We start from the raw sequence: 114344 nt of genomic DNA on the forward strand, positions 1-114344 counted from the left end.
GATTCTAGTTGATGGTAAATTTAAATAACCTAACCCTTCAAAACACAGTGGAAATTTTTTTCCCCTAGAATCATAGCCAGCTAACTGCTAGAAAACATTATGGCAATCATTAATAACGGTTCGTTTATGTTTAGCTACAGTACATGGGATGACATATTCATCCCACAAGATGGGCTGCAGTGACATATATTATATTGTATTTTATAATTTTCCTATGTATTTTTCATGTGAAAAATGAAGAAAAGAACAATCACTGTCTGCCTATTTGATGTGAAAAATATTATTCATCTTTAGGCCACACACACTCAGAATTTTAACTTGGGGGTCCCAAGCACATTTCCTCTTTCCAGTGATACCTGTGAAGAAACTTCCCAGCAAGGAAAAGGAGGGTTTCCAAAAGATCTTATGTGGTTGACTTGGCAGGGAGGTGACTAGGTGTATAATGATTTGCTTGTCAGGCACTGTGCTATCAGAATATGCTTTGTTGACTGGCCTCTCCAGCATGTAAAAAGACATCATCCCATGGAGGTGAAAAAAAAATTGAAAAAATGTCAAAGTAAGCAAAATAGCCTTGTCATAGAAGTACATTTTATTTCAGTACGATTACTCCTAGTACCATTACTCCCGTTACTATTACTGCTGCAAGGCAATGTGGCCAATTGGCTAAAGCACTAGCCTGAGAGCTAGGTTCAATTCCCAGCTCTGCCAGTGACCTTGGTCAAGTCATGTCACTGGCCCAGGCCTCAGTTTCCCCATCTGACCTCCTTTGTAAAGACCTTTTGGGTCTACGGATGAAAAGTGCTATATCATATTATTATTATCACAAAAACACTGCAGGAGTGAGAAGATCTAACATACACCTAGCATATTTTCTAAGAAGTTGAGTCTTTATCTTAAACGTAACCATAAAATATCTTTAAAAACTACATTAATTTGTCTAACTCATGCCACAAGGGACACTCTTCTGGAAGCCATTCCCACTTGAAGCCTAAGGGCTCCAACAGAGCCTGAGAGATTTAACTTCCACCGAAAAGCAAACTACTACCATAGGAAACTGGGCATCTGAGTGCACACGAGCACCTTTTCTCAATGGTCTTTTGTAAGGTAGTCAGGTGACATTGTTGCAATACTGTAACAATTCAGTGTGATGGTGAGCTATATGATTTTCTGGGAGACTGCTAGCTCTTTTATAGGTCCCTTCATTTACTCCCCTATCTTTTTGCGTTAGCCCTCAAATGGCCAAATCAGTAGCCATCATCTAGACTTTTTCTTCATCTGTCGCTCTAGTATGAGAGATGTACTGAGCTGTTTTATATACTCTGTATTATGGAGCAAATTCTTGCCCCACTGAAGTAAAGGCAGAAATCCCATTGACTTCACTAGAACAGGAGTCCGCCCTAAGCATAGGCTTGCTATGGTCTTCCTGGTGCTGTCATTCTTTTACTTTATTTATCAGAAAATGTTGTTTTACTTCACATCCTCAACTTCTTGCACAGGGATAAATGCTAATGGGAAATACACACAGAAATTGAGATAATTTACCTCTAAATCGTTAACAGCTTCCAAGCTGGAATACACAATGGGTATATTTGGGTGGAAAGATCTCCCTCACCAGTGAGCCGTATGTATCTGGTACTTAATAAAGTTCCACTCATATAGGTATTCTGTTGAAAACTGCTACTGTCATTTAGTTTCCCAAACAAATGGGTATACAAACCATTTATGTTTTGTTGTGGTCTTAGAAACAGACCAGATTCTGCTGCTGTTAGATTGCACAAGTGGCAATGCTGCACGTGCAAGTTTGCAGTTTTATGACCCAGCTTTAGATGTTCTCACAGCCATGCTCTGGAAACAGGTCCTGGATGAGCAGTAAGACCCCCCCCTCTTTGGAGGTCACCATGAGTGGGATGATACACCCTTTCCCTCAACCTCTTTCACATACAGCATGATATATGTTCCTCAAGTTCAGAGGCAAACATAGATGACACTCCAGACTCTAGGCCTTATAGACTCCAGACACTGGTGGGTTTGCAGTAAACACGCAAACAGCTAATAATAAGAAAAGGGGCTTTACTACGACTAGCAGTAAAGAAAAGGTGCAAATAATCTAGGTGCAAAGGACCAAATTCACCACTGGCATAAATTCCCTCTACTCTGTTGATGTCAGTGCAGTTGCATCAGCTGTCACAAACTGTGAATTTAAGCCAAAATCCTAGGGGCCCAGTCTGACTCCCACTGAAGACAATAGAAGTTTTCCATTGACTTTAATGGGAGCGAGATCAGGCCCATAGATGCAGTAGCTTCTAAATAAACCCCTCTAGCCAGGCAGTATCCCAATGTGATATCCCTGCATCAAATTACCATTGTCCCTCGGTTCTGGTACCCAAGATGCTGACCCTTTCCCCTCGGCCGTTGCCACCTGACTTCTCCATAGGTTTGGACTGTTTGACCTAACATGCCCTACTTGCAGCAGCTGGGCTGCCTTCCCTCAGTCTAGCTCTACATAAAACCATCTCGTGGTGGACCTATTCCACCCCATCACAGGACTGTTCATCTAATTCCACTGAGTTCCTTTCCTCTTTCTGAGTATTGCACCAGCTCGTGGTCACTTCCCCAGTCTTATAGCAGCTGCTGCAGCTGCCCCCAGGCTTACCCAGCTACTACTTATCAGGCTCTGTAGCCTGGCCTCATCTCTGCAACTGAGCTTCCAGGCCACTGCCTCCAGTCACCTGCTCATACAGTACCTTCTCGCTGTCCTTCCAAATCAATTTTCCTGTTCACTAGAGACATCACATTGCCTCCTATTGGCCAGCTAGTCACTTGAGTCCCTCCTCCTTATCTGACTTGTAAGGACTCATCATCACCTTCTCTGTTGACAGATTTGATCAATGTCAGGCTTCATTTTTCACTCTGCAAGAATGACATATGCCTTAGAGCACATGCTGGAAACTGGAATGTCCATTCTGCAGGATCGTCCAACTTTTCACAATTTGCTTTTGCTCCAAATTGGAATGAAAAGCCAAAATTTCCTGAAAAATGAAAATTCTGAAAAAAATTTAGATTTGAAACTACTGAAATGTTTCCTTTCAATAATGTCAGATTGTTTTGTTTCAATAACGTCAAATGCTTTGTTTTTAGAATGTTGAAACAATATAATATAAAATATTACATACATTATATTGTATAATATTAAATAGAAACCTGCAATGTTACCATTAACATTTTACTATAATATTAAAGTCAAAATGAAATGAATCAAAATGATAAAGTTTAAATTAAATATTTTTACCTTATCAAAATGAAACAAGAAAGTCAAAAGGATTTATTTTGACTTTCTCCCATCAAAACTGTCATTGAAATCAGCACATACCTATGACAATTTTTATTCTGACTAACTGCATTTTCTGACGGAAAACCATTCCATCAAAAATTTTTCATCTGTAATGTGCCTGAAATGTGTATAATTGACAACTTTTCTAAGTACAGCTTTGATCACAGCCAATCACAATCTCTTCATGAGTCCTTGCCCTCTAGACCAGTGGTTCCCAAACTTGTTCCGCCGCTTGTGCAGGGAAAGCCCCTGGCGGGCAGGGCCGGTTTGTGTACTTGCCGCGTCCACAGGTTCGGCCGATCGCGGCTCCCAGTGGCCGTGGTTCGCTGCTCCAGGCCAATGGGAGCTGCTGGAAGTGGCAGCTCAGCCCACACCACTTCCAGCAGCTCCCATTGGCCTGGAGCAGCGAACCGAGGCCACTGGGAGCAGCGATCGGCCGAAACTGCGGACACGGCAAGTACACAAACCGGCCCTGCCCGCCAGGGGCTTTCCCTGCACCAGCAGCGGATCAAGTTTGGGAACCACTGCTCTAGACCATCCTAAAGGGGTGTGGGTATCCAATAATAAACCCAAAGGTTCATGACAATATATTAACCCTATCTGATATTTATCTCTAGTCATTCCTGAGACTTTCCTGTGAGCTTAAGATCATTCATTTCAATGGACAGTAACATCCTGGAAAGTCAAGCCTTCGATAGATAAGAATTCACATATAGAAAATCATGTGAGAGGCTGAGGACCTCAAGCTATTTGGTAACTAGAGCAGTTCATGAAGCAACAACTCCAGTTCTTTATCTCAGCAGCATGGTAATAAAATACACATATAGGCTTTGATCCTGCCCAGTGCAGGTGTGAAGAATTGCATGTTTAAGTACACGGTAAAAAGGGATGTGCAGGAAAGGTTGCAGAGGGGAACCAGAACCTGTGTTAATAAGAGCACTGCTTCACGGCCACCAAATTACATCTAGTAGCAGGATGTTCAAAAGGAAAAAAAAGTGCTACTAGCTGGGATTACCCAGGGCTGAACATAGCCCATGGTCTTCCAATAAGGAGAAACCAACAGAACCCAAAAAGGCTAATAAAAATCAAAGTTAGCTCTGATGCTCATTTACAACTAACACAGAATATGTGCTTAGTTAAACTATCCCCATCACACATTTTCTCCAGCAAATAATAAATATTTTTCCAAACACACTGATGTACACTTTGCAAAAGTTCGATGCTAGTGTACAAATATTTTCACTCCTCCCATATATTTAAGCCCTTCCCTTATTTTGGATTCTTGATTCATAATTCCTCTAATAATAGAATTGCTACATTTGCCCTTAACATATTTACACAAAGCCTGTACCAAAGAGTTCAGGCACTTCATGTGAAGGAGAAGCATTTTGTTCCTACACTTATTCCAGCGTTCCTCATTTTTCCAGCTCATTTCACTCCTTTCCTCCTGTTTTATGCATATTGAACTCCAATCTCATCTTAGCTGTGCCACCACAGTTACACTACGTCTAACTTGAAAAATATATTTTAGCTTAAAGTCTTTTCATTTACACAATCCTTCAAATCTTTTTTTTTTTTTTTTTGGCAAGTATCCTACTCTTAAACTCCAAGTGCTGATCTTATTGTCCCCCGCCCCTCCTCCCAGCATTTAGAAATACATGATTTTGGGGCGCCTGTTTGCACACGAATGCTCATTGTTTTCCAGGATTACAGTGAAACCTGCCTTTGAACTAATTTTTTCTCTTGATTGATCGCTGCTGCAATGTGTCTGCAGTATAGCTCTCTAACGCATATATTTCAAGCACTGACTGCCCCGCACCTATTCTGCAGATAGACTTGATTAATGTAAGGCTTTATTTTTCAGTCAGCAAGAATTACATGTATCTAAACCATGGTTTCTAAATGCATTTCTGACCGCTAGGAATCCAGCTCTTCTAGCAAGGGTCCAACTGTAGAAATCAAACCTTCTGGTACAGCTTGATAAAACATACTTTTTTAAAATGCAGGGTTCTTGATAGCTAGCTTTCCTTTGGCTGTCCATACGTTATCACAAAATTGTCTCCGTCAGGGGCTGTGTGCACTCCACCCTTAGCAAGGGGAGCAAGGAGTCTCATGTGGGGGAGAAAAAATGCCCACCCTGTTCCAAAGGGAGTGTGTGGAGGGCAGGGCTTAGAACAAGGCCTCACTAAGAAAGTGTTTTAAGAGGGATCAGACTCTGCTCTGGGTATGGGCCTCTCTACCGGGCCAAAGGGCACTGAGGGTGGGAGACTCTGAACTCAGTCTGCTTTGGTCTCATGGGACTGTCGTAGTGTTCCCTGTAGAACCAGGTGCAGATGTTGGGAGTTAACCCCTTTGGGGGACTGGAATAAAACTTTGCTCAGTAGCTACTCCTGTGCTGTGACTCGCTGTAGGAATTCCAAAGACACCCGGCCCCGGCCCCACTGCTCCCAAAGTCCCCTCTTCAGACATCAGTAAGTGTATGTCCATCAGATATATTAGAGAAGCATTCAAAACCTAATTTTCATAAAGCAAGAGTGCTCACAGGCTCACTGTATGCTTGTTTACAGTGGCGGTGGCTGTAGGGTACATGTAAAGCAGGATGCATCCACACTGCAATGTGTATCTACACACAGCAGTGAAAGGCTCTGGCAGAGGGGAGGCAGCCCTGTTGCTGGAGCCTTTCCCAGCTGCTTCCCCCTGCCAGAGCCTCTCTCTGCAGTGGCTGGGGGGAAACAGCAGGACACTACACTGCTAACAGCAGCAGGGTAGACGAGGGAGGCACTGCTTGGGCATATAGAGAACTGTGTAGGGTACATACCGTAAGGTTCTGGAGTGTCTTTACTTTACTCACCTAAGTCATGCCTCACCACTTACCCTGCTATTTACACCTGTGCTAGTGGGGAATGCAGTGTCAGTACTCTACACGCTGCCATAAGTGTAGACATAGTCACAATGTAGCCCACTTCTTAATAGAGAGAGAGTCTTGAGGATCACCTCCCCTCCCATTCACAATGGCGCAGACCACCTCCCATCCCAATCACAACTGCATAACATCCCTCTGGCAATTGCTCTGAGGGAGAAGTAACATTAGAAAAGTACTTAATGTATTTGTAGCTGTCTTGGATACAAAGCTAGCATGTGGAAACAAAAAGAAGAAGGCAGCTGCATATAACCAGTCAGCTCTCCATGGTCTCTTCTGCGGACCATTGGCATCTACAGACTACAGTTTGGGAACTAGTGCCATAAGGCAAGGCCCATGTGTAATTTTTGAGTGCATTTACTGCAGTAGTGTATGTAAATTGGTCATTTGCATGTGAAATTACTTTAAACCTATTTGTGCACATAAATGCCTGATTTGTGCATACAGTTGTGACATTTGCACATACAAAAGTAGGTACCCAAATGACTACACTGATGTGCCTGGGTCTCAGGTTTCACTTTATGACTCTCAGGCCTTCAGAACTTTTAGTCCCTTATGATTCATGATGTTTCAGGTTGTTCAGGGATGGTTAAAGACTGAATGAAACTGGTTCCACCAAAACACCTTTTATCTCTTTTCCTTCACTCCATTTAAAGAGAGTTTTCCTCCCATCTTTCCTTTCCTCACTCCAGACTCTCTTCCTCCCAGCTCCCATATGAACTTGTGTCATCCTCATGCTCCTGAGTTCCTGATTTTCCCTTCAAATGATCCAGACCAAACCTGTTACCCAATTCCTGAGGACAGCCTAAAATGAACAGAGTATAGTTGCAGTCAGCCATGTGCTTTATCACCACCTGCTGGTCTGCCTTCAATTCACCAGTGAGCCGAGCCCCTTTGTCCGCAGGACCCAGAATCCAAGGGTCTTGTCTTAATTTACCACTTAGTATTTTGTACTAGCCACTAGCCAGTTCAGTAACATATCCACAGTTTTTTCCAGATAACACACTTATCTTTTATGCTTTCTGGCACCGTTATTAGTCTCCTTTTCTCTACAGGAGCCTTAGTAAGTCTTTGTATGTTGCCAAAATAGCTTTTTTATTCTGCTTCCTCTTTCTAGTAAAACATTGTTCTGAAAAGTAATGGGTGCAATATATCTTGTCTTACAGTTTTTGTCTTGCTACAATATTTTCTTTGGGACTATTTTGATAGAGAAATAGAACTTTAAAGTGGTAAGATAAAACTCTTCCTGAGGATTACATTATTTAAGTACTGGAGAACTACTGAGTTAATCAAGGAGTCAGTGGGTATTGATCAACATCAGGGGACTCAGCTGTAGGGATATGTCTGCACAGATATTGCTGTCCGAGATCCTAAAAGAAAGAATGTGGTTAGTTTAAACCAGAGAGGAGTCTACTGGTTTAGCAATTACTTACATATCTCAGAACATGATCTGGGAGTGGCTGGTGGAATCACTGTTGCAGGAAAGTGGGCAGGAGCTGATGGCTCCTGGAGAGAGTAGTAATTTTCCTGCTCCATACTTTGGCCTTGTACCTAAAAAAATACATGGTTTGAGGACACATAACCTAAGGTCAGCATAATTTCCAGTATTAAACAGTTACAGCTGTTGCGGATTTCCTAATTCCAATTTACAGGAGGCTGTGAAATTGCTTGTTTAAATTCATGAAGATCCAGGAATAAAAATGTAGATTTAAAAAACTGTAAAAATTGCACTGGACTGTACAGTCTAAAATTGTGATTTTGTGTATTTCAGTGGAATTACAACAGGACTGTCCTTGTATTATGATGTGTTTCCCATTGCTTTTAAACAGAATCACACATACAGAAGGACCCAGGAATAAAAATAAGAGAAACATTTATTCTTTCAAGGCTGACCTATTTTGTTCAGGTCATCCTCAATTACTTCTTGTTGGCCAGACAAGCAAACCTGTTATTTGACGATGCACCATGATCCAAGATAATAAACTTTATCATGCTAGGGTCATGAGAAAATGGCCAAGGGTACAGTCTGCTAACCTTCACCAGATAATTTTTCACAGTTATCATCTAAGCTCTGTAAAAGCACAAAAGATATCCTATCTTGGAGCTCAGTTTATTATAAGGTGTGGGCGAGAATCCCTATAAAAGCACTTACTAAGTAACTGTTGCGTGTTCTTCTGCACAGAAAGTCAAATCAGTAAGACATCTTTTTGACACTGTAAGACTCAGGAATAAAAGGAGAGTCTCCTACAGGAGAGTAGCACTTTATTTATCATTCCACACTGCTTTTCCCTTCCTTGCCACCCACCTGCTCTCTCCACAAAAAAGGCTTCACTGCTTCATTTGCTATTTTCTTTTTTTTTTTTTTAACACGTTAGTTACTCCAGATTAATATTCCACATAATGTTACTTGAAAATAGAGATGAGCCTGAGCCAAGAAGTTCAGATCTAGATCCAAATTTTCCCATCATTTTGGAATGTTTCAATTCAGGATTTTGATCTGGGGCTAGCTAGGAAATTTTGACTCATCTTTGAATGTCCCAAAAGTTCATAGGTGTCAAATTAGAGTTTTCGATTCAGGCCCATCTCTGACTTGAAATACTAACTGTCCTCAGTTTCATTATGGACAAAATAATAAGCTAAATTCACATTCACTTCTAGTGTAACTTCATAGACTTCAAGACAGATATACACTGCTCGCTTCTGTCTTTCTCTGAATGTTCTTGATAGTCCAAGATTTTGTGGTCCACAAGATCATGTGTTTTAAATAGAGACCAATAGACCTCAGTGATGTTTACTGCTAAATTGAAGTGTAGCCTGGCAATAAAGTTCTACACTGTCTTGGAATAGAATAGCAAAACTCCTGGGCCAGATTCTCTTTAACTCTAAGGCATCTTTACATCACTCTAACAGTCACCCTTTTCACTGCTTGCACGTCCATTAATATACATGAAAACCAGGCCCATTGAATCATTTTTTGAGACCTCATAAATATTGTTGAAGAGCCAAAATTAGCATGGCAAAGTTCATTGCTGGCTGAAATTAAAGTAGGAAATTGTTAATGAAGAGTTGTATGCTGAGTTTTCTTCACAGTTCCGCTGTTCTCTACAAACACGTGGCACATCCTTATTATAGTCATTATTAGTATCGTGATAGTGTAACACCGGCAGCGGCAGGCGGGATCAAACCTGGGACCTCTGGAGCTTAGTGCATGAGCCTCTACAGCCTGAGCTAAAAACCAACTGCCTGTTAGCTAAGGCTGTAGAGCAGACTCATTTTTACCTCTCTCTCTAAGTGGTCTCAGTGCCACTAGATGGGACAGAACACGACACCCAGGTGGTGTGTGGGTTACAATAGCACCCAAGGGTCTCAGTCAGGATTAAGGCCCCATTGTGCTGTGCGCTGTACAAACATAGAAGAGAGACAATCCTTGCCCTGAAGACTGGCTACAAAGTGTAAGCAAAGGGGCCAGTGCTCTGAGGCACTGAGCTCCCTCCACTTCCATCAAGGTAAATGGGAGTTGGGGATGCTCAGCCTTTCACAGGAGGCACGCAGCACCTCATTTTGGTACAATAGTACTGCATCAGATCATTTATGGCTCCTTATCTCACTGCAGTTTCACAAATCTGGGTTAATTCTTTTTAAAGGGTCACTTCTATCTGTATGGGTTATTCCCTTGTTGTAATAGACTTTTCAGTAGTGTGGGGAACCAATGGAGGTTTCAGTTACTCTTGTATCAATTTTCGTATCACGGAAGCTCATAATGCTGCTCTATAGTGAGCTTGAAACAAGCTCTCTGCAGTTACAATGTTTTGTGGAGCTGTAGCTGGCATTACCAAGATGGCTTGGATTGCGTGAATTTACCATTGATTGTAGACTTCCTGGATGTACTGCTTATTTGATGCAGTGCCGCTGCACAGACAACCATGGTTTTCACATATTTCCTGTTTAGATTTGGTGATAATAAATAATTAATTCTAAGAGTCTATGGCAATCATTTTTCTTATGTTCATGAAAATTGTCAGGGAGACCACTGCAAATGTGCACAGTAATTGGTAGTTAGATGCCTAACTACCTGGTCTCCAGTAGAGTGTCCTGACAGCAAGTGTGAAAAATTGGGATGGCGGTGGGGGCGTGATAATAGGCACCTGTATAAGAAAAAGCCCCAAATATCAGAACTGTCCCTATAAAATCAGGACATCTTGTCACCCTAATCTGCATACGCAAATCCAAGCTTCCTAAGCAAACAAATACTTATGCCCCCAAATATGTGAAGTCCGTGTGGGTTGAGAGTGCTCAGCAGTTTGCAGGAGGCATTTGACATCTCTCCGTATCAGGCCTTAAAATACTTCTGAAATTTCCCCTCTCAGAAGCAGTTAACTTTATACAATCCTTAGCTCCAAATCATCCTGTGGCTGGAGTTGATAATTTAAGTCCTTAAGTGACAAGTTTTCAAATGATCTCAGGCCTGCTTCTAAACTTACATATAGTTTTTGGTTTCAGAGGGGTAGCCGTGTTAGTCTGTATCAGCAAAAACAATGAGGAGTCCTTGTGGCACCTTAGAGACTAAAATATTTATTTGGGCATAAGCTTTCGTGGGCTAAAACCCACTTCATCAGCTGCATGGAGTGAAAAATACAGTAGGCAGGTATAAATATACAGCACATGAAAAGATGGGATTTGCCTTACCAAGTGTGGGGTCAGTGCTAACGAGGCCAGTTCAATCAGGGTGGATGTGAAATGGACATATTGTGAGACAGATATGTATGGTTGCTGCCCAGGACTGGATCAGATTAAATGCCATTCCCAACAGTTGACAAGAAGGGGTGAATATCAACAGAGCGAAAATTACTTTTTGTAGTGCTATCAAGGCCAATTCAATCAGGGTGGATGTGGCCCATTCCCAACAGTTGACAAGAATGTATGAGTATGAACAGAAGGAACATTACTTTTTGTAGTGACCCAGCCACTCCCAGTCTTTATTTATGCCGAATTTGATGGTGTCAAGTTTGCAAATTAATTTTAGTTCTGCAGATTCTCGTTGAAGTCTGTTTTTGAAGGGTTTTTTTGTTGAAGAATGGCCACTTTTAAGTCTGTTATTGAGTGTCCAGGGAGATTGAAGTGCTCTCCTACTGGTTTTTGAATGTTACAATTCTTGATGTCTGATTTGTGTCCATTTATTCTTTTGCGTAGAGACTGTCCAGTTTGGCCAATGTACATGGCAGAGGGGCATTGGTGGCACATGATGGCATATATCACATTGGTAGATGTGCAGGTGAATGAGCCCCTGATGGTGTGGCTGATGTGGTTAGGTCCTATGATGGTGTCCCTTGAATAGATATGTGGACAGAGTTGGCAACGGAGTTTGTTGCAGGGATTGGTTCCTGGGTTAGTGTTTCTGTTGTGTGGTGTGTAGTTGCTGGTGAGTATTTGCTTCAGGTTGGGGGCCTGTCTGTAAGCGAGGACTGGCCTGTCTTCCAAGGTCTGTGAGAGTGAGGGATTGTCCTTCAGGATAGGTTGTAGATACTTGATGATGCACTAGAGAGGTTTTAGTTGGGGGCTGTAGGTGATGGCTAGTAGTGTTCTGTTACTTTCTTCGTCGGGCCTGTCCTGTAGTAGGTGACTTCTGGGTACCCTTCTGGCTCTGTCAATCTGTTTCTTCACTTCCTCAGGTGGGTGCTGTCGTTTTAAGAATGCTTGATAGAGCTCCTGTAGGTGTTTGTCTCTGTCTGAGGGATTGGAGCAAATGCGGTTGTATCTTTGGGCTTGGCTGTAGACAATGGATCGTGTGATGTGGTCTGGATGAAAACTGGAGGCATGTAGGCAAGTATAGCGGTCAGGAGGTTTCCGGTATAGGGTGGTGTTTATGTGACCATCGCTTATTTGCACTGTAGTGTCCAGGAAGTGGATCTCTTATCATTTTTGGGCATCTAAGTACTTGTGAACCCAGAACACCTAGGTTTGTGCATGCTGATGAGGTTGTTAGACACCTAACTATGTAGACAAAGGGATCTTCATTTAGGACCTGATCCAAAGCCCAGGGACATCAATGAGAGTCTTTCCTTTGACATCAATGAGCTGTGGATAAGACCAATCATCACAAAATCTAAACTGGAAGTAAGTGGAAAGCCATGGTCATTTGTGCTGCCACACAGTGATGAGTTAGCAGTATATCCAGGAACTCCATAGTCAATGGTAAATTCAAGCAATCTAAGGCATCTCAGTAATGCCAGCTACAGCTCAATAAAACAATTACAGAGAGACAGCTGTACTGTTTCAAACTCACTATCACTTATAGAACAGAATCACACCATGAACTTCAGTGATAAGAAAAGTGATAAAACAGCAGCAAAATCACCAATAGTTCATGGCGCCACAGGAAAGTGTGTGTCTCTCTAATATCCTGGGATCGACATGGCTTCAACTACACTGCATACAAGAGTATAACACAGACAGAGGGAAGTGACGGTTTAGAGACAATGAACGAAGACTTGTGAAACTGCCGTTTGCCATAAGTGGAGAAACCTAGGTTAATTTCAAGAACAGACTAAAGATCTTTCAGCCAAATTTACACCTGAGGCCTCATTCCCCTCTGCCTTGCTCCTTGTGTAGTCATTTAGACTTAGCATTTAAATACATGCTTACCTTTAAGCACACAAGTTGTTCCACTGAAGTCTACTTATTTGCTTATAGGTAAGTACACACAAGTGCTTTATTGGATCAGGGCTCAGCACCTAGTAGAACTGAGCCCTAACTAGCCAAATGTGCAAACTGTGGAAGTGATGTCTAGGTTAGGGTACTAGCAAAAAGGACCGGAGACTCACAAAAAGTAGCTGTGCAATAAAGGAGCTCTCTGATTGAATCAATTGAAGCATTTAATCTGATCCAGTTCTGTGCAGCAACCATACATATCTGTCTCAAAATATGTCCATTTCACAATGCAAAAAAAAGCAAACAAAAAAAACCAGCTTATGGCCTTTATATTGTTAAATATCTTAACAGTATATGCCAGTAAATGTATTCTCAATATGAAATTTTTTGAGTGTTATTTTTTCAATTGCTACTGAAGACAGATTCATATTTTAAAAAAACTCAGTGCAATGAATTCTCATTTGTCTTGAGACACCCACTGATTCATACTGAAGTAAAACCACACACCTGGGCATCATCTGACCCAAAACAAACTGGCAATCTTTGTATTTATATCCTGCTGCAGTCAACCTGAAGGAGCACCATCTGGTGAAAGGAAGTACAAAATAGCCATGAAATGGAGGAGGATTTTTTTTTTTTAATGCAGCAGTCAGTAATCCTGAAAATGATCACATTAGGTGGAAAAAAGGAGGTCTTTAGGGCAGCATCCTAGCATGTGTATGCTCATGCACCGAACCATGGAAGAGCCCTATCTGTCTCACCTCTGCATTTTCTACAGTAAACATACATACATATGCCACAGTATATTTTTCATCTACTCATTTAAAAAAAATTGGTTATCTTAATTGTAATTCCTTTTCATTTGTCTGTGTTTTATTTCAATTCTATTCTAGCTACTGGTCTGGATAGATTATACTTAATGGCTTTCCCTGTTATATTTTCAGGTTTTCATTTTTTATAATCCTTTGTTTTGTTTTTCCTTCTCATTTTGACTCAACTCCCTTTTCAAGTTTTAATCCCTTGGGCCTGATTCTCTACAGCCTTGCAACTTGGGTGACTATTTACAGCTGTCCAAAGTGAGTATAGAGTAACCCAATGAAAAGTTACACCTTACAACTTCTGTTGCTTTTCTTACCAAACTTCATGTTCCACTGCACTTAATCAAATGTGTAAAATAACAGAACCTGGGTTGGAATAAAAGTGGATTTTTTTTAAACATGATGGTAACGTTTTAAAATCCGAGTGTAGACAGGGAAAGTCATAGTTTTAACACATTTTAGCTGAATGAGGTGAACCCCTAGGTGAGGGAGAGAAAAATGAAGACATACATGCAAGACGGAACTATATGATCTCAAATAAGCTTTTAAAAGGAGAAATACAGATCATATACTCATACTCCACCCACAATACTAATGGCTACACATATGAATCATTTTACATATATATGATTACCTGATTTACTCATATGGGCAATATGTAGTCAGTATTTTCTTCTCTAGCTAGAACAAAAAATAGTACGAATACCTTGATCCTACTTGTGTTCTGACTCCCGTAAATAAGGTGTGGCCGCAGTGAAGTCACTGAGATTACACCAGACTCAGACTTCTTATGTATAGCTACCATGCAGTGGCAACAGGAGGTGATGACAATTCATACAGCTGATAGTGGCCCTCAAAATGTTCTTCCTGGGTCTTTCTCTTGTCTCTTCTCTCTAGGCAGCAAAAGGCTGGATCACCAGGCAAACCTGCACACATTACAATGAAGCCATCAAACTGGTATGGATGAATGCAAATTTGTAACCAAACCGATAAACTTTTTCATTAATTGATGCACTCTGGATAAACCTTACATCAGGTCAGATAAAGTCCACAAAAGGAGAAATTAGATTAGTCTGTGAACCAATTTTGATATTTGATATTCCATCTGTTCTATTTGCATTGGCTAAAGACTCTGTCCACTCAGGCAGTTTATAATGGTTATCTAAGTGAATGTAACTCTAAATGTAACAATTTATTTTATGGCCTATTTTTCATTTGTCTGAAAAAGCAAGGATGCCCCCTTTTGACAACTTTAAATGTTTTCCATATAATACCAGGAGAGAGAGCAGTAGGTATATTTTCCTTTTTAAAAAAAAAAAAAAAACAATGTTGTTTGCTTAGCAAACATTCTATTCCCCAGCAGATTAGGGTTTAATCTCCAGGTTTCTTAAAACCATATGGAGAATTTTGCCAGTTAAAATGCACATAAAGAGGAGATTGTCTAAAATTACTTGTGGCAGGTACTGTAAAAATTACTTTTACAGGACTGTAAAAACACTCTCTCAAATCAATGGAGAGACAAAAGACGTGTTGGGGGATAGAGCATCCTCTGATTAATAGATAATGGGCCAATGCTGCTCTCTGGTCTATCTATGTATCAGAGGAGTAGCCGTGTTAGTCCACCTTACAAGTGGAGAACCAGTGTTGACAAGGTCAATTCAGTCAGGGTGGATGTGGTCCACTCCCAATAATTGATCAGGAGGTGTCAATACCAAGAGAGGGAAAATTGCTTTTGTAGTGAGCCAGCCACTCCCAGGCCCTATTCAAGCCCAAATTAATGGTGTTAAATTTGCAAATGAATTGTAGCTCTGCAGTTTCTCTTTGAAGTCTGTTTTTGAAGTTTTTTTGTTGAAGGATGGCTATTTGTAAATCTGTTATTAAATGTCCAGGGAGATTGAAGTGTTCTCCTACTGGCTTTTGTAGGTTACCATTCCTGATGTCTGATTTGTGTCCATTTATTCTTTTATGTAGAGACTGTCCGGTTTGGCCAATGTACATGGCAGAGGGGCATTGCTGGCACATGATGGCATATATCACATTAGTAGATGTGCAGGTGAATGAGCCCCTGATGGTGTGGCTGATATGGTTAGGTCCTCTGATGTTGTTTTTGTGGATACAGACTAGCATGGCTACCCCTCTGATACTTGGCACCATGCAAGGCACTGAATTTAGCCGTATGAAGCGGAAATCCATCAACTTCATGAAAAAACTCGCACAGATACAGACAGACATCATCTTCCTCTCCAAGTGCAAACAGATGGACATCATACCAAATGGACTGAAGGTAAAAAAATCCATTGCAGTCGACATACTACACTGACTATGCTGAGAGATTGTGCCACACACTCTCAAAGAAACTGAGGAACCACCTGATCCACATCCTGTACAGCAAACAGGAGAAGATCAAGACTGAGCTCTCAAAACTGGAGACGCTTATACAAAACCAACCTTCCACACAGCTGGTTGTCTACAATGGAGTTATTGGGTCAAATAAATGTACTCCCCCTCTTCAACTATGCAAGGTGTAATGAAACATATGAAGGAGCTACTCCAGCATCTACATCAAAGCTTGTAGCATTTGTACTGTTGATCACAAAGAGTGAAAGCTGTGGGCTGCTTCAGGTCCATTTGAAATTGTCATGATATTGAACCTAGTTTATAATAACAATTGAATATATACTGAATCTGAAGCCAATTTTGAACACAAAAATCTCTGCAAAGTTCAAGTCCATTCAACCCCTCTCCAAAAAACAGAATGTTTGTGAGAAGCCTTGTAATATCGCTTGAGGCTTAATTGGGTATGGACTTGCCCAGGTCCATAACTGTTTCTCCAGGGGAGACCATAGTATCTAGGGTACTTTTGCCATCCCTTCCTGCTCCTACCGTGCATCCATCTTCTCTTCTAGGCCCATGCCATCGAGGGGCTAGTATAACTCCCATTGTTCCCCAGGCTGGCTTGAACCAATTTCATTTAAACAAACTCTCCGTACAAGGCTCACAGGACTGCAACTTAGTTTTCCAGCTAAGACTCATGGCAGCTAATATTTATTTATTTATGTATTTATTTTAATTAAGATTCAAAAATTGTCCTAAATAAATGAACACAAATTATAATAACTTAGTGACTTTCATCCAGAAGAATTCCAAAGAGATTTACAAAGTGATTACAAAGTAGTTTGTTCAGAACCTCACACCTAGCATCCTGAACCCTAGTCAGGAGACCTTGGGTTCTGTTCACAATCCCAGCTCTACCGCTGTTGTGTACCCTTAGGCAAGTCAATTCATCTCTCTGTTCCAGTTTCCCCACCTGTAAAATGAGGTTAATTATACTTACCTTCCTTTGTAAACCACATTAAGATCTATGGATAAAAAGCACTATATCAGAACTAAGTATTATTGTATATTACTTCTAGAGAAAAACACAGCAGCTGTTTAACAATGTGTAGCAACACTACACAACCATTTTATGATAGAAAGTGCAGAATCCTTTGGCCAATTGAAATAAAGGGAATTGTAGGCAAGCAGAATGGCATAACTTTGGTCAGTCACTAGGGCTAACATCCCTACAGTTTTTACTTCAGTTTCACATCTACTTGGCCTCCATACACAGCTGTAATTCATCATTACTGATCCTGTTCACTGATCCTGAAGTTCTTACTCTACCCTTACTCAGTCCTACCTCAGGCAAAGTCAATAGGACTTTTGCCTGAATAACTAAAGAAGGATTGCAGGAGTTGGCCCATTATTTATTATTTTTTATCTAGATCCTTAAGAGTCCGTATCACACACCGCAAGTGCATACAGCCAGCCAGGGGAGAACTCCCCAAGCACAGGCCCACTCATTAGGCCTGCCACACGCAGCACGCTGGGTGCAGAGCCAGGAGGACGGTAGGAGGAGTGCAGTACTATATACATCCTACTGGGGGCTGCTTCAGCCCCAACGGCAGCCCAGAATTGGGAGGGTGCAAAGTTGTCTTGGGGCTCCCAAAAGGCATATGACAAAATCTAATTCTATACTTTTTATCCTAAAGAAATGAAGTCTCCTTTTGCAATGCTTGAGAGTGTGAAAAATAACTTCACTGTTGCTTCCTGGCTTTTTAATTTCAGGTCAATAAGTGGGTTTCCTGGGCCAGCAATTCCACCTACAATATTGTTTTTGAGGTGCATTGCTGCGTTCACCAGGGTCACTATGACCTGTTGCAACCCAGCTACTACATTTTCAAAGAGTTGCATGGCTATTTAGCCACACTTGTCCCATTAAAGTCAAATTGTCTTAGATCAAAAAATCATTGTGTGTCTAATTACCCGTGCAACTCCCAGAGAAATTGTAAGAGACTATATTTACGTTATATTCTCACTTTTCCCTTAACGGAGCCAACGATTTATCAACCCATTTCTTTCTTGAGCAAACTAAGTTTTCATGCATGTTTTCATTAGCATGTCATTCACTACTAGCACCGGCCTTGACAATTTTTCATTAGCAGCACTGGCTTGACAATTTAAAAATTCTACCCTTCACTGTACTAGGTATCTTGGTCTAGATCATCAGCTGGTGTAAACGGTCAATGGAACTATGCTGATTTACACAAGCTGAGGATCTGGCCCATTATTTCTAAGCAAGGAAGAGACGTAACAAAAAATAACCAAATTCTCTATCCTGTCTAACATTTATCCAAACAGTGTCATTATAATAGCCCACATCCAACGGAGCTGCTTCTTCCAAGTGCTATATCAGCACAAATATCAGGTGAAACCCGGGAACAGAAAATTAATTCAAGACCCTTTCCCAAAGGTATTTTCTGTGTTGTCATTGTAAAGAATCTCTGTCTGCTTAAATAGAGAAGTATTTGCTATTCTGTGAGCAAATTAAGGCCCTGCAGTTAAAGGAGGTCACCTTTCCTAAAGGTTCTCCATTCATCATCTAAGGGTCAGATCCTATATGGCCCTAAGCATAACCTGAGAAATGCTGAGTGCCCTCCTCTGGAAATCTCAGTTAAAGCAAATAAGCACTCAGCCTCTTTTAGGATCGGGTTCTAACATACAGATATGACTGGCTAAATCCAACAGCCACAAAAACCAAACTTCAGAGTTCATTATTCATTTACTTTACCTTGATTTGATTTAATATACAGTTAGATTTTTTTAAAATGTCTCTTCCAATGCTCTAGACCACAGGTTCTCAAACTGGGGGGCATGCCAGGGGGAAGAGGGGTTGAGACGCTTTAGGGGAAAAAACGTATTGCGCACATTTTACCCACAGCAATAAATAACAAAGCTGATTCCTCCAGACATATCAGCTCCTCAAATGGCACTGTGCATTTGATCCTAGATGGTGCTGTGCATTTTGACAGATTTCTGTTAAGCTTGCATACCATTATACAAAGTTGTTGCCCTCTACACGTTAATCCGTTTGCTACGATGTGGTGTGCACATTTAATTGTAAGTGTAGGGATATTAAAGAAGGTACTAACAGTGATTCCCCCAAGTGACAGTGACCCCCTCATAATTTGTCCCCCCCAGTTTAAAATCCAACAGTTTCACCAAGTACAAAAATCTCTTGGGTCTTCTGTTAAAACTTGTAAGCTACTGTCTGTAGAAACCATTGATTATATCTATCCTGTGAAAGATACTTTATTACTATGTAAAACTTACAAACAAATTAATTGACTTTGTTCTTGAAATAATTGATACAATGTAAACAAACACTATAAGCCGTTAAGTGACTTTCACTTCATTCAACGGCTCCTAGGACAGACCCCCACCCTCTGTGATTAAAGGGCCGGGAGTCTCAAATGAATTAGCCTACACCCCGAAAGTGGTGGAGACAGTAAATTAAAATATGGTTAAGATATGGAATGTATGCTGATGAATGCTTGATGTACATGAATGGTTAGGGAGGTGCCAGCCTAGAAAGGGAGTATCCATCGGCCGAAGAATGTGTCAAGTGGACCACCAGAACCCCCGGAGGGTAAACTGGGATCCACCCCATCACCTGGAAGGATGAGAAACACAAACTTTGGACAGTTTGGAGCCACCAGGAATGTGCCTTCTGCTGATTGAGTCAGCAACAGCAGGATGAAACAGCTCCCATAGACTAACATAGGAATTAATTCCTATAAGAATGGACTCTCAAGACTGATGACTTTGAGTCTCTGGTTCTGCTGCCAACCTCCAGGAGCATCAGGTGCATCTGACACAGACTCGGCTCCATCCTCATGACCAAGATACCTGGCCAGTAACTTGGCATGAGCAACTTCTAGGATGGTAACTATAACATCTATACAGAACTTGAATGAATGATTGTGTGAATGAATCTATATATGTGTGTGTGTGGTGTGTGTGTGTGTGTAAGGAATAAGTAGTGATAGGAATAAGTAGTCAAACAACGTTGTTTACTATTATCTTTTGTTTTATCATTATATTTACAATAAATGTGGCATCTTTGCCTTATCCCTCTTAATAAGATCCTGCTGGTTTTTATTCTATTGGTATAACATAAGCACTGAGCACAACCACAGTTTTGCTTTTGCTCTTATTACAATGGATCCTTGGCTCTGTTTGAATCAATGCCTTACTGTTTTTAATAGTTAGTAAGAGTTGCGTGTTCATTTTTTTTCAGTATATGTACTTGTGTAGTGGGGGTGGGGGAATAAACTACTACAGACACACAGAAGGGGGACACGATCAAATCAGTTTGAGAACCACTTGTCTAAACTCATCTACTAACATTATAAAAATATACATAGGAAGTAGGCTCTAGAGTTCCTAAATAGGAAGGTCCTCCTAAAATCCCACAGCTTAAAAACCCTCAGCATTGCAAAACAACGTGCCTTTCCCACCAACCTCACCCACTTTTAATCCCTCTTGTTCCCAATAGACCTGAGAGCTTTAGTTGTAGTGGAACCTGGAGGAAATACATTCAGGTTAACTGCAATTCCAATCTCGATGTGGACTCATACCATCCCACGCCAAACTTCAGCAGGGCATTCATTTTTGTGGTTTTCAGTTTAGACCTACCTTTAATTCCTGGTTCTACAGGTCTTATATATATATATATTTTGACTTCCTTATGCTACCCAGGCCTTTAGCAGCTTAAAGTGGTGTGTATTTGTTCCCTCACTTCCCTAATACTGCTATAAGAGATTTTACCCTTCTCTTTCGTAAATATTGTTCACATTTATACTTAGTTTGGTTTCTGGTTTCCTAAAGTAGGGCTGTATTCAGAGATAATAATCACTTGATAGATTTAGAAAATTAATTTAAATCATTTTAGCCTTTTTAGAGCTCCAAGAACATTCACTGCTATGCTTCTCTGACCACTCTTTTCATTATTAAGTAGCTTAGGGATGAGATTATTCTTTGACTTAGAGAATATATTATTGGCAGCAAGTTCCAAGGAGATCCTTTCTTTTCATATTCAGTGTGTTTAGCATTCACTATCAGCTCTGGGATTTACTGCAAACTCAGAAAAGTCTGTTCTCATATTTTGTCAAAGATTAGAAATTTTAGGTTTTTCTATAGACATAATGAATTGGATTCTAGACATCTCTTTATCACAAATGAACTCTGCTTTGCTGAAATTAGACTCGTAATATTTTGAAAATTCTCAAGATCATCTAGTCAGTATCAAAGGGATTGAATCAGTGGCTGCGCAAGCTGCACTTATTATGCCCCTCTGTTTACCAGAAAAGAAATGGTTACCTACCCCTCATAACTGTTCTTCAAGATGTGTTGCTCACATCCATTCCAATTAGGTGTGCGCGCGTCACATGCACGATTGTTGGAAGGTTTTTCCTCTAGCGCTACCCGCCGGGTTGGCTGTGGAGCTCCCTGGAGTGGCGCCTTTATGGCAGTTTATATAGGTCCCTGCCGATTCGCCGCCTGCTCAGTTCCTTCTTGCTGGAATACTCCAACAGAGGGGTAGGAGGGTGGGTATTGGAATGGACATGAGCAACACATCTCGAAGAACAACAGTTACGAGAGGTAGGTAACCGTTTTTTTTTTTCTTCAAGTGCTTGCTCATGTCCATTCCAATTAGGTGACTCCCAAGCCGTACTTTTGGAGGAGGGGTCAGAGTTCATCTGGTTGCAGATTGCAGCACTGCCCTGCCAAACGCTGCGTCAGCAATGAAGACCTGTGGGGACTTCCGAAACAGCTTTGTGCACTCGATATAGAAAGCCAGGGTGCGTCTCACATCCAAGGAATGAAGCATGTGATCTCTGTTATTGGCATGCGGCTTGGGAAAAAACACTGGTAGGAAAATGTCCTGATTTACATGGAATTGAGAGACTACCTTAGGGAGAAATGCGGGGCGTGGGCCTAGTTGCACCTTGTCTTTATAAAAGACAGTGTAAGGGGACTCAGATGTCAGCGCCTTGAGTTCGGAGACCCTTCTGGCTAAGGTGATGGCCATGAGGAAAGCTACCTTCCAAGATAGGTAGAGCAAGGAACATGTCGCCATGGGCTCAAAGAGGGGGCGGGGCTACCCATAACCCTGGCGAGGACTAGATTGAGGAAGAGGCTGCCTCACCTGAGGATACAGTCTATCAAGCCCCTTGAGGAAGCAGCTTACCATCGGGTTTCCAAAGACCGACCTACCCTCCACCCCTGGGTGAAAAGCAGAGACGGCGGCCAAGTGAACCCTGATCGAAGAGGTCTCCAACCCCTGCCATTTCAAGTCAAGCAGATAGTCCAAAATAAATGGGATCTAGGCTCATGGTGCAGGAGTACCCTTCTGCATAGACCAAATCAATAACCACTTCCACTTGGCGAGGTAAGTGGCTCGAGTAGAGGACTTCCTGCTTCCGAGAAGAACCTCCTGAACTGAGTTGGAGCATTGAAGTTCAGACTGGTTTAACCATGGAGCTTCCACGCTGTGAGGTGGAGGGACTCCAGGTTGGGATGTCGTAACCTGCCGTGTTCTTGTGTGATGAGGTCATAGAATCATAGAATATCAGGGTTGGAAGGGACCTCAGGAGGTCATCTAGTCCAACCCCCTGCTCAAAGCAGGACCAATTCCCAACTAAATCATCCCAGCCAGGGCTTTGTCAAGCCAGGCCTTAAAAACCTTCAAGGAAGGAGACTCCACCACCTCCCTAGGTAACGCATTCCAGTGCTTCACCACCCTCCCAGTGAAACAGTGTTTCCTAATATCCAACCTAGACCTCCCCCACTGCAACTTGAGACCATTGCTCCTTGTTCTGTCATCTGCCACCATTGAGAACAGCTGAGTTCCATCCTCTTTGGAACCCCCCTTCAGGTAGTTGAAGGCTGCTATCAAATCCCCCCTCATTCTTCTCTTCTGGAGACTAAACAATCCCAGTTCCCTCAGCCTCTCCTCACAAGTCATGCGCTCCAGACCCCTAATCATTTTTGTTGCCCTCCGCTGGACTCTTTCCAATTTTTCCACATCCTTCTTGTAGTGTGGGGCCCAAAACTGGACACAGTACTCCAGCTGAGGCCTCACCAATGTCAAATAAAGGGGAACGATCACGTCCCTCGATCTGCTGGCAATGCCCCTACCTATACAGCCCAAAATGCCGTTAGCCTTCTTGGCAACAAGAGCACACTGTTGACTCATATCCAGCTTCTCGTCCACTGTGACCCCTAGGTCCTTTTCTGCAGAACTGCTACCCAGCCATTCGGTCCCTAGTCTGTAGCTGTGCATGGGATTCTTCCGTCCTAAGTGCAGGACTCTGCACTTGTCCTTGTTGAACCTCATCAGGTTTCTTTGGGCCCAATCCTCTAATTTGTCTAGGTCCCTCTGTATCCGATCCCTACCCTCTAGTGTATCTACCACGCCTCCTAGTTTAGTGTCATCTGCAAACTTGCTGAGAGTGCAGTCCACACCATCCTCCAGATCATTAATAAAGATATTAAACAAAACCGGCCCAGGACCGACCCTTGGAGCACTCCGCTTGAAACTGCCGGCCAACTAGACATGGAGCCATTGATCACTACCCGTTGAGCCCGACGATCTAGCCAGCTTTCTATCCACCTTACAGTCCAGTCATCCAGCCCATACTTCTTTAACTTGGCAGCAAGAATACTGTGGGAGACCGTATCAAAAGCTTTGCTAAAGTCAAGGAATAACACATCCACTGCTTTCCCCTCATCCACAGAGCCAGTTATCTCATCATAGAAGGCAATTAGGTTAGTCAGGCATGACTTCCCCTTGGTGAATCCATGCTGACTGTTCCTGATCACTTTCCTCTCCTCTAAGTGTTCCATAATTGATTCCTTGAGGACCTGCTCCATGATTTTTCCAGGGACTGAGGTGAGTCTGACTGGCCTGTAGTTCCCCGGATCCTCCTCCTTCCCTTTTTTAAAGATGGGCACTACATTAGCCTTTTTCCAGTCATCCGGGACCTCCCCCGATCGCCATGAGTTTTCAAAGATAATGGCCAATGGCTCTGCAATCTCATCCGCCAACTCCTTTAGCACCCTCTGATGCAGCGCATCCAGCCCCATGGACTTGTGCACGTCCAGTTTTTGTAAATAGTCCCGAACCACTTCTTTCTCCACAGAGGGCTGGTCACCTTCTCCCCATATTGTGCTGCCCAGTGCAACAGTCTGGGAGCTGACCTTGTTTGTGAAGACAGAGGCAAAAAAATCATTGAGTACATTAGCTTTTTCCACATCCTCGGTCACTAGGTTGCCTCCCTCATTCAGTAAGGGGCCCACAGGTCCAGGAACAGAGGAAGGGCTACGGGCCTGTCCACTGATAGGTCCAACAGCATGGTGAACCAGTGTTGGCAGGTCCATGCCGGCGCTATGAGGATCAACGAGGCCCTGTCCAGGCAGACTTTGAGGAGGACCCTATGTATGAGAGGGAAGGGTGGAAATGTGTAGAGGAGGTGATTCGCCCAAGACAGGTGTAACGCATCCGTGTTGGAACCTGGGCTGTGGTTCAGGAAGGAGCAGAAGCACTGAAACTTCCTGTTGCTCCATGTCGCGAATAGGTCCAAGTGGGGAAAGCCCCACCTCCAGAAGATGTCCAGGGTGATATCCACTCTGAGGGACCATTCGTGCCCATTGAATGAGCGGCTGAACTGGTCTGCTAGCTCATTCTGAGCTCCCGGCAGATATGACGCCTCCAGGTGGATGGAATAGGCAACGCAGAAGTCCCACAGGTTGAGGGCTTCCTGGCACAGGGGAGAAGAGCGAGCACCACCCTGTTTGTTTATATAGAGCATCGCTGTGGTGTTGTCCGTCAGTACTGACACACAGTTGCCTTGAAGGTGAGCTTGGAATGCCTGGCATGCCAGATGGACCGCCTTCAACTCTCGGACATTGATATACAGCGATAATTCTGCCTGGGACCACCTGCCCTGTGTCCTGATAGTGCCCAGGTGTGCTCCCACCCAAGCGCCAAGGCGTCCGTGACTAACTCTAGCGAGGGCTGTGGTTTGGCAAAGGGTACTCCCCCGCAGACCACCAGAGCCTGCAACCACAAACCAAGGGACTCTAGAGCCTGAGAGGGAAGTGTGACTATTTTGTCCAGAGAGTCCTGACTGGGCTTGTATACCTGTGCCAGCCACATTTGTAGGGGACGGAGACGCAACCTGGCATGCAGGCCGCAATATGCCCCAAGAGTTTCTGGCAGTGGTTGGGGGGAAATCAGCAGAGGTTCTTGATAATGTCCCTGAGAGCTTGGAAGTGGGCCTTGGGCAGGGATGCCCTGACTTGCGTGGAGTCCAGGAGAGCCTCCAATGAATTCTATCCTCTGCATTGGAGTCAGTGTGGACTTGGGAATGTTCAGCATGAGGCCCAACCTGAGAAAGGTGGCACGAGTGAGGGCCAGGTGCTCCTCCACTTGTGCTTGCAACCTGGCCTTGATGAGCCAGTCATCCAGGTACGGGAAGACTTGGACCCGATGTTTGCGGAGGAAGACCACCATGACGACCATGCATTTTGTGAACACCCAAGGGGCCTCCGCAAGCCCGAATGGGAGCACTGTAAACTGGTAGTGCTGGACATTGACCACAAACCGGAGAAATCATCTGTGGGACTGGATGATGGAGATGTGGAAGTATGCGTCCTTCAAGTCGAGGGCGGTATACCAGTCCTGCGGATCCAGGAAAGGAATGATAGAGGCCAGAGAGACCAAGCAAAACTTCGCTTTCTTTATGAATACATTGAAGTCTCGCACATCTAGAATAGCTCTGAGCCTGCCCTTGGCGATGAGGAAGTGTCTGGAGTAGAACCCTTTTCCCCTCAACTCCTGAGGAACCTCATTTATTGCCCCGAGAGCGAGGAGCGATTGCACCGCCTGTAAAAGGAGTTGCTCATGAGAGGGGTCCCTGAAGAGGGACGGGGAAGGGGGATGGGAGGGCAGGAACAGAATTGAATAGAATATCCCACCTCTACCATGCTCAGTACCCAGCGATCTGAGGTAATCTGGTCCCAGGCATGACAGAACTGGGACAGACGGTTCGCAAAGGGGGGGAGAAGGATCCGGGAGATGGACTGGTGCTCCGTCCTCGGGCACACCTTCAAAAATTAGGCTTAGGGCCAGGAGGCTGTTTGGACAAACCATGACCCTGATAAGAGGAGGATCTTGATGGCCTCCTCCTGTTGTTCCTGCCCCTCCTTCTACTGAAGTCCTGCAACGTGCTCCCCGAGTAGAAGTGTTGGGGAGACTGGGACTTGAAGGGCTTCCTCTGCAGAGCCGGGCTGTGGATTCCCAGGGACTTAAGGGTTGCCCTAGAATCCTTCAGACTGTGCAGCCGTGAGTCTGTCTGCTCTGCAAAAAGACCAGCACAGTCGAAGGGGAAGTCCTGGATGGTATTCTCGACCTCCACAGGAAGGCCCAACACCAGAAGCCTAAGCTTCTGCGCATAGTAATCGTGGTGGCCACGTCCGCGTAGCCGAGTCCACCGAGTCCAGGGCCACTCGGAGGGAGGTCCGAGCCACCACCTTACCCTCCTGGAGTATTGTGGTGAACTCCGAACTGGAGTCCGTGGGCAACAATGCCAGGAACTTGGACAGGGAGGCCCAGGAGTTGTAACCGTACCGGCTAAGCACTGCATTCTGATTGGTGATGCGAAGCTGGAGCCCGCCGGTAGAATACATCTTGCAACCAAAGAGGTCCAGCTTCTTGGGCTCCTTGGCCTTTGGAGTGGGACCCGGCTGTCCCTGTCGCTCCTTGCGATTGTCAGCATCCACCACCAATGTGCCTGACTGGGGATGGGTGAAGAGGTGCTCGTACCCCTTCTGTAGAACAAAATATCAGTGTTCTACCCCTCTAGCTGTTGGTGGGATAGAGGCTGGATTCTGCCAGAGAACCTTAGTTGTATTTACAATAGTCTTAGTAAAAGGAAGGGCCACCCTAGAGGGCCCCTCAAGAGTCAGGATATCAAACATTGGGTGTGAATCCTCTGTGACCTCCTCAGCCTGTAGGTTCAAGTTTTGTGACACACAGCAAAGGAGCTCCTGATGGACCCTGGTGTCCACTGCTGGCAGAGAGGTAGTCATTCCTGCCACCACCTCATTGGGCGAGGAGGAAGAAGATGCCCGGGGAGGGATTGGGTCCTCTTGCCCTTCCGAATCTCCCTGATGGTCACCGGGGCAGTTTCAGGTGCATCAGCTATAGGTGTCCTTCCTTGCACCGAGGGTGGGTGAAAACAGCTCCCATCTGAGGATTGGATTGCCCCAGGTTTTCCTCTGGAGATGCAGCTCACACTCCTAGATCCCTTGAGACCCATGTGGCCGACGGGTCCCGAGGCCACTGAAGTCGCCCTCGAGCCCAGCCCCTGGACCTGATGGTAGGCCCATGGGGTCCAGTAGGGTCACTGCACTGACCTCTGCCACTGGGGAGGCCATGACACCGTTGGCACCGGTTGGGGTGGATTGCTTTTAGAGCGGTGCCGGGAACAGTGCTGGGATTTAGAGCGGTACTGGCTCTGCCTGGAGGGGTAGGATTCCACCTCCGACTCAGAGGAGTACTTAGATGCAGACCAAGGCGTAGCAGAAACCAATGGTGCCGGAGATCAGTGCCGCAGCGAGGATGAGTGATGATCCATCATCACGGGTTTGCTCTTATGTCTGATGGGGACGGAACCATCATCAGTGCCATCATTGTCAGAGCCGTCGATGTCGGCACCGTGGTAGGTGGTGGTGCCGGGCACGTGCCAGCAGGCCTGGGGATTGAGCTGTCATGGCGATCAGATCCCGAGCCACTTGGAATGTGTCTGGTGTGGAAGGAAGATTGAGGTCTTCTCCCTCCCAGTCCTCCGGCATGGGAGAGTCCACCCACACCGGACTTGACGGCGCCCCTGTCACAGCTGGAGTCGATGGCTGCTGGACTTGGAGGCCAGGTTTGGGGTGTCCCAACACAGGATGCACCTCACTGGTGTTCCATGCCAGCGAGCGGCCCCTGTCTGCCTTCTTTTTATGTGGCACCGGCGATTGTGAACGGTGCCTCAAGGTGGAGCTGGGCCTTGGGGCTGGGGAGTGGTGCCGATGCTCCATACTGGAGTCCTTTCTCGGTGCCGAGGGTTCCCGCGCCGGTGCACTGTGCACCAAGGCTGCCGGTGCCAGCTCCGGCTGTGGGAGAAGTGCAAATTTCACTAGGAGGAGCTTCAGGCGAGAGTCCATCTCCTTCTTTGTTCTGGGCTTAAAGCCCCTGCAAATCTTGCACCTATCCACCTGATGACCCTCCCGGAAGCACTTGAGGCAGGAGTCGTGCAGATCGCCACGTGGCATAGGCTTCAGGCACGTCTCACAGGGCTTAAAACCTTGGGACTGGGGCATGCCCCGGTCTGGGGGGGAAGGGAATAGGGGAAAGTCCCCCAGCTAAGTACTATTCAACTAATTAACACTAATGGGTAACTAACTATTTACAACAACTATTTGAAGAAAGACCGCTAAGTAGGCACTTGCAATACAACAGAGAGTCCTGTGGCACCTTTAAGACTAACAGACGCATATACGAAGTGGGTATTCACCCACGAAAGCTTATGCTCCAATACATCTGTTAGTCTTAAAGGTGCCACAGGACTCTGTTGCTTTTGACAGATCCAGACTAACACAGCTACCCCTCTGATACTTGCAATACAGAAGACCGAGCTGCTCCAACAACCGTCACTAGCAGTAAGAAGGAACTGAGCTGGCAGGTCGGCAGGGACCTATATACACCGCCATAAAGGCGCCACTCCAGGGGGCTCCACAGCCAACCCAACAAGTACCGCTAGAGGAAAAACCTTCCGACAATCATGCACATTGCATGCGCACACCTAATTGGAATGGACATGAACAAGCACTCGAAGAAGAACTTAAGGCTTATCTACTGACAGCCAGGAAACATTAACTAAACTGGAAATGTGCAGTATAGCCGTTGCACACAAGTATGCAGTTTGTAAAGGTAAAATCTGAATAGTTCCCATGTTTTCATTTTTTTTTTCCCCAAGTCCTATACATCAGGTTAGGGTGCTGCCTTGAATGGGGTTAGTTACAGTAGTGTGTGGAATTAGAAAACCTATCAATCCTAAGTATAAGCAAACTTGACTAATTAACAATTTTTGTTATCTTCTTAGATACTTCATTGGTGGTATACATATAGAGGGAGTGTAGAATGAATCCACATCAATTTCAGATCTAGATATGAAGATATGGTACCCGAGAAAAATGTCTCCCAACCTACATTTCTGAAAAAGAAAAGGCATTAGATTTTTTTCCCCAGGAGTTAAAATCTGAAAGATTTTTTTTTTTAAAAACATATCAAAAATACTTTACTTATCTGCATCATGTACGGACAGTCCAACTTTAGATGTCTTTGCTGTGAAAGGGCTCATGCACTGGACAACTGTACTTTTTGAGCTCTCTCTTTACTCTGCATCAGTTGTAAAAATCTAGACTGTCTCTAGAGCAGGGGTGGGCAAACTTTGGCCCGGGGACTGCATCTGTCCCTTCAGAAGTTATAATCTGGTCCTCGAGCTCCCGCCAGGGAGCGGGGTCCGAAGCTTGCCCTGCTCTGGCGCTTCAGCCGGGGAGCAGGGTCAGGGGCTTGCCCCATTCCACGCGGCTCCTGGAAGCAGCGGCATGTCCCTCCTCCGGCTCCTATACATAGAGGCAGCCAGGGGGCTCCACACGCTGCCCCCACCCCAAGCGCCGCCTCCGCAGCTCCCATTGGTCGTACCTCTGCATAGGAACCAGAGGGGGGACATGCCGCTGCTTCTGGGAGCTGCTTGAGGTAAGTGCCACCTGGAGCCTGCACCCCTGACCCCCTCCTGTGCCCCAACTCCCTGCCCCAGCCCTGATCCCCCTCCCGCCCTCCAAACCCTTCGGTCCAAGCCCGGAGCACCCTCCTGTACCACCAACCCCTCCTCCCCAGTCCCACCCCAGAGCCCGCACCCCCAGCCAGAGCCCTCACCCCTCCTGTACCCCAACCCCCAATTTCATGAGCATTCATGGCCCGCCCTACAATTTCCATACCCAGATGTGGCCCTCAGGCCAAAAAGTTTGCCCACCCCTGCTCTAGAGGGATGGAACTGAATACGTGGTTGCTGAGATTCAAGGCAGCAAATTAGTAGCTCCTGTTCTGTTTCTGTATTAACAGTAAATATTACTTTAATCCCAACCAATAGGAGAGGTTTTAAGACAAAACCTTCTATAGTGCTACAAAAGCTATACGAGGGAAGACTTTTTTTTTTTTTTTTTTTTTTTTTTTAAAGATGCAAAGAAGAGGGACTTCCCATGTGAACACCTTGCCTCCATGTTATGGAATTTGCATCAATGAGCGAGATATTTGACAAGTTGGCTCTCTTTTTCCTCTGATGAAAAATTGCATCTGTGGGTGTAATTTAGGTCTATTAGATGTCTCGGTACTTGATAGCACTCTACTACTTTGATATCTAAAAATTTACCTAAATTGTGCCTGCAAGTATTGGCACCACTAAATTGTAGGCACAAACAGGGAGACTCATTTAAGGCCAAGATGAAAATCAGCCTGTATGTTTCTACCTTTCCACTACTACAGACAAGGTCAAATCCTGTAGCCCATGAAAGGATCACAAAAGGCCTCAGAACAGCAGAACCTCTACAGTTCTGCTGCTGGAAGTTCCCAGCTGTGAAGTCCATCCAGAGGCACTCTGCCCCTGCCATGCTGTACAGAGCAGTATTCTGTAGTAACTCTCCATGCCACTGGGATCAGAGGCAAGTTCAGGAAGCAACAGGTGTGTGGCAATTAGACCACATGCCAAAACCTCCCATGAAGGCAGCGACAGAGGCTGCAGATAATGCACCCTAAAGGTTGCAGTAGTAACAGCCATGGAAAAGCCCCACAAAGGGTACTCTGCAGTGTGGGGAGCAGAAAAGCTTCCAGTCTCCCACTGAGAATCCCTGCACTCTTCCCTGTTAATAAGCTTTGCACGGGGCTCAGTATTTGGCCCAAAGTGATTATAAAAATCATGGGGAAAACAAAGATGGATAATGTGTGATGAGTACCCAGATCATGGTTCAGATCTCTAAATCAGGTGTTAATAGACAATCCCCAAGACTTGGAAGAGTTTTCGGTTTTTGAAGTACCTTTGAAGTACTTTGGGGTTCTCTTCAGTAAAAAATCATCCCAATAGAGAGCCACTTGTCTTATTCAGGGAATCATTGCAACCAATGATACACAAACAGCTACAAGATGTATTTGTTATTATTCCCTTTTATGAGCACGCATTCCCTTAGTCCATAGGTGCCACTACATATATTAAAAAAAGCAAATCAATGATCCATCAAGAGAAGGAAGTTGTGTGTAGTTTGTCAAATAGGATATTGGTGTGGACATGGGCCACATCCACTTATAAACAAACAACACTCCTTTTCCCTGTGCCATACATTCACCTATAGGACACATGGGGATACATGTCTGTTTTTATCCCCTCATGCACAATTGCAGCATCATGTATTTTCAGTGTGTAGCAGTTTTCAGTTATCTTAAATTGACATACTCCTTTATTTTCATGCCTATGTCCATGTGGCTCTTCTGCCAGAATTTGTTCTTCATTAGGGTGCATACGGATTTAGCTATGTAACTCTCTTTAATCCCTGTAAATGCTGGTTGTTTGCACAAGTTATGTAGAAAAGACAGAAAAGTATGTACAAAAAGCAAGTGTTAAAGTGTGACTTTTTAATCTTCTACCTGTCCCCAGCCTCACACTATAATAAAACATCCCCAAAGCTTGTCAGAGGAGAACATAATTAAAAACAACTATGCACAAAATTAATTAATACTGTTCCCTAAATATCTGCAAAGAATGAAATATTACTGTATAAAATAGCAAAGTGCAGAGCTGCAAGAGACTTGCTTTTGAACAGTGAACTGAACCATCCCAGGAGGTGCTACCATATCTAGTTCTCATCGATTAAACAAGAGCTCCTTAAGGAAAACAAAGTGCTTCAAAGATAGAAACCTTATCTACTGACAAATTCCTACTGCATCAAGAAAGAGATTACTTGAAAAACAATAATACAGTACATTGGAAAGCAATGTACAGGCATCTACACTGCAAACACCTCCCTTTTTATTACATTATCACAGACAGCAAGTATATTAAGTGGAAGCTTTTAGATTAAATTGGAATTGTGTTCCCTAAAAGAAAAAAGCAAATATACATTATTTAACAGGATGTGGATGGACCAGAATGGTACAAATCTAAATGTGACTGACACATACAGTAGGGATGCACTGAGTTATAGCACCTGAATTCTGTGGGCCCAATTCTCAGGCATACTAAGGCCACTTTACACCATTCCGGTAGTGTAAAGGAGTCTTAAAGTGAGAGTAAATTATATTTATACACCCTCTAATGCCCCCTTTGCATTGCTAGCACAGTGGAAAGTGACCTTAGTGTACATAAGAATCAGGCCCTATATTTCAGTAGTTCCCTACTTTCTTTTCTGTTGGAGCCCCTCACCCATTGTGAGAGATTGATAGACAGACCCACATTTGCCCAATTCTCCAGCAGGTGTCATGACTGTACATCTTTCTGTCCATTCTCTCTCTTTCCAACCCCTTTCCATTCACATTCTTTTCCCCCCCTTCATCTCCTTGTTTTTTCTCTCTTTTGACTTCTCTTTTTATTTAATTTTATACTTTTCCTTGGTTGTGGGGGTTATTTTAGCTCCTCTCTCCTGATTGCTCCCCTTACCTGTTATGTCACTCACCAGAAGCCTACATATTCCTTGGGGAAGGGGATCCACTGGAGCTCTGTGGAGATGGCATACAGGTCCTCCCAGCTGAATGATGTTTTGCAAAGACATAAAGCTTTGAACCTCTGAGCTGCTTCCTAAGGTCTCAGTTTAGCCAAACACTGAAATACATGCCTAACTTCAAGCACATAATCCCTCCGTGTTGAGGAAAGCACTAAGGCATGTGCATAAATTTAAGCATGTGCTTAAGGGACTTTGCTGACCAAAGATGGGATTGTTCACATGCTTTAAGTAGCTTTATATTCATGAGCTGTTCCTATGACCAGCTGTATAGGGACCAGCGCAGAAGAAATGTGCGTTGGTGGATTTCAAAAAGCTGTTCACTGCTTTCCCCAAAGCAGCACATTTGCAGACGACAGTTGGAAATTCATTAGCTCAATATGGTACTTCTGTGATTAGAAGTAGAGTGCAAAAAGTTAAGGTTATTTAGCTTGGAATGGAGAAGTGCAAAGGGGATTTGATTGAGGAATTTAGAATTATGAAGGCCATAGTGAAAATTGATTTGTCTTTCCTTTTTACAATGTTAAATAATACAAGAACAAGAGGACTTTTAATGAAGTTAACAGGCAGCACCAATAAAGGGGAATAGTGCTTTTTGCAATGCACAGACAACCCATGGAATTCAATGCCACAGGTAATACAGACTATACTAGGGCTAGAGCTAAAAATCTAAGATAACAAAATTAACAGCTGTGCAAGCCAAAAAACCAACAACAGGATGCAAAATTTCTCCCTAGTACAACATCTGAGATTCAGGATACATGCAGGAATCATGGAGCAATGTGTCCCTTATGTATAGTTTATACCCACTGGCTAGATGCATTTTTGTCCCGCCTTGCTTTGGAGCACCAGGCTACTGCTAGAGGCAGGATACTAACTAGACCAGCGGTTCTCAACCCGTGGGCCGCATACGGCCCAATTAGCACACAGCTGCAGCCCAGTTCAGCTGTGTGCTAAAGGCTGGCCTGCGTGCTGGGATCCGCAGCGGGGGTCGGGGCAGCCAGTCAGCCCAGTGCAGTAGGGGGTCTGGGGCTGGCAGCCGGCTGGCCCAGCGCAGCGGAGGTCCGGGTTGGGACTGCTTGCCTGCCCAGTGGGGTCTGGGGTCTGAGGCTGCCAGCTGGCCCCACGGGGTCCAGGGTCTGACTGGTGCAGCTGTGCGGCGGGGGTCCGGGGTGGGCAGCCAGCCAGCACCACATGGTGGGGGTCCAGAGTCAAGGTCCCGGGCTACCGCTGCCCTGCCACCCAGCCCCTGCAGCCCAGGTAACACATTGTGTAATACGTTGAGAACCACTGAACTAGACTAGATATCAAGTCCCTGGTGGACAGGGGGGAGTATAACATACTGGCTATTAGGTCCCTTACTTGTAATGAAAGAAGACACAGTGAAGGTGAACTGCGAAACTTTTACATGGTTGAAAGCACATAGAGGAGCTGCTTTCCTAGTTGCCTACAATGTGCACTCTGCCCCCTTGACCTCTGCTTACTAGTCATCAAGGCAACAGTGCTATGTTCATGTATACATATTTATATACAAACATGTAAAACAGCTTCAGGATATGCACATAAAACTACGTAACCACATAACCTTATTCTGTAACCGTTTCCTCCCTTCCCAAGTTCCTTGTCACATTGTTTAATAATAATTACACAGGAAATGCATCCTGATTATGTCTATCAGGAGTGGGAGCACAAAATGGAGGCAGACACAAAGGGAACAGCTGGAGTTTGTAGAGCCGGCCTACACTCTTTTGGTCCCCCTGCACCTCCAGCATTGACCAGAAGTGTAAGTAGTTGGTGAATACATGCAGTAAACAACAACAAAAGCTTTAAAAACCCAGAACAAATATGGAATTTACCTAATAAGAGCTGAGGAAATCTTCTAGGTCAATAGGGCTCCACCTACACAGGTGTCCACCCACAGAGAGCTCATTGTGGGATGAGGGCTATGTCTGTGACTGCCTGCAGGTCGCATCCTCCTGATCACACTGACTATGGGTCCGATTCCAGCTCAGTAATTTCATATCTAACTTTTTATACAAGGAGCATTTATAAGAAGTTCTCATTAGTGATTTAGTGTTTTACATTCAATCAGATACTTGGAAACTATTTTTTATTCTCCTGAAGCTTTCCTTTAAATCGTGGGCCAGATCCTGAGCTGATGAAAACTGGCAAACTCGCATTGATTTCCATGGAGCTCTGTTAATTTACACCAACTGAGGATCTAGCCCATGGTTTCCTCAAGGCCCAAGAAACAACCAAGGTACAGCAGGAAGCCAGGGATTTGAGAGTTCCTCACTGTAAGCCCAGTTCATGGACCCTGGGTTTGAAAGCCCAGGGCTTGACTGTCCACACTCATTGGAGACCCCAGGTTAAGAATTTTTGAGCCCAGGTCTCACACCAGGACCTCAGAGTCCACACTGCAGTAGGCAGACCTGAGTCCAACCAATCATATCCAAAACGACCTAGTGCCCTCCCAAAATGTGGCCACTCTAGCACTTTGTTCATGGTGTTGTGTGGGAAAACTTAACTGTCTCCCCGTCAGACCACCCCACATCACAGGAAGTTTTTGTAGCCTGCCAGCACATTTTGTTGAGCCATCATTTTGGTCTGCACACTCCCAGCAATGTGGAGGAGTCACCATTTGAAGAATTTCTCTTGCTTGGGCTTTTACTCCTATTTCAGGAAACAGGCAGAGCTGAAATGAGATGCTGATGGACCTTTTGGTGGCGTTTTCTGACCCACAGAAGGAACCTGACAGAACTCATGATGGAGCAGGAGGAGGAGGCGGATATATACATAGAAGATCCCAACTGGCTGATGCCGCTCATGACTCTCAGAATAGCCACAGATGCCCCCTGCATAGACTGGCACTTCTGGAGCAGAGCCACAAGTGCAGACTGGTGGGATCACATCATCAAGTGGACCTGGGATGACCAGCAGTAGGTCCAGGACTTTCGCATGAAGAAAGCTACATTTCTGGAGCTTTGCAAGCTGTTTGCCCTAACCCTCCAGCATCACAACACACACATGAGGGCAGCCACATCAGACCAGAAGCGGGTTGCTATAAGCATCTGGAAGCTGGCTACTCCAGACTGTCACAGATCCATTGCTAACCAGTTTGATGTTGGGAAGTCAACTGTAGGTAAAGTGGTGGCAGAGGTTCTGAAGTGATGAGGCATGTGATTTATGCAAAAGTGATGGGCATAAACAATACTCCTAAAATAATTACTGGCTTTGAGCGAATGGGCTTTCCAAACTGCACTATTGATGGGACTCATGTGCCCATGGTTTGGCCTTCTGGGGGAAGCAAATACCTCTATACCCAGAGGCAGATTAAGCTTTTGTGGGCTCCTGGGCCAGAGCAAGTGGGGGCCTCTCCCCACCCTTTCTGCCTGCAGTCATAGAATCATAGAATCACAGAATATCAGGGTTGGAAGGGACCTCAGGAGGTCATCTAGTCCAACCCCCTGCTCAAAGCAGGACCAATTCCCAACTAAATCATCCCAGCCAGGGCTTTGTCAAGCCTGACCTTAAAAACCTCTAAGGAAGGAGATTCCACCACCTCCCTAGGTAACCCATTCCAGTGCTTCACCATCCTCCTAGTGAAAAAGTTTTTCCTAATATCCAACCTAAACCTCCCCCACTGCAACTTGAGACCATTACTCTTTGTTCTGTCATCTGGTACCACTGAGAACAGTCTAGATCCATCCTCTTTGGAACCCCCTTTCAGGTAGTTGAAAGCAGCTATCAAATCCCCCCTCATTCTTCTCTTCTGCAGACTAAACAATCCCAGTTCCCTCAGCCTCTCCTCATAAGTCATGTGCTCCAGACCCCTAATCATTTTTGTTGCCCTCCGCTGGACTCTTTCCAATTTTTCCACATCCTTCTTGTAGTGTGGGGCCCAAAACTGGACACAGTACTCCAGATGAGGCCTCACCAATGTTGAATAGAGGGGAATGATCACGTCCCTCGATCTACTGGTAATGCCTCTACTTATACAGCCCAAAATGTCGTTAGCCTTCTTGGCAACGAGGGCACACTGTTGACTCATATCCAGCTTCTCATCCACTGTAACCCCTAGGTCCTTTTCTGCAGAACTGCTTCCTAGCCATTTGGTCCCTAGTCTGTAACAGTGAATGGGATTCTTCTGTCCTAAGTGCAGGACTCCGCACTTGTCCTTGTTGAACCTCATCAGGTTTCTTTTGGGCCCAATCCTCTAATTTGTCTAGGTCCCTCTGTATCCTATCCCTACCCTCCAGCGTATCTACCACTCCTCCCAGTTTAGTGTCATCTGCAAACTTGCTGAGAGTGCAGTCCACGCCATCCTCCAGATCATTAACGAAGATATTGAACAAACAGTCATCCCCCCCCCCCCCACCCACACCCACACTCCTGCTGGGGAGCAGAATCGGAGTGCGGGGGCTTCCCCCGCTCCCCGGCAGAAGTGCCAGGCAGGTGGAGCACGGCAAGCCCTGCACACCCCAACCCCACTCCCCAGCAGAAGCACTGGGCGGAGGGAGCAGGGCAAGCCCCCACCCCCTGACTCCATTCCCTGGCAGGAGTGCTGGATGAGTGGATGGAGCGGGTCAGGGTGCGGGGGCGCCCATTTTTCCAGGGCCTCCCAATTGGCTTGGGCCCCTGGGCACAGGCCCCGTTAGCCCAGTGGGTAATCTGCCACTGTACATACCCTGTATTTATCTTTATTATTCAAAATACACATAAGATGTGATGTAATGATCACATCATTTGTATTACAAAATTAACAATATTAGAGCATTGCCAGGCTAGCCAGCTGCCACTAGAACACCTAAACATCAGTAATTAACCCACACCACAACCAGTTATCAAACACAGTGCACAGACCAAATGTTGAACAGTGCAAACTGTGCTGTCAAAAAATCCCCTAATTTTGCATGTCCCCTGGCATGTTCACCTTTCCCTACCTTATGTGTATAACATGTATTTTTGGCCACTGCACAGATGTGGAGACTTGCTTCAGATCCTAGAAGCTCCGTGGACACAACTGGGTTAATTACAGTGAAGAGTGCACAGAGAATGGCAAATTAAAAATCACAATTTTGTTTAAAAAATTGCAGACCGTTTTGTGGTGCACATTTTCTATTTTTGTTGTTCTTATTGATTTTTTTTTTTTTTTTTTTAGCTCTAACATTTTTGAAAGGTAATATACACTAAAAACACTGATAAATGCCTTCAACCTTAACTTGATTTTAACAAAAGATTTTTGTGTTGGATTACATTTGTCTTCTAATTTACTTTTCCCATTGTCATTGCTTCCAAATGAAACATAAGAACAAGTCCCTCTCCTGATTTTGCTGGGAGGTTTTCCACTTCTAATGTAATATCCTCTAACACTAAGGCTACCAGCCATGAGGGATTCAAAGTCATAACTAGCTGTCTATATCTACACAACTTTTAGTTTGTCCTCTCTGCTACCGGTGTTAACTTGTGTCTGAGGCATTACTTTCCCCTGGCCATTAGCAAATTATAAACCCTTTTTACAGAAAACACAGTAATCAAACTGCAGCTGGAGTCAGCGCCATGAATTATTAATACTGCACTATCACTTAGAGCAGGGGTGGGCAAACTTTTTGGCCTGAGGACCACATTTGGGTTGCAAAACTGTATGGAGGGCCGGGTAGGGAAGTCTGTGCCTCCCCAAACAGCCTGGTCCCGACCCCTATCTGCCCCCTCCCACGTCCCGCCCCCTGACTGCCCCCCTCAGAACCTCCGACCCATCCAACCCCCTCTGCTCCTTGTCCCCTGATCCCTCCCTCCCCACCCCTAACCACCCCCCAGGGACCCCACCTTCTTCCTGACTGCCCCGACCCCTATCCACACCCCTACCCCCTGACAGGCCCCCTGGGACTCCCATGCCTATCCAACCCCCACTCCTGTTCCCCATCCCCTGACTGACCCCCCCCCCAGAACCTCCGCCCCATCCAACCGCCCCCTGCTCCCTGTCCCCTGACTGCCTCCTGGGACCCCCCACTCCCTTACCATGCCAGAGCCAGCCACGCTACCCGGCAGGCCAGAGCGCGGGCGGCGCGGCGCGCTGAGGCTGTGGGGGAGGGGGAACACTAGGGGAGGGGCCGGGGGCTAGCCTCCCCGGCCGGGACTCAGGGGCCAGGCAGGACAGTTCCGTGGGCTGGATGTGGCCCGTGGACTGTAGTTTGCCCACCTCTGACTTAGGCCTTGGCTACACTGGCGCTGTACAGCGCTGCAACTTGCTGCACCCAGGGGTGTGAACCCCCCCCCCCCCCCGAGCGCGAGTGCAGCGCTGTAAAGCACCAGTGTAATCAGCGCCTGCAGCGCTGCACGCTCGCTCACAGCGCTGCAAGCTACTCCCCTCGGAGAGGTGGAGTACATACAGCGCTGCGAGAGCTCTCGGGCAGCGCTGGCGGCGCGACTACACTCGCGCATCACAGCGCTGCCGCGGCAGCGCTGTGAATTCCCAAGTGTAGCCAAGGCCTCAGAGGCTGTAATCAAGGCCCCATTGTGCTAGGCACTATACATACATGTAATAAAAAGACAGTCCCTGTCCAAAGAGGTTACAATCTTAGCATATGACAAGAGACAAACAGTGGAGAAAAAACAAAACTTACAGCACTCTAGAAATAATGAATGGTAATGACATAATATAGAAATACATCTCATGCACCAGTAAACTTCCCCTAGTTTCTAATATTGAGAAATACAAAGGTCACGGAATAGTTATGAGAATTCTAATAATCAAGATCATATAAGTGTTCCACTCAGTTTCACAAATATCAAATTAATGTGAACTCCTACCCTCACACCTAAAGCTTCTCTCTGCATGTCCTGAAACAACTCATTTACTGAGTAACTAACCATTAAAAGCCCCCTTCCTATGCTCTATCAGTTTTCCATCCTATTCTGGAGGTGCTCAATTGAACAGAGCTGGTTCTTGGGCTGTTGGGCAAGAAGATTTTAAAGATTCTGTCTATATAACCTATGTGTTGCAATGATTTTCAAGAACTGGTAGGGTCTGGGTGGAGGATTGTTGTTTAGATACCTTATGTGTGGAAGGAGCTGTATAATCCATCCTACTGTCATAAACCCAAAGCTAGCCATGCTAAAGGGAGGAGAGGTGGCAAAAAGAGATTTTCAGCAAACTCCTGGTTCTCTAATAATCAGTCCTAGTTTGCTCTTACTCTGAAGTGTATTGAGAGAGAGACTTCTCTTTTACGGGGCAGCACCAGAGTTGAGCAGTGTATGGAAAGAGGGAGTAGAGTAGGAGGAGGATGAACAATTTCTTTGGGATTGGGTAAGTGTGCAATAGAGGTGGGTCAGAGGGCGCGTAGCAAGGAGAGAACTAGCAGCTCCTTACCTCCCCTCATGATCTTCTGCTGGGACTGGGAGACCATGAAATTTTAGGAATTGTTTTTTTTTCAACCCATGGGGTAGCTATCAGGAAACAACTCCTCACAACTCACCTGTAGGTTGCACTCCATCTATTGAAAAGTCTTGCTTTAAATGAAACAGAGGAGTCTTTCAGAAGACTGGCTCAGGTAATCAAAGTAGCAAACTACAAGCCATATACTGCCAAATGATTAGAAGAGAACTGGTTGTAAATTTAAATACCACTTTTATTCATTAATCTCCAATGGCTAAAGACAAACTAGAAGCAAAATTAACATGATTGTAAACTAAGCACTCGTATCCTGTGGCTATTTTTTGGCCTGCTGAGAGAGAATGAGTTGATCAAAGAAAGAGACCCTCATTGAGAGCAGTGAGATTAGTGCTGCTTCAGTGAGCTCACAGAGAGTTTCTATAACCTAACTTGTTTTAGAGGCTGGTGAATACCACAATTAATCTTGGCTTCAATTTGGAGTGAAATGGGGGAAATGACCTCTTCAACACACTAATCCTAGTGTCCATTGGGATCGAGACTAAGTAATGTACAGTCTCCCGCAAAGATATTTCTGTTGAAGGGGTGAAAAAAATATAGAAAATCTTGTGGAAATCCATGGGTGCCAAGTAGAGCATAACATTAAGAGACTTCTCTAGGCAAGATGATCACTATTTGTCTCTCGCTGGTTCAAACGGAAGCCTCGCTGTTCAAGCTGAAGTCTTAACAAGCAATTGAAAATAAGCAAGGATTGAACTACAACTGTCAGTACTAGACATGAATAGCTCACGCCAGTAGTAGCAAACCAGCTCAGTCAGAAAAATTACATACCACAGGCTAGCAGTGAAGTCCCTTTCTTGGCTAAATATCCAGAACCATGTTCTTTGAAGACAATTTCTGAGTATGTATTATAGCAGAGGGCCAGCTCCACTGTAGTTAAAGTTAAGAGTCACTTTCTGTTTAATGGATGACTCTTCTAAGTGCTCTAAAATCTGCATGGTTACTTGGATTGCTCTGAAATTTGGTGTGCCTTATGGGGGCATGGGTTAGGGTTAATGAGCTAATTTTGGGGCCATTTGAGCACAAGGTGCCTGATATACAGTCTCCCCAAAAACATCTTTCCTTAAGCATGACAGATTCTATGAACATTTTTTGCAAGCCAGGTCTCTGATGAGTGCCCGAGACCCTTTGGGGACCAAACATCTAACCCAATTAGTGCTTGCCATTCACTATCCCTTTGGAGAAGCAATACTGGAAACACTATTCAAGAAAGAGTTAGGTTCTACAGACAGGGTCATGCCTAACGCTCACACATTAAAAGGATTACACTGGTCATATGCAGATAGAGTGCCCAAGAGGGTGGCTAGCCATCTGCTATTCACCGGCTCTGTGTGGCCTGGACATATTATGCCAATTAAACCTGCACACCACTCAAGCACCGCAAATTCAAACCCAACCTTGGGCAGAAATCTGAAAATGAAATGTAGACATGTTGCTACCATCGGCCTCTGTCAAAGGGTTTTAGCGGGGGAGAAGGCAGGTTATGCTGAGGAAATGTAACCCTACTACAAGCAGAAAATTCACAAGACACCCAAAGTATTTTCCAAAAGAAAAATAAATGACATACATAAATGCTTGCTGGGAGAGGAGAGGGAAATGGAGGTGGGGGGAATAGGAGAAGAGGGCTTTGGGGCTGCAGCAAGCAGAGGGAAATTATGGGAAGAGGGATAAATAGGGACGCATGATAAGGGATGGGGACTCCTGTTGCGGGGGGGGGGGGGGAAGATGTAGGGATTAGGAAATTGCAAGGGAAGAGGTGAGATACTGGAAGGGGTTACATGTAGGCAGGTAGCAGGATGAGTGGGGGGCATTAGGGGTCCTGGGCGCCTGTCAACCTCACATTCTCCCATCCTGTGTGTGCTGGGATCTGGGGGTGGGAGGCTGTCCCTCCGTGGGTGTCCAAGCATCTCTCTCTGCCTCCCATTTGAGTGCAAGGATCTGGGGACACCCTGTCCCTCTAGTATGTAGAGCCCCTCTCCCTACCCCCAGGTGAGCCAAGATCTGGAGGCTCATGTGAGCCAGCATCTGGAGAAGCCCTGCCCCTCTGGAAAGCTGAGTGGAGAGCTGAGAACAGGTATGCTGGGAGCATGCACCAAGAATACACTGCTGAGACTGGTGTGAGGAGTTGAGAACGGGCATGCTTGATGTATATCACAGGTTCTCAAGCACTAGCATTGGGGTAGGTGTGGGGGAGGAGGGGTACTAGGCCACCCATTGAGATGAATGGAGAAGTTTCTATGTCTCAGAGCTATTTTTCAGGCTGTATTCATCGCAACAAGGTGTTCTCATTCGTCTGAAAATATCACATTGAGATGACTGGCCACTTCACACCTCTCCAAGCCCCCTGTACTGTAGATGGAAGTGTAGAGCCCCTCCCAAGTCATTTTTTGTGCCTCAATTTCCTCATCTGTATAATGATGTTTTCCCTTCTGGGTAAAGTGCTTCGAGCTCTATTGATGAAAACACTATGTAGCAGCTAGGTATAATTATTACCTGGCCACAATAGCATGTCAATTGCAAACCTACATAACTACAACTGCCTAAATGACTACTAACTCCTACCAACAACACTTCTTTCTGCTTAAAAAAATTAACAGACAAAAACTTAATGCAGAGTTAAGGTTGCCCGATGATATCTCATGCCCTTTCAGAATGTTGAGTTCAGCAAAACTCAGACTTCTAAATCCCAGGAAATATAGTGTTAAGGTAAATACCCACACAACCTTAACTCTGCCCTCTTTGAGCAATGCCCCAATACACCCAACACACATACTTGTATAACCTTTGGGTTGGCTGGAGTTCACTTCATTGCCCTTCTCCAGTGCCTTTAAAAAAAAAAAAAAAACCAACAACAAAAACTCCCATGAAAAAGTAGCTAGAGACCCAGGGTTCAATCTCTAAGGATTTTCAGCAAGGATTGCACACCGTGAAACTCCCCACATTCAAGTCCCAAAAGGAACTAAAGAAATGAAGTTATTTAAATAACTTTATAAAATCTTATAATAAAGAAACAAATAATCTAATTTTTACAGCATAACATGGCTATTTTATAACCCACAGACATTGTCTTCACAGTTATACATAAACATAAAGAAAGAAAACAAACCAAAATCTGAAGAGTTTAGTCCCTGAAGAAACTGAGAGTTCCCAAAAGCTTAGGTTTAGTTCACCTAAGTCTCAGAGTCTTTGATAACCAAATCTAGACAGTCAACTGAGTTTAAAACAACATCTTCCCTCCACTTGCTTATAGGAATCTTCAGTTGGAATCCATACAGACTATTCCTCTGTTGAAATCACTGCTAGCCAGTCAGCTAACTGATTAACCAATCACTCAGTTAAGTCACAAATGTACAGATTTAAAGAAAACCCTGCTGCAAAATGCCTCCAAGTTAGGGACAACAACCTGCTTTCTGCTCCTGGCCTCAGCTTCTCCCAACTCACCACACAGGACATATGGCATTTACTAAAGCAGCTGCCCTGACTGCTTGCCCTCATGCAGTCTGACCCCAGCAACAAGGGAACCCATTGGAGCATATCCGAAACTACCACATCCAATTCCAGAAGCTTCTGGATGTGGAGTGCTAAATCTGCCTAGCAACAATGACCCAGACCCAACTCACTCCTACCTCCCCTCAATGGGTCTCTTAAAGAGATATCTCCCTATTAGGCACCTGGGTTACACTTGCACTCTGCATTTGCACTGTACTGAACAGGAGCTACCTATGCCGGCCCTCCACTCAAATTTATACTTAGCCTACTCCACAGAAAGAATATATGCTAAATTTTACAACCTCTTCATCCTTATGCACATGATGCCATCTAACATTGCTTATCCTTCATTAAACCCACAGACCATACTCATCTCCCACCTAACTGCTGACAATCCCCATGGCAGGAAGACCCCTGTGCCCTATTACTGAAACAACCTACACAATGCAGTGCTGAAATTAGGCATTCTGGATCTCTCAGTGTACACATGCACCTCTTTCCTTTGATCACACACACAGGGATCTGGGAGAGGGACTCAACCTGCTCCCAGAGGGGCATGCGCCCCCCGACTCACCTCATATCACAAACACAGCTCTGACAAACTGCTCCAACTAATCCTTTCACCATGCAATACAGCTACACATAACACAGTGAATGCAGCTGGAGTGCATGCAGAAAATTCCCAGTAGCTATTGCCAGCTTCACAGGGCAGAGTTGAGATCAAATTGGTATGTACCTTAACTCTACATTTCCTGGTTTTCAGAAATTTGAGTTTTGCTTAAGTTTATGTTCTGGAAGGGCATAAGATATCACCAGGTAACCTTAACTCTGTGTTAACAAAGTTTTTTGTCAGTAAAATTACATATGCCTAGTAGTGTGACAGGCAACCGTAATCCTGGCATTTCCTAACTTTTGAGTGCTTGACTTTGCAACCTTTATGTCATTTTCTAATTAAAAAAACAGAAATACCATGATGAGGAACCCTACAGACCCATAACTTGGGTCATTAGCAGGGTCCAATGTTTAGATCCACAGCACATACCTCTACCACTTGAGCTAATGGTAACAGTAGAAGCCTGTTATCCTCTATGTGAACCAGTCACTAGAACACTTTGCCAAAAGGCTTCACAGCTTTTTGGCGACAGGACTCATGAGCTCAATTTCAGGTTCTGCATAGGAGTGTGAGATAATGGTTATAGATACTTCTGCCCTTAGCCCATCTCCTTCCCCATCTGCTCTTACCCACCCATCCCAACCCAGCCCCTGTCCCTATTTCCCATCCACTCCTCCATACCAGCTCCTTGCCCTTCTCTCCCTCTGCTCGTATCCCCCCCAGGAGCGGCGCCAGGGTTTTTGGTGCCCTAGGCGGGGGTCCTTCCGTGCTCCCGGTCTTCGGGGCACTTCGGCGGCGGGTCCCGGAGTGAGTGAAGGACCCGCTGCAGAATTGCCGCCGAAGACCCGGAACACGGAAGGACCCCCCACCGCCGAATTGCCGCCAAGGGCGGCAAAATGCTGCCCCCCCCAAATCCTGGTGCCCTAGGCGACTGCCTAGGTTGCCTAAATGGAAGCGCCGGCCCTGATCCCCCCACATATCCAAGCTCCGTCCTGTCCATCCACTCTGCTCCTATCCAATCCCCTTTCACCCTGACTCCTGTCCCCCTCCTCTGTTGTTGACCCTTCCTCCCTATTCCTGACCTCCTCTGCTCCTATTCTACCCACCACGCCAGCTACTGCAACCTCCCCATCCTACTGTCCTGCTCCTCTAGGGCAGTGGTTCTCAACCAGGGGTCTGGGATCCCCTGGGGGGCCGTGAGCAGGTTTCATGGGGTCCGTCAAGCAGGGCCAGCATCAGACTCACTGGGGCCCAAGGCTGAAAGCCGAAGCCCCACTGCATGGGGCTGAAGCCCGAGGCCCTGAGCCCCACCACCTGGGCTGATGCCGAAGCCAGAGCAGCTTAGCTTCATGGGGCTCCCCGTGGCCTGGGGCTCCAAGCAATTCCCCTGTTTGCTAACCACTAATGCCAGCCCTGGCTTTTATATGCAGAAAATCAGTTGCTGTGACACAGATGGGCCATTGAGGTTTTATAGTATGTTGGGAAGGCCTCAGAAAGAAAAAGGTTGAGAACCCCTGTTCTAGGGCCCTCTCTGCCTATACAGTCCCCAATCGCTTCTGCTTCTACTGCCCCCCTCCTCAGCCTCATCCAAACCCCATTGAAGTCAATGGAAAGACTCCCAATATCAGGCCCCTAGTACAAATTAGGGCCCCAATCCCACAAACACTTATGCATGTGTTTAATTTTACTACTGTTGCCCCTTTTTGAACCAAGCAATCAAAGTTGAGGGTGGAAGTAGAGACTGATGGAGTCTGGTATTTTCCTTAATGCAGTGTTATTTATTTACAGGGAACATACAAAGTCCTTCTCAAAAGGCAGGAGGAATTGAGACCAAAAGGAGCTGTTTCTTAGCTTACAGCTTCAAGCCTCTTTTGCCAACAGAGCCAAGCCCTGGCTCTCTGTCTTTTTCTAGGATCACTGTCAGGATGGACTGAGAACTTGCAGCTGTAGCTGCCCAGTCTTCAAGCAGCCTATGAGCACAGCTGAACCACAGCAGGGCTACTTGATTGACTCCACTTCCTGATTGGCTGGGGAAGTCAGCAAACCTGCTCTTAACCCCAACAGCAAGAGGTGCTTTCTGGCTATTCAATGCTTGTGTTATCTTTCTTCTCCCTACTGGCTTTGTAATTCTAATACTGACCCCCTTGGCTTTGGTTTCCTGGTGATGGCTGTGACCTCTGGCTGTGGTTCCTGACTCTTGCTCCAACCACTAGGTCTGAGCCCCCACATCCTGGTTTGTGATGTTTGCATGGTTATATTGCTGCTTGGCTTTCTTGCTTTTTTTCCTCCTCTCTGCAGTAGTGCTGGAACACTTTTAGTAGTGGGGGTGCTGAAATCCAGCCTGCTTACCCCTATCTTCCCCCTTGCCCTGCTAAGGCTGGGAGCAGAGCTATGTCTCTGGGAGGGGGAGATCTGGATGGGGTAAGGGGGCCAAAGCCACAGTTGCAAGTGGGGCCAGGAGTGGAGCCCCCAGCAGGGCCTGGCAGCTGCAACCCCATGTGTGGAGTCAAGAGCAGAGGGCCCTGGGAGCTTAGGGCCAGGCATGGGGCTGGCGGCTGGGACCCCAGGACCTGAGCCGCAGGAGTGGGGGGTGGGGTGGCTGGCCGCGGAAGCCTGGGAGCGGGGGGTGGGGCTAGGCATGGGGCTGGGGAGTGGGGCTGGTGGCTGGGGCCCCAGGAGTGGGGCCCCAGGCGTGGGGCTGGGAGTGGGGTCTTGGGCACAGTGGGTGGGGAGTGGGGCTGGTGGCCAGGACTTGAGCCCCATGTGAGGTGAGGGGTTGGGGAGTAGCGTGCGGGTGGAGAGCCGGGCATAGGCATGGGAAGCACCCCCAGGATTTATGCGCCAAGCCAGCAGCTGGGGAGCGGGGTGTGGGGCCAGCAGCCCTACATAAAACCTGGGAGTGCTGCAGTACCCCCTGCACCCCTACTTCTCAGGCCTATGCCCTTCTGCCTCTCTCTGTTCTTGTCTTTTGTCTTTTCTGCCTTACCACATGCCCAAAACAATACTCAGCCAACAGCTCCTGGACTGGTTCAGATGCTCTTTTAATCTTAGGTGGGGGCTTATGCTTACTTAATTACAGGGTGAGCTCGCACAAATCAATATCAATGGGGTTTTAATGCAACCCCAAAAACCATTCCACCCAACTCATTACTCCTGCCATGAGCAGTCCTAGTGATTTTTAACGGGACTGTGTGGGATAGTAAAGTTAAGCACTGGAGTAAGTGTCTAGAAGAGCTCCCGTTGATTTCCTCTTCCATGGGATTGATATTTGTATTTTTCTTCTTTAGGCATCTAGCTTACTTTGATTTAAATAACAAGCTCAAGGGGAGACACCATTTGGTATAAATAAGATTCTGTCCTTTTCAATATTAAAGGTAAAAATAAAGTAAGAAAATACCATTGATTTTTTTATTCCGTTTACTGTTTTAAGATGAGCTATTTTTATTAAATAAGAAAAAGATCACCAATGAAGAAAGGAGCATTCAGTGCACAGTGTATAAATATACAGTGCATAATAGCTATGACTGCAAACATATTGATAATTCTGTGTATACTATTGCAGAGGCGATCCAAAAAAGATCCTGTTTTCATGTAACTTATTACAAAATGGGTGGGAGGAACAAAATAATGAAAAGATCACATAGATCCAGAATTGTGTTTAGGCAGATTGTTATAAACATTTTTCACAAGGCATTAGCTACTCTTTAATAAGCTGTTATATCTTATCTGTATCTTTAGTAAAATGTGATGTTTAAAACTCTTGAAAAAGAATTTATTTTAAATGGAGCGGCGTTAAAGATTAAGAATTTTTCCTATGTGGGACTGGATAATTGTGATGGGGCTTTCACTACTTAGTCAGTAGTAACCAAAAGTTGTTACAATCTGATGAGTTTTGGTGCCCTGCTGAGAAATGAGTTTGCTTTCTGTTCAGATCTCAGTGGCCACATCACAAAAATCACCAGTTAGTATTCACTGTCAGTTTCATCAAAGAGACCAAGAATGACTAAGGATGGAGACTGATCTACCCTTTCACCTCTAGAGATAGTCACCCTAGGTCAGACTTGAAACAATGGCAATGTGCATAAGCTTCAACTGCCACTGCTATACTTGTTCTGTGAATATATACAAAGGACTTAGGCATGGGTGGCACGTGAACCACTGGCTGGGGGAGGCTAACCCCAACCCCAGCCCTTCTGCACACACACACACACACACACACACACCCATGGCTGCTGGTCCCCAGCCCCAGAGTGCCAGGAGGCATCCCCCCGCTAGCCCCGGAGCACTAGGAGGGCGGGTGGCACAGCCGCAGGGCCCCTCCCGGAGCGCCAAGCCAGGGCCACTGCACGGGGGAACTGCAGTGAGATGCAGGAGGGGGTCTGGGGATGAAGCATGGCTGGGGCGAAGCCTGGCTGTTTGGGGAGACACAGCCTCCCCCAGCCTATGATACCCGCCGCCCATAGACTTAGGCCCCAATCCTGCAAGTTGGTTCATGTATGCAGACGCCTTATAAAACTCTACAATAGACAAATACTGCTATCAGTTCTGTAACTTTCACAAGCACTAAATTTACACAGACACAGTATGACTTAGGAGACCAATGAAAAGTAAGAATCTTTACCACCCTTGTAAATTGTACTGAGAGTTTCTGTGGCAGGTACTGTAAAATGATTCTGCACCGGCAGAAGGGTCAGCTCTTGTGGATCACTTTCCAGAATTGGTGCCTAAGTGTACCAAATAAAGAAAACTGAACTACTGACACCCTACCACTAAATGGACCTTAAAATTACATTTACCCTTTTATCTGAACTGAGAGGTACAAATCCAATAAAGATCCCTTCCACCTGATTTCCCAGACAAGAGCTGTGAGGCTAATAGGTACAGTGTAAACCAGTAAAAGACTTTTACAAAGTTATGTCTTATCTTTGTGAGAGATGTACAAAATTATTATTTTGATGAGCACCTGGGTTTTCTGTTCGGGACAGAAAGAAACTCAAGAGTATATTACATGTTTGCACACAGATGGCTTTTTAAAAATTAATACTATTGGCTTCTTTTAGACCAACAATTTTCTGAAGATATTATAAAAGTTATGGTGTATATGCTTGAGAGGGCTAACAACTTAATACAAATACAATATTCACAGATTTTAATGAAAAATTTCAAAATGATAATAACATTGTTCTGCCATGTTGTGAACCCAGCATTGCACTGGTGCAAGAGAATCAAGAAATGATCATGACCAGTTTGGTTTTCCCATCCAAATACATTTAGTGAAATACAATAAACCATATATACATTATTTAGTTTTAATTTTAATTTTAATTAGCAAAAGCTCTTAGTAGGACAAGTAAGTACAATGAAAGTGAGTGTGAGCGTCTTTTGTGTACACCTTGGCAGTTTCCACTGTGAGAACAATATGAACAGTAGAGATTCAATATCTCATTGAAAAACAGAAAGGCAAGATGCACAAAATATGCACTGCATACTTGAGATACCAAAATAAGGTGTCACTTGCAATAGATTGTGCAGACTTAAGTTCTTTGGGAAAGGGACTGTCATTTTCTATATGTTTGTGCAGCACCTAACATAACATGGTCCTAGCCAGGTCAGCTTCTAGGCACTACTTCAATATAAATATTAAATAAATAAGATCATGTGTGTCCTAGGGGCTCTGTTTCTTCCCTCAGGTTAACTCCCCCTCCCCCCAAAGTGGGACTCAGAAGTGCATCTGGGCTGCTTGGACTTGATTCTTTGCAGAAAAAAATAAGGGTGTCTTCACTGCAGAGTTAACCTGAGTTAGCCTGGCCCAGGTGTGAGCTATCTACAGGGGAAAGGGGGAACATGGCAGAAAGCCAGATACCCAATGCCCACTGCCCCACTACCTATGAGGGAAAGGGGGAACAGGGCAGAGAGAGACACACCCCAATACCCATTCTTCCCACCACCCTACAGAGGAAAGGGAGAACATGGCAGATAGATAGATACCCTGATCCCCTCCTGCCCCAGCATCTACTGGGGAAGGGGAGAACACAGCAGAAACAGACACCCCAATTTTCTTCCACCTCAGTAGCTACTGGAGAAACAGGTAACATGGCTGAGAGTCAGACACCCCAACCCTCTTCAATCCCACCACCTAGGGTTTGTCTTCACTGCCAACTTAGCCCAAGTGACCAGCATCCAGGTGTGAGCAGCCACATTGCAAAGCCTTGCCTGAGTTACTGTGTCCTCACTGGTGCTGTGCTCCCCCTTGTGTGTCACTATAGCTTCTGGGGACACATCCTGTGCTTCTTTGTGCTTCAGCTCTATGATTCTTCCCTGGTAAATTGTGGGAGAACTTGTCTGTCCTTCCCTGGGCAGAATTGTGGGACTATTACTGCAAAGGGGGTTGGTAACCAGCTCAAGGCCTTGACTTCACTGCTAATAGAGGTGTGTTTTTATACTGAGGGAACTAACATGCATGAGCTATCCTGAGGTAAAACCACTGTGAAGACAAGGCACTTTAGTTTTAACATGAGGTAAACTAGGTGAGGTCAACGCCAGGCAAGGGTATTGTGCAGACCTCACCTGGTTTAGTTTGTGGTAAAACTAAAGTGCCTTGTTTCACTGTGGTTTTACTTTGGAATAGCTCACAAGCCTGTTACCTGGAGATTAAAAAACACACCTTTTTAGCATTGAAGACAAGGCCTCAGCAAAAGCCTGACTCTGGTTCTGTTCTAGCTCCAGATAAGCCGGTTACCCTCAGTTGAAAGCATCTCTCAACTTTGGTGAGAGAGATTTGTGTGTTGACACAAGGGGGTTAGGAGCAACTCCTGAGTAAGAGCCCAAGTTAACTCTGCAATGGAGTAATACCCTCCCCAAGACAGTCTCTCCCAAGCTGATGGCACCAAAAAGAGTTGTCACTCAGGTAGATTGCTTAGAGTTTCATAATATGATCTACTTCTTTATTACATGCTTTGATGGGCAGTGAAATAGTCAACACTTAAAGCACCATCACCGGCATCTGAGTCAGCACTCATGGAGATGAATGGGGCAGATCACACTTGTCAGTGCCATGGCTGCAAGCTCTCCACAGACATGCCTTTACCCTTGTTTCTTGGGAGAGATGCTGGTATGCACTACTGCCAAGGAGAGCCCCAGCTCATGCTTTCCTTCATAAAGCAACATCCTCCAGCTACAAAGGAGAGTCAACAATTTGAAGTTAAATTCCAGTGAGTGAGGGGAGCCTGGAGCAGCATCTGTGGGACGGAGTCTCCTTCCCATGAGCAAGAGGGGCTCAGGACTGGGTCTGTATGAGGAAGTGTCCCCCTGAAGCGTGAGGAAGCCCCAAACAGGGTCTCTGTGAGGGAATGTCCCCCTGAGGAGTGAAGGGGGAAACAGGACAGGGTCTGTGTGAAGTCAGTCTCTCTCCATGTGCATTTCCCATCAGAGACTGTTTACACTCCCCAATAGGCTGCAGGCTGAGGGAAGGGCGGGGCAGTCTTTGGCCTCTGGGGCTACTGGGAAAGCTGTGACTTGAAGAGGTGTGGCACTATATAGAGGCAGGCAGGGGCTGGCGGCAGCTTGCTTTTGGAGCAGAGTGTTGGTTGGTTTCACGTGTGCAGTGCTTGCAGTGGAGGCTATGAAGGAGATGTGTGGGTGAGGATTGGCTGGACAGCCCTGGGGAGCTACTTTATTGTAGCTGCAGTGAAGTTTTGGGGTGGTCCCTGCCCCCCTTCTCTGGCTATATATTGGTGTCCTTGGACTTGGCTACTTTCCCTTGGGTCCTTCTTTTTACCATGGCTGTTGGGGGTGGGTGGAGGTTTCACTAGAGCTGTTTGTTCTCTCTGGGCCCTGCTGTCTGAGGTTTTGGAGTAGACTTTAGGAGGGGTGAAATTAGCTGCTAGAGGAGCTCTGCTGTGGCAAACTGTATGGCCAGGTTCTTCCCTAATGTCTAGTTGTCTCCATTTCTCCCTATGCCCCATCCAATCATGCTGCTTTATGCCCCCTTTCTCCCCCCACTGTCTTGGGAGAGGGGACCAGTTGAGGCCAGTTTCCCTGTGAGATTTTTTTCACAGCCCTGAGTGAGGCAACTAGGTCAACCTAAGTTTTAGGTCTAGACTAGGCCTGATCTGCTTCTTTCTTATGTGCTTTAATGAGCAGTGAAATAGTTAACACTTAAAGCCCCATCACTGGCATCCGAGTCAGCACTCACTGAGATGATTGGGGCAGCTCAGACCTATCAGAGTTATGGCTACAAACTCTCCACAGACATGGCTTTACTCTTGGCTCAACTCTTGGGAGAGGTGCCGGTATGTGTTCCTGCCAAGGAGAGCCCCAGCTCATGCCCTCCTCCATAAAGCAACATCCTCCAGATACAAAGGACAGTTGTCAATTTGAAATTAACCTCCAGTGAGTGGGATGGGGACCTGGGGCAGAGTCTGTGTGAGGGAGCCTCCCTCTCAATGAGCAAGAGGGACTGGGGGAAGGGCTGTGTGAGGGAGTCCTTCCTCCCCCTCCAGCCATAATGAGTGAGGGGATCCCAGGGCAGCATCTGTGTGATAGTTTTTGCTTCCCTCTGCCAATGAGTGAGGAGGGCTGAGGGCAGGGTCTGTGTGAGGGGGTGCCCAGTTCAGGGTCTGTATGAAGGAGTCTCCCTGCCTCCCCCCCAAATGGGGGGGGCAAGTCAGGGTCTTTGTGAGGAGTCATGAGTGAAGTGGGGACCCAGGCCACAATCCGTGTGGGCTGTTCTTGATAACCACTCAATCTCCCTGCATGTGCACTTCCTACCAGGGACTGTTTACGCTCCTCAGAGGCTTGAGGGGGATGGCCTCTTCCTGCAGGGGCTGCTGGGATGGCTGTAACCAGTGGAGGTTTCGTTATGTTGCAGATGGTGCTGCACTGCACCATATAAAGGTAGGGCAGTGGGGCTGGGTTGTTTTTGGAGTGGAGTGTTGGTCTGGTTTGCACTCATGGAGCTTGCAGCAGAAGACATGATGGAGAAGTGAGGGTGAGGATCTGCTAGGCAGCTCTGGGGGCTGCTTTATTGTAGCTGCAGGGTAGCTTTGGAGGTGGCCTCCAGAGCCCTCCTCTCCTGGCTGTTTGAGGGAGGTCTTTGGACTCGGCTGCTTTCCCCAAGCCTCTGCTTTTTCCCCAGGCTGTCTGGTGGGGTTATTCCTGGACCCAGCCACTCTTTCTGGGACCTCCAGTCTAGGGTCATGGTCACCCTTTTGAGCTCTCAGCGCACATTAATGTCTGAGTGCGTGGACAGGTTGGACTGACCCCGGGGGGGGGGGGGGGGGGGTTGCATTGATGTGGGGCAGAAAGTCTGTGTGTTTCTTGCTAGGTTAGAGGTCAGGGCTGTGGGGTGTATGTTGTGCTGGAGCTGTAATGTCTGCTAGAAATTCTACCCTGGATTTACTCCTGACTTTGCCTGGGTTAGATAAAAGTGTTGTTCTGTTATTGTGTGGTACCTTTTACAGGGGTTAACTCTGACCCCTAGGAGGAGGGTTGGTGTTTGTGCAGAGGCATATGGCTAGGACCCTTTCCCCAAACTGGGGAATCCCACACCTGACATGCTGGTATGTATTGCTGCCAAGTAGACCTAGTTCCTGTTCTCTCTAAAGCAAAATTCTCCAGATACAAGACAGAGTCACCAGTTTGAAATTAATTCCCAGTGAGTGGGGGCAGATGGCTGGGGCCAGGGTCTGTGTGAGGGAGTCTCCCCACCAATGAATGAGGGGAACTGGGTTAAGGATTATCCCCCAAGGACTGCGGGGGAGGGGGTCTGGCCAGGCCAGAGTCTGTGAGGGAATCTCCTCCCAAGGACTGAAGGGAGCTAGGGACAGGATCTGTGCGGGGAGTCCTGGATGACTACTAAGTTCCCCCCAACTGTGTACTTCCTGTTCCCCACAAGTTGAGTAGGGGTGCCAACTTTCTAGTCACACAAAACAAACACCCCTGTCCCTTCCCTGAAGCCCTGACCTCTGCTCGCTCTCCCCCACACTCACTCACTTTCACCAGGCTAGGGCAGGGGATTGGGCTCTGGGTGGGGCCAGAAATGAGGGGTTCAAGGTATGGGAGAGGGCTCCAGGCTGGGGCAGGGAGTTGGGGTCTGGGGGAGTGAGGGCTCCGGGTAGGGGTGTGGGCTCTGGGGTGGGGCTGGGGCTGAGGGGTTTAGAGTGCAGGAGGGGGTGTGGGCTCTGGATGAGGGGTTTGGGGTACAGGAGGAGGCTCAGGGCTGGGGCAGAGGGTTGGGGGGGGTCCAGGTTGTGGGCTCTGGGAAGGAGTTTGGGTGCAGGAGGGACTCCAGGCTGGGGCGGGGGTTTGGGGTGCAAGAGGGGGTTCCAGGCATGGGGTCCCAGCAGCGCTTACCACAGCTCCAAGGAAGCGGCCTCCAGGTCCTTGCGACCGCTAGGCATATGGGAGGCCAGGGAGGCTCTGCATGCTGCCTTTGTGCCTGCAGACACTGGCCCCCAGCTCCCATTGGTCGCGGTTCCCGACCAATGGGATGTGCAGAGTCTGGGCGAGCAGGTAGCCTGCCTTAGCCGCAGGCCCCCACTGTGCCATCGACCGGACTTCTAATAGCCTGGTCAGTAGTGCCGACTGGAACCCCCAGGTTCCCTTTTTGACCGGGCGTTCCGGTCAAAAACCGGACACCTGGCAACCCTAAGGTTGAGGTGGGGGCGGTGTCCCTGCAGAGGTTGTTGGGAAGGCTGTGAGCTGTGGCCAGGTTGCTGAGGTTGCTGGCCATGCTATAATAGAGGCTGGCTGTGGGAGCAGGTTGGTTTTTGGAGAGGAGCATTGGTCAGTTTCTCACACACAGATTGTAGTGAAGGTCATGAAGTAGATGCGGGGGTGAGGATCTACTGGGCAACCTCTAGGGTTGGGGGCTACTTTATTGTAGGGTTGGGAGTGGCCCCTGGACCCTTTCTCCTGGCTCTCTGGAGAGTCATGGGACCCAGACACTTTCTTTCAGGGCCTATTTCTCCCCTCCAAACCCCCTGGCCCCAGCCCCACCCCCAGGGCAGCCTGCACCCCTAAACCCCTCATCCCTGGCCTGCACCCCCACCCCAATTCTCTGCCCTAGCCCTGAGCTGCCTCCCACACCACAATCCCCTCATCCCCAGCCCCACCCCAGAGCCTACACCCCCAGACAAAGCTCTCACCCCCCCCCCCCGCATCCCAACCCTCAGCCCCACCCCCACCACACATCACCTCCATATTAGTTCACATAATAAAATTCATTCCGCTCATGGACATAAAAAATTAAAGGGAACGCTGCCCAGTCCATACATTACTGCTAAGGGAGTGTGGGGATCCCCATTGGGCCTGTGTCACACTCAACAATGTCTGTTCTCAGTGATGGCTATGGGGTCCCTTCCATTAATTTTTTTTATTCATCTTCTGCTGAGTTCAGCCTTGTCTAGGTTAGGAAAAAGATAATTTTAAAAAATAGATGACAAACTCTATTTTAAATATCACGTAGGCTTTGTCTAGACTAGGATATAAAGGTGTGATATCACTGACAAATATAACATAGACAAGGCTCCCTACTCTTAAAGCCACTGAAAACTCAGCCAGTTTAGCACATGTTAAATGCAATGTGTCCTGTTGTCAACATTAGACTCTTTCAGTATGTTAGCTACGCCATGACTAAGAGATGGTTGAGGAGATCTCTGGCCTGCTGATACTGTCTTTTATTGAACCTTGGAATACCAGGGATATTCCAGAAGAGGGTTAATGTTGTACCTATGGTCAAAAGGGTGAGCTCAATGACCCAGGTAACGATATATCAGTCCTAGCAAAATATGGGATTTAACTGAGAGACTTAAAAGGAGAGAAATATAATTAATGCCAATCAATGTGGCTTTATGGAAAATATGTCCTGTTATACAAACCTGATTCTATTTGAGATGACAAGATAAAGGTAATTGCATAGATTTAGTATACATTATAATATGAAATCACTGCTGATAAAATCTGCAGATGACATGAAGATTGGCAAGTCGTAAATCAGGACAGGGCAATCTCACAACATGATCTGCATCATTTGGTAAATGGCACATTCAAGAAAATGCATTTTAATACAGCCAAATGCCAAATTAGAAATTTAGGAACCAGGAATGCAGGCCATGCTTACAGAACGAATGGGGGCCAATATCCTGGATGGTGGGTGACTCTGAAAAGGATTTAGCGGTTATGGTTGGCAAGCAACTTGATACGAGTTCCCAGTGCAATGCTCTGGCAAAAAAGGGCTAATCCAATGCTTGGATATATAAACAGGGGAGTTAGTAAGTAGAAATAGGGAAGGGATTTTTACCTCTGTATACAGCACTGATACGACTGGTACTGGAATACTTGAATATAGTTCTGGTGTCAATATTTTATAAAGGATAGAGCAATTGGAGTGTAGAAAAGAGCCACAAAAATGGTCTGAGGGCTGGAGAAACTGCCTTGCAGTGAGAACTTACATAAATCAATCTGAGTTAAATAGTTAATACAAAAGATTGAGGTGACTTGATTACTCTGTAGCAGTTCTTGTGCTGGGAGAAAATACCAGGTGCTAAAGAGCTCTTTAATCTAGTGGAGAAAGGCATAATAAAAACCAACAACTGGAAGCTAAAACCAGAGAAACTCAAATTAGAAATAACAACAATAATAATAATACAAATAACAGATTTGTAAGGGATGGTGATTAACCATGGAAACAAAATGCCAAGGGAAGTGGTGGATTCTCCATATCTTGATGTCTTCAAATCAAGACAGAATGCCTTTCTGGATGTTGTGCTGTAGCCATACACAAAATATTGGGCTCAATACAAGGGGTAAGAGAGTGAAATTTAACCTCCTGTGATATACAAGAGTCCAGACTGGATGATCAAATGATGTCTTCTGGTCTTAAATTCTTTGTTTAAAAGTGTATTTTAACAAGTGTTAAAAGGAAACAGAAGCTTTTATGCCACAACTGAAATGAGTTATGCCAAAATGCTGCTGTGATTCACCATTGTTAGCAATTTCTGACTTACAGTCCCATATCTACTTTCAGAGGGGCATAACTGTCCAGTTATTGACTTTGAATGTGGACACCGACCTGTTGACACTCCTCATGTGAAGGCAAAGACACATTTGGCCTGTCATAAATATTGACTTTGTACACACTTTACAATGCTGTGTACACATTGGGGAATAACACTAATATTGTATATTAATTATATATATTAAATTAGAAGTAATTTTAATTTATTAGAAATATGATGCCTTCATAAAATCAACATAATTTCACTTTCAATGAGACTTTAAAAGGAGGGTAACACTAAGGGAAACAAATTCACATAAATACTTGATAGACCAGATCTGAGGCACCAAATAAATAAATGCTCTTACTGAGGGAGATTAGCTTTGAAATCCCTAATTATGTCTCACAATGCTGCTGCATGTTCTATTAACTTGACTTTATCATTGATAAACCTTAACCCAATCCACAAAAAATGCAGGGTGTTGTCCATTTTGTGAATTGTTCACTTCTAAAAATAAACCAACTCAGGAAGATGTGACTTTAGTCATTGCTTTCTATACCCCTCCCCCAGAGGCTGCTTCCCTATCCTCCCCTTCTGGTGTTAAAGATTGTAAATCATTATCCCTATGCTCATTCTCTATCATGAAGTGGTTGAACTAGCTTTCCTTTCTCTTCCCCCTCTCCTCCCCTCTTTCGTAGCTCCATTAATACCTGACTCTCTGCCACTGTTGATCAGCTGTTCTCTCCAGCTGATATGCTGTGATGGAGCCACAGAGAATTCTGTAAACATGAGAAGAAAAACTTTAAGACTAACACAAATTGGTTCAGCTTTACTTCTCTTGCAGACACCTACTTTCACTATCAACTTTCTCTCTAGAATCTTGTCTTCCCTAGGAAAAAAGTGTTCTTAACTTGTTAGCTAACTTGAATTAATACACTTCTGCCAGGAGAGCCTTGTTGAACCTGAGAAGAACAAGCCACTTTATACCTCTGCTATCCTCCTATGCTACAGTTGGGTGTGCAGAGCCTGTTCCCCATATGGTAGGCCCAGATTTGGAGTGGGGAGTCTGTATCTCCATGCTCCTTGCCCTTCCTGGCTCCAGCTGGTACATATACTCTTTACTGCCCCCACCACCTTCCCTTCTTGCGTAACCCCTCGAAGTTTACCAGGGGCATGGAGAAATCTGGAAGAAATGGGACTTGGTAGCTGAGTGGTGGTGAAGTATGTCCAGATGTGCCACTGGGACATGGGTGGTGGTTGTAATGCAGATTCATGGTCATTTGGTGAAGGGGGTTCGTGAGATATAGCACCTCCAAAATGAACTGCTTATAAATTTCATAGTGCTTTAAAATTGACGTTCAAAAGGAAATAGCTTTAAAAATTGGAGTGGAGTTTGTGCTTCAAATTCAGTGTTACTTGATGAAGTTCCCAAAATGCATCCCCAAAACTACTTTTTAATTTTAAAAATGTGCTAAAATCCACATGGATAGTTAAATTGTCTTGAATGTTATCCTGGAACAGGGGCAGGGATATATTTTGGTGAAAATTTGGGATCGTCTGGCCAAAGGTACAGATACAGCCCCCTAACAAAGAGCTCATTTTAATACTTGATTTAAAGCCCATCTGCATAAGGAGATTGTTTTTTAAAATTGGTATGCTACAACAGTGGCTGAGCTAGGATTCCTTTTATGGGGGTAGGGGAAGAAGGCTCATTGCAGAGGTGCAAAATGACTCCTCCATCTCAGTCCTCATATGCTGCAGAAAATTATGCAGAGCCCCTTCTCCTACACTACCCCTGAAGTGAAGCAGGAAGTCTGGAGCTCCCCCTCTCCCATTTACTGCTGGTAAACATGCTCCTCACAGCCCATTTCTTACCATTTTCCTTCTTCCCTAGATCCTCTGCAGCCCTACTTTGGAGCTGGTAGTGGAGGGGCAGTGGTGTCTTCCCAGGAAGACACTTCATTCCTACCTCCATAGGTACTTCAGTCATGCCCCCAGATTACCACCACTTTTCTCGGAAAATGGTTTATAAGGCTAATTTTTGTTGAACTTTAAATGACACTGGTTTACTGTATCTAATACGTAACTAAAAGTAAACCAGTAGTGAGATGTTTGCTGCATATGTCTTCATCTTGCTGGGTTTGGAGTTAGCAGGAAATAAATTGAAAATAACTATAATTTGAAAAAGAAGATGGGGAAACAGAACAAAAGTAAAACTTGAAAGTAGCCACTGTTATCTTTACTAGCCCAGTGACCAGCTTCGTCCACCTGACTCTATATGTAAATGGCTTGAATTAAGGTCTTGAGTATGGCAGCAGTAAATTTCTTTTCCTTCTAAATCTATATTGGTTACTAAAATATAATGCTTTCATTATCATTGCAGTGCCATTAATTTGACCTCTTGCATTTGGATAAGCTCATGGATAATCATTACTTTCTCTTCAGTCAGGATTAAGTCTGGCTTCTGATTTTGCACCTGCTTGTCACTGTGGGTGAAAGAGCAGAGGTTGGTTTTGAAAGTGTAGGCTAAAGTGGTGTAACCATTGACTACAGTAAGAGTACCATTTCTGGCATTGGTTATATTTAACATTACTGTTTCCTTCAACAGAAATTCTATGCTGGAGAATCAGCCTCAGAAGCACTATGGAATAACATCTCCAATTAGCTTGACTCCTCCTAAGGAAATAGATTATATTTACACTCAGAAATTAATTGAAGCCATGAAGCCATTTGGAGTATTTGAAGATGAGGACGAACTAAATCACAGGTATAACTTTTAATATAATTGAAACACATTGCTTGAATATATTTTAAAACTAAGTCTAATGATAATTCTCATTACAGGCTGATTGTTCTTGGTAAATTGAATAAATTAGTCAAAGAATGGATTTCAGAACTCAGTGAGAGTAAGGTAAACATTTTTAAAATTCTAATTCAAGTAATTCTTAATCTTGTATTTTGGATTCTGTCCTCTGACTTTCTGCAAAGGAATAATAAATTTTCCATCTACATATTGGGCAATAGACTTGTAGCAACTGTCACTCAAGTTAAGGTTTGGAAGATTTTAACTACCTAGATCCTTAAACCTTTTTGTAGCAATTAAGTGAATTGGCCGTAAATAAATCATCTGTGTTTAGCAATACAAATTAGAATCAGATAACTTTATCTAATGAGTGTAGGGCCTGGCAAAATGACATTTATTTTTTTTAACTTCCATGATCTTATCAATGTGCTAGAGATTTTTTTTTTCTAGTAACTATTTTTATTTTTACAGTTACAGGGGGTAGGGTGAGGGTAGTTCTGACAGCAGGGCTGCAGGGGGCTCCTGGTGTGGCCAAAGGTCCATAGCCACTAGGGCACAAGATTTGGGGGTGGGTGCAGTCATCTTGGCTCGGAAGAGCAGAGGCCCCCTCCTGCCAGGACTGTAAAGAGGAGGAAGAGCCTCAGCTGTGGGTGAGGCCACCCTGCTGCTCAACAGTTCCTGCCTGGGGATAGCTCTTACGCTCCTGGCTGGTGAGTAGGCGAGCAGGGCAGTGACAGCAGAGCTGCATAGGGCTCCCGGCATGGCAACAGAGCTGGTGACGCTGGATCCCTGGAAGGCTGGGATTCGGGTGGGTCAGAGCAGAGAAACCCTGGCCAGGGCTGTGAGGAGTCATCATCCCTAGCCAAGGAGGAGGCCACCTGCTGCTAAATGGCTCCTTCCCAGGGATGGCTCCTCCTCCTCGCCCTGGTTGGAGGCTCTGCTCAGCCAGGCCAGGACCGCAGCCTTTCTTCACCTTGTTCCTGCGGAGATTAAGTGTCACTGGCCCCACTCAGTCCCCGCCAGCAGTGAGGAAGTTGTCTCTGGGCAGGAAGTGTTAAGCAGCGAGGTGGCTGCTACCACCACTTCCTCCTTGCAGCCCTGAACAGGGGTTTCTGCTCTGCCCTGCCAAAACCACAGCCAGCCTGCCTCTGTCCCCCCCCACCCCACCCCTAGTGCCTGCAAGGATCAGGTGCCGCCAGTCCTGAGGCAGTGCAGGGAGCCCTCTGCAGCACTGCTGTCAGTCACAGACCCACTTGCTCCAGTAACAGCAAGGCTGCAGAGGGCTCCCTGCATGGCTGCAAGACCAGTGACACCTGATCCCAGCAGGCATGCCCACTGTTAGGACTGAGAGTTTTTCGTCAATTTCAGCATCAACTGAAATTGACATTTGCTGACCGTTATTAATTAAAATGTAATCCTGCAGAGCCTCTCTATAGAGCAGAGAGTGACATTCTAGCCTTGATCAAAGTTTTAAAAGTATCTCAGTCTGGCAGTGAAATAGCTATTTATAGCTCATCAGTTATGATCTAGTTTATATCCTATACTGGCTGTATTTAATTTATTACATGGCTCTTCAAATTCACATAAATGGAAGTATCTTTTACCTACACTGCAGATGTTACTTTTATAGTAATAAATGTTTCCATTGTATTTTGTAAATCCACCAGGAAATGATTGCCACCATGATTTCGTATTGCTGTTACTTCAGTTGGCTGGAGAAGATTGTTAGGAAATGGGTAACAAAAGTTCTTACTCCAGTGACAACCTTTTGTACCTGAGCAATCAGTGTGTTGCTGTTCATCAAGGCAGCCTAAGCTAATGTCCCCACATAGAGCAATTTTTATTTTTGTTTAGAAATTGCTGAAATCTTCTTCTTCTCAAATTATTTCACCCTTAGTAACTGCACTTTATCTGTTGAAATCTTACTAACTGCCAAAACAAGCCAACTTAAGGTCTTTCATAGTGCTAATATAGCTTGTAGGGCTCTAGATCTTGGGAACCAAGAGCTGTATTTTAAACTTGTATTTCTGCTCTATTTATAGAACCTCCCACCTTCAGTTGTAGCAAATGTTGGTGGGAAAATATTCACGTTTGGGTCCTATAGGCTTGGAGTACACACCAAAGGTATGTCCTTTTTAATAGTGTCTAGTCATATAGTGTTTCAGACTAACTGCTTGATTAACTGAAGATGTATGGGATATTTTTGCAGGTGCTGACATAGATGCTCTTTGTGTTGCTCCTAGACATGTGGAAAGATCAGATTTCTTTCAGTCATTCTTTGAAAAGCTAAAGGTTCAAGATGGAATCAGGAATTTAAGAGTAAGTTTTCTACTTGTTTTCAGAGTAATAAACTTGTCCATGTTAAAGGGACACTGTCAACTAAACTCTTAAACTGACCAATTTCACAAAATTACTGTTGCTGACAGCAGTCTTCAAATAGTATTGTACACACAACTCTGTTAAAACACTAAGGTTGCAAAGTCAAGCACTCTAGGTAGGAAATATCAGAATCCAAGTTGCCTGTGCAACTTCAATCAACCCCTTTGTATATATGCATTATGATAGTGGTTAATATTCTTTCTACAAATTACACACTAATTTTGTGTGCCCAATTTGAGAGACCCTGAGAAAAAGCATGTCCTAAGTGGTTAGCATTATACTGCACTTAACATGTTTAAATCACAGCGCCCATTGATTTCACTTGCAGCTGAATGCTCAGCATTTCTGTAAAATCAAGCACAAAGGTCTAAAGTTGGGCATCCAGACAATGAGAAATGCACACATTTAGTGAAATTTTTGGTTTTAAGTGACTTGCCTAGATTACATAGGAACTGTGCAGCAGAGGCAGGGATAAAATTCGGTTATCCTGGGCAGCATTCAGCTGATTTAACCAGGAAACCATCCTTCCTCTTCCTACAGTCCCCTGCCTCATTCACTACATGCCTTCCAGCTTCTGCAACACACGGCAGGAGTCCTATAGGAACAGCCTCCTTTAATATACATCCCCAATTCATCCTCAGAGCATATCCATCCTGTGCACTGAATGAGGCAAGGGTCCTGCGGAAAAAACTAATTAAAACTGTATCATCATGCAGGCACACAAGGGGGTCAAATGAAGGTTGAACGGGCAACCTTAATTTTGGCATTTCCTAAATTCTGAATGCTTGATTTTGAGAGCATTAAGATTGCAAAGTCGTTTTTTGTAACTTCCAATAATAATAATAATAATAATAATTAATAAAAGGCAAACTGAAAAAACAAACTCCCTCATGTTGCATTATACTGATACCCACAGGGGTCATCAGCAGGGCTGGAACATTTAAACCTGCCACACAGATTTTGCCCACTTGAACTAACTGGGTAACTGATACTGTAACCATTATGGAATAAAACTAAACTGAAGCATGTGAAAGAAGGCTGGTGTGTCTTTCTCCTCTTCCCACTATCCCCAACAACATATAATATACCCTGAATCAACAGCTCAGATGTGTGAACTGCTCCATTCATCTCAGTAGGTGTTCACCCCTCTCCCCAAGCCTGTGATAGGCATGAAGCTGGCTGGTTCTCAGATCATTCCAGTCTCAGCAGTGTTCTTGGTGCAAGCTCCCACTATGCTTGTTCTCAGTTCTCCACTCAGAGGGTCATGGCTTCCTCATATGACAGCTTGGGGGAGGAGGCGAGAGAAGGGGAGATCTGGTAACCCCCCTTCTCCCAGATCTGAAACGGGAGTTGGACCCGGGCAGGAAAAGGGATTTAGACACCCACATGGGGCAGGTGTCTCCTAGATCCTGGCACATATATGGGAAAGGAGAATATGGGACTGACAAGCACCCCACTCCTAATTCCTTCCTGTAGTCTCACCACCCACCTCCATGTCATCCCTCACCTTGCCACTCCCCTTACACCTGCTCCTCATCCTGAGTCCCACAACCCTTCTCCCCTGCCACCCCTCCCCATGTATCTTCCTCCCCTCCCAGGAAGCATTTCCTTGTGTAATATTATTTTCTTTTCAAAGATAGTTTGAGTGCACTCAGAATACATGTTCCCAAAATTAAAAAAAAAAAAAATCCTTTGACAGAGGCAGATTTTTAGAAACATGCTTACATTTTTGTCCTGATTTATTTATATTTTTGTCCAATGGCCATATTAGAAGTTACTGTGCTCGGTGTTGCTCAGGTTCAGTGGTAGTAATATGTACCTTTGAGCTGCTCAGGTCCTGTACCTCATGGCTGGCTAGCAAGCCTTTTGGGCTCTTTCTGCACATACACAGTGTAAACAGTTGGCACATGAGCATTAGGCATGTACATCTCTAGAGAGCTAAGCTTCCTGGGAAATACTATTCAGTTTTGCTCCCCCAAAGGTTTAGTAGGTGCCTTGCACTAGCTGGAGTAAATGTCAAGCAACTGAGACAATTTTGCGCATGATCAGAGCCATGGCTTGATTCCCAAGTCTGTGCAAAAAAGTTGACTGACTGGCAACCTTAAGACAAGCTTTTTTGGGAGGTGGGGGTGGGATGGAAGCTGTCTCTTAGGAAAATGACCCTAAACTTGGTTCAGTAACTCTGCCCAGTGCCCCCCGAGTTAATCCTAGTTTCCGTATCTAGCAGTTGGTGGAAACCATAAAGAACAGAATTATCAGACACATAGATAAACGTGATATATTGGGGAAGACTTTGTAATGATCTTGGGGTTCATTAAATAACAAACCAATCAACAAGAAAGGAATAAAACTTTAATAAAACAAACTGGAGAGCTTCTGTGGTGAGCTGCTGCACACAGCCAATTTGGTGTTCCCAACGCCTGCCTCCAGGGTACATCGCCAAATTCCTAAGTTCATAATACCCCTTATGAGGGAGCATCTCTAAATTATACTCTTCTACAAACATATCCTTACAGACTCAACATGGCTTTTGTAAAGGGAAGTCATGTCTTGCCAATCTATTAGAATTCTTTGAGGGTGTCAACAAGCATGTGTATGAGGGTGAACCAGTGGATGATAGTGTAGTTGGACTTTCAGAAAGCCTTTGACAAGGTCCCTCACCAAAGGCTCTTAAGCAAATTAAGCCATCATGGGATAAGAGGGAAGGTCTACTCCTGGATCAGTAACTAGTTAAAAGATAAGAAACAGAGTAGGAATAAATAGTTTCAGTAATGGAGACAGGCAAGTAGTGGGGTTTCCCCCAAAGACCTGTACTGGGACTTGTGAGGTGGCAGAATTTGCAGATGATACAAAATTATTCAAAATAGTTAAGTCCAAAGCTGACCAAGAAGAGTTAAAGGGATCTCACTTGACTGGGTAACAAAATGGCAGAATAAATGCAATGTTAAGTGCAAAAAATGCACATTTAAAAAAAAAAAACTACACATATATAAAGGTGGTGTCTAAATTAGCTGTAGAAAGAGATCTTGGAGTCATCGTAGATAGCTCTCTGAAAACATCCATTCAATGTGTGATGGCCATCAAAAAATAGTCAGGAACCATTAGGAAAGAGATGATAAAACAGAAAATATCATAATGCCACTATATAAATCTATGGTATGCCCACACCTTGAATGCTGCATGCAGTTCTTATTGCCCCATCTCCCAAAAGATATATTAGAATTGGAAAAGGTATAATTTGTGTTGCCCTTCTTTGTTAAGGCTATGGAATAGTTTCTATATGAGGAGAGGTTAAAAAGACTGGGACTGTTCAGCTTAGAAAAGAGATGACTAAGGGGGATATGATCGAAGTCTATAAAATCATGAATGGTGTGAAGAAAGTGAATAAGGAAGTGTTATTTACCCCTTCACAGAACACAGGGGCCACCCGATGATATTAAGAGACAGCAGGTTTAAAACAAACAAAAGGAAATGCTTTTTTCATACAACTTACAATTAACCTGTGGAACATATTGCATAGGATGTCATGAAGGCCAAAAGCATAACTGTGTTTAAAAAAAAAAATTAGATAAATTCATGAAGGATATCGATGGCTATTACACAAGATGGTCAGAGATGCAACTCCATGCATGCTCTGGGTATCCCTAAACCTTCAACTGCCAGAAGCTGGGACTGGATGACAAGGGATAGTTCACTTGAAGTTGCCCAGTTCTCTTCATTCCCTTTTGGTCATTTGGCACTGTTAGAAGACTGGATACTGGGCTAGATGGATGATTGACCTAGTATGGCCATTCTTATGTTCTCTCGTACTCCAAATTTCAAGGCAAGGCAATCCAAGTAATCATGTAAATTTTAGAGCAGCTAGGAGTCACATTTCAAACAAAGCTTTTCTCAATTTTGAAGATAGCTGAGCATTAACTGTTGTCAGTTGCAATCTTACTGATTACAGTAGACAAATGTAAACACCTTTTTTTAAAAAACTGGACTTTCCACCTTCCCAAGAGAAATGGGAAGACTTAACTAAGTATTGTATTGCATATATGCAAAGTAGTCTAGCAGATTGATTTGTTAGTATTTTTAAATACTGGTAAAATACTTTTTCTGGCCTTACACCCAGGAGGTAACAAAAGGTCAGAAGGTGAAACACAAGACTTGTTTTTAAAAATGCAAAAACTATTAGACTTTTTCCTTTCCTGCTTTACAGGCAATAGAAGATGCGTATGTACCAGTTATCAAGTTTGAATTTGATGGTATTGAGGTAAGAATTAAAACTTAGTGTCTAGTTAAAATGCAGATTATTGGTTTTTTGCTTTGGAATTTGGATGATATAACACTGGTTCTGGTCTCACTGGCACAACAAGATATTTTGCAAGGTTATTCATTAGTACTCCAAAGTCTAAGGGCTTGTGTACGCAGCTCTGCAGTTCAGATTATGGGGGTGTGAATTGCAGCATGCACCAAAGTGCTACACTGTAACTGCCACATGTGGACGCTGCTGGCATGAACTAAAAGGCACCTAGCTTGGGTTAGGACCATGTTAACATGAGCTAGGTGCCTTTTAGTTCATGCCAGCAGTGTCCACATGGGGGAGTTGCAGCGCAGCACTTCGGTGCATGCTGCATTTCAGACAAGCCTTAAGGGATGTCTACACAGCAAAGAAAACCCCCCGGCTGGCCTAAGTCAGCAGACTCAGGCTGCGAGGCTGTTACATTGCTGTGTAGACTTCCGGGCCTGGGCCCGAACACTAGGACTCTCCCACCCTGCAGGGTCCTAGAGCCCAGGCTCCAGCCCAAGCCCAGAAGTTTACACAACAATGAAACAGCTCCACAGCCTAAGCCCGAGTCAGCTAGCACAGGTCAGCCACGGGTGTCTAATTGCTGTGTAGACATACCCTAAGAGCTTGTCTCCACAAACATTAAGCTGGAATGTGAATCCAGCCCGCACTAGGTTGCTGCAGTCTCATTGTCTGTGTGCCCCCTGCTGACGTGAATTAACAGTCTTGTTTCAAAGAGGACTAGATCAAAGCATGTTAACAGACTGTTAATGTATGTCAGCAAAGTACTTGAACAGATAGTCTTAGTGTGGGCTAGATTCACACCCCAACTTGCCACAAACTAAATGTTCACGTCCTTAAATTACTACAAAGTTAGTCAGGCTCTCATGTGGGCCATGCCTTTCCCCAGATTGCATATACTAAACTTCTATTTTAGGGTATGTCTACACTAGAAACGTAAATTGAGCTATATTAGGTTGATTGACCACCACCTCAGTAATTATTGCTGTGGTGCCTGTCCACACTAACCTCCTTGAGTCGGTGCTGCGTGTCCTCCCCAGGTGTGCTTCCACTGATCTAAGAGAGGCAGTGTGGGGAATTCAGAGGCCTGTCTCTCAGCTCTGCTTGCAGCTTGCCCCACAGGCTCCCAGCGGGCTGCCCCCATCCCCGTTTCCTACCAGGAGCAGGAGGGGGGAGAAGCTGCTCATGGCTTTTTGGCTCCCCACTGGGAGCTGGGCAGCCTGCTCAATTTCCCAGTGGGGAGCGGGAGCAGGGTCCAGTAGCCCAGGGATTTTTGCCCCAGCTCCCAGACAGGAGCAGGGTCTAGCCACCCGGGGTTCCTGCCATGAAATTGACAGAGAGCCAACAGCTGATGTAAGTAACACACACACTGCATTGCCCTAACTATACGGACGTAAGCCCTATGCTTCTCATGAAGGTGGAGTTATGATGTCAATGTAGTAGGGCACTTACCTCATTGGGAGCAAGGTTGTAGCGTAGACACTGACATAATTAGGTCGACATAAGCTGCCTTATGTAGACCTAACTGTGTAGTGTAGACTAGGCCTTAGTGGAAAAAATATCTGCAGGATGAAAATAAGAGCTAGGGTTTTGGGATACACACGTTCCTACTCAGTGACCCCCTTTCTTCTCCCTTCTGCCCCTACAATGTATAGCATGAATTGACTTGAGTAAATGTGGTGAGACTTTCAAGGAAGAACATATTGCATTAACAAAGCAAAACAGACTTGCCACCTTTTAGAACAGGATTTTCCAGTTTGTCCCTGAGGCCGCTTGTGACCCTTCAAGGAAACTTACTTAAATACACATTTTCTTATGAATTAAAAATGTGTTCCCTGAGCCACAGACTCTTAAAATGAAGTCTTTGAATTAGCTCTCACTGCAGTTAGTGGAGAGTATTGCAGAGGAAGGCAGTTCTGTGGAGTAGTTCTGGTGTGAGCCAGATGTGTGCTGAGCAGCTACTGTCCCTTCTCTGCTGTAGCCACTTAGCTTCCTGCTGGCTGGCTACCATATTCCAGCAGAGGAGGTAAATAGCTCGTTTGCTCCTGTCTGCCAGAGACCCAGAGCAGGATTTTGTCTCCAGAAACTGTCCCTGAGCAAGGGAAGGGGTTTCTAAGTGCAAAAGCTGGTTCTCCTCCCCCACATGGTTACCCTGGGAAAGACAAAGCTGGGAACTAGCAACCAGTTGTCTCTCTGAATCTCAGCCCCAGGTTCCTTGAGTCATCTGGCAAATGGTTCCTTAAGGACTAAGACTAAGCTGGGGAAAGGTGCAAGCACATTCCAGCAACTCTTGGGGCTGTGCAGGGGGAGCCATATGAGCTGGTTGAATACATTAGCTGGGCAGAATAATAAACAGGTAGTTGCAGAAAACAGTTGATCAAACAGCGAGAGAGCCACATGGGACAAACGTGAAAGTTTGAGGAGCAAAAGTTGACTCGGTGATGGCAAACAAAGGCTTCTAAAAGTTCCTCATTTAAGTCCTGGTTGACAGTGTCTGCCAGTTGCGGGGAATGCTGTCAGAAGTAAGTAGTGTGTCTGAGGATCAGGGTGCTATTTACTTGTTCTATGTTGACAAGTTCTATGTGCTAACATAATAATATAATATGGAGATATACCTATCTTAGAACTGGAAGGGACCTCGAAAGGTCATCAAGTCCAGCCCCCTGCCTTCACTAGCAGGACCAAGTACAGATTTTTGCCCCAGATCCCTAAGTGGTCCCCTCAAGGATTGAACTCACAACCCTGGGTTTAGCAGGCCAATGCTCAAACCACTGAGCTATCCCTCCCTCCATACTTGTTCTATTGTTAATACCTAAACAGTACATCACCAGAAAGTCTTGGCACTATATATTGGTGTAGACTTTAACTCTTTTACAAAAGTAGCTTATTGTTTACAATCCCACTTAAACTGTCTAAATACTAAATATACATCAAGGAACAGGAGCTGCAAAATGAGAGGGAGTTTCAGAGAACTTAGGTAACGACTGGGTTTTTTTTTTTTTTTTTTTGTCTTTCCTGTTTTGGATCACTATCTAAACAAGATATTGTATTTTGGGTCCTTATTTCCTTGAGATTAAGCACTGCTTTCATATAAATAGGCCAGATTGCTATTTATCTTCCCCCCCCAAAATGAACTGTATTACTATATTGCAGGGGTCGGCAACATTCGGCACGCAGCTCGCCAGGGTAAGCACCCTGGCGGGCCGGGCCAGTTTTATTTACCTGCTGACGCGGCAGGTTCGGCCGATCGCGGCCCCCACTGGCCGCGGTTCGCCATCCCGGGCCAATCGGGGCAGCGAGAAGCCACGGCCAGCACATCGCTCGCCCGCGCCGCTTCTCGCCGCCCCCATTGGCCCGGGACAGCGAACCGCGGAGAGTGGGGGCTGCGATCGGCCGAACCTGCCGCGTCAGCGGTAAATAAAACTGGCCCGGCCCGCCAGGGTGCTTACCCTGGTGAGCTGCGTGCCGAACGTTGCCGACCCCTGCTATATTGCCTTAATAGGTTGACAAGACAAGTCAGATTACTCAGAACAGTACATCTGCTCTGATGGGCGGATACCTCCTAGAAAAATGAAACTGTTGGCAGAGCAGTATAGTGCTGCTGACATGACTAAATCAAAATCTAAAAATTCAGAGGATAGGAGATTAAGAAACAGTACTGAAAACTAGGGATGTAAATATTGGTTTTAAAAGTTAACTGGTTAAATGATTAAAATTATATCATTTAACCAGTTAACCGAGGTCACTGCAGCCGGCCTGGCACGGCGGGGGCAGGGGTAACAGTTAAGGTCGGTTAAGGGTAAGCGTAATGCTTATTTGTTTAGAAAACCTCCACTTCTTGAAAATTTTGTTTTGAAACTTAAATTATAGACAAAATGGCTTCTTCCCTTTTAATAGGGCGTGGGGGGGTGAGAGGGGGAGAGTGGCCTTTCCTGTCAAAAGAAAAAAGGTGAAATTTCAAACAAAGCAAAAAAAAATTTCCCATGAAACATACTTCTTGACACTTCCAGTATATGTCCTGTTTTCTTGATATATCTAATGCATTAAATCCTAATAATCTGGTAATGAACTCTCCAGATTTGCGCAGTTGTAGCATTCATTGAGGAGAATTTAAAATTGTTACTTCAGCTTATACTTCTCTATAAATGCAAAGTATAATGCACTTTAAATTTTTCTCTCTAAGATTGATCTTGTGTTTGCAAGGCTGGCTGTACAGACTATTTCTGATAACTTGGAGCTTCGAGATGATTCACGTCTAAGGAGCCTGGATATAAGATGTATACGAAGCTTAAATGGTAACTTCTGTTTTAATCTTAAACCTGATAACTCTTATTCATGTGGGATAAAAACATATTTTGTAAAATGTTAAGTTGAATTAGAAATAGACATGTATTTTGTTTACAAATTACTACCTTTCCCAAGTTTGTACAAAAAAGACATTACTCCTGTTGCATAGATTCCTAATATTCTCCTGTATGCTTTATTGGATGAGATCTGAGATATTCAGATACCACAGTGATGGGTAGGTTAAAAAAATCTGGATAGATCAAGGTCCTGTCAGTTCTGGATATTAGACACTTTAATGGGTCGGGCAAATGTCTAACCATACCCAACATTTTCCTGCTTCTTTGTTCACTGTGCTTATGCCAGTTGGTTGCCTCTTCCACTACAGGGGGAGCTGTATTCCAGTGCCACTGTATGTTAATAGCTAAAGCAGGGGTGGGCAACCTTTCAGAAGTGGTGTGCTGAGTCTTCATTTATTTACTCTAATTTAAGGTTTTGCGTGCCAGTAATACATTTTAACGTTTTTAGAAGGCCTCTTTCTATAAGTCTATAATATATAAACTAAACTATTATTGTATGTAAAGTAAATAAGGTTTTTAAAATGTTTAAGAAGCTTCATTTAAAATTAAATTAAAATGCAGAGCCCCCCGGACCGGTGGCCAGGACCCGGGCAGTGTGAGTGCCACTGAAAATCAGCTCATGTGCCGCCTTCGGCACACGTGCCATAGGTTGCCTACCCCTGAGCTAAAGCATTTGACATGAGGTGATATCTATAAAAGTAAACTATTGCTATGAATTATTTAAAGTAAAGGAAGTCTTCTGATACTTCGAGCTTAACCTCACTACTCAGCAATCCTGAGTTCTGTCTAATTGTGTATGGCTCTTAAAAGTGACCGACTTGGCGCTCGGATCCACTCCCACCTCCAAATGATCTCATGCAGAATGGCCTTTCACTTGTTAAAAATTGGTTGATTATAGCTGCAGCCTAAACTCTAAAAATCTCTGATATTCACAAGGTATGTGGATGCATACTGGAGGATACTAACACGTCTGCTAACCATATTTACAGTAGTAAAATATGGATATAAAAGCAATTGTTATCCAATGCTTACTTTAGAAACCCTTTCACCAAGACAAAGTGGTAAACTAGTAAAAACCTGAGATTATTAAATTTGCAATTTAAATCTCTTGCAGGTTGCAGAGTTACTGATGAAATTCTGCATTTAGTGCCACACAAGGAGAACTTCAGACTAACACTTAGAGCAATTAAACTGTGGGCAAAACGTGAGTAAAACATAGTCATTCTTGATCTCTACCCAGAAGCTTAATTGTTCTTGAAAAGTTCATGAAAAGTCTAGATAACTAAAGGCTGAGAGTAACAGGTCCAACCACTTGAGGAATATTTCATGGGGTAACTCAGGAATCTTTTAAAATGCCAAACTTGCCATGTATGTGATCGTGAATAAGAACTGTGATCTTTATTTCAAAACTAAATTTTATTCCGACATGCTAAAGTAGTAAACACTCATAAATAGGGTATTGAGTAGTCATGATGCTAGGTAAATAGTCCTACATAGAAGGTGAGGCAAATGTCTCTATGGGGGTCAAAGTAGCTTAAAGCATGTTCATATATTTGTTATGAGAACTGCTGAACACAACCTTTTTACACCATAACCCTCTACTTTTCATGTGCCTATTTGCACAATGGATTATATAAACTTAACTAACATTCTTCTTTGAGTGTCCTCTGCATATTTTCACTCTTGGGATGTGCTGACCAGTGCAATTTGGACAATGGAATTTTCTGGTAAGAGTGCTCATTAGAGCGCTCCCACACCCTTCCTGCCCCTCACCCCAGTGTTTGAGTACATTCTGAGGCTTTGGCACCAAATGCTGCCTCAGTCTCTTCCAACTGCAACGGACAGATGGATGTGGACTTCTCTAGATCTCTTAGATCCATAGTTTAAGTGCCTTGGTGGTGGGTGGGAAGGAGGTGTGTTTTGGGTTTTTTTTTTTTTTTTTTTTTTTTTTTTTTTAAGATTAATCAATTAATAGTGTTAGGTTAGGCTTTAGGATAGTTCAGATATTCAGCAGGACTTTTTACAGGTGTCCATGGCAGATCTGAAGATGAAGAAACATGGCTTTAAAAGATATCATGCCATGCAGTCAGACATCCTTACCAGATGTCTTAAATGCCTTGGGAAAGGCATTCCCCTTTGCCTTGCACTATTTATAGTACGTTCATTCCCCAGGCCAGAAAGACTCCAAGCCTTCTTATTGCAGGAAGCTTTGACTGCCAGACCTCTGGGATTGTAGGTGATGAAGAGATCTGAAGGAAAGGATAGGAGGCCTGAATAGGCTCAGAGTATTTCTGCATCCAAGCAGAATACCATGGTAAAGGTGTCTGCCTCAGCACCAAGCTCCGGTTGCAAATCAATGGAGCTATCGGTACCTAAGACATACAATCTGGTTCCAAAACACTCAAGCCCCTCTGACATTCTGGGGGGCAGTCCAGACCAGTGGGAGGCTGTCAGCACTACCCTGCAAACTTAGGTGCCTCACAATGCTTTGCTGCTGTAGCTCTCACCTGGGACACTCAGACTTCCAGCACGCAGGTAAGATCCTGAGTATCTGTGTATACTGAAGCCTGTTATCCACATATCAGTCACACTTTGGCTTCCACCAGGTTTGGTTATCACTTTCAAGGTGACCCCAACATATTCCCAGTCCCGAAGTTTTCCCCCAAAATGTGTTCTGTACTGTCCAGCCCTGTCCTGGACAGTCCAGGTAACTTAGAGGGGCAATGGATCCAATATTTCTACCCTAAATGGAGTTACCCGCACAGTTTAAAACACTGGATTAGTTTTGATTAAAGAACGAAACAAACTTGTTTAACTACAAGGAGGTAGGTTTTAAGCGAGTACAAGTATAAAGCCGTAAAGTCAGAGAAATGGATACAAGAGAAACAAAGATAAAATGCTTCCTAGTACTAAAACTTAATAAACTAGACTTGGTTCAAGGTGAAGTCCCTTACCATGTGTTCCCAGTAACATTGCTGACTGAATTCTCAGGCCAGAACCTGCTCCCAAAGTCCAAAGGCTGTTTCTTTCCTCTTCTTAAGGGAAAGACTGAGAGATGGTTAGGGAAAGATAACTTGGGGTCTTTGCCCCTCACTTTTACAGTTCAGTCACACTCTGAAACACATTTTTCTGAGGGTTACCCTCAGATAAAATTCATTCCCACTGTGAGGATGGAGACAAGGAGTCTGTTGGTGAAAGAGGTTCCATACTGTTTGCTAAAATGTAGATTGATCTGTTCCTGCCCTACTTCTTTGCCACAGAATCATCATTTGACAGGTGATTGCCCATCAATTTTGACATCTGGCTAGAGGCATCAGCTTGTCCTTTGTCTTTAAGAAACTGGTTTACCCAGACTTATCTGGTAAACACATTTCAGGCCTAATTTCAGCTTATGTTCATAACTTAACATATAATGTTGCTATATACATTTCACCATGATATTATTCAGCAGCAAGTTATTAATTTTCAAATTATACCTCACAAGGCATATTTTGTACAAAGATTATTACAATGGTTTGTAGGGAGGCGGTTCCAGATAAGGGACCCAAACAGCTAGATAACATACCAGAACAAAAAACTTCAGTTCCAAGGAAAAGGAAGGCTAAATCAAAACATGTCTGACCACCTCTCTCTGGTGACTCAATTCTCACCATTATCCCTTCTACACATTCCAATTTCAGTCATTTCACCAATAGGTTTCATTATTGGGTCTGCTTCTGTATATAGTTTTAGAAGTACCCTTAGTATTTATTTAGTTAGGATTTAGCCTGATGTGATGCCCTCACCAGGTTTTAAACACTGCCTGTTGTGTGGGGTGGCTATCCCTAATAGGGAGCCCCACACACACACTGCGTTTACTCTGCCTTGGAGAAGGGCACATTTAAAGGAAAGTGCTCTATCTGTAAGTCATTCAAAGAGAGCACTGGTGATTAGAGATTTGTGCTTGAAGCAGCACCTTATGGAGCATGCCATGAGCTTGCTTTGGTACTGGAGACCTCTGCCAATTGTCCAATCCCTCAGAGCACTTCAGAGCCGGTAGGGGCTGTTGTTCCACAGCCAGATTCTGATTTCTATCTTAATTGGAAGAGAGCTCATTCTCTGAGGAAAAGGAGTCACAAAATGGATGAGAGCCATTGCAAAGCTAGGAGAGATTCCTCCTCCTCCTCCTCCTTCTAAGAGGAGTGCAGACTGACACAGATTCCTCTAGTACACAGGATAGAGGTGGGCTGTCTACTTACTCTCTGGTACTGAGATGAGAACAATTGGACAGCATACTGTCAAGTCCGGTACCAATGATGTTGGTGTTGACACCAATTTGTTTCTGGTCTGACATATCAGGCAAATCTGACTTGCTTTGCCTTTCTGCCCCAGACATTCTATTAATTCAGTAGCACTCAACTGTGGTGGCCTCTTCTGTGTTATCGATACCTCATAGACTGGGTTGCAGATTATTCACTGTTGCCAGCACTGTCTTCTGCACCGCTTAAAAATCAGGATGCAGAGCTGAGTTTGGCCTCTTTATCGGTACTGAGGGGTCATCAGTGCAGCTACAGTCTTCAGTAATGGACAGTTTAGGAGCAGACCACATCTGCAGGACTGGTACTGGGCTCGACTTCATGACTGATGTCCATTCCAGTGTCGTGTGAGTGCAATACCCCTACCGCTACTCCAGGCACCAGCTGCTTAGCCATCGACAGCATAGATGCAGCCTGCACGTTGGGCTTCAGATGAGTCTGGATGTTTGCTTGCTCTACCTGAGTGGTTCCTCCATTGCCACAGGACTGCTTGGAAAGTTCTTCAAGAGAGAATTTGGGAACATCTTCTGCCTCTCAGTCACCTTCAAAATACCATTCTCAAAAGTCTGAGACCTCCTGGGGATCACTAGAGGTACAGATATTAGCACTGCTCCCACAGTAGAGATAAGGGTCTTGGGTCCAGTTCCCACTGGCCACCAATCCTCAATGGCCTCCTTGGGATGTTCCTCAATCTGCAAGGTCCCAATGCTTCGGTTAGTCCAGGGCAAGGTCACTGATCTTTGTTCATCTCCATTCTGAGCTAGTTTATCCTCAACCATTGTTACAGGGGCAGGTGTTTCCACAGGAGATTTCATTGGTTCCACTTCATTTTTCTTTCTCCTCGCTGGATGATTCTATGGTGCCAGCTTCCTCTTGTCCTGTACCTGAAGATTTTAAGTCCTATCAAGATCTCCTGAGGTGAATGGCTACAAGCTTGGGCATTCAGACAGAGTTTGTTCAGGACAGTACTAATAAGTTGGTATATTTTCTCCGGTTGTTCTCTCCAGTGAGAGTAGCTCTCCCTATAAATGAAGCACTTTTTGGAACCTGCAAAAATGTACCCTACGTTCCTTTCCACTCTCAGTGAAGCATACTGAAAAGAGGTATTGTGTCCTTATGCAGGGTTTTCAGTGCTTCTAATCTCATCCAGCCTCTAACTCACTTGTCATAACAGCAGCAAGTGAGAGGTTGTGTCAGGGGAGATATAAGTCAGCACCTAAAGACAGAGTCTAAAAGGTTAGATTTAATGGGAAGGAAAAACTTACTCAACCTCTTCTTCTTTAGAAATTCACATTGCTAATCAGCAGGTGCTGTTAGCCTCCTAATTTACAAAATCCTATGTCCAAATTTACATATAAATTGCTAGAATCCTCCAGGGAAGAGTTTAAGACATTCATTGTGGAAGGTTGTCTGGTGGCCAAGACGTCACTGCAATACACGGAGGACACTCTTCTCTCGCCCCCCGGATTATTATCTCGGCTGTAACAATGAGAAGAGCCTCATGGTTACAGAATTCTGGCATAGCTTCTGAGGTCCAACAAAGCATAGAGGATTTACCTTTTGATGGTTGGTTTTTGTTTCCAGAAAAAAACATGGAAGGCAGCAGAAGCAGCAATACCATTCACAGTTACTTCTGGCAGTCAGCTTACCCCACTAAGCAGCAAGGCTTCTCTAGGAAGGGACGTAAGTCCCAGCAGAGGTCGTTTCCTGGTCCCAATAGTAACCAGCCAGCCCCTCACCTATCAAGAGCAACACTCCAGTTATCAACTTCCCGACCATATCGTCTCCATTTGGGGGCAAGCTATTTCACTTTTACAGGGCTTGGGGAAACAGTAACTATCATAGAATATCAGGGTTGGAAGGGTCATTTAGTCCAACCCCCTGCTCAAAGCAGGACCAATCCCCAGACAGATTTTTGCCCCCGATCCCTAAATGGCCCCCTCAAGGATTGAACTCACAACCCTGGGTTTAGCAGGCCAATGCTATCCCTCCCCCCCATGGACAAATGATCCTAAGTACTGTGGGATAAGGTTATGCCATCCTGTCCATTTCCCCCTTCCTACCCCCTACACCATCCCTTGTCAGGGACCCCTCTCACAAGTCACTGCTCCAACAGCAGGTTCAGACTCTGTGTGCTTCGGGAGCTGTAGAAGAGCTTCCTCTTCATCATTGGGAGAAGGGGATTTTACTCATGGTATTTCCTGATTCCCCCCAAGTCTAAGGGAGAGTTGAGAGCTATGTATGAACAAGTACAACAAACACATAAGAAGCAACATGGTTACCCTAGTGATGATTCTCACCAAGTTGGATCAATATGACTAGTGTGCTGATCTTCAGGAAGCCTACCTCCATGTGGCAACTCTCCCAAGCCACAGAAAATTGGGATTTATAATGGTAGGTCAACATCAGTACATAGTGCTCCTCTTTGGCCTATTCTCAGCTCCACATGTATTTACTAAATGCATGATTGTAGTAGCAGCATATCTCAGAAAGAGGTGTTAATGTTTTTCCTTACCTGGATGATTGGTTAATGAAGGGAAAGTCCAGAAACCAAGTCCTACGTCATGTCCATTTCATGCTGTTTCTTCAATCTTCTGGGTCTGATTTGAACAAAGAAAAGGCAGCATTAAACACAAAACATTGAGTTCATTGGGGTCCTACTGGACTCTGAGTTAAGGGGATTTTCTGCTCAATGAGAAATTTCAAGCAATTCGTTGCCTGTGTCTGTCCCTCTGATCACATCCTTCAGGCATACACAGACTATAGTTGAAGTTGCTTGATCATATGGCCACTTGCATGTACATAGTCCAGCATGCAAGATTGACAATTCAGGAGATAAGTCAACTTCAACCAGCCTTGAAGAGGATGAAGACACTCACTGGACAGCCTAGTACAAGTGCTACCAGCCCTCCTAGAGTTTGTAGAGTGATGGATACTCTACATCCGATCACTCTACATCAGATCAGTGAATGCACCAACCTCCACCAACCAGGACCATAATTATAGAAACCTCCAACAGATTGGAGAGTACATTTAGGGAAATGGAAAGTTCAAAGTTTGTGGACAGAACAGAGAGGTTCTCCATGTCAATGTCCTGGAACTTTGAGCCATTTACAACACATGCTGGACCTTTCAGGCTCAGATCAAGGGCACAGTGGTTCATATACTCACCGACAATACCACCACAATGTGTTATGAAAGAAGCAGAGGAGCCTGCCTCAACCAGCTCTGTCCTGGAGCAGTGAAGTTTTGGCACTTTTTTTGCAGCAAGGAAGCCATCATTCCCACAGCGGCACTCTAACTGGGTGCTCAGAATCACTGTCTGATCACCTTAGCAGGCGTGTCTCCCAGAATCACAATCAGTCCATCACCAGGGTTCTGAGGTCCATCTTCAAAGAATGGAGTATTCTGACAATTTGCCTGCTTAGAACAAAAGACAGCAAACAGTGCTGTCAGTTTTGTTCTTGAGCAGATCTCAGTCCAGGCTCTTTAACTGATGCCTTCCATCTGAACTGGGGATTAGCAATGATGTATGCCTCTCCCATCCCCCCAGCCAATCCCACTCATTCCTCAAATTATTCTCAAACTGAAGTTAGATTATGCCAAACTGATACTCGTTGCACCACTGTGGCAAAGGGAGTGTTGGTTCTCTGACTACCTCAATCTATCTGACCTCCCAGATACCTTCTGCTGTATCCCAACCTACTGATTCAACACCATGGTCAAATTTGGCATCCAACACTAGGCAAGCTGCACCTCAGTGTGGATGCTGCATGGGTAGATGAAGAGGAAGGACATTGTTCAGAAGCAGTCCAGCGACTTTTACTTAATAGTAGAAAACATTCCACTATGGTTATTGATTTGGCCAAGTGGAAACATTTTTCCAGTTTGGTCACTAGCTCAGGGAATTCAGGTGAGTCTAGCCCACATTCAGGACACTTTGGATTACCTGATTACACCTTCAATCCTCAAGTTTATCTCTGTTTGCTGACTATTTACAAGCAATCTCTGCATTCCATCCTCTGATTCAGTGGAAGTCAATTTTTTCTAACTCCACGGTAGTCCTATTTCTAAAAGGTGCTGTCCATCTCTTTCCACCTGAGAAGAAAACTTCCATTGTGGGACCTTAGCAGTGTACTGGCTGCCCTCCTGGAACCTTTGTTTGAACCCCTAGCAATTTGCTCTCTATTCCTCCTTTATTAAAAAAACAGCTTTTCTTACTGCCATAACATCTGTAAGGAGAGTAAGCAAACTGAATTCCCTAATGGAAGGACCTCCAAGTATTTCAAAGATAGTGACCCTAAGGCCACATTCAAAAAAAAATTCTGAAGTGGTTTCACAGTTGGCTATTAAGAGCAATTTGCTTTCCTAAGCTACGCTCAAGTCTATATGAACACCGGCTTCATATGTTGGATGTGAGACAATGCTTGGCATTTGTCAGAGTTCCCTCCCCACTCTGAACTCTGGGGTACAGATGTGGGGACCCGCATGAAAGACCTCCTAATCTTATATTCTACCAGCTTAGGTTAAAAACTTCTCCAAGGCACAAATGCCTTTCCTTGTCCTTGGACAGTATTGCTATCACCACCAAGTGATTTACACAAAAATTTAGGAAAGGGTCACTTGGAGTCCCTATTCCCCCAAACCCCTTCACCCCCTTTACTGGGGAGGCTTGAGAATAATATACCAACCAATTGGTTAGCAATGTGAGCACAGACCAAACCTTTTGTCTTAGGACACTGAAAATCAATCAGGTTCTTAAAAGAAGAGTTTTCTTTATAAAGAAAAAGTAAAAGAATCACATCTGCAAAATCAGAATGGAAGGTAACTTTACAGGGTAATAAGATTTAAAACACACAGGATTCCACTCTGGCTCAGCTTCACAGTTACAAAAACAGGAATAAAACTACTTCTGTAGCATAGGAAAATTCACAAGCCAAAACAAAAGATAACCTAACACATTTCCTTGCCTACTTACAATTTTTGTGATTTTTAGATGGATCATTCCAGGTATATTTTCAGGAGATGTTGTTCCTGCTTGGCTTCTCTCTCCATCGAGAGAGGGAACAGAGAGCCACAAACAAATCCTCCTCTTATTTTGAAAGTATTTTTTTTCTCAGTGGTCCTTCTGGTCAGGTGCCAACTAGGTTATTTGAGTTTCTTAACCTCTTACAGGTAAAGCAATTCAGTACAGCTGCCCCAGAGGGATTTTATGCTAACCTTATTTCTATGTGGAGAAGGCTAGACCATCTCATTCATTGCCTTGATTCTTTGTCTCCTATGCAGGATGGATGAAGTGTCAGGCAATTTCTTCAGACAGTTTCCAGGTGGATAACTTCCTGCTTTACCATGGCATATGGAGTAATTCAGACTACAACAATCACATAGTCTGCAGAAAAGAAGAGTGAGGGGGGATTTGATAGCAGTCTTCAACTACCTGAAGGGGGGTTCCAAAGAGGATGGAGCTCAGCTGTTCTCAATGGTGGCAGATGACAGAACAAGGAGCAGTGGTCTCAAGTTTGAACAGGAGATTGGACTAGATGACCTCCTGAGGTCTCTTCCAACCCTAATCTTCTATGATTCTTCTATGAAGTTGCAGTGGGGGAGGTCTAGGTTGGATATTAGGAAACACTATTTCACTAGGAGGGTAGTGAAGCACTGGAATGGGTTACCTAGGGAGGTGGTGGAATCTCCATCCTTAAAGGTTTTTAAGGCCCAGCTTGACAAAGCCCTGGCTGGGATGATTTAGTTGGTGTTGGTCCTGCCTTGATCAGGGGTTGGACTAGATGACTTCCTGAGGTCTCTTCCAACCCTAATCTTCTATGATTCCTAGGCGATGTTTTGATATTGGACATTTGCAAGACCTTCAATGCATATTTTTACCAAATACTATGCTGTTACAACTGCATCTATGTTAGATGAAACTTTGGGAAGTTTGGGAAAGTTCTGCAGTCGTTCTTTAAGTAGACTCTGAGCCCCAAGTCTTTCTGTTACTGCTTGTGAGCCAACTGAGTGGAATACAAATCTGCAACCACTCAAAGATGAAAAAACCTATTTGTACTGTAACTGATATGTGGGTGTAGATGTCTATTCCACAACCCACTCTGTCTCAGTTTGATGTTCAGTGTGAAGGAACTAAGGGAGGTCAGGGTGGTGCTGCACTTAAATAGCCAATGGAGGGCTATGAGGGGCCAGAGTGCCACCCTGACAGGTAGTGCTAAGCAAAGGTCACCAGTGTCAGTATGCTGGGCACGCACACACCTGAATGGAATACATATCTGCACTCTCATCTTGAAGACCAACAAATACATTACAGGTAGATAACCGTTTTACCTTCAGCGGCTTTCGAAGAGGTCACCAACCCAGTTTTTGACATTTTAGATACCACTTCAGGAAATCAAGTACCTTCACCAATACTAGATGGACTTTGGGAACCAGATAAATCAATATGATCCAACCCTTCTTCCTATCAGCCAGTTTCAAAGAAAGCTGACAAGTCATATCAGATTCCTGTTTTCCTGTACACCTTCCTCTTAACTGACTGACTCGTTGTATCAGCTATGGTCAAATGATCCAAAACTGGTCATTTACTTCTTGTCAAAGAGAAGGGAAAGAGTTAATTCTCTAGGAAGAAAATTGAACATAAGTGGCCAATTACTAAGCAGTCATGTCAAGGTACCAATTCCATTTTTGGGAAACTATCTCCCTTTTCACTAAAAATCTTCCAGAGATCAACAAAACTAGCTAATGCCCTCCTAAAAAGTCAGAGCATCACAAAGCATGCACTTAAAGCATCATCTGAGGTATCTGACACTGCATCCGGATCGGTTCCTTCATTCACTGATCTCTGCAGATATGTGGCTAAGATCATCTTCTCTGCTTCTGGAGACAGCCTAGAACAGAGGATCTTCCTTTTAAGGGTGACTGTTTATGTAGTGTCAAAACTGATGAAGTTCTAGAAAAGACCAAAGAGACAGTCTTCTGCAAGATCATTGGGAGTGTTTCAATCCTGTAGATGGTCACCTGGTCCCATGTTTAGATATCATAAGCAATACTACCCTCCTTCATCCTACTACACTCAAACAACAGTATCAGCATCAATAATAGTCCTCCTTTGTCTTAGCAGAGGAAGAGAGCCTTCAAGCATCAGAGGAGGATGAAGAATTCTTCGGCTATGTCTTTGTTGCCTTATGTTAGGCTGCAGGTTTGACATAAGATTTGAGCGCTATGAACCAATCCTGGATCAATCTATCCTTGTTTTAGGAGAAGTCTCTCAGAATTCCATGAGTCGTAAAAATCACTTCAAACAGGTGAATGTTGGACATAATAAAGGAAGGCTTATACCATCCAATCTGAATACCTTCCTCCTTACAACCCCCCCCTCACTCCTCCCTTTCTAGGGGGTCCATCTCACAAGAGGGTACTAAGAACACAAATACAAACTGTTACAGGCAGGAGCAATAGAGGAGGTCCTAGAAAAGTTCTGGAACCAAGGGGTTTATTACAATTATTTCTGATTCCAAAGAAAAAGACCAATCCTAGAGCTGGACAGTATGTTCAAAATCCTCACCATTCCCCCCCAAAAGCCACTAGCCTCTCTAATATAGTGGTTGAGCCTAGAGAATGCTCTGAGGAGTATCGTTCTACCTCCCCCACTCTCCTGCAATAGCTACATCAAATGTATCCAAGAAGGGATGGGGGAGGGGTATCTCAATCTATTCAAGGTCTCTGGCATTCTCAAGAGTCACACTTGCACATGAATGTTAGAACTGAAGGCCATCTTTCTGGCCGTCAAGTCATTCCTCCTACAAGTACAGGACAGGGTGGTCCAAGTCACCACAGAAATATATCAGCAATGTAGTATGTGAACCAATAGGGAGGCACACATTTGTCTCAGCTTTGCAAGGAGGCCAGAAAGCTATGGAATTGGTGTATTCTACACAGTCTCTGATCGCCCTGAATGTAGTGGGAACTCACAAGCAGATCATGAGCAAGCTGAACAGAGATTAGACTAAGATGCTTGAGTGCTTAGTAAAGGACTCAGTAGTTCAGGACATTTTCAGCCTTTGCGACTTTCTGGACATGGATATTTTTGCACCAAGTTCAATACAAAATTCCTTTGTTTTTGTTCAAGTGACAGACTCCTTTCTTCTCTGCTGGGGGACCAGTTTACTGTATACGTTTCCTCCTTTCCCGCTAGTGTTAAAGGTAGTGAAAAAAATCTATCAAACTTGGCCAAAATTATGCAAGTTGCTCTGGCATGGCTGAGACCGCAATGGTAGACGCACCTAATTCTTCTTTCCAAGGGGAAATGCAAATTTCTCCCAGTAACACCAGCCCTATTGTCCCAGCAGAGAGGGAGAGTTCTTTATCTAGCTCTCCAATTGTTACATCTAACTGCTTTGGGCAATAGGACTTTAACAGATCTAGAAAGATCTTGCTCTGTAGAAGTGCAGCATGTCCTAATTCTAGGAAACAGTCAATTAGAAAATGTTATGATTTTAAATGGAAAATATGTCTGATAAGGCTATTGATCCAGTATTTGCTCCAATTCAATGTATTTTAGAATATCTAGTACACCTAAAATGTGTGGGTTTGTCTATTTCTTTGCTTAAGGTCCATCTTGTGGAAATAGCTGCCTTTCATAATCCTACTGATGGTAAATCTATATTTTTCACTTGACTCTGTTTTAAAAACCTTTTAAAGGGTTTTTGATCTTCTGTCCATCATTAAGAAATCCAGTTCCTCCATGGTTATCTAACTTTGGCATTAATACATTTTATGACTATACATTTAGACATCTCTCAAATTGTTCATTGTTTCATCTCTCCATTAAAAACAGCCTTTATAATAGCAATCTCTTCAGCTAGAATAATTAGTTAATTGTAGGCCTTGATGGCTGACCCTCCTCTTACAATTTTCTGTAAAGACAAGGAGGCACTTAAGCTTCACCCCATATTTCTCCCTAAACTAATAGATCGGTTAACATGAAAATCCGTTTCTCTCCTCCTCCCCTAACCTCATGTTGATACGTGAATCTGGATTGCATTATTTAGATTTTAAAATCTCCTTATTTTACTGTCTAGACAGGACTTAAGAGTTTAGGGTTTTCCCCAAAACTGTTCACTTACTGTGCTGAAAATTGCAAACGCCTCACTTTTTCTGTGCAGACATTGTCTAGATGGGTTAAACAGAATATAAACTTATAAGGAATCTTCTCTCTCCAGCATTGGGTCTCAGAACTATCTCTACTAAAGCAGTTCCTACCTCTGTAGTGTATGTTAGATATGATCCCCTTATTGAGATATATAAAGCTGTCACTTTGGGGTTCAATTCACGCTTTCACTAAATTTTATGCTTTTAGATTTATCTGATAGATCTGATGCTCAGTTTGGCAGGGCAATGTTTCAATCTCTATTTAATTAGGACCTTGTGTCCCTCCATCCTTTGTTGAATATTGCTTGTCAACCCCAAAAGTGGGAATATGCAGAGGACATTCAAAGAAGGAATGAAGGTAACCGGAGTTCTTCCAGATGGACTCTGCATATTCATGCTCTCCACCGACCTTCCCCTCTTCTGCAGAGTCCTAACTAAGTAATACTATTGTACTCTGCACTAGTTGTGGGGGGAACTGAGCAAGTGCTCAACACCAGGCTCCTTTTTATAGCCATACCCTTACAACATGCTTGAACACTGAGGGGACTAGTAGGAGGGGCATGTGGGCACTCACCGGCCGTACTACCAGAAAGTTCCATCACAGGGGGGAGGGATAGCTCAGTGGTTTGAGCATTGGCCTGCTAAACCTTGGGTTGTGAGTTCAGTCCTTAAGGGGGCCATTTAAGGATCTGGGGCAAAAATCTGTCTGGGGATTGGTCCTGCTTTGAGCAGCAGGTTGGACTAGATGACCTCCTGAGGTCCCTTCCAACCCTGGTATTCTATGATGGCACATCACAAAAGTGAATATGCAGAGTCCGTTTCAGAGAAATTGGGTTACAAGTGAGTAACCTTCATGTATAACAACAAAAAAGACACAAAGTTAATGCCTTCAGGATAAATGTTATGGGAATTGAAATAAATTGGAGCAGTAAACTGGATGTTTGATAGATGACTCTATTGACCTGAACAGACTTAATCTTGTCTGACTTCTAAAAGTAAACCAGTCTGAGTCTGGCTAATGTTTAAATGGATGACTGAGAACTGTTGCTGTTCTAGACTTGTTGCTGCTTTGTGATAGCAATGGCTACTCTTAATTATTTTGTTTTGCCTATGAACAATGTGAAGTGTTCTGAATGGTCTTTGAATGAAAATTACAATCTCTAGCCTATGATCTTGGTCAGCATGAAATATGACAAGATTAGGATGGAAAAGTCCATGGGTAATCATGTGCACCAGACTATATATGTTAACTTGAGAAACATTCTATGATCTTTGAGATGGGAAAGAATTGCAATCTGCCTTAATAGGAGGGATCTCAGATAGTGCTGATCCAAAACTGGCAAAGCTTTCACAAAATTTCATGAGAAAATTCTTACTAGGCCTCTGTCAAAATGTTGACCAGCTCTAGTCTCTGGGCAGGACCTGAAATCCTGTGAAGTCAGGGAGATGAGTTGCTGAATCTGGCTACAAATGCTTTCCTTCCCTGGCATGACTGGGGTCTGAGAGAGGCTGCCTGGAAAACACTGATGAAAATGCTCATTGACTAAAGCAGCTACAAATACACTGTCAACACTTGTCTGTGTTCTTCATGTGATGTGGTTCAGGCCCATCAGCCCCCAAGTCTTGAAAAGGAAGGCAAATTTTAAAGGCTTCCCTCTCCAGCTGCCAGAACAGTGCAAAATGAACATAGCCAAAGAGCACTCTGGTTCTGCAAATTGGCAGTATGAATGGGGCCTTCAGTATATCTTACTGTGAGAGAAGGGCAACTGGAATCAAATATCATTTTTGGCTTATAAATATGAATAAGTAGACATAATAAGTATAATCTGTAAAGTTTGAGTTGTAACCAGTTTTGGAAATCTTTTCTAGAGCTCTAAGTTTGGAAGGAAACATACTTGCACACTTTAAAAATAAAGGCTAACTTTAAAATGTATCTATTCTAGGACGTGGTATTTATTCCAATGTGCTGGGATTTCTTGGTGGTGTTTCCTGGGCGATGCTGGTAGCAAGAACATGTCAGCTCTATCCAAATGCATTGGCATCTACTCTAATTCACAAATTCTTCCTAATTTTTTCAAAATGGTAAGTTTAAACACTTCTCATAGCAAAAACAAAAAAATTTAGCTAAGCATTGTCTTGTCAAACTAGTTCTACACTTAATTAGACTTAAGCTAAATTGTCTTCATTTTGTGTAATTTAAAAAAAATTACTTTAAATGGACAAAACTATACATGATAGTCATTCTTTGGTCTCTTGTACAGGGAATGGCCAAATCCTGTGTTGCTCAAACAACCTGAAGATAGCAATCTAAATTTGCCAGTGTGGGACCCTAGGGTATGTAGATGATGTATTTTCTTACTTACTGGTAATTTATAATCACTTTAAACACACTAATTGAACCATTGGAATGCCATAGGTAAACCCATCTGACAGATATCATCTAATGCCCATAATCACGCCAGCCTATCCACAGCAGAACTCTACGTATAATGTGTCTACTTCAACACGAGCAGTAATGGTAGAGGAGTTCAAGCAAGGTAAGGCATTTCAAACCTCTTCATACTTTTTACATGATATAAGAAAAAGCCATAATAAATAGATGCCAAGTAAAAATTTGTTCAGTCTCTTCCCTTAGAAGAAAACACATTTACATGTTAAACAATTATGTGCTGTGAGAACCAATCCTGCACTGGCGGGAGGATGGAAGAGATGAGCTAAGTCTCTTCTGTTTCTCACTTCTAGGAATCAGTTTGGACTAGCATGGTGATGCAGAGGGTCAACTTTCCAAAATGTATTGAGATTACGGTAGTAGGTGACCCAGTTCTGTGCAGTGGCAGGAATTCACATTTGTTCTATCCTTTAGTTAACAGTGCAGGATGATAATTACTAGCTTTCATATAGCTTTTTTTTTTTTTTTCATTGATAGATCTCAGAGGACTTGGTATCCAAGATCTGGGTAGAAATTTAATGTGCTTACCTGGTCAGGTTAACTGTCTACAAAAATAAAACATAGCAAGCTTTTTTTAAACATAGGTCTTGCTGTCACAGATGAAATTCTCCAAGGAAAATCAGACTGGCCAAAACTCCTTGAACCACCAAACTTTTTTCAAAAGTACAAGTATGTATGAATCCATTGTCTGTTTGAAATATTTTGAACTGCAATGCAATTGGAATAAATTTTTTGCTCTGATTAAAAAAAAAAAAAAAAAGAGAGAAAAATTTTCCAGGTTAGTACAACTACCATAATTTGCTGTTTGCCTGTAGGGACTTCATTTTCTCCCATCCCTATTCTGCCCAATGAATTAGAATGCAGTAAAAGTAAAATGCAAACTACTCTTCAGTGAAAGAACCTGTAACTTTTATACTATGCAGAAATGTTTTCAGTACCTCTAAATGTGGCTTGAAAATAGTTTGAAGAAAAGGGGATTGGAAGAGGCTTATTTCCATTTAGGCTGAAATAACTGAACCATTCCCCACATTTATCCTAAACCTATGAAGAAGCATTACTTAATTCACCCTAAAGAGCATAACTCCTAGCTTATGGTGTCATGTAGAGTACAGGCACTACACACGTAGCTACATGTGGCAGTGAAAGGCTCCGGCAGCGGGGAAGGGCTCCGGCAGGGGGGACACTAAGCAGCTAAAAATAATGTAGATGTGGAAACACTGTGTGGGTGTGAGAGCCTACCATAGGGCTTCAGGTGTGTAGAACATTTACTCTGCTAAGCCATACCCATGCTAGCAGGGCATGCAGTGTCTTTACATATGTACAGGTATGTACGTATGTCTCTACATACCGCCATAAGTGTGTAGATGTACCCCCAGACACATAGGTACCTATCCCAAAGAGAGAACGCATTTGTTGTACATAACTAGAGTTCTTTTAAGAGCCATCCTAGAACAGTTAAAGTATTCCATTGGTTTGGAGAGATTAAACTTTCAAACTGCATTAATGTTTTAGGATTGTTCCTTTGTTAAAATATAGTATAATGCTAGATGATGGGTGGTTAAGCAGTAAGGTATAATACATTAATGAACTAATACAAGAGTAAATTGCATGTGTATGTTTTGGGTTCAGTGGAATGTGATCTTTCAATCTGTTTTCAGTTACACAACTACCCAGTGTAAATTTATTTTTCATAGTTCTGGGAAAGTATGATCCAGGACTTCTTTCATGTCACAAAGTCTTGGAATTGTTGCAGTGAGTTTTCTATTCTGAGTTTGATGACAAAGCTCTCTGATCCCAGAGACGGGCTAAATATTTTAATGTTTTTCAGGCATTATATTGTGTTGACTGCTAGTGCCTCTACTGAAGAGCATCATTTAGAATGGTAAGTCATTCTTAAATATGGGTTTATTCTTTTTAATTTGAAATGTGGTTTAGAATTGGATTTTCTTCATGTAATGGGGGAAATGGCGGAGCACTAAACTCTCCTTTGCCTAAAACTATACAACTTGGAATTAACTATGGTAGTGTATTTGAACACACAGGTGTGGATGCTAAATGTGGAAAAGCTTTCTATAATTTTCTTGGAAAAGGTAGATAAGTGTTAAACCTCCAACCTTCTGGGGTAGTTTCTCAAAACACCACAAGCAATGATGGGCGCTGGTAAGATGAAACAATATCTGCGGTTTAAGTGCTGCCTGACTGTTTGGCAGTATGCAAGAAGAAGACATGCTATCCGCACCAGATAACTTGCAATTAAAACACACAGTGGAGAGCAATAATGCATCAAGTGACCAATTTAATCATAAAACTAACCATTTTTAATGTTAGTGATAAATTTTGGCTGATCAGTATTAGTGGCCTGTGCAGAAGTTTGATTAATGAGGAATTTGAAAGATGATAAAGGATTGGGACATAGACGATATGTGAAAGCATACAACGAAAAATGTTTGTGTGTTTTTCTGTTTTTGTTTTTGGCCCTTGGGTAAACCTTGCTTCTGTCTAAAAAGCTCCATTGGTATGGTGACTTTGAAGCAAGTGGGGAGTGTTTGGTGGTGTAGTCCTCTTATGTTATGCAGCTGTATGGTCACTGCTCTGAAATTGGCTCTTCAATTAATATCTTTCCAAATGCACGATTTCTCTTATTACTTTCTTCTGAATTGCAAGTGTATGCTGGAGTTTACAAGTAAGCTTCGGTTTCAAAAATAATTTTTCAGTAGTTATAGTATCAACATATCACATGATTTGTTCTTATAGGGACTTGTGTTTCAGTAATCAACCATTTCTCTGAGATCTAGATATGGGATCACACTTCTGAGGCTGAGAATTTAAACACTGACATGGTGATAGACTTTTTCCTATATTAGCCAACAGCATTGCCTTCAAATCAAGCTCCTTTCTATTCAGTGCTAAAAGCAGTCAGGATTCAAAAACAGTTGTGTAGCCATAAGCTTTTAATAGGCTGCAGAACACTAGCAGCTTTAAACTAATCTACAGGACTCATTGTGAGAACACTATATCAGAATAGCAATTCAAGAAAAAATTGGTTGGCACCAATTGCTATATTCTAACCTATTTCTATTTGTTCTAATGAAGTGTGGTGTGACAAAGTTCTGTCCTTGACTCCGTGGGTCCTGCGTTTCCTGACGGATTTTTGCTAGCCTCAGAGGCTCACTGTGACCCTCCACATAGCCCTTCTCTCTCTAGAGGCAAGGGTCACAGTCTACTGAGCCATTTTCATCATAAGCCAGCAAGGGAGGTGAGGAGAAACAACCCTCCCTCACACAGTCTCTGTTGTCTCCCAGTATCAGTGATTAATCAGGGAGGGGAGGGGGGAGTCCAGGCCCGCCCTCTACTCTGGGCTCCAGCCCAGGGACCCTAAACTTAGCAGCTATGAAAGCTGACTTTTTGGAAATAGGGCATGTACAATTCCCTGGGCTACTTCCCCACAGCAGCCCCCACTCAATAACTTCTTCACAATTACCTCAGGGCCTCCTTCCTTGCACCTGATATGGATTCGTACTACTTCATTCCTCCAACAACACAGCTCCCTCCTATAGCTCCTGACACCCACACCACACTGACTAACTGGGAGGCTTTTAACTAGTTCCAGCCAATCCTTGATTGGCTTCAGGTGTCCCAATCAATCTAGCTGTCTCTCCTGCCTTCTAGAAGGATCTTAATTGGCCCCAGGTGTCTTGATTACCCTGGAGCAACTGCCATTTGGTTACCATGGTACCAGGGATTTGTTTAGCCTGGGGCTAACATATCTGTTCCTCACTACTTTACTGTAGCCATCTGGCCTTGGCCCATCACAGTGGTTATAATAGTTTATTTACCTTATGTAGCAACACCAGGTAATAAGTACATATTTCAAAATATCCTCCTATTTGTTCTGTAACTAACAATCCAAATGTGCTCATTTCAATCAAACAATGCCATATTTAATACCAATAATTTTTAAGCCAAAACTATGTATTATTTCATAATAGCCTATGTTAAGCATTAGTTTTGTTTCTGAAATGAAGTGCTTAACTGTGTTAAGGCTGCATGTTAAAGTTAATGGGGGCACCCTGCTAGAAACTCCATACTTAGGGTTCTGTTTCAAACAGGAGCATAAATCTCTGTTACTGCTCTAAAAATAAGTGGCTTTTTGATGCAAAACTGATTTTTTTTAAGGCCCTTTGATTTTTCTGTGCAGCCTTAGCTTTTTCTAATTTTAATAGGAAGGATTTGAAATTTGGCTCTCGTTTTCCTTGGCAGTCTGACCATCCACTGGCAGCTTTCTCTTTATAAAATGTATGTATGTTCGCACACACACACGGCAAAACAGTACAGTATGTACCACCATTCATTCATTCACTCAGATGCTGCTCCTCTCAACCTTCCCTTCACACTCTCCTCTACCAAATGACCCTGTCCTAGTGATGTTAGTTGTGATGCACTGGGAGGGGATAACTCAGAGGTGATGAAAGGCTGGCATCTGTAGGGGACAGAGTTAAGTTTGTAGTGTAAATAATTGTGGTAATGATAAGGTGTCTGGGTATAAAAGAGGACATGTACTGTTGAGTTGGCATATCCATTTCTGTTTTTGTGGATTTGAGTCAAGTATGAGTGTAGCAACCCTAACTGTTGCACATTTTGTGTGTGTGTATTGATACAGGCAGGAGTAATCTACAACGCGCTATATAAATGCAGTTAACATGCTTGTCGCAGTTTCAATAAAATATTGTTTTAACTGAACTAATAGTTGTCACAGGTGGCTACTCGAGCAAAATCCATCTGTAAAACATGGCTGTTCTGAGGATATAACTTATGCTATGTTGATTAACAGTATAACTGATTGTTTCACTATACTTTTGGTTCATTATGAAAAATGTTCAAGCCCAAATAATCAAATGTAACCAAAATTTATGGCCTATAGACACAAAATGCAATACAAAAAGGAGACATACATACCCACCTTTCAGGAAGCCATTCTTACCTTCCAGCATGTTCACCTTATGCAGTATGTGTGTGTTGAAGAGGCACCTCCAAAATTACCTCCATTTATATCATGACTGTTTACAAGTTTTAAAAGCACTTTATACGTCACCTACAATCCAGCCCACCAGTTCCTTAACATGTTGTTCTGTACCTTTCATTACCTCTGTTTTGGAAACCATATTCCAAACCAGTTGGACTTAGAACAGGTTGGGATTTACCTGTAGGGGACACCATTTGCGTAATTTGGCTTTGACAGGCTTCTTCTTTTCTAATGCCAAAGCTGACTTCAGCTTTGCAGTCTTGCAGGATACTTGACATGGGTCACAGAATTGTGGGAAGAGTATAATACATCCAATTAACATAACTTTCCAATACCTACACATATTAACGCTGTGTACGTAATACCAATTAATGTAGTGTACACTATGGCTAACATATATGTATTGGCTAACAACTGTTACCATACACTTAGGGAGTTTCTTTTGACATGATCCATGTATCTTTTTTAATTGTAGCATGATTGATAACTAATTATGTTACAGTTCTAATGTATGATGAAACAATTATTTATGAACAATAACATTCTAAGGAACAAGGAAATATATATATATATATATAAAAATAATATTTTTAAATCACTCTTTATGTAATAAAGCAACATAAGGACAAGTTTGGTCTTTTTCCTGTCCTTAACACTTCTTTACATGATACCATGAATTTAATTGTTTGACTTTTTAAACTTACTGGTTTATGCAATAGTTATGTTAAAGTACTAAAGAAAAGGGGGGGAATAGTTTGTCATTGTGTACAGAAAGAGATGTCAAGTCTTTCTTCCTTTTGTTTGTCTTCCACACTGCCATAAGAGTTTTTAAATTATATTTTCCTAGTCAAACAATTTTCAGGTGGATTCAGGGGTCAATACAGTACCTGAATTCTTTGAAATTTATGGAATTGACTAGAAATTTCAATTTTTTTTAAACTGGCTTCAGGTTAACAGCATTCCTTTAAGTAACTGAGGAAAACACACTACTGTTCAGGTCTTCAAAATAATGTTAAGTGTGTTCCAGAATAACTTGGATTATTCTGCCCTTATCCTCCTTACAGACTTTCCTCTTGGTTTGGAGAGGAAGGCATTCTCCCTACACTTTCACATGGATGGACCGCTAGAGCTAATTGGGAAAATGCCAACTAACTGTTTTGTTGGCAAAATCTAAACATTTTGGTTAGATTTAGGCAAGATTCTGATGGGACCCAGGAGAAGCTCCGACAGAACCTAAGTATACCACTCCTTTTCCTTTTACGGGGAATTCTGCATTTTTTGCTTACCTTCCAAATCAGAACAAGATCACATTTCAAAATGTCTAAATACTTCAGAAACAGAACTATCTTTCTCTACTTAGCTCTAGCAAGAACTCTGCTCTTCCAGCTAAAAAGCTCTGAAGTGCAGTTTTCAAAACACAATTCGCCCATGACATCTCAAGCTACAAACTAAAGTACCTTTCCGAGCATAGTTCGCTTCAAACTGACTTTCCTGCCTACCTACAATCCAACCAATGTTAGAACTTGCAACCTAGTATCTTGATCCTACAACCCCTTGATGTCCTAGACTAGAATGGTAAGGGCTGTATTTTAACTCCTTTAGAGGATGATGGTTATCATGAACTTGTCACAAGTTTTTTTCAGTCTTATAAAGCAATATTTATTGTCTAAAGGGAACTTCCTCTAGTCCTAATTAAAGTGAACATAAATTTTGAGATCCAGCCTTGGGTGGTTGTATTTAAATCCCGCTGAGCTACCTGTCATATTGGGTTGATTGGACTGGTGTCTTACACTTTTTAAACTCTAACTAGTAGCTCAAACTACTGTATTGTACCTGATTCAGTAAAACCAAACTAACCTAACACTTGATGTTTTTATTAGGGTTGGTCTAGTTGAATCTAAAATTCGCGTACTTGTTGGGAACTTGGAAAGGAATGAATTTATAAACCTTGCACACGTTAATCCTCAGTCTTTCCCTGTCAACAAGGAACATTGCAAAGAGTAAGTTAAGTTTCTTTTTATTTTTTAAGTTTAAGAATGTGGTAGTTTGGTCACTGTTAAAAATTAAATTGAAATCTGCTAGTCTTCAGTCATTCTAGGTATCTTGCAAGAATGCATGTTGAGCAGGGCCGGCTCTAGGTTTTTTTGCCGCTTAAAAAAAAACAACAACCAACCTCCGGGAGCGCAACTGCTGAAGCGCCCCCCCCTCCCCCCCAAAAAAGTGGCCGGAATGCCGCCCCTGAAATTGTTCCGCCCCAAGCACGTGCTTGGTTTGCTGGTTCCTAGAGCCAGCCCTGATGTTGAGGTATTCCAAGCTAGTCAAACATTGCTCCACAGCTGTGTATCTTCAAGAAAAGGCAATCTAAACATGTCATAACATTTAAGAATGAGTGAAATATTGTACCTCTGACTAGTATACCAAAACACAGAAGTACTAAAGTACAGATTAAATCTGAAACTCTAATATTAATGAACAGCTAAATGATGGAGATGATTTTATTTAATCCACTTCCTGAAGGTCAATTGGAAACATCCAAATAGAACCGACATTGACACACAAATGAGACACATCTGTTTTTTTTTTTTTTTTTTTTTTTTTTTAAAAGGAGCAACTATGTATCAATGTGGTTCCTTGGAATAATTTTTAGGAAAATGGAAAATGCAGAAAGTGTTAACATTGACTTAACATATGATATACAATCATTCACAGATACAGGTAAGCTTATATTTCACTTTAGTCTTGGTATGGTTTTTAATTTGACTCTTACAAGATTGTCTAAATAGCTAATATAATGAATAAACTCTTTCCAAACTCTGCCTCCTCCAGGGTAGTTATGGTGAAGTTCTAGGCACAGAGCATGTGGAGGTTTAATTTTAAAATAGTAAACTTCCTATTTTGACCACAAAACAGATATCTATCTTGGACGTGTACCTGCTATAGCCATACAATAAGTGAGAAGGAGCATTACTTGTCAGATACACAAACCATATTAGGAACATGGTGAAGAGACTCTGAGTTGAAGCACTCTATACCATAGTCTCTTACTCTAAAGAGTTCTGCTAGACTTGTAAACATGACGCTGTTTACATCCATCATATTTCATTTTTTTTTTAGTGGCAGAAAAATCAGTAACATCAGAGCTACCTGTAAAACAATTAAAATACACATTCTGTCCATGTAGCACAGTGGTAATGAGGGAAGAACTAAAACTCAAGCAGCACAGTAGATGTGTGAACCTCTTCTCTGGCATAGTGGGCACAGCTGGCTAAGTGATGTTAACCCTGCACTTGCTAGGCCAAAGGCAGCAAAGCTGGCACCAGTGATTTGAAATAGATGCCTGTGAAGGCATCATATGTATGGAAGTCAAAAAGGGGCATGAAGTTTGGGAATCCATACTTAAGACCATCAGAACAGTCTTGCTGTATGTAATTTGTAATAGGAATTGTCAAGAGTAGCAACCAAGAACTTAAAACCCAAAATTTTTATACTATTGATAGTTCTGAACTAACTCCCATCTGAGTGTTAAAACTAGATTGAACATCAGAAAACATATTGTCATGGACACTTCTACATTGGTAAAGGCATGAATACTCTTCTCAAGATTTGAGTATGGAGTTATTCTAATGTTACAAACACACAACCTTTAGCTACCTTGAGCATCAGGTTATCAACTCTTCCCTTCCCTTTCATTTGTGATGTGTTGGAGCCACTGAAGTGTAGATCTGAATTTAATCCCATAATATTTTACTTGGTATTGTTACAAGTAATCCCCAAGGCTACTATAACTGAAAAATAAGATTTTTTTTTTTTTTGTTTCGTTTCGTTTGATCATTTGACAGCAATCTGGCTCGTTGCTCTTTGGCTTACAGTTTCTCATTATGTTATTGGAGCTATGGTGAACTTATTGCCTTGAGTGCATGGGACTGGACTAGATGACCTCTTGAGGTCCCTTACAGTTCTATGATTCTATCTGAAAAGTTAAGTTAAATTTCCACATGGGCATCTGATGGGTAATGAAAAAGTGCTTGTTAGACTTCAGTTGTAAATGAGGTGGCAGTGGTGCTTGGATAATATGGTAACTTCTAAAAGTTGCTCAGGGCAAGAGTCATTGAGAGCTAAAGCAGTTGAGAAGCTTGAAGAAATCTGGCATACAAATGTGTAAGCATTTGAAAAACTTTGTGTGGAAGCCCAGTATGCTAGTTTGTTAGACTTAGGAGTGGACTGTCTGATACTTACACTGCAAAAACTTTGTGCATGTATATATTTGAATGTCAACTGTCTTATTTAACCTTTAAAACTTTAATAGTGCATGGATGTATTTTTTTCTTGCGTTTAAGTTGTTATAACGCATTTATGGATGCAGTTATGGATGTTTTTGTGTGCAACTCTGTTACCAGACACCTGTTTGAAGTCATTTAGGCAAATGTTGGGCCTTTCTAAACAAATTGTACCATTTTAACGATAACCAGTATAGTTCAACACCTAAACTGGTATAACTGCATCCACAGTAGAAATTTGCTTTATATGATACAGCTTATTCCTTGCTTACCCAAGCTCTGCCTTGAGGCACAGGCTTTCCTAATCAGATTGGCAGGGGGAGGGGATATACAGAAACCCTGTGTTTAGGTAAGCCTTTGGTCTTTTCTATTGATTTGAAATCAATATAGCTAAATTGGTGCAGCCCACTAGTGTGTATGCAGTTATACCCATGAAAAGGGGCTTACGTTGGTAAATAAGCTATACGTAAACTTACCAATATTAACACCTTTATACTAATAGTACATAGTTAAATTGGTACATAAACCCACTGATTTAGATTTAAATGGGGGGTTTTGAGTGGAGCAGGGTGAAAGATCAATTGAAGCCCAGGATCTTTTAATTAATTCTAGTATCCCACATGCTCTTGGCTGCCTACTGAACAACTAACTTAAACTTAAATTGCTACGCATCAGTTAAACAAATGCAGAATATAAAGTCCAATAAGTAAACCCTTAAGACTAAACATCCACAAAAGTGATGCCCAGTATTAAACTTTGAATCAGTAAGAGTAAGGGTGGTATCACTGTACTTGGTTTATAGGGGATGGAAACTGAAGATGCTCTCTTAAAGGGATACCATCAAAAAAGATGTGCCTAATTTTAACTTACATTATCAGTTCTATTTTGTCTCTACCTCTGCTTTGCCTGTCTGCTCAATTTGTGGGCAGTCATGCTAGTAAAACAAAATAAACTGCCTCAAGCTTTTTTTGTCTGCATTTTTAGATTTAAGTATTTGATCTGCAAATTACGCATATTTGAATCCATCAATTACCCAACACTGTTTGCAGAGGCTAAAGTTAACTGAACTTTTAGTCCAGTGAATCAAAGAGGGAATTAAATTTAAGATTTAAAAAAAAATACATTCCTCCTACTTTCCACCATTGTTTGCAACCTTTTTAAGCAGCACAGACACCTGTAATTAGTTGTTTTAAAGAGGTATCTTTTAAACGAAGTTAAAATTACTACAGGATGGTGACGGACTACAAATATCAAATGGACCAGGTTGGTTATGAAATGTAAAGTAAAATGAGCTTCCCAGCATACAGTTCCCCCATTTTTATCAACTGGCATGAATTTGGAAACTCTCCTGGTAACCTTCTGTTATTGTAGCTTTAGTTTAAATGAGCTTCAACATATTATTGACAAATATTCCAATATGATATGTTCAGCGTAAAAACACTTAATGAAGGCTTGCTGTTGGCTTCTTCATTCAGAAACATAATTTTACAAAAGTATAATCTAAGTTGAGGGAATTGGAATCTACATGTATTGTGGCTTTAAATTGGGTAATTGCATATTACAGTTCATAGGCAGGCAAATAACATCAATATGCTAAAAGAAGGCATGAAGATTGAAGCAACTCATGTGAAGAAAAAGCAACTGCATTATTATTTGCCTGCTGAAATCTTACAGAAAAGAAAGAAGGTACGATGAAGTTTTGATCCTTCACATAATATTTGCATGTGTGCATATCTCTTTTTTAAAATATTATATCTTGTAACCTTTGTTTTCAGCAAAGCATACCAGACATTGGTCGAAACATTAGTGGACTTCCATCCAAAAGGGCTTCAGTGGATGTAAGCTCTTTGGATGGTTCCACGACCACAGACACAGGAACACGATATAGCTCCCCTTCTTTGTTAAACAGGATCTCTAAATTGGACAACAACTCTCTGATAGAAACAGAAAGGTTAGTAGTTTGTAAACTTGGATAATTCAAGGAGATTGTACACTTGTTACCAATTGATAGACTAGCTTTGTAACCTAAAATATGTGTAAGAGCATATACAATGCTTATTTAACAGGAACACTCTACTTCAGAGAACCAGTGCTGCTGCCAGTAGAGAGAAGCCATTGAATGTCACTATGCCATCAGTGCCTGTTAAAGGACTGTCCATTCCAGTTATTGGTTCAAGTATGTACCCAAACATAGTGAGGAAAATGTAACCTTTAACTTTATGTAACTACATTTTAAAGGCTGTTTTCTTTGTGCAGAGACAGAGATTGCAGGTACAACAAAAGCAGTGCTACCTCCAACTGGATGCACCATACCTACAGTAGTAGGACGAAATGTGATTCCTCGAATTATTACACCTCCTTCTGCACAGGGACAACAGCTCCTAAATGGAATTTCAACTATAAACTCTAAAAATGCTGCACCTAAAAGACCTCATTCACCTTCCTCAGAAGAATGCACTAAAAGACTTAAAGATATAGAAAAGGTAAAAACACACTTCAATATGGAATCAAAGGGAGAAAGAGTTGGAGAGATGTGTATAGATAAACTTCAAAAGACTCTGCAGGTAATCTTATACCTTCAATTTCTAATACTGTCCTTTAAAAAGAAAATACTGGCTGCTAGAATTAGCCTAGTGTTTAATGTTCAAAGTTCGTGTATGTAGAATGCATTTTTCAGATCTGACATAACCATTTCATTCCAGCAATCCAGTGACTAAATCCTAAACTTTGATTATAGGCTCTCGGAAAGTTTGAAACAATTGCTATACCACACCTACCACTAGATGCTCTAGGAAGAGAGAAAAACTGTCTCATAGGAACAACGTCTAATCTGAAGCGCTATGAAACATTTTAAAATAACCTGGAAAAGATGTTTTTATTTATTTATTTTTTTAAACTAGGCTTGTGCCGTTTATTTCTTGCTTAGTGATTTATAAAGCGGGCCCAAAAGTTCCTATTGTTATGCTTATTTTAACCATAGAAATAGTCCAGAATTAACAATGCTGATATCTTCTTTTTGCTGAATGACCTAGATGCATATTGTTAGTGCCTTTCATTATAGGGGTGGTATTGAAATCTTGACCAAAGCCTGTCTCCAAAATGTTCATTAGTCATTGAAGTTTGACTAAAGAGTCTAAATTTCTACTTCTTCTTTGAGTGATGTTCCCTATTGTATTCCACTGTGGGTTATGCATGTGCACCATGCATCTGGAGCTGGAGAATCTGAAAATGTCTGTTGGTCCGCACATGCACTTTGACTCACCTGTGCTTCTGTCCGAGGAGATAGAGAGCAGGGCAGATTGATCATCTCTCCAGTTTCTTCTCACCGTTGCATGGTCCAGATTGGAATCTTCAGTGTCTGCAGCTTTGGCTACATCCTACAAAATAAGAATTACCTAGTTTGTAAACAGCTTTAACAGTTTAGTGTTTTATAGATCAGTTTCCTGGGGAAAACCACTCCGTTTAGGTATAGGACTATGCCCAGGACTCCAGGCATCAAACGCCATGCTTCCTTCCCATGATCCTTCTCGGTCAGCGAAGAACACCTCAGTCTATACTGCCTTGAGAAACTGCCCCACATCATGATATGGGGCTATCTGCCAATTGTACCCCAGCCATACCCGAGAAAGACAGGAGTTTCGTCTCCGCAAATACCTCATGGAGTAGGCCATGAGGCTCCAGTCAGATCCACCTCTGAGGGAATTGACCATGGGAAGGAGTTTATCACCCATCCCATACACAGAACACATCTCCCCTCCAACGGCACCAACAGTACCGCCACTGGAACCGGAATCAGACTTCTCCTCTTCAGGGGATTCTGAATCATCCCATGAACTTTTCTTCCCCTACCCATGTGTTCACCACCACCCAAGAGACCTGCACCAGTTTGGGACCAACCTCTCCCCCATCTAACTTGGAGCCGCTGATACCCCATGCCATGGGGGCCCTCATGACCACCTACTGACCCTTCCTACTGGGGGGCCTTGGGACCAGTAGTCCCATGCAGAGTCTATCCGATGTGCCAGGGAGTCACCCTTTGCCTCCCCTCTAAGGGGACACTCCGATCTTCCCCCAGATCTGGCATAGGAGGAGGAGGGACATTATGCTACAGATCAGGTGGTTCCACTGGAACCAGTAAGACTGCCATCTTCATCCCTGGACGAAGCGGTGACTCCTACGTCTCCTTCCACCTCTCTCCCGCAATGACTTCAGGAAGTTCCAAGATCATCTCCACAGAGTTGCTGGAGAGTTTGATTCCTCTCCAGGAGATCCAGGACTCTCAGCACAAACTCTTAAACATCCTCCGTGCATCCAGACCCCAACATATTAGGTTCCCCCGCTAATGAAGCCATACTGGAGCCATCTAGTGCTCCTCTGCCACCTGTGCTCCTAACCTGAAAAGGGCAGAAAAACGTTATTACATAGCAGCCAAAGGAACAGAATCTATTTTCTCACCCCACTCCCAATTCTGTGGTGGTCCATCCCATTCTGAAAGGGCCATGCAGAAGTCCAAATGAACATTGAGGACTTCAATGAATCACACCTCTTCAACCAGAAAACAGATGAGTCCCTCCAGAAGGACTCCAGGGCTACCCTTCATTTCCTGGGGATATACACACCTGCTTCTAAGAGGAAGTTTCACCGCACATCGGTCACACCTAGGCACATGGCTCAGCTGTTTTTTTCCAACAGAGGCCCTATGAACCATGTAAGAGACGGAGGGTTCAAAAGCCCTGCTTCCATACATCCTCTTCAACAGGCTCGGCATCTCGATATCCGCTTCTGGCTCAATGTTATTTTTGACCGGTGCTTGAGAGCCATGAAAGGCTAAGCCCGACACCTCCTGACCCCACACACCATTTGGGGGTCTTTCTACGCTACTTCAACACTTGGACTGCTGCAATAATAACAGACATGCGGGTGCTGAATGTCATCCACTCTGGCTATGATAGTATGCATCCCTACCGCCTTCAAAACCCCTGCCCGCCCCCTTTCGAAGCCACTCTGAGAGTATTCTCAAACAAGGTGAACTCCTTGCTGCAGCAAGGAGCAATAGAACTTGTCCCTCCTCAATACCAAGGGAGAGGGTTTCACTTGACTGACTTCCTGGTACTCAAAAAGAAGCTTGGTTGGAGACCACTCCTGTACCTTCCCCATCTCAACCACTTCATTTGAAAACTAGGATTTTGCATGGTCATGTTGGTGACCCTGCCAGCAGGTAGGGGATCTTGGGGGACAACTACTGCACTGGTGGGGTGTAAAATAAACTTTATTAAGAAAATGCAAAAACAGGGAAAACTTAATAGTGAGGGGTATGGGGTTTAAGGTAGACAATTGGGGAGGGGTTTCTTTGAGTAAATAGGATAGGGGCTTTCAATAGTGGGATACAATACAGTGGGGTACAATACAGTTGGTAACCAATTAACACTGAAGTATAAATGTAACAGGTAGCTAACAGTTTCTATGTAAAGGGTGTGTCACAGCAGCATATAACCAACTAACAGTTATGGGTAAAATGTGTTAAATAACCAACAACTCTAGGTAAAAATGTGTCACAGTGGTGTAAATGTAAAATGTGAGGGGTGTTAGAGAGAAAAAGGGTAACCAATGGGGTTTTATGCTAGACTTCAGTAATACAATTGAGGTCTGGCAGCAGTAGGAGCAGGGTGAGCACGTGGGGGAAGGAATTGAGAGAGAGAGAGAGAGAGAGAGAGAGAGCAGACAGGCTGCAAGTTTAAACAGCAGAGAGACAATTATACAGAACACAGCAAAATCTTATCTATGATTTAACTTAACCAAGACTACACAAATTAGCAAGTAACAAAACACAATGCAACAATTCTTTAAGCCTAACTTACAGAGTACAATGCAAGCAATTTTCTAAACCTAACTTAACCACAACTACGCAAAATGAAATTACAATTTATCTAGACTAAAGGCTAAATCTAACCTAATGGGTGCACCTTATACTAGGGGTAGTTCCAGAGGGCAGAGTGGTGTGTGCCCAGGATACAGCTTCAAGGGGGGGGGGTGTTTAACTAGTGGTGGCTGCAAGCAGGCTTATTTCTAGCAGCAAAGGCGCTGCGGAGCTAGAAGCAGATTACAGATACAGACCAAGGAGTTAGCTTGGGTCTGCCTGCTGGGGAAAGAAAGCCAGCAGCTAGAACAAGGGGAGTGTGCAAGAGGTTTTTCCTTACCAATCCCCAAAGCAGCAGCAGGAACAGCAGTTTCAGCATCAGAGGACGCAGAGAGGACTCGATTTGCTTACAATAATCAGGAGATCTCCAGGCACAAATTCGTTGTTCGTGGGAGGGGAGTTTAAAAACGGGGGTACGCTCAAAAACAAACGAGAGCGGGGAGAGGGCCCCCCAAAGACCCCTAGCTGATCAGACCAGGTGGCAAAGCAAGGACCTTCTTCGGGGGTCTGATCAGAAAATGTCTGGTTTTAAGGGCAAACTCAGGCAGTTTCCCACCAATAACTTTGATTGGTTCCCCTTAATCCAGGGGAGGAGAAGGCAGGGGAAAACTGCAGGTAGGCACAGGACATGTCTGGGCAAGTTCTGAGTCACAGGTATGACTCAGATGCTCAGCTATGTGGCCACTTTAGGTCTTGCATACCTGGGCAGAGCACCCTACACCGAGCCGGGTCCGAACAAAGAAGCTAGACAAAGGAGCGAAAAAGCCCCCACCTCCCTGAGCAGAGCAATGGCTCCAGTCAGTCTGTACAAGCCATTTCCATGAGCAGGGCCAGGCTGTGACTTTGGTCAGTTCCATGGCGGGGGGGTGGGGGGGGCGGCCACTCAGCACAAACAGAAAGGAAGGGGAAAAAAGGAATCCAGCAGGGGGACAGCTGTAACAGACAGTTGGCAGATAAAATTCCATCTTTAGAAAAGGGCATGTGGTTTATGGCACTCGATATGAAAGACACTTCCTTCCATGTAGACATTCATTCCACTCACAAATGCTTCCTCAGATTCCTGGTGGACTCTACCCATTTTCAGTACAGAGTACTCCCCTTTGGAATAGCGACTGCCCCCAGAGTCTTTTACCAAGATATTCTCTGTAGTAGCAGCCCATGTCAGACATTGGTCTCATTGTCTTCCGCTACCTTGATGACTGGCTCATTGTTATCAAGTCCTGCAGGGAAACTTGTGTGTCAACTTCCATGATGCTACACCTGTTCTTCTCACTGGGAGTCAGTGTAAACACTGAAAAAGCTGTTCTCACCCCCCACATGATCTCTGGATTTCATCCAGGCAACCTTGAATTGTATTACAGCAAGAGAGTACCTGCAGGACAGATTCCAGACCATGAACGATATCCTAGTCTACATCACAAACAAGCCTCGAGTACTGGTCAAGTCATGTCTCTCTACTAGGTCATATGGTCTCATGCAACTACAGCACTCCACTTGCAAGACTCCACTTTTGTTGCCTTCAAATGCGGCAGTCGGTGTACTCCCCAAAATGTCAGTCAGTAACCCTCATGATGACCGTTCTGGCCAGTGTCTTCCCTGCTATGGTGGACAAATCCAAATCCTTGTCGGGTATGCATGGGTTCCTTTTTTTCTCCCTTCCTCTCCAGACAGGACCATTACTACAGATGCATCCCTGTTGGGTTGGGGAGCCCACATGAACAACCACACAGCTCACAGTACCTGGACATCTCGAGAGTCTAGCACCCTCATGATGTCATTGTCCTCCTTTTATATCTTCCCACTTGCTGGAAAACTCTTTTGCTGTGACATGGGTCAAACAGTTCCCATTGTATAGTGCTATCTCTGAGAGGTTTCTATTGTACACAGTTCCTGGGGTAATCCTTGTGCTTGTGTGCATTTCCTCAATAAGCCATTAACATTGTTTGGCCTTTTTACTGTTGTACCTGAAAAGCTGCTTGTGGGTGTTTTTAACCTCACAACATGTTTTAGTAACACATACATAGCCTAACTTCACACATGACAATAGCACACACAATCCAACAAGATATTAATGTCTAGCAGATCAAGACTTTTAGACTGATAGCTCACAAGACATACTTTGTACAAAGTATATCCTAATTACATGACAGTGGTGAATATTGGGTAGGGTGACCATAGGGACAGTCCCAATATTTGGGGCATTTTCTTCTATAGGCGCTTATTACCCCCCACCCCCATCCTGATTTTTCACATTTGCTGTCTGGTCACCCTAATATTGGGGTGTCAGAGGGTTATCCTGATTGCCCTCTTCTGTTCCACACAGTTCTGGTTTCCCAAACTCCTACACATGTTATCTTGACCACCAATCATCCTTCCAACATTTCCTGAGCTCCTGACCCAGTGGAATGGCAAGATCAGGCATCCTGATTCACGTCCGCTCCACATCAGGATTTGGTATTTGGATGGGCATCATCATTATAACATTCATGCTCCACAGGTGTAAGAGATCTCCTCTCTAATAATAGAAAGGACTCTACTAGAAAATGTTACCTAGCTGAATGGAAGCGCTTTTCTTGGGCACATCAAAGAAGCATTCTCCCAGAAACTAGATATTCCTCTGATCTTGGACTATATCCTATCTTTTGAAGACATCAGGTTTGTCCATCAGCTCCTTGAGGGTCCACCTGGTGATAATCAGGGCATACCATCCACCTTCTTAGGGCTACCCGGTCTCCGCACATCCTCTGACCAATAGATTCTGGAAAGGCCTAATAAGAACCTTTCCAGCTATTCAGAAGTCTACTCCCCAGTAGTACCTAAAACTTGTTCTCTCGGTACTCAGAGGCGCCCCCCCTCTTTGAACCTTTAGCTTCTTGCACCATGTCTCTCCTTTCCATGAAGGTCATTTTCCTTGTAGCCATCACCTCCACTAGAAAAGTTGGCAAACTTGGAGCAATGATGGCAGATTCTCCGTACACTATATTCCATAAGGATAAGGTTTGTTTGTGTCTACACCCCAAATTCACCCCTAAAGTAGTTTTGGAATTTCACATTAGCCACATTGATTCACTTACCTGTGTTCTTCCCAAAACCACACACACTTCCGCAGAGGAACGAAAACTCCACTCCCTTTTACCTGCACAGAACAAAACCAATCAAGAAATCCCCGAGACTATTCATCGCTACAGCAGAAAGCCAGAAATCTCCACCCAGAGAATTTCTAAATGGATTTCTGGCTGCATTCAATTCTGTTGCTATCAAACCTTCTCCCCAATGATGGGATAAGAGCTCATTCTACCAGAGCACTAGCAACAACTATGGCATCTCTTCCGAAGGTACCCATCCTGGACACCTGTAAAGCGGGCACATGGGCCTCCATTGAGATGGTTGCAAGACATTTCGCCCTGGTGCAGGACTCTTCTGCTTATGCCTCCTTTAGGACCACAGTACTCCTCTCAGCCCACCGTCTACATACTTGCACCCTTTTCCTACTTAAGTACTGTTTGTCGATCAACCCCAGTGGAATACAATAGGGACCATCACTCAAAGAAGAAAAGGAGGTTATTGACCTGTAATTAGAGGTTCTTTTAGATGTGTGGTCACTATCTATATTCCACTACCTGTCGTCCTTCCCCTCTGCTTTGGATCTTATCTGATTCGCTGTAGAGAAGGAACTGAAGAGGCAATTGGTCCACCCAACCCTGTATCCCTTCAGATGGAGACAATGAGGTGAGCCAGGCTGCATGTGTGCACCAACGGACACTATTTTTCTCTGGCTCTGGACGTATGGTGCGCAGGCACCACCCAGATAATGACTACATATCTCAAGAACTTCCGGTTACAGGTAAGTAACCTCCACTTTCAATTGCTCAGCTTTCACCAACTTTTGAGATGCTGTCATTTAACTAGTTCCTAAGTCAAGTTTCTAAGCAAAACATTAATTTTCATGACAAAAGAATAAAGCCTGAAAGGTATTTTTTGATAATTTGACATAGAAAAAGCCAAGCCAAATGTTTTGCTAGTCATCTTTCAAAAATTAAAACCTCATTGGTCTAAGCAGCAGTTATGTAAAGAAGTATTCAATTTGTGCAGTCTAGTTGCATAAACCCACACTTGTCTACTCCATAATTGCTATCAAGTATCTTAAATATGGATTATAGAATTAATTATGGAAGCATTAATTATGTATCTTGGCTAAAGTAAATAATTCCTTCCCCACCACTTCTAGTAGGTATAGGTATAGGTGTAGGTATAGGTGTTGGTAGTACTATAGCAAAATATAGATGAAACTGATTGTTAAGAAGGTTCATCAGCTGCTCGGATTAGCTAAAATTCTGTGGAGTGTGAGGCCTGGTTAATCTGTGAAATTTGCACTGACAAGTAGCAGACCAAGAAAACTACGGAATCTTCCCTACAAAATGTTAATGATTAAACCACAAAGATGGGTTAAAATGGTAGAAAATTGAGTTCATTTGTCCAATGTTACACAGTTGACAGACGCAGTATGTGCCTTCTGATATACTTATAAAAGGGGGAATACACTGGAGAAAATGGCTGTAGGATGTCGTCCTACTATGATTAATCTTCCCTGTAGTATTTTTTTGTATAGTATCTCAGGTGCAGGTGGCCTTTAGGAGCAGACGCTTAACCTGCTGGACAGGTTATCAGCAGCTGACATTGACAGAGCACTAAGTTGTTTTGATCAATTCCATTTCCCGGGGGAAAACATAGCTTTTGCTAATTTTACTTCCATTTTTGTGGAAAGGCAAGAAAGAGCTGGAAAACACTAAATTTTTGGAATTTGTTTATACATTTCCAAAAATTTAAACTTTTAATTCTCAACTAATTGAAAGTTCCTATTGGGCCTCAGAACAGGCCAACTCCTCTGGTTCTTGCTTGTGTTTTGTAGTCAAACAGCAATGCTTTCTTCAATAAGGACTGTTCGTGCTAGGTCAAGTTCAGCCTCAATATGCTCTCTCAACTCCTACTGATTTGAATGAAAGTTGTACTTGTATCTGAGGGTAGTTTGGTCCATGAGCTCTAACCATATAAATGGCTTTGATACTATGTATCCTGTTCTAGTAAATTGGACTGGATTCAGCATTCAAAGATTGTAGCATCCAAGATGATATATAAAGAGAAAATCTACAGGGAAAAAAATATAATTTGAGGCATTCATCTTAACTTTTTTTAATCCTAAATAAACTGCTTTAAATCTAACTAATTAAGTGAAATTCTTTAGCTATTCCACTTAATGACATGACTAAGAATAAATTTCAGTTAAAATCAGTTAGACAGAAAAACTTTTTTGTGTTACTTACAGCTCTTATCAAGCTTTATCCATTTTCCTGTTTCTCCACACATCACACCCAGAAATTATTTGCTGGGAAGCCAAAGTGTAACCTGGTTTAGTTCTCTCAGAGCATTTGAATTATTTGTAGACCTAAAACTAGAACTGGGTGAAATGTTTTGGACAAATAGCTTTATTGGATGAAAAATTCAGTTTTGGTCAACTCTAAACTATTTGAATTTTGACACTAATTTGCCCAATGATTTCAGCCAAAATTTTTTTAGTTTAGGCACCATTCACAAAATGGTGGGAGGAGGTGGTGCCTTTTTATATGACCATGTTGCATTATACCACTGGGCTATGGAATATTATGGGACAGGTCTCTCAATTTCTTAGTCATTGGAGCAGGGACTTGAACTTGTCTTCCCCTTCCAGATGAGTACCCTAATCACCTGGCTATAGTCTGTCTCTCTCCCAATGACTATTCAAATATTTTTGTATACCAAGAGGAACAGGTTCAATAGGAGCGATTGAGACACCCAGCCCAGATCATGCTATGGTCCGGTCGTTTGGGCACTTTCCTACAATGTGGGAAACTCAAGTCGGGAGTGGGGGAAATCGAACCCCAGTCTCCCACATACCAGCTGAGTGCCCTGACCAGTGGGATAAAAGGTATAAGGGAGGTACAACCATTACCTCTGGCTATCTTGAGAATCCTTTCCTTTGCTGCTTTATTTTAAAAGTGCCATGAAATTAAATATTTTTGTTTTGGATCAAATTAAACATTTTGTTTGACCTAAAGTTTTTATTGACTTTTTCAGTTTGGCAAAAACTTTTTTGAATTTGGATTGACCCAAATCAAATATTTTTTTTCAGAACTGCCAGTAAACCAAAAAAGCAGTTACTTGCTCAGCTCTTCTAACTCTTCTATAACAAACAAAATTTAAATCTTGCCTCCTTCAAACATAAAAATTTTCTATCAACTTCTTTAAAGAAAAGGCAGCCAACCTATAGGCAGAAGCTGGGCACTGCTTAGGTAAGTTCACAGAGCCTGGGTTTATATGTAAAATAGCCATGTCAAATGAACAGTCTGTTTTATGTAAATTCAAATTTTGAGCAATTTTAAAAAGACTCTCACTTCCCCTTTCCTTTGAAAAAGGTCTGAATATGTAACAAAAGTCTAGCTAAAAAGTATTATCTTGAGCGGGCACACCCTGTGATTCATCTCTTTGGATACATACATAGGCCCTCCTTTACAGAAGAATAAAATGACCCAAAATACCTTCCACATAAAGAATAGATGTCACGAGACTTTTAAAGTTTCATAAATGCTTTCTTGTTAGTTGGAACCAGAAATATAGATACAGCAGGCATTCAATAAGCATTTGTTTGTTAGCTGATATTTGTGCTTTTCATATAAAGGAACCTAATTGCAATGCATTCAGTACACTATTCTTATATACTTTTGGGTTTTTAGGATAGCCTTGGAGGAGGGGAATCCATGCCTATTCCAACTATTGACACATCAAGATCACAGGTACTGTCTACTGTGTCTTTTGCTTTATCAGTGAACGTAAACTAGTGAATATTTCCTGCATACATTAAGGTAATATTTGTTTACACACACTAGCTATTTGACAGTGTCAAGTACTTTTCTGTTGATTTACTATAATTCTTTAACTCTTGTGGCAACATATGGTAACTGTAATTCTCACTTACACACTGTGCAGTGGTATTTTGGAGAGCTGCTTTAGCAGCTCTCAAACAGACAGAAGCCCCAAACTGCCATGCTTACTTTAAAAGGTTTAGGCATCCAGCCAAAGATTGAAAAACACTTCATTTGCACACACAAGCATCTGTCTCCTACCATCTCAGGCATTCAAACTTCACAACCCCTTCAAAAAACTAGACAAAGCCCCTTTCTTTCCAAACTGCCTTCTTAGGCCTGGTCTACTCTTGGGGGGGCGGGGAGGGGAAATCGATCTAAGTTACGCAACTTCAGCTACGTGACTAATGTAGCTGAAGTTGACGTCCTTATACCAAGACAGTGCGGTGAATCGACTGCTGCTACTCCCCCGTTGACTCTGCCTGCAGCTCTCGCGGTGGTGGAGTACAGGAGTCGATGGGAGAGCGCTTGGGGGTCGATTTATCACGTCTAGACTAGATGCGATAAATCGACCCCCGCTGAATCGATCGCTGCCCGCCGATCCGGCGGGTAGTGTAGACATACCCTTAGTGTCACTAGAATCTATCCTCTGCCTCAATCACATTCTTCATTGAGTGCTCTGAGCTGTTAATCAACCTCCATATCACATGCAGGACTTCAGTGCCAAAAACTGGATATGCTCAAAAACATCAGCAAATTATAGCAATTACACTTCAGATTTTGAAACCTAATTTTTTCATGCTCTCTTGATCTAAAGCTAGGCCAATCAAGATATACAGTCTGAAATTTAATATTAAGACTCTTACCCCACTCTTTTTTTTTTTTTTTTTTTTTTTTTTTAACTCAACCAGCAGAATTTGGACTCCCTGTAGGACTGCCAACTTTCTAATCGCTCAAAACCGAGCACCCTTGCTGCGTCCCTCCCCTGAGGGCCCTGTCCTGCCCTATCTCCAAGGCCCTGCCCCCACTCACTCCATCTCCCCTCCCTCTGTAGCTCATCCTCACTTGCTCGTTTTCACTGGGCTGAGGTTGGGGTGTGGGAGGGGGTGTGGCTCTGGGGTGGGGCCAGAAATGAGGGGTTCAGAGTGCGGAAGGGGGTTCCAGGCTGGGGCCAAGGGGTTCAGAGTGTGGGGGGGGTTCTGATCTGGAGCCGAGGCGGTTGGGGAACAGGAGGAGGTGCAGGCTCCAGGAGGGAGTATGGGTGTGGGAGGAGGCTCAGGGCTGGGGCAAGGGATTGAGGTGTGAGATGTGAGCTCTGGGAGGGAGTAGGGTGCAGGAGGGGTCTCAAGGCTGGGGCAGGGGCTGGGGTGTGGGAGGGGGTGAGTGGTGTGAGCTCAGGGTGGTGCTTACCTCAGGCAGCCGCGCTGCCTTCGCCCATAGGCACTGCCCCTGCAGCTCCCATTGGCCACAGTTCCCAGCCAATGGGAGCTGCGGAGCCGGCACTCGGGGCGGGGGCAACACGTGGAGCCCCCTGGCCATTCCTCCACTTAAGAGCCGAGGGACATGTCACCACTTCTGGGAAGCCATGCAGAGCCAGGTAGGGAGCCTGCCGGCCCCAGAGCAGCCAGGGTCCCTTTTTTGACTGGACACCTGGCAACCCTAGCAACATGCTGGTTTGCCTAATTCAGTTGAACTCTTGAGGGAAGACTGTGCAGGACAGGGGAATGTCCCTTCCCCTACACTATTGTAGTGAATAAATGCCATCACAGTGAGAAGCAGACACTTCGCCTGCAAGTGTCTAACTTCTAGTAGAGAATTGGCAGATAATCACTATGGTGGGGGGAATAGCATATTCTAGACCTCTTGGTTTGGTGTGGTAGGTCATGAAGTTAATCTGTAGGTCTTGTTTATAGCTGAAACAGTTTCACTTTCTACCCAACTTCTGTTCACATTATGCATATTTAAAAATATTTTCCCCTTCCCCGCTTGGTTTCCATTTTTCTATTGTAGAGACTTGCCAGTAAAGAACTACCAGATTCATCTTCTCCTGTTCCAACAAATAACATTCGTGTCATTAAACATTCCATCAGATTGACCCTTAACCGGTAACTACAGTGCCTTTTCAGGTAAAGATAATATGCACTTGTTTAGTCGTTTACACAAGCAATTAACTTTTATACTGCAGTTGCTGTCCCACATAAAATATGGAGTTACTGTCACCGAATTGGAGATATTTTTCCAGTTATTAATTTTTGTCTGCATTTTGACCTGCAGATGCTGTAGGATACTTCCATTACTGTATAGCTTTTCCAAGATCGCCTGCTGACAAGCCACTGTCGACAAAATCATGGCTTTTGTCTTTTTTTAATTGCCTTTAGTTTAAATATTTGCTACTTCTGACTGATCTACTTCTCATTTTGAACCCCCTTCCAACAGCAGTCCTTGTTTTTTTTTTAAATTCTTGTGTTATTGTCTTGAGCTGAAAAAAATTGTTCTGAAAAATACAAAAAAATGTCCTGTGATACCATTTTTCTGAATGTATGTAAACATGTTTACTTCAGTCACTGGAGCCACATTCTGGTTAGAAGTGTGTGTATGAAAGTCCTAGTATTGTTTCTGCTTTCCTAATGGTGTAGATATACATTATTTTGTGAACTTCAATTATTTTTTCTGGTTTAGCACACATTCTTTTCTACATCTGTCACGCTGGTGCTCAGCATCTATAGGCAATAGCTTTACGGTATTTAGCACGTAGCCAGGCACTACCCAAGTTTTACAGACTGCCTCCCATGGAGGCCCAAGAAATCAATCCTTAATTTAAAAATAAAAATTCAACCATTAAGGATATCTGCCAAGATACTGAAATGGTAGGAATGTCTTATGCTATGGAATCTGATTCTTGTAAATCTTGTTCTGAAACAGGCTTAGGACCTCTTCCAGTTTTCACTGGTTAATTAAACAAATTTCCCCACAGCAACAAATTTCTTACCCAAAATACTTAAGACCTAGCTAAATATTGAGACTAGGAAAAACCTGTTGTGATATTACGATCTACTCATTTTGCAGTTATGCAGAACAATTCTTCACTGATTAGGCATGCAGAAACAGATATTGGTTTCAATAAAACGCCTGAAAACATTTCCTTTTGAATAACAATGGTTACGGAACTCTGGCTTAGGACCATTGCAGTCTTCATGTAAACAAGCATACTCATAATATAGCTTACCCAGTTAAATAGAGTGAAGTTCCAGGGGGAAAATGCATCTTCTACAAAGCAAATCCTAGACGACGTAATTTCTCTTGTAATTTATTTAATTCAATGTTTTGTAAATGAAGTCGTATGTATTTTCAGAGTATTTTTGTATGTACTGTAAGATAACATCTTTTCAAAAAGAAAAGTTTAAAAACTTGACAGTTTCTTCTTCAGTTTACTTTTTTACATAGGTCAAATCTTCTAAAAGCCCTTAACATAAAAGCATTTTGAAGAACATAGGAATATATACAATACCTCTGCTTTGAATAGAATTCTAATTTGCAGATACTCCTTAATGGTAGTTTTCCCTCAGTACCACAGCTTTCATGTGTCAGCTGTATGAGACAACCAGGAACGCTAATAGTTTTGAGACAAATACTAAATAAAATCTTACCATGCAGTGTGTGCCTTCATTAGAAAGTAGTAACATCTGGTGCAGCTTGCTAAAGCATATACAGTAAAAGCTTTGTTATCTGGCACGTTGGGGGAAATAGGGGATGCCGGTAAGTCAAAAATTCCGGTTAACTAAGAGGGAGGGAGTTTGGGTGTGGGAGGGGGTTCTGGGAGGGAGCTTGGGTTCAGGAGGGGGCTTGGGTCATGTGAGGTGGTGCGGGGTGCCGGATCCAGGTGGTGCTCACCTCTTGGCAGCTCCCCAAAAGCAGCAACACATCTCTGCTGCTCATAGGCAGAGGCATGGCTAGGCGGCTCTGCGCACTGCCTCTGCCTGCAGGCACCGCCCCCATTGCTACCATTGGCCATGGTTCCTGGCCAATGGGAGCTGGGGAGCCAGTGCTCAGGGAAGGGCAGGGACAGCACGCAGAGCTGCCTAGCTGCACCTCTGCCTAGGAGCAGCAGGGACATGTTGCTGCTTGCGGGGAGTCGCCAGAGGTTAGCACCGCCTGTATCCCGCACCGCAAAACCTTTCCCGTGCCACAACTTCCTACCCTGAGACTCCTCCCACACCCAAACTCCCTCCTAGAGCCTGTGACCTGCACCCCCTTCTGCACTCCAAACCCCTTGTGGTCATTCCTCCACTTAGCAGCAGCAGGGAGCCAGATAGGGAGCCTGCTGGCCCCATGCCAACCAGACTATAAACCGGACTTTCAATGAAGATCAGAAATGCCAGTTTATAGAGCTTTCCAGTTGGTAAAGTGCCAGATAACACAGCTTTTCTTGTACTACAATCCCCACATTTTGCATCTGACAGCTGAGTTGATGGCTGAGGTACCAGTTCAGCATCCTGATAATAGTGTACCTGGATTTTTTTTTTTCAAGAATAAGAGTTGCTTGAAATAGATCACAGCTCTAAACTTCAATTCATCTCATTTTAAAATAACTAAGACATAAGGGATGGGAGCAAGGGAGAGAAATACATGTCTTGCCAGGCCTTCCTCCTCTTTCCATATCTGTGTGGAGATCAGGTAACTAATGGTCAGCATAGAAAAGTTTCATGTCTCTTTTTTGGCATGATTTACTTAAAGCTCTCACCTATAGATTTGGTTCTCAAGTGTGCCTCATTGTGCACATCTGATCTGAGAAATTACTGTAAAAATGACATTGGGATTCCATATTTGTCTCAAAGGCTACTTAATCAGTTGTGTCCTTTTCAACTGCAAGCTCTCCCTGGTATCTGAATCTAAGTTGTTTGTTTGGGGGTGGGTTGTCTCCTCCCCCCCCACCCCACCCCACCCTCCGGCCCACTCATTGATGCAATGTGACGTTCACACGTCATGGTAGGTTTGCAGGGCTCTGTTTAAGAAAAGTTGAAATG

The 114344-nt window shown here is 43.7% G+C and overlaps 1 protein-coding gene across 1 annotated transcript; it reads left to right on the plus strand.

The window, feature by feature from the left end:
* Positions 1-35683: 35683 nt before the first annotated feature.
* PAPOLG (poly(A) polymerase gamma) lies at positions 35684-111429 on the plus strand. Its single transcript, XM_065401489.1, has 23 exons — positions 35684-35856; positions 38079-38096; positions 60076-60234; positions 60312-60378; positions 62313-62394; positions 62480-62589; positions 66854-66907; positions 71127-71238; positions 72422-72511; positions 86702-86840; positions 87020-87092; positions 87175-87295; positions 87792-87876; positions 89036-89089; positions 94111-94230; positions 94836-94945; positions 98072-98193; positions 98283-98458; positions 98574-98683; positions 98764-98990; positions 103168-103188; positions 109192-109251; positions 111331-111429. The coding sequence occupies exons 1-23, from the start codon at positions 35684-35686 to the stop codon at positions 111427-111429; spliced, it is 2382 nt and encodes a 793-aa protein (XP_065257561.1).
* Positions 111430-114344: the final 2915 nt, after the last annotated feature.

This window comes from Emys orbicularis, chromosome 3 (assembly GCF_028017835.1).
Source record: "Emys orbicularis isolate rEmyOrb1 chromosome 3, rEmyOrb1.hap1, whole genome shotgun sequence".
Classification (NCBI taxonomy): Eukaryota; Metazoa; Chordata; order Testudines; family Emydidae; genus Emys; species Emys orbicularis.

What these genes read in the sequence shown, in the direction of transcription:
- PAPOLG (XM_065401489.1), top strand. Translation starts at nt 35,684, where the DNA reads ATGGAGCAGGAGGAGGAGGCGGATATATACATAGAAGATCCCAACTGG. An exon ending in TTGAATTTGATGGTATTGAG is followed by an intron (nt 66,908 to 71,126) that starts GTAAGAATTAAA and finishes TTTCTCTCTAAG; the next exon opens with ATTGATCTTGTGTTTGCAAG. An exon ending in AACAAGGAACATTGCAAAGA is followed by an intron (nt 94,231 to 94,835) that starts GTAAGTTAAGTT and finishes TTTTTTTAAAAG; the next exon opens with GAGCAACTATGTATCAATGT.